At 37.4% G+C, this 144179-nt stretch overlaps 1 protein-coding gene across 1 annotated transcript; it reads right to left on the bottom strand.

Annotated features, from left to right (window-relative positions):
• Positions 1-23662: 23662 nt before the first annotated feature.
• On the bottom strand, positions 23663-128519 carry cdh22 (cadherin 22; the record flags this gene model as incomplete). Its single annotated transcript, XM_081380629.1, has 11 exons — positions 23663-24174; positions 36702-36953; positions 43103-43220; positions 60527-60648; positions 70001-70137; positions 75242-75498; positions 76535-76722; positions 81737-81904; positions 91623-91742; positions 108440-108734; positions 128298-128519. The coding sequence occupies 11 exons, from the start codon at positions 128517-128519 to the stop codon at positions 23663-23665; spliced, it is 2391 nt and encodes a 796-aa protein (XP_081236755.1).
• Positions 128520-144179: the final 15660 nt, after the last annotated feature.

Raw genomic sequence — 144179 nt, 5'->3', positions numbered from 1 at the left:
CAGAGTTACTTATAGTTGGTATAATGTCTGGTAATGTTTCGATTACCATCTAAATAAATAATATACTTTTTGCATGTCCAATATTTAAATATACGCACCTGTAACGTAGACACTTGTGAAATATATTACTTACTTTCTATTTTAGTTTGCATTTTGGGACATCACATGTTTTTGGAAAGGTCAAATTTGTATTCTGTGCTTTGTTTTGCCTCTTTATCAATATTCCTCGCATGCAACGAGCCGTGTCAGTCACTACTTGAAATATGAGAGTTCATCCTCCACACAGATTAAATGTCATCAGCACATTCAAAACTCGCAAATCCTTCCTTCCATCTAGAGCGTAAGAGTGGCAGAACGGACTCCTCCTCTCTGATTAAAGTGCATGTCGAAGTGTGTTTATGTTCCTACATTGGAGTCTCATTACAATGCATTCATTCGCTGGTCAAAATAACCTCTTCTAGCCCCTTAATCCTGCGTGTGTCTAATGAGGGCCATGCTGGCCTCTTATCACAGCGACAACAGGTCACTGAGATACCTATTTCCACTAATACACCACCTCTCCAAATGATTGAAAAATTATAATCGGCAGTGCCTGGTGTTTGCTTCCTCAAGGTTCATTTCAGATGCTTGGTCAAGTGTAAAATGAAAGATAAGGGGAGAGAGAGAGGGATGCATAAGTGGTGGCAGTTCGTAAACAAGAAAGTAAATGACTATCCAAGTACACGCTTGCTGTCCGCCCCATCATCAGCCCAAACTAAATTGGCTTTGCAGGCAGGCTATATAGGGTGAGGAGGGGGAATATTTGAATTCAGTTTAATATAATGAGTGCATGTTACTATTTGGATGGTTTTTGAAAATGTGTCTGAATAAAACAGGCAATAGAGAACGTGATAGTAGTACACTGCACATTATTAAATAGGATAGGCTTACCAATAAAAATGCATGTTTATTTTTGATGGAAGTAAACTGGTTTGAACTGTTTTTTAAAGGTGTTGAAAACATTGATTTATGCTCAGACTATCTGCACAGTTAAACGTTTGCAATCTCGTTTCAAATAACCACAATCCTAAAGACCTTCAGGGTGGCGCCATATTATTCTTTTCTGACAGGAATGAAAACGCGACTGCGAGGAATAGAAGTACAGTGTGTTCTATGGATTGTGCTGTTGTTGAACAACATATTTCAAAAAATAAATAAAAATAAAAATAAATAAAAACTCCATAAAACAGTTTTTAGAGTTGCGGGTTGTGTAAATTGCATGCAATCTAGCAGCTTTATATTGTGCTTACCATTGTAAAGACTGAGTCCATCTAATGAATGACTGAGTAAAATTCAACATGACTAAGGTCTCTTCCTAAAGGACGATTCAGCTCACAAAGGGACTACGGATGGAAATTAGCATTGTGCTAAATCCGGCGTATTTACGTCAACTTATATTGTACTTTCATCAATATGCACTGTCCCATCCAAATAAATAAATGAAATGAGAAATCACACTGGTGATTAAATCAAATCAGTGGCTGCATCCAAAAATCGCATACTTCCCTACTATACAGTAGGCGAAAAACAGCATGTAACAAAAGTAGTATGTCTGAATTCACAGTACTCATAAAAGAGTATGCAAAAAGTACCCGGATGACCTATGTGCATATGATGGACACTTTACTATCCCATGAGGCCACGGGAGAGGATTTTTAAATGGTGGTAAAGCGACACAACTGCTGCTATTAGGTAACATGATAATGACAGCATTGCAAATGTAGTGTGTACAGATTACATTCATACCATATAGAAGATACTTTTTTAGCGGTGGCGATACTCAAAATAAGTATGTGTAAGCATGTGATTTTGGACGCAGCCCGTGTTCGAGCGCAGATCATTACGCCAGTAGGCGCGTTTCCATTACAGATTTGCGCAAAACGTTTGCGTTTTTTTCTAAATGTCGACAAAAAACTATTGCGAAATGACGGCGTTTCCATTAACCGATGTTATGCGACTAAAACTTTTCCTCTCGCGATAAGTTAAATCATTCCAAAAACCATGGCAACGGACGTTGGTAGGTTTATGTACTATATCCCAGCCACTGCACTAGCCATTATTATTAATCGAAAGAGATGTATGTGTGTTTTCCAAGCATTAATGATAAGGAACGATCCTTATTATACTTGTGAGCGGCACATATGAGGTGTTTCTGGCTGTTTCTCCCTCATATCTGCTTTGAGGTCTTGATTATGGCATTTATTTGAGGTTTAGAATCCATTATTCCTGTAATTCTTTTTTCTTATATGAATTTAATAAAGAACTCTGTCTCGTATTCTGTTTTGCGAAATATTTCTTTTTCGAATTGCCTGAAAAACCACCTCATGCGAGCGTAAAAACGTTTTTGCGATAAATGGGAGTTTTTGCGAAATTGACGTGTTTCCATTGGGCATATTTTCAATTTTCAATTTCAATTTGCGCAATTTGAAGGGTAATGGCGGCTAGTGACTGTCTTTATGAGTGAGTCATGGAATCACAAGAACAAATTCTTCAAGGAACAAGATTGATTCAATTATAGACTGATTTTTTCACGGCCGTTTTTATTTTTTATTTTTTTTTAATAGTTCTATATTACGATTCACATACCTCCTATTTTTTTTTTAATTTTGCCTATTGCACTTTTTTTTTTTTCTTTAGTAGCACAATGTTAAAGTTATGTAAATCACTGAAATATTTTTCTTCAGAATCATAATATCGGTTCTAAAGCATTGTTCAGCTCCTACTTTGGCACATACTAAAAAGTTTAAATTCAAAAATAACAGAGACCATTATTATTGTGAGAAAATTGGTTTTGCTACTCTTTCCTTCATTCAGCACTATCTCACGGGAACCACATATATCTTTCTTCCCTTGTTTTCATTTTCAATTAATTTACTGAATTTACTTTCATCTCAGGGTCTTATGTAGTCCCCCCCAAAAACGTCTCCTGTGTGCAGTGACTTTTGTGTGATGTTTGTAGAAGTGATTTATTCCAAGGTCTCTCTGCTGGGTCGAACTCACTATCAGACCGACTGCGTTGGGTTTCGAGTTTTTTTAGTTGGAGTTTGTCCTTCACGTCTCTGTAATACAATCAGCAATAATCCAAGACTAAACAATGCCAACACTGTCAGTGAAAGGAGGATGAATACTAAGGATCTCAACACAACAAAAATAAGTAAAATAAAATATTAAAGCTTGACCAGCAGGACAAGCAGTTTGGAAAATGGATGGATGGATGGCATGTTTAATGCATGCATCTTTTACCTTTCGAAACTACTTCCGATCCTGCCTATATGTATATGTATGTATGTATGTATATATATATATATATATATATATATATATATATATATATATATATATACTGTATATAATGCATGCAAGCGGGGTGAGCTCATTGCACAAGATTAATATTCGGTGTGTCAATGTGATCATACTATTTGCACAGTTTATAAACTTGAAAAATCCATCAAAACTGAAGCAGCAATTATCTCAGCAATATGTCCTCGCTCTCGATAAACTAACTGCCCTCTGCCATGAACAGCAATCAATACGGTATTTATTTATAAAGTGGGCATGCATCCTAAACGAAAGACTTATTGATAGTGCAGACTCTGAATCGCACTGCAGTGTTTCTTTTACTGTTCTCATACTTACTGTAAGGATAAAAGTGTTCCTTAAATTAATAACTAATCTCTGTAGCTGCCAGACAGTGACCAAATCTGACAAATGACAGCAGAAAAGAGATCTGTGTTTCTGTCGGTCAGTGGGATTTAGTACCACAGAACCCACTGAATCAACATGTCGTGAACTGAACAGCAAAATGCATTTTAGTGCATCGCATTTTTCAATACATCGCCACTTCATTTGCCATAAAGAAAACCAAGATAGGCCTATAACTCTTTTTTCATTCATGATTATCCTGATAAGGCTGGGTGATATTTTGTGATGTGAAAGTGAAAGTGATGTGTCACTGCTGGTTACCCAGCATGCTTTGTGGCAGAGGTTAAATCAGAGTGTATTTTGATATAATTACTGTCTAGGACTACAAAACAATGTGAAATTGCTTTCGAGGGGGTTGGCATTTATTGGCGGTAGTTGCAGATTTGACTGTAATTTTGCATAGTATGATGACTTGATACCATTGTGGAGATTTATACTTGCATGTCTACGTTGCCGAATGCAATAAATATAGAAATTAATCCTTCTATATCAAGTCAGTTTGGTGTAAAAACACACAAACACACAACTACACAGACACACACACACACTCACTCAATTTAGTGATGAACTAATGTAATGCAGACAAAATACAGAGGAAAAACTACAATTTCTTGATCTAAATTGACCAAATACAAAAATATGTCAGTGACATGCTTACACAGATGTTATAAGTGTTTGTTGCGAGACCTTGACAACAAACTTTGGGTTTGATTAATTAAATTATCATCACACCTATTTTTAACTCTAATGTAAATGTGGTTTTCTGAAAAACTCCAGCGCATCCGAGCAGGACTAATAGGCAGGAGACGAGAGAGTTGCCTTCGAGACACATTGGTGAACACCCTCTAATGACCATTATTTATTTCAGCTGTCTTCCCCTTCCGAGATACTAATCTTACTCTCATCCATTCAACATGGGGATGCCATTAGGAAAGAGAGAGGGGGTAATTACTATGTCTTGTTAATTGTGAATATAACGGCAATTAATAATGTGCCTGATACAAGTGGGGACAAAAGTAGCTTTATTTAAAAGGTATGGTTGACACAAAGCTGTGTAATTGTGCAAGTTCTTTTTTAATTAACCTCTTTATCAGTTTAAAGACTGTAATGAAATGTTTTGCTCAACACAGATTTGATATGGTAAATGACTATCTCCATTGTGCAAAGAAGTAGGTAAATATAGTAGCTTAAAATGAGTAAATCATTGATTAAATGTCAACAGTTCAAGAGCAGTTTTATACATACAGAATGGTATTTGAAATCACAAGGACACATCTGCAATAAAAATGACAAGAATTGCCAAGTGGCAGCAAAGGCTAATGAGACATGAACTGAGTTGTCATAATCACCCACACTCATAAATACCATCTTATGGTTAGGTTATTGATTTCACGTAGTGAATCCACTCTGCTGTGGTCAAATGTCAATGTTGACCATTCGACTAGCGGTTACACTCCAATCAAAAGTAATCTGTAGTATTTGTCTCTGGTCAAGGGTTTGCTTTCTAGTGTGAATCCTTTTAAACTCTCCCTCTCTCTCAAAAAAAAAAAAAAAAAAAAAAATGTAAGTTTAATGATCTGTTTACTCACATCTAGGAGACCGCAAACGAATCACTGCCCTTCTCATTTGCATATGACATTAATAAAACTAATGATGTAAAAATACTCGGAATTAATTGTCACATATCTTTCCATTTCAAGCTCGCTTATGCAGCAAAAAGCATATTTATGCATAGTGCAATCAAGAAGTCTGAGAACACGCTGAAAATAGGTGATTTAGATACCTTTAAACCTTTATAACCTTTACCTTTATAAAACAATACAAATAAAAATTATAATTCAGATTCTGCACTATTTTTTAGGTCGCCAATCAATATATATATGTATATATATGTGTGTGTGTGTGTGTGTGTGTGTGTGTGTACACAGTAAATGTATAGATCTTATTATAAGCAGTGTTCATACTGCATATGATGTTGTATGATGGATGAGTCCAAATAAATGATGTCGGGAGACGCTGATGTGTTTATGGACTAAAATCTGGCCGCTGCAGCTGTCGAGATTTTACCCCATAACTCCATGCAAAAAATGTTATTGTGATCATTTTCATGAGTATGCTAAACTGCTTGACGGCAGAGAAAAAACTGCAGAACACCTGCTGTAAAACAGCAATAGCACTTTAAACGGGCATCCCTGTAATAACCATCACTTTTCAGCGCTTGCCGTCTTCCGAGGAGAGTATTGACTCGCAGGCATTAGCTGAAAATGGAGCTGATCTATTAGCCTGATGCGCTTCTCACAAGAGTCAAGCACCAGAGGACAAACCTGCCACCGTTTAAGTTGATAAATGAAGGATGTTCCTTCCGTGCGATGTTGTGTTTGATGGATACTGGGTTGAGTATATTTGAGTGGAATATTTAACTGGCTAACCTTTGATTCACCTGTCTCAGGTAAGGCTGAAAATATACCACAGGGTCCTCAAATCACAGGAATATACAGTAGTCCACATCTGTAGCTGTATATGCTAGTGTATTCCTAAAAGTTAAACTCACAATTAACATTTTTATATATTTGCATTCAACCAAAGAGACTGTCAAAAAATGTTTGCAATAAAATACTCCCCTTATTGTCCTTAATACAATCTGATTCTGACTAGCAATATTAAGTAAATCATGATTCACAACTACTTTAAAAAAAAATTTTAACTTCTAACCTTTCTAGCCTTTAAGAAATGAGATACTAGAAAGAATACAGCACTTGTCAACGCGATGGGTATTTACAAGCACATTAACAACAAACAATTAAAAAAATTATATTATAATATACGATAAAATTTTAAATGAATCTGACTTGAAAACAAAGTCAAATGACATGGTTTAATGAAATACTGTACTAAAATAAAGGGAACATATAATGAAAAAATGAAAGATTAAAAAAATGAAAGCATGAATGAATGAATGAAAGCATGAATGAATGAATGAATGAATGAATGAATGAAAGCATGAATGAATGAATGAATGCATGAATGAATGCATGAATGCATGAATTAAAGCATAAATGAAAGCATGAATTAATGAATGAATGCATGAAAGCATAAATGAAAGCATGCATGAATGAATGAATGCATGAATGAAAGCATGAATGAATGAAAGAATAAATGAAAGCATAAATGAAAGCATGCATGAATGAATGAATGCATGAATGAAAGCATGAATGAATGAAAGAATGAATGAAAGCATAAATGAAAGCATGCATGAATGAATGAATGCATGAATGAAAGCATGAATGAATGCAAGTATGAATTTAGACACTGACAATTTCTCTAATGCCCCTTTTTGCATTTCACAGTTCAGTTGGATGTCAATTCCATCAGATATTGTAAATAATTTCTTTCCTGCATGATGAATCTGCTGTTTGATTTGCAGCATCGCTACTTTCAGCAGCTTTTCAGGTCTCAAAATAGTTCTACATATTGTGGTTTGGATCTCATTGGAATACGTTCCTGTTCGACCTCTGGGATCTTAAATCGCTGCCAATTTCTGAGGGACTGAAACAAGGTCATGTGTGATTATTTTAGGTTTGTGAAGAGGAAGACTGTACAGTATCAGATGTCCCTGGTGAAACTTCGCAAGCATTGAACCAACAGAAAGATAAATGATGCTGTCGCATTCTCTGGCCTGACGTATATGACCGAGTCTCCTCTCTGCCTCCATCGCACTACTCGTTGTTTATAAAAATACAATAGGCTTAAGAAAAGGACAGGTTATGGTGACAATATAAATAACATCACTGACCGAGGCCTTGAATGTGAATGCAGCTCTCTTGTGCTCATGCATGCATTTTAATAAAGCACGACTGGAAATGTGAAGCTTTTGAAACTCAAAACTTTTTAGACAGAAGATCTCTCCGTCAAAAAAATTATTTGTTTGCATGATAAAACTCTTGCTTCTCTGGATGCTGCAGTGCAAAGTGACATCCTCATTATTTTCAATCAAAGACAAGAGGGTGGGGAGGATGCTAACCTTGCCAATGGCGACTCTGGCACGCGTGTGTGGTGTGTGTGTGTGTGCTTGGCATCAGCAGGCATGCTGAGACAGCTCGGCGTCAGTCAGCGGCTCATGTGGAGAGAGGTCGCGACCCTGCTCCGAGGAAGCCTCGCTTTGATCAATCCGGAAGACGCACGATAATTTTGGCTTCCTCTGCCCACCAACAATTTAATTAACTTGATTGGGAAATGCAGCGAGCTACACATCAGATGCTTTGGAAAGAGATTCTTCTGTCTACTTGCTTTATAACTGTGCTGCATGACTGAATTCAGTGTGATAATAGTATTTAGTGGACACTTTTATCCAGAGAGTCTTACACAAGACTGCATGTGTGCAATCCCTGAGGAACAACTCCAGGATAATGTGACCCGGTCAAGGGCAAAGTGGAGATATTAGAGGATTATTACTGCAGTAATACTTCTATTTTTCTCATCCAGTGCCCAGATTTACAGATCTATCTATCTATCTATCTATCTATCTATCTATCTATCTATCTATCTATCTATCTATCTATCTATCTATCTATCTATCTATCTATCTATCTATCTATCTATCTATCTATCTATCTATCTATCTATCTATCTATCTATCTATCTATCTATCTATCTATCTATCTATCTATCTATCTATCTATCTATCTATCTATCTATCTATCTATCTATCTATCTATCTATCTATCCATCACTTTATATACCATCCATCCATCCATCCATCCATCCATCCATCCATCCATTTTAATCACTGGCTTCATTACCTTGACCTCAGACCAGAGGTGAACTTGACCTTTACTGTGGCAGATTTACTTCAACCTAATCAGGCACGCACTAACTATTAAAGGGATAGTTCACCCAAAAAAATAAAATTCTGTCTTCATTTACTCACCCTAAAGTTATTCCAAACCTGTATGGACAAGAATGCCCTCCATTGACTTCCATATTTATTTATTTATTTTTTCTCCTACCATGGAAGTCAATGGATACTGAAAACTTTTATTCTAGGAGAAACAACTGAGATGTTAAATTGATTTTTCTTCCTCACGGGCCTTGTAAATCAACCCAACTTTGGCTTGCAGTTCAGTTCCTTTTCCGACTAAATATATTATTTTCGGAGTGTTGTGTTGTAATTTTAATTCTGAGGACTCAGATGTTTCACTTTAATGGCAGATTTAAACCACCTCACTAGATTTCCAAGGAAAACATCTCTTGAAAAATGCATGTGGAATATAAAACTGACATAACACTGAGAAGACAAGTAACCACGGATTTGATTTACAGCAGAAAAAAAAAAAAAATCATCGAGGGCCCCATTCTTCTTCTAATTTTTTCTTTGTTCACCAACTCCCTGCTATTTTGCCCAAAATGAAATTGATTTGCATAATGAAAGGGGATCAGATTTACTGTCCGGGGGGAGGAAAGTGTCATAATAAAGGATGTTCTCAGAGGGAGGCTGATGGCGAGGAGCGTGACGAACTACGGGTGGAGAACAGAGGTGAACACGGGAAACAATAAAATGTAATTACTCCCCTCGCCCTGTAATTCCTACTCGTACAAATACCCAGCTAGCGGGCGCACGTTATTTCATTTCAGGAAGGCCACAAAGGCTCCTCTGAGGCGCTGATGAGTTTTACAACATGACAATTCTTTCAATCAGAATTGTTGGAAAAGTGAAATAACAATATAGCTGACTTTGCTAAGCTCGCCGATCTCTCCCTCTCATGGAGGTACAACTAATTACTTTCTCATTCTCATGCTAATATGGGGTCCTCAACACGGAATCTAATTATTCCGTTATTTGTTATATCTCTGTTAGAGGAATGTTAAAGCAGGGTTGAGATGTGTGTCATTGAGATGGAAATGACTTCCAGACACTGTACTGGGGATTGTGTCAAAGCTCTTTAACCAGTCTGCTTTGGTTGAGGCTTTTCAAAGGCTGAATATTATCTTGTACGGTTTGTCCCGGAGGACATCGACGGATGGTTCTCCACAGCAAAGGGTGAGAAATTTTAGGGCAGAAAAATCAATGGCGTATAAAAGCATGAGATCTAAACCTGGTCTTGGTGTTAAAGGTGAACCGCTTCAATGTTAAATAATACATTCAACTATAAGTAAGCCATTCGTTGATTTCCTCGAAAAGTGGAAATGCTGACTCAAGAAATGAAGCAGTTTACCCCTTTCACACAGCGCGTTGATCCCGGGAAATTGCCGTAAAATTGCTAGATTGCCTTGTGTGTGAACGCAAACACGTCCCGGGGTTGATGCCGGGATGGGGACCTATAACATTGCCGGGATCAGTCCCAGAACACACCCTGTGTGAACAAAAGCCAGGACCAATGCCGTAAGGGGTGTGCCGACCAGGAGCTCCTTACTATCCGTGCTGAAGCTGAGATCGTTTGCCAACCTGACGTCACGTGTCTTTACGGGATCTTTACGGGATGTGTGTGAACGCACTCACAGATTCCGGAAAATCACTGGCAGTGTGAATGAACCAGAATCAAACGATCTCGTGACAAATCCCGGGACACGTTATCCATGTATTTTCCGGAATCTCGGTGTGAAAGGGGCTTTAACTAACACAAGCCAGCTCATTCACTGCAAAATAAATAAATAAATAAATAATAATAATTTACTTACACAGTGTTTTAGTCTTGTTTTCAATTACAAATATAAAAAATTTCAAAGTACATTTGCTTGAGAATCAAAATAACTTCAGATAATAAGTCTTGTTTTCTGAAAAAAAAAAAAAAGATAAAAAATAAGTGAATTTATTCTTAAAATAAACAAACACAAAAATCTGCCAATGGGGTCAGAAAAATAAACTTAATTCAAAGGGAAAACCAGGAACTTGCAAATGTGTTAATATAATATAATATAATATAATATAATATAATATAATATAATATAATATAATATAATATAATATAATATAATATAATATAATATAATATAATATAATATAATATAATATAATATAATATAATAATCTCTCTTCTGAATGACACTGATTTATGCCGAATCAGCTGATGATCCCCTATAGGAAAATCCACATAACTTACAAACAAAAACCACTGTTTCCCCCGTCCAGTCTTTGAGGAGGACGCCTTCTTTAACGGTTCCTCTCAGATAATGAAAGAGAGGGTGTGATGGCTCTGCTCCTCAATAATGTATGAGGCTCTCGTCTGCGATGCTGTCACTCCTCTTGACAAATGCCAGGGGTGGAAGGGAAGTAAGTGTGAACAAAACACTTTGTCACATATACAGGCTCTCTGGGCCCTTTTCCTTTGCACGGACAGATATATATGCACATTCCTAATGCCACATCTCTGTAAGCCAATAGCATTTAGAAAGAGGAGACGGCATGTTGACAAGGGCTGTGAGGGTTATATGATATAATAAATACTAGTGCACTATACAGCAGTTGCACTAAATAAGATGCATAAAAATGTAAAATGATTTGCCACAAACATTTACCAATTACTTTTTTTTTTTTTTTGCTTAAAAAAGCTGAAATAAAATAAAATATACATTTTAGATGAAAAAAAAATTGAAAAGTTCCTTAAATAATTAATATAATTATGTATCTCAATATGGCCATACATTGTTGATAAAAATGGATTTCAATCCGTGGTGTTATCGTCAAAAAAAAAAAATAAAAAATAAAAATAATATGTTTTTGTTAACTGCCATAAAGCTGAAATACAATAAAGCATGAAACATTTCAACTTAGAACATTGGAAACTTAAAAGTTGAATAAGTACAAATAAGTAAAATAAGTTGAAGTACTAAAAATACTAAAGCTAAAACTGAATTAAAAAATAAATTAAAGCTAAATGGAAATATTTAACATTAAAAAAAAAACAACAACATTCAAAATAAATTTTATTTTAAATAAAAAAACAAAATGAAAGCTGGAAATACACTGCATTTTTTTTACCTAATTCAACTTAAAATCAAGTTCAGATGGTGTTTTTAAGTAGAATTTCAACGTATTTTCAAAACTCTTGAATACCAGATTTTTATCTTCAAAAATCTCATACTTATTCAATTATTTTGATGAGTTAAAATGAAAATAAAAGCTAATTCAAAATATGAATAAACACTTTAATAGTATAATCAAAAATTCTATTAAATTGACCATCTGTTGAGAGACTATCACAGGCCTGGAACTTTCTCTCTGATTCACTTCTGTCTGTGTGCTCTTCACATGTATCTCAACTGCATCCACTAAAGCAGAAAAAGCTATTACACCCTGTTTATTCTAATTAAAAAAGACAAGCGTAAACCTTGTTTCCGGGTATTGGACTTCGGTCTCGGCAGTTGAGTGCAGATGAGCTGGATTAGGGGGAATTAACTTTAATTTAAGAACACGTGAATTTTCCAGTGAAGAGGCAGCATTATCCCACTTCACTCACTCAGAAATGGCTATTGTTCAAGAGATGTCCGTCTTGAGTGAATGGAAATGCTGATTAAGATATGCACTAGTCGACAATACCTGCACCCCTCTGCTTCACATATTTATACCAAAACCTCAAACCTCTTCGTTTAGAGAGATAAAGTTAGAGTTGATTTAAGTTAGGAATGCATTTGGTTGGCAAGACTACATTCACACCACTTCCTTCTGCTAATGCTAAACATGCTATGCATTTACAGCAAGCATTATTTTTTGTTCCTCTTAAACCACACAGAATATGCATGTTATTTTAGCATTTGCCTAATATGAGGGGTAAATGCATGCCATCTTTAGGTATAAATGGTCAGGGTAAGCGTTCTATTTTTCATCGAGTTGCCGACTGTTGTAACCCAGGCTCAGTTTCCACGGTGGTCGTGATTGGTGCAATCATCGAGGGGTATGAACACTTCAGACACCGGAGAAAGGCTTCTATCCATGTTCCTTCACTTATATCAGGTCATTTCAGCTGGCTATAACAATTTGCTCCAACCCAGTAAAACGAGGGCAAGCTGACAGAAATGAGTGGTATATTCCGATATTGGTAGCGAGGGTGATAAACTTAACCTCAATATCCATTATCCTATCTGGATGAAGACGAACTGAGACAAAGCTGATCTAAAACGCTGCATGAACTTTATTAAGTTTAATTCAGCTCGAAGATGATCTAAACAAGCGAAGGCAACGTAACAGTGTTCATGAAACACAAACAACACCAGACGTTGGACCTACTAAACAAACGGCAATTAATACTGAGAGAACTAATGAGGAACAGGTGTGAGAATCAATGAACAATGAATAAGCATGACAACAAGGAAAATATAAAGGAAACACAGGAAATGAACTAAGAGGAAATGAACTAAAAGTCCTTGAAAACAAAATATAAAACACCACAGAATGTGACAGCTATAATCAACCAGGGTCATTATATATATGTATATGTATATGTATTAGTGTTGTCAAAAGATTAATTGCATCCAAAATAAAAGTTTGTGTTTACATAATATATGTGTGTGTGTACTGTAATTATTATGTATATATACACTCACATGCATGTATATTTAAGATTTTTTTTAAATATTTTTGTATTTTTTTTTTTGGTTGTGGGACAGCAGTTTGCACCAAATCTGTAGAATAGCCCACATATATATATAGTAATAGTAGATCAATGTTACTAAAATAACACTGTAATCAACACCTCAAACTATTATTTGAACCTCACAGGCATTTGCTAAATACTAAAAACACTGAGCTTATACGTCACATGTAAGGCCATAAGCGCAGGCCTCTAGGCTGTATCGATCGAGTTTCTCGCTCTGATTCCTCACAGATGCACGACCGTGAACAAATGTACACATGTCTCCGTTGGCGGAGAAACGTTTAGTTTTATGATATTGCAGCGTCTGCACTTCCACAGATGTGCTTACACTCCTCCACCCACCGAGGTTCGGTGTGCAGGGAATTACATTAATTTAACAATAAATCTTGAGGGCGTTCACTGTGGATGGGAACCTGAATTTCAGAGTGCTGGCTGGACACTTTCTGCTTCTGCCATCATCAAACTATGTCCATCGTCAACTGACTTATGGCGTTCTACAATTAAAGTTTCTCTGCTGACCTGAGTGTGTGTGACGACACAGTCTGCATAAAAATACAGGTCTGGCACGGATGGACAGGACATTGAGGCAGTATTGACATGGAAACCTGTTGTTGAAACCAGTTTTAAGGAATGGTGCATGCAAAAAATTCCATATATACAACGCTATCTCGCGACCAATTCGTACGAGTGAGTAAAGGTGGCTCGTACGAATTATAAGATTTATCTAAACCCACGTGATGGTTAGGTTTAGGGGCGGGGTCAGGGGTAGGCAACTCGAAAATGGACGATTTAGCAAAAATCGTTCAAATTTGTACGAGTGAATAAAATTTGTGTGTAATTAATAAAATGTTCATACAAATTGAAATAAAGGTTAAAAATTGAAAGGTTCCTGGCCTGTGTCTGGTGTAAAATTGACCCGTCACTTACCCATCACTAGCACACCCCTATGTTCTTGGCCACTGGGCGGACAATGCATGACTCTCCCATCAGGCTTCGCATGAACTCCCAGTAGCAGTGAGGACTTCACAGGAAAGGCCTTGATGAAAACAAATCTCCAAGACTCCAATCTGTCAGTAAACATTTAGAGAGCAGATTACACTGAGAGTGGGTCGTTGTGGGCAAACTGGTAGAACAACAGGTGTGTGTACACAGTGGATCATAACAGCTTGTGTGTGTGGGGGATATTAAGATCACAATTAACACCGTAATTCACACCGGCGCACAACAAAATGCATAAATACATAGACATAATTTGGTTCTGAAGTAATGCACATATCAGTGCATAAAAAAATGATGTCACAAAATTTAAAAACTTTATATTAACCAAAGTTTCCACACAAATATGAAGCAGCACAACTGTTTTCAACATTGATAATAATCAGAAATATTTCTTGAGCATCAAATCATCATATCAGAAAGATTTCTGAAGGATCGTGTGACACTGAAGACTGGAGGAATGATGCTAAATATTAGGCTTTAATCACAGGAATAAATTACATCTTAAAATATATTCACATTAGAAAACAATCATTTTAATTACTATTTTTTACTGTATTTTGATCAAATAAATGCAGCCTTATAACAAAGAAACCATGAAGCCTCTTATCACCTGTCAGGCAGAGACTCTTTTGCCCATCCAGTCAAATCCTAATGGATAGAATCCAATCCTGCTCTACATCTACATGATTGAATATCCTCATTCACCCAGAAATGTGTCATATTACTGAAGTTAAATGGGTTGGGAACAGCATTTCATGACTTTTAAGCCACTGATACATAACTGATGTGTTTTTGTAACGTGGCTCTTTCACAGACAGTCCTGCTTTATTGAGTTCTTTTCCTCCAGTCTACAGGAATATGGAAGCGCGTGTGTCGGCTCTTTTTGTTCTGTCTTTATAAAAGCCGGCTTCTCGCTTCGGATGCTGCCGCAAACAGACACATTTACACCCAGAGTCTGAATTCCAGCAATGAAGCGACTGACAGTCTCGCGCTTTCCCTGGAACTCTCACATTGGCAAACATGATGAACTATGAAATAAGCCCAGCATGATGTAAATAACACACTTTACACACACGCAGCAGGGATGCAAATATGCACCAAATGCATTTTCATTGCAGATTACTACTTACAGCAGAGACTGTCATACTTCCTCTTCGTTCCGTTCGGAATCACGTCGTTATCGCACAATCTGACAGACTGTCACTTTGACTGAAGGATGTTTGTAATCGAGATCCACCAGCTTTCCCATTCATCGCAATGACTGGCACATGAACACCACTATTTTAGTATCAGATACTATTATAGTTTTTGTTAACATTTTGAAATAGTATTTATTTTTATAGTTTCGGTTTTTTATTTTATTTTCAATTTTTATTTAATTAATGCTCATTTTTATTTCAGATTTAGTGATTTTATTACATCAAGTTCATATTTTAATTATTTAATATTTTATTCCAATTAACATTTGTTTTATTTCAAGTAGGTAAAAAAAAACATTCATGTAAAAAAGTTTAAAAATACTTCTACAGCATTTATTAATCTTAGTTCATTTCAACATTTACATTATTAACAAATCAAAAGTTGTATAATGCACAGTGAACTAACATGAACAATAAATGAACCGTTTTAGTTTTATTATCTAAATGTTATCAAAATATTGATAAATAGGCTACTGTAACAAATGTATTGCTCAGTGTTATGTTAGTTAATGCATTTACTAATGTTAACAAATGACACCTTATCGTGAAGTGTAACTGAATTATTATTTTTTTTTTTATATTTTATTTTACATTTTGTTTTATTTTATTTTATTTTGTTTTATTGATTGATTTTAGTTTTAATACAATATTCTTTTTACTATTCGGCATGTGTACAATTAGATGACTGTAAATTATTAAGGTTTGTATAATAGTTTTTGTATATTTTCTATTTTTGTTTTGATTTTAGTAAAAAAAAATTGTCATTTTGTTGTGTGATACTGTATATCATTTTTATTATTTTTTTTTTTATGTCTATAAAGTTTTTTTTTTAGTTTTTAGTTTTATTATTATTCTAAACTTAAAAAAATCATTTTATTTGAAAATTTTATTTTATTTTATTTCAAGTAATGATTTTTTTTTCTTTCTTTTTTTTAGTTTTCTTTTAGCTTTAGGTTTAGTTGATGTATGGAACCACAGAAATGCTTGTAGCCAATCACCCGCACCATAAATGTCATGTGACTAATCTGCAGGAAAATGGCATCAGTACTGATTGGCTGATGACGACAATAACACACTCATGCTCAATTTGAAACAGCACACTGGCATACTACGCTCACTGTACGATATATATACCATATCTAAATAAATATGCAAGTAAATTAGTAAGATTAGTATGCAGTTTCAAACTCAGCCAGTGTCTCAAGCCCTTCACTTGCCCTGAGCTGTGATGTCAAAGGCAGCAGACACGAAAAATATGTTCACTTCACACTTTAAAAGCCCCAAAAAAGAATCTGTCACTGGTAAAACATTTACTGTAATATGATGAAATATTTAAGCAATATCAGACGAGCGCTGACTATTATGCCGACTGTCATTTGGTTGTAGCATTGAACTTGTATTGAACCCGGAACATTCCATTAACATTCATCTTAAATTAAACCCAACCATCTGACCGAAGTGGAAACGTCACACCATTATTGACAATGAAATGTAGAGAGTTAATCGAAGTGCCACAAACTTCAGTGCCTTTATTAGTGTGCGTGATGCCTGTGATTCCGGCAGGAGTCTGACTGGGGGTGTAAAGGGTGTAAATTGGCTGCTGTGTTCCTTCATCGAACTGTAAAGTGGATGTCGCCACAGTTAATTAGTGCAGAGCATTGTCATGACAGCGAGGACCATCAGTTCAGCGAATGCTGACGAAACTTCAGTGCTCGAGGGGAGTGAACTACTTCACCTTTTGAACCAACTAACAGCTTATCCACATCACTAAAGCATGATATTAAAGCAATAAATCACTCAAGACCAGTGTTGGGGAAAGATCAGTTTAAAAGTAATCTGTTAGCCTACAATGCATTACTGTCTAAAAAAGTAACTAATTGCGTTACTTAGTTACTTTTTATTGCAAATAGTGTGTCACGTTACTTTTTCTCACCTGGGCTGGGCTTTTTTGTTTGTTTGTTTTTTAATAACAAAAACCCCAAATGTTCTATGTTTGGCAAACGTAAAGATCCGAAGTGAAATGAACAAGCCTCAGGAAGGAGATGCACACACACACCTGTACAGTAAAGGGTGCCGCTAAAACAAACCAAACACAACTGTGCTTTAGTTAAAGTCATTTTTGCTTATTAGTATGGTGGAATTGGATCATAGAAGGTCAGTAGCGAAGATAAATACATAAAGCATATTAGTGTTATTTAACATGTTTAATTAGTGCAGGTTTGCGTAATATTCTGAGGTTGCATTTCACTATACTTATTCATATTTGAGGAATACTGAATCTGGTTTTGCGCAAGTGAGATGAATAAATATGCATGTTCACATTAAGGGCCAGATTTAATTACAGGTTACGCCAGTGCAAACCCTCTTTCGGAATAAAAATCGACTATCAGGATTTACTAAAAACTAGCGCTGAAAAGCCGTGGACAGAGTTATTTTTCCGGCTGATCTTATTGCATATGCATTTGTAGGAGTTTCCCTTTCAGACACAAAATGTATGAGAGGAGAGCATTTAAAGCATTTAATTAAATCATGCAAGGTGATTTACTGAGTTTTGCACTGTTCACCAAATTTACTGGTGTTTGTGCCATTATTTACATCTAAAAAAAAACACGTCTTAACACTAATCTGCGCTGCTCTTGACAGATTGTGTTGGTCATTATGGAAACGATCCGGCTGCGTCTGTGTTTGCTAATTTGTGTGTCTTCTGTAGATCACACACAGAGCTCTACACTCACATTGGTGCTTTCATGGGATTGTGCTCTTATGCTTATTTGCCCTGTTCAGTAATTCTGGCCCTAAGTATAGAACTATAATAACCATCATGTTTCCACAGCGCCTCTGCACTTACTCCCCATTTCTCTCAACATGGGCACAGGAGAGCAGCCCGTCAACAAATGTGAAAACACAGTAACTTGCGTTACTTATTTGAAAAAGTAACTTTGTTGTAAATCTAAAAGTAATGCGTTACTTTACTAGTTAATTGAAAAGATAATCTGAATACATAACTTGTGTTAATGAATGCATTACACCCAACATTGCTCAAGACTGTCATTGCTGCAGGTGAAGGGATTGTTGCTTTAATGAAACAGTGACAACAGCATTATGACAACAGTCAATAATGCTAAATAAATAGGAGGAAATTCTGAAAAAATATATAATTTACTCATCCTCATGTTACTCAAAACCTGTATGACTTACTTTCTAAAGTAGGACACAAAAGGAGATGTTTAGCAGAATGTCCGAACGTGAATGAAGATTTGTAGCATGGAATAAAAAGCACCAAGTAGTGCATTTGACGTGTGCGCTTATAGTCTTTTGAAGTCATGTGATGGTTTGACCCAAATTTAAATGACTATTCAATCAAAATCAACGCTTGTACAGTACATGTAATGCTAATATTCAATTCACACTTACACCAGATTTCTATTCCAACTAAATGCTGTGCTTTCTGAACTGTCTATTCATCAAAGAAAAGAAAAAAGATTATTTTGGTTTCCACAAGCATGAAGCAACACAACTGTTAAGCAACTTTAATATAAAACTGTGCATATCATCTATGTTAGAACATCTGCAAACACTTGAATCATAAGACTTATTAAATTGCAGGTCAGCCATGATGACTGACACAAGTGTGTAAGTTTTACATACGGTGAGTATACATGTAGACAGAATCCTGCGCTCTTCTGTCAGAGACGCGATGGATATGTAAGCTGATAATTGTTCGCAAACAAATCCTGATCGGGAAAACACACGTTGAGAGTTTTTCTCATGAAGACTCAAAACACAGAACGTTGGTTTCTACTCCAGATCATATTGGCATTCTCGATCTGAAACACAGATAGCCGTGTTTGTTCCAGAGACAATCATTCTGGTTGGTTTTCACCGAGTGATGTTCTACTCCGTCGCCGCGTCACGTTAACATCAATATTTGCAGATGGATTCGATTTGTTTCAATGCACAATCAATTATAGCAATTGGTCAGGTTGATTTTATCAAGGAGTTCAGTGATGTTAATCATCACAAGTCTTCACAGTGCACATACTGTACACACCAAACCGTATAGAACAGTGTTGCTATTGTTAACTAAAACTAAAATTAAAACTATTCAAATTGTTTAATTAGAAATGTTGCCTTGGCGGCTAAATGAAATAAAATGAGTTGATTAATAATAAAATTACAAAGGCACAGAACAAAATGAAAAAAATCTATCAAAAATTAACAATAAAACAAAAACATAAATGCTAAAGCAAAATATTAATAAAACTAATATAACACTAACAACTAATACCTTATTTTAAAGTGTTACTAATAAGTTTCATTTGAAGTAATAAAATTACTGAAATGAAAATAAATTAAAACTAAATATAATTATAAAAGACTATTAAAAATGGCAAAAGCATAAACTAAACTTAAAATGAATGCTAAAAACATAAAAATAAAAGCTAATTCGAATTATTAATAAGTATATACAGTAAATAATATTAGAATAACACTGATATAAAATATCAGCCATAAAATGAAAATTATCATCAAATTGATCCAATGAATGAATCACATTAACAAGAGGAGTTCATTCATTCAAAATGTGATGTTATACAAGTCTTGGAATGTTGGAATGTTCTCCAGGGAATGTTGACAGAGGAATGGGTCTGTGTTCTTTTAAATTAAATACGAGGACAAAACAGACACACACATACAGTACACGTTGCCTCGGAGCGATACACACTCTTGTTCTTCTGTCATTGCATTAGTCAGTGGCTGCATCTCCGTGACATTTGCTTGATGAGGATTTCATTACGGCTCTGGGGCTTCGGAATTCCTTTAACAGCATAATGATCCCGCATGGACGACTGTCAATGAAGATCAAGGTCAAAGAACACGTAATTCCATTCTGTCATTTCCCTGTTACCTTTTAATAAAACATGAGAAGATTGGATGAATCATCTACGGCACGATTGCATCTTCGGCCTGCATTAGCCTTGTGCTTTTTTCTAGAATTGTGGGCTGTTTTGATGTCACTCCAATCTGTGTTTGAACTGTTCTGATTCTGCGCAAACACTGTGTTTTGAAACGTCTGTCTAGACTTGCTCTGGGTGGCCACTGACGTGTGCAGGTTTATACACTGCCATAAGAGCTCATCCATCAAACGCAGTCGCGGCTCAAAGCAAAAACAAGCTCAAGTAAAATGAGAACATCTGCTGCTGCTCTACATCCCTGTGTTCAACATCATCATCCGTTCTGCACTTCCTTTTCCTGACAAAACCTCATCCGGGTCATATTTCCCTCCAGGGTGATTTTTTTCTATAAAATTGCATAAAGAAAATTACAATGATTTAAGGTTTGTTTTGCATTGATATAAAAGTGACATTATATTTATGACAATTAACATTTTCTCCTAATATTCTCATTACTGTAAAGCAAAAACAGACATTATTTAAACTATTTATATATCACAGCAGTAATTTCTTATGTTGCGATTCATCTATGCAAACTGAAATCATTTTGCATTAAAGTAAATAATTTTATTATATATTTTTATAAAGGGTACTGAATTACAATAATGAGAACCATCACTAAGAACAAAGAGAATTACAAAAGCCCAAATAATAATTCTGAATGCATTACAGAGTAGGGATGCACGATATACCAGCCCGTTCTCATCCCAAGGCGTAATATACTGACGCTTTTGACATTTCGTCTACATCGAACGCACATGAATATAAATATATTTATATATACATAAATATGAGACGCAGATAGAAATGGGCCAGAAGGCGCCTCCTAGCGGTCTAACCGTAACCCTACACTAGACCTAAACCTACCCATAACCGAACAAAGCTCTGTTCGTCTCATATTGACGCTAAAGGGTGCCATGTGCGTACGATGTAGACGAAATGTCAAAAGCGTCAGTATATGACGCCCTAGGATGAGAATGCGTTAGATATACCAGCCACCATATCGGTATCGGCCGATATATGTTCATTTTTAATGTTATCGGTATCGTCCCGTTAAGATCATTTGCCCGACATACTAAAGCAGATAGATAATATAGTATTTCCTTCAGCTGAGACCCTTCAGATTCGCATTGTTCAACATGATGGTTTTGAATTGCCTGAAATATGATTGGAATCACTTCAGAAAAAGAAAAATACAGTTAAGTGCAATCTGTCATAACGGCTACATAAATTGTATGTTTGGGACGTGGCTTTTATTGGTGAGACTTTGGTTCTCAAAAATTATATACAAATTTGGATTTAGATTTATCGACCAATATAACGGTTATCGGCTTTCAAATATAAAGAATTATCGGTTATCGATATCGGCCAAAATGTTCATATTGGTGCATCCCTATTAGAGATTAGAATAAGAATTTGTAACTAAAATGCATGTAATTGCTATTAAAATGTAAAAAAAAATTAATAATAATTACCATGTTTTCGTGAGATTTACACATTCACTCTTTTGTGGCACAAAAACTCAGCATTCGAAAAATCTTGAAAAACCGTAAATATTTATTGATGATTTCAACTGTATTTTAGCCATACATCTGCATGTTTGGGTGGACATTGAAGGGTGCTGGTTCTGGGAAAAACACGAGCGCTTCACCCCGGCTTGATGCCATCGCTCTCGTTCATCAGCCTCAACCCAACACACAATGATCAAAAACCAATCAAATCACCCGAGGAAAGCCATCTGGAAACGTCTTGTTGGCACACGCACGAATCATCAATGAACATGTATATCTTGGGATGTCTAAAAAATAACCGATAAAGAACCCGTCAGATGGCCTCTTTTGTCTCTTGTTGTGTATTGTGCCATGTTGTCTTTCAAGATTCCCTTTGAAAAGATTCAATGCCGAACGCAACTTCCACAATAAGGGATCTGGATAATTAGTTGAAAAGCAACACAACACACAAAATGTATGACAAGACAAAACCAATGCTCACGAAACCTGCCAAGGAATTATTTCACTTCAGAATCAAAGAAAGAAATATTCAATCATATTTTGCAGAAAGTAAATGAAGCCTAGTAATTATTTTTATGACAATTAATCACATTTTCCGTAAATTCTCCATACTGCAATACAAATTACAGTAATTTAACTATATTTAACTATATTACAGACCAAAGGATCTTTTGGGAATAATGAGAAATACAAAAAGAAAAATAACATTTGGAGGGAAAACGTGCTTAATTTCCATAAGCAACAATATCACAAACCTTGCACCCTTAAAACAGACTTCATTATCTTCATGCAAAATGTATTTTCTTCTTTTCTTCTCATGATTTGTGGGTGAAGCGTGACCTGGGCATGTTTTCGTGAGATTCACCCCAATAGCCGTTACTTTTCTCCACCAGAATCGGTTTCGTATTTTACAAAAAGAGTCTCTAAAAAATAAATACAAATATTTTCAAGACTGATTTACTGTCACTGATAGTTTGCAAACTCGATTCAACAATCCCACCCCAACTCATTTTTTTTTTCTTCCCCGGTCAACCTTGATTTTTTCCCCACAGGATCTTCAGTCTTTGTCTGTCACCCTGACAACTTCAATATTCTTCAAAAATTATGTCCATTGTTTTCTATTTCAGTCCATTGCCAGGATGAATAAATAAATAAATAGAAAGCAATAAATACATAAATATTGTTTTACTTTTTTTTTTTTTTTTTTTTACTTTTTCTTTAAATAAATACATATTTATTTAAGGTTTTTTTTTTTTTTAATGTTGGTATTTAAAAAGACATTTCCATTGTCTTCCTCCAGATCCCACTGAGTTAAAATCCTTATTTCCACAGATGGGCAAATAAATAATAAAAAAAAAACCTGAAACAATGGGAGTTTTGAGTAGTGCATACGGCCCCGCTTCTTCTTGCTCTCTCTGACAGGTGAGAAGATGTTGGAGGTTTGCCCAGCACCCGGCCTAATGCTCTTCTCCTTCAATATTTGTCCTGAACTTTTCTACAAGACAAGAAGTCACTTTGCAAAGGGTAACGGGTGACATTAAATCTCTCCGGACTAACTGGGATCCAAAAAAATGTCACTGCGGAACAGTGGGCGAAAGCGTCAGGGAGGAAAACGACTCCAGGACCGGGACAGTAGGGTCTCTGAGAGCGGATCAGGGAAGAGCATGGTGCTAGGACCCCTCTTCTTCGGCTTGGGTCGGGGCGTAGTAGCCCGCCAGCTGCCTGAAGCGAGGTCCCCAATCGCTGAGGTATGAGAAGTCCTGCTCCGAGGTTGTGGATAGCGTACGGATGGAGCTCAGCGAGAGAGCCGGCGAGCTGCTGCCCTCGAAAGCGTAAGTCTGGAACGAGTCGTAAGGCGGCACCGATAAGTCCGCGTCCGCTTGCTCGACCTTCTTGCGTATGTAGCCTTTGAAAACCGTGAAGTCGGCAGGCCCGCCGTCTCCTACCACTCTGTTTTGGATCCACTGAGGGACGGAGCGCAGGTCAGGGCCGGAATCCGAGCTTTTGACCTCTGGAAAGTCGTAGAGGTTGCGCAGGGCGCTCATGTCGTACGCCTGGGTGTCTTGCTCTCCGCCGCCCTCGTCGTTGTATTTGATGACGTTGTCGCGCATGTCCTCCTCGTCTTCAGACATGCGCTGGCCTTTCCGGTGACGTTTGAGGGTCAAGATCAGCAGCACCAGGACTAAAGGAACAATGAGAGACAAGTGAGAGAGACACTTAATTTAACAGATGTTAACATGAGATTAGAATTGACCTTGTGTTACTATGTACTATGAAAGTCAAAAAAGGAGAATTTATTGAAAATGACCTTCGAGAACATTGTGAACTTTCTGAGGAGGAACTAGAGGAATAATTAGTTTACACTACTGTTCAAAGGTTTGGGAAAATTAAAATGAATAGTTTTATACAGAAAGTATGCATTAAAGTCTGCGTGAACCGGAAGTTGCAAACGACTTTTCTCCAGTGTTGTGACGTATTTCCCAGTGAAAAGGAATATTGAACAGAGGGCAGGGTTTTACTCTAGCGCTCCTCCTCTCCATCTCTCGCTCATCTCGGACTAATGGTTTGAGGGGAGTGGTTAAGCGTTTCCCAACCCAAGCCGTCAAACCTACACCGTTCCAGACCGGAAGTAACTTTTCAGACTTTGATTAAAGATTACGACGGCAAACAATTTTTTTCTGTGTATTAACTTGCATGGATTAATTTTTCACCACAGGACTAGTAATATGCGCTAACAAAGTAAATAGGGTCAATTTTGATTTCAGTTGGACTTTAAATTATTCAAAAATGACAGTAAATAGATAGACAGACTTTTATATAATATGACCTGAAATTTAAACAAATTAACTTTTTATTCATCAAAGAATCCCTGGAAAAAATATCAGAAATGTTTCAAGATCAGTGTGGCGAGCAGGACGAGGCTGAGGGCCGTGGGAGGACGGCGCGAGACCGGTGCGTCTCACAGGTGTAGCTCATCATAATTACGCCACCGGCCTCGCGCCGTCCTCCCACGGCCCTCAGCCTCGTCCTGCTCGCCACAATCAGCAAATCATCATATTAGAATGATTTCTGAAGGATCATGTGACACTGAAGACTGGAGTAATGATGCTGAAAATTCAGCTTTGATCACAGGAATAATTACTTAATTATAATTAGTCAAAGTTATGGGCTGTGTTCAGCCCCGACAAAACGTTGCACAACGTTTTTTAAACAGAAACGGTGATGCGTTGAACACGCTGTTCTGATGACGCAAGAGTTGCAACTACGGCAGCTGAGAAGGCCATTCTTTGTGTTCTTTGTGAAGAATTTTCTGAGCCTGATGAAGTCGGTATAAATATGTGTTTAATACTACAAAATATGCCCGATGTTACAGTTACTGCACTTGCCGCCCAGAACAAAAGAGAACATCCCAATCGAGTGAAGGGATTGCTGAAACTGAAATGGAAGCAGACATCTTACCTAATTCAGACTAAAACACATCTATTTAGCCTCACATACTGACTTTATTTGTAGTTCATTCTGTTTTAATACCCTGTATTTTCTTTCTCATTTTTAGGAAAAGCACTTAATTACCATTGTTTATTTCTATACCAAATGTCATACACTTGCAATGAAGCTAAAAATATAAACAACTACATCATGTTGATATCCTATATTTTTACAATAAAACTTACGACAAACATGTCTTCTAATATCCTCAGTTGTTGCGTATACTGCATTGAACACATTTGTAAATTACTTTCCTTGAACCCATTGTGCGAGTTCACTTTAATACCGCGTGCTTTATATACATGTTGCTGCTGATTGGACTGCAGTTCTGACACACCCGCCAAACAAGAGAAAACATATCTCAAACCCCGTTGCACACCGGTGCACGCCGTTTCCAGGAAACATGACGTTCAACCCGGAAACCGTAGCAAAACGTTGCGCACCGTTTTGAACTTGAACGTGCCCCTGGTTCCTGTTTGTCATGTGATTCCATGCTATTATCATGTTTTGTTCATTTGTATTTGTTCAAGTTTAGTAAATAAGTTCACTTCAGCCCGCCTACAGTAGAAATAGTCACAATTAACCTCACAATGCAAATCTTGACCACAGCAGAGAGGAACGCTAACTAAATTAACCTTTGAATCTCATAAAAAAAAAAAAAAACATACGTTAAAGGTGAGCTTTGTAAACATATGCCTCAACATCACTTTTCATGAGAAATTATAACATTAACAGAGTTTATTTAAAATATGCAAAGCCTACATGTGTCAAGCATTGCAGTTTTCAAGAAAATTACTTATTAGAAAACCAAATTGTCTCAAACAGGAGAAGGAAAATCCATTAACCTCAAATTGACTCTTCAGTAAATAACTGAGGCACTTGTACAGCAGAAGTCGACTTCTCTCGGTGGATCACATCACAACACGAGGAGGATATTAACAAACCCAACCTGGCATCTCATCGCAGCTAGGGAACTTATTACCAACCACATCTTAATCTTAATGAGAGACTTGTCCTTTCTGCATCACGAGAACAACGCCCCTCTTGGCCAATTTAATTTTCAGTAAAGTGTGCTAAAGCGGTAAAATATATTGACTGGATATTACAGCTTTTTACAATCTCTAGGACCCATTTCTCAATACTTATTCAAAACTCTTTACACAGTGAGCACAGCATCAGTCTATGTGGATCATTTATCATTGAATGCATTTTTGTGCCAAAACAATAGCTATGTTTCCATCCACCTATTTTTATGTGCATTTTGGGATATCACATAAAAAATAATAAAAAAAACACTGGATGGAAATGCCAATATGCGCATTAATTAAAAAAATGTGCATAAAAAACATGTGCGCTTATCTGAGTCAGATAAACTGGTTATCTCATAAGAAAACATGTGCATAAACTACAATGGAAACACATTTACAGAATAAATTCTTTGCACGACGGGACGGCATAACTGGACTAACCAGTGGACTAACCAGCGTAACTGGACAAAATTATATATATGCAATTATATATATGTGACCCTGGACCACAAAACCAGTCACATGGGTCAGTTTTTTGAAATTGAGAATTATACATCACCTGAAAGCTGAATAAATAAACTGACCATTGATGTATGGTATGTTAGGACAATATTTGGCTTGAAATACAACTATACAACTATGAAAATCTGGAATCTGAGGGTGCAAAAAAATCAAAACATTGAGAAAATCTCCTTTAAAGTTGTCCATTTATGTTCGCGATTGTGCTGCATTCACTCACACAAATAAATGTTTTATATTTATATTTTTTATAGGTCCAGTAATACATGGTAATGCATGGACTATGTAATAAAAACGGCAGTGAATTCTAAACAATAGAGAGTCGTTCTTGTTTTGTAAAGAATTTTTTAAAGGTTTTTGTTCAACAGTATAAGTGACAAAGCGTGTTTGTTGAATGACAACCTTTGCTTGTGTTATGGACCATGAGCTGATTTGAGACATGAATGACGGTAGTGCAAAGTTGGTTAGGAGAACTGTGTGAAGAGTTTTGAAAAGTGACCTAAGTATTGATAAATGTGTCCTACTGATTGCAAAAAAACTGAAAATTGCCAAAAAATCTTGAGAAGGGAGCAAAAACGTGTCAGGTTAGTATATTGCACACAGACAGCAACAGCTGCTTAGGCAGGATCGGTCAATAACATTCGAAGGCGGTCAATTGAGTGCATTATTCATGAGGATTTGAGACTGGTTAATAAGTGATATATCTGCCATCCCAATGTCTTCATTTACTAACAATACATGATTGAGAGGAGAAGTGTAGAAAGGATTACAAATAAATGAGACTTTCACAAAGCTTCGCCGTGAGGTGGAGTGCAGATATGATTGAGGAATTAAACATGAACTGAAAAGGCAAACAATTGAGATGGATCATTTAAGAAATGAATGAGTCGGAAAACAAAAGCAGCATCCGTCTCAATAAACCAATGAATCCTTAATCTGTGCTGAATTATGTTCATTAGCGTCTGCATTTGTGATTGCATACCGTCTTTCTTACATTTGATCTGTCAGTGTTGTTTAAATAAGCACAGAACCGGCGGCTAAACTCACTGCTGCATTCACAGATATGGCTGACTCTTTCAGCTCATAGAAAAGTCCAACCAATTACAATTTAGGGAACACTGATGCATTTAATATGGATTTCTAGTTAGGAAAAAAAAAATGTCTGACCTAATTCCCTCCATGCCTCTGTTTTAAGCCTCCTAAAAGTGGAGACAAAAGCAGCGATTTAGCAATGTAGGTTACTACGCTTGTGGAGGTTTTGAGATTGACTGTTCAAAAGTAGCTTGCGTGCACAAACCCAAAGCCCAAGGTATTAAACTTTATGCGCCCACAGCGTTTGCGCTATGGAAATGATTTATACCTCAAATCACGCTGTTACTTTTCTAAGCAATCAGATTTATGATTTTTTGGTCCAAAAGACCAGAATAAAATCTAGAGAATATCACAGAGGCTCTTTCCAGTTCACACGGTAAGAAAACCACCTAGCAACACCCTAGCAACCACCCACAATGCCCTAGCAACTACATAGCAATATCCAAGCAATCAGCTACAACATCATAACATTGCAGCAATCGCTGGAATAATTGATTTTGATCTATTTATGTTTAATACTATGGGACCTATCTTGCACCCAGCGCAATTGACTTTGTACACCGACGCATGTATCATTCCTATTTTGTACCCGCGCACAGTGGACTTTTCCCTCCACAGACGCACGTCGGTAAATTAGGAAATGAACTTGCGCTCCCGGGGGCATTTCAGCATGAATATTAACACACGAGGGAAATCATTGTTGTGTCCATGAAGATGTGAAAAAATAGGCATAAATCTAGCTTACACATTTACCCAAATTATAATACGGCTGTTTAACCGAAGCTAATCTGGGTGTGTTTCTCCATCCCCAATGTCACTTCTCTGTGTTTTACGGCCCTGACGAGAACGTCGGTCTCCTCGGCTGTGAACCGCTCCTGGCAAATCCGCCTTTATAATAGCAATCCGCCATGGAACAAGCGCGCATGCTCTTAAAGGGAATGTGAGATGATGCTCCGATTGGTTTATTTCACGTTACGCCCAAACCACACCTATGAGTAATGAAGCAACTTCAGACCAACCCATTTTAGATTTGCGTCGGGCGAAAGAGTAATTTATCCCGCCGGTATAATAGCAACAGCGCCCGAGATCCGCCCACAAAGTTACTTGCGTTTCGTGCTTGATGCGTTTCAGATCGTTAAAATAGGGCCCTATGTGTTTAATTAAGCTAGTTTGTGTGCACTGTTATGCTGCAGTTTTTAATGCAGTGTCATGTTCACAACATCATTGTGTTTTATGATGGTGTGGGATGAAGCGTGCACTGTGTTCAATTTTGCTGTCTGCTTTCTGCCGGACAATACATCGACATTTAATTAAATCTGCTGTCATCGTTTGGCTCTCCATCACACAGCTCATGTAAATGTCAACATTTTTTATGGTTTAAGTATTAAGTACTGTACTAATAACATGTGTGGATACTTCAACTCGAATAGAATGTAGTTAACATCACAGTCCGGTTGGCTACTAAAAGTCACAAAACTATCATTTTGATTTCAAAGGGACTTTATCTGCAACGATACAAACTATTATGATCCCTTAGCTCAATATAATGTCTGTGGTGCAAAGTTCAAATTCAGTAAGTGATCATCTATAAATATCATCTGAATATTTCATTAAGCATGTTTTCTCTGGAGGCACATGTCTGATCAAAGGCTATCCATTTTACATAATCATTAATGTTATAAGAGAGCCATTGTCTTGGCTGGCGTTCTAATCTTGAGAGGGAAACGTCTGCGGGTCCGGAAAGGATTTCTTTCATCTTTCCTTTTGAGGACGAATGACAAGGATGAAAGCGCTCAGACAACCATTTATGAGATAGTAGAAAACTGCAGCAAAGTACTTAAAAGTGCTAAAAAAATCATGCATTTTAAGAAACACTTCTCAGATTTACATTTATTTCAATGCAGTCTTTAATGTCCCTTTTAAATGCTCTTTGTGAGTTAGAAAAACTCTTGGTCTAATTAACCCAAGACATATCTTTCTAAATACATTCCAAAAATGGCAACACTTCGGGAACACTATTCGTTATTAACTAGTTGCTTATTAGCATGCATATTATTAACATTATGGCTGTTTATTAGTACTTATAAAGAACATATTAATGCTACATCCCTTACCCAATACCTAAACATAACCGTACTATCAATTAGGAGTTAACTGAGTAAAAAAAAAAACTATAGTTGATAGTGAATATGTGTTGGCTAATGTAAAGTGTTACCATAAAAATAAGATGGATGGATGGATGAATGGATGGATGGATGGATAAATAGATTTACATAAGCAAAAAATGCATTTGAGGACAAAATATATATCTAGAGTGCAGACTGCACACTAAGAAGCTTGTTTTATGGATGTCTTTTCTGGTAGAACAGGACACACAAGTAAATTAAAGTATGAGCGTATTATGAAGGCTCTCGCTGTGAAGTTGAAGCTAATTTTGCTCGCCATGAACCATCCGTCTAGCGCTGAGCTTTGCAAGCAGCTCCAACCATATGAAAACTGACAAAGCGGTGTACAAACAAGACAGAAAATGAACACGCTCTGCCCCTTTCCGGAAATGACAAATCAATCTGATACGGACATTTCCAATTCACGAGCCGTAGCCCACACCTGGAGTTTCATAACTTCCCTTTCACATTTCACAGGACAAACCGGGTTGAAAGAATTATTATTACTTACTGCTGTTTATTTCTTTCAGCCAACACTTTCTGTCAGTGTTTATCTACCCTAAACATGTTCGGAGGAGAAAAGATGGCAGGTAAATTAATCTGTGCAACTGAGTTTGCAATTGTTTACTGACCAACAAAGGGCTTAAAACATGGGAGCGATTAACGCCGCAGACGGTGCGACTCCTCACAGAAGCGCACGGCTCGCTGGCTCTTTGATTCAGTATTTTTCCATAAGCCTTGGAGAGATAAGTCTTTGACCAAGCTCTCCCTTCATGTTATTCTTCGATTCTGGCATGATCAAGGACTCTAAATGGCTGCGAGCCAGGTAAAGTGAATTGAGTTTCACGGACTGCATTTGCAGTGCATGATGCATACTAAATTACGCTCAGCATTAAAGTGGTAATTCCTGTGAAGATGCATGCATACAGACTGGTCTTTAGACACATTACGGGATTACATGCATCGATTACATAGGCTGGTTTAGAATTAGCAGGAATTGAATCACTAAAAGGTCGCAGCACTCCCCCCCCCCCCTACAACCCAGCACACTTTCTCCATCTGGAATGAGCTGTGAATCCAGACCCCCATTGCGTCCTACGTTGTACTGAAGGTATGGGGTGAAAAACCGCATTATGTACCTGCCTTTGTGAAACATGTTGCGACTCCTTGCCGTGCAGATGTTCGGTTAAGCGGACCTGACAAGACGGCTAATTTACCCTTGGGCGGCCGGTGGCCAGGACTCCCATCATGGCAGATGGGCTGTAATTGGGACGGATGTGTGCAGATGCCTTGCTGCACCCAAATGGATTTATCACGTCACCCTCAGAATGAACTGATGGAGGAGTTGTTTGTTTGAAGGTAATAAGGCAGAAATTTGTTTTCATTCCCTCCTTATCATGCCACAAATTGATCTAATAGGAAATGTGCGGCATTGAAAGAAGGCTGTGATCAGGAGGGACACCCTCTTCCCTTCAACGTCATCTAGATCTATCCGATATTTGCACTCAAAGCCTGGGAGAAGAGGAGGAGACATTCTGGTGAAACTTTTCATTACATTTAAACTAGACTAGAAAAGACCGGTCTTGACTAAACTTGACTAGCCCATGAATTTTATTTCCAAATACAATTTTGATTCCATAAATCAAATCAAATAAAAAGAGAAAAGTTATAAACATTTAAGGAGTGGGGTAAGAGAGGCTGTGCAATCAGAAGCTGTGCTTTCAAACACCTAAGATTTCAAACAGCTAGCATTAAACTTTCATACGTTTCTGCTTTACTGCTTTACTTCAGTTTTAATTGATGTCCATTTCAGAAGAGGATTATGTCCTTTGAGACGACATTTAAATTGAATTATTAATTAGAGATCAATTTTGAGGTGCTTCGCTCACACATTAAAACTAATGTCAAGATGATGAGATATTTTCGGAGAATGAGTGATATTTGTCCATGAAAAAACTCACCACTGTAATGCTAGAGTGTTGCGAGTAGTTGCTTAGGCATTGCTATGCGGTTGCTAAGGTGTTTTACCACATTGCTATGCAGCTACTTAGATGGATGCTAAGTGCTTTCTTACAGTATTGCACTCTCAAGTCTGTGATATGACTGCTAACTTTCAACATGCCCCCTACTTTTTGGCATACCCCTACCTTTCCACATGCCCAATACCATTCGACACACTTTTTGAAACACTTCTACCTTTCGGGCACGTCCACTACTGTTCGTCACGCCCCCTACTTTTCAGCACACCCCTACACTTCAGCAAGCCTCTTACCTTTCAACACAACCCCTACTTTTCAGCCCGCCCCAAATGTTCGACACGGCCCCTACTCTTTGGCACAAGCCTACATTTCTTAATGCCCCCAACCTTTCCACACACCCCTTACCCTTCAGCACGCCCCTACCTTTCGACACACACCCAACCTTTTCGACACGGCTCCTACCTTTCAGCACACCCCCAATGGTTCGACACACCCACTACATTTTGACACACCCTCTACCTTTCATCATGTCCCTAACCATTGGACACGCCCCTACATTTCAGGTGTGTTCGACATCGGCTGCGGCTGGATGCACCCGATCGGCGAGAGTAGCCGCGTGCAGGCGGGGAGGAGCTGCAAACGGAGATGTGAAGTCGGACACTTTCTGGTTCCCGTAGTGACCCCTCACGTTGTGTTTGCATACTTTACCACAGCTGAAGTGAAATAAATGCAATATTTGCCAAATAATACACAGATGTTTCAGAGACATTTTCATTCAATACTTTATGTACTGCTTAATACAGCGACTGTTTGAACAAGAATAAAGTTCTACATAAGCTACTATCAATGAAGTGGAGTCTACGTTTTTTATTCAGTTTTAATTTGATAAATATGGCACAATATAACATCACAACTACATGAAAAGAGTGTTTACTGTTATAAAAAAATGATTTGTGAGCTTTAGAGGAACTAAAGGTGTTCAAATAAACATGAAACACACGTGATCATTGTCGTGCGGTGAATCCGGCCAATCGTGGAACAGCTGTGTCGTCATCAGAGCTCATGCAGCCGCTCGTGAGAAGCTGCGCTGGCTGAGTTCTCCGGCTACTCTTGAATCGCTCTCGCGGTACTTTGATGGCATACGTCACAGTCACGTGGTGTCAGCGCTGTATCAAGTCGGACAAAATTTCTAACCGGCATGCACTGCTTCAAGTCAGCCGCTGATCGGTCTGCGCAGAGCTGCATGAAGTCGAACAAGCCTAACCTCTACCCTTCAGCACACCCCCAACCGTTCGACCAACTCCCAACCTTTCAGAACGTCCCCTAACTTTCAACACGCCCCCAACCATACGACACGCCCCCTACCGGTAATTACTCTGACCTGCAGATACCCACACTTGGCTGCAACAACAACTACAGTGAAAACTATTGCAAAAGATGTAGTGATAGCTAATAATAAAAAAAAGTTTATACATCAAATTGTTGCCTTATTAGTTTGTCTTAACCAATTTCATGTTATATAATTACAGTCCTCAACCACGTCCTCAAAGGTCCTGATTCCAGAGATCAACCTGAACAACATGTTTGACGTGTTCACACTTGATGGAATGATGATGGAAGTCAACAGTTTGGACACACTTTACTGAATCTACTGGATATAAAGCCATGTTATTTTAGTATCATTTAGATATGATTATAGTTTTTATTCATATTTTGAACTAGATTTTTTTAATGAATATATGTATTTAATTAAAGCTTTAATATTTTGTTTATGTGTTTTTTTTTTTAAATATGTCTATATAGATTTTATTATTTTTTATTTCAGTGTTAATTTTAGTATTTTGTTGACTTGGCAACTAGCTGAAAACAATATTTTTTTTATATATATATTTTATTTTATTTCATTTCAGTTAATGTTTATCTTATTTCAAGCAATGAAAATGTTTTTATGGTTTTTTCGTTTATAGTAATATCTAAAGTTGATGTTTAAATGCTTAAAAATATTATTTTGTTCACAAAACTAAATATGTATTTATTTGGAGTGGATAGGGAAGAATAAAAAGCACAAACAATGCTTTCAAAGACTGTATTATTATTTTACAACAAGCTCTGATACTTTTTTCCTGTAAGTCCCTGACTAAAAGTATGAGCAATAATGATAGTGATGCTTGACTGAGAAAACATGGCTAATTAAACAGAAAGGATGTGCGTCTGATGACCCGCACACGACTTATAAATGATTTACCGCAGGAAAGATGAGCAACAGGGAAAAAAAAAAAAACTGCTCAGATGACTGAGAACAATTCATGTGGCGTACTTTATAAGCGACTGCAGAGGACAGAGAGAGAGAGAAAGAGGGATGGGAAAAGCTCTAAGTGGAGAGGAGAGAAATAAAGACAGATATACTGAGGCCAGAAGAAAGTCATAAAACTTTCAGCGATGACAACAGAACTGCAGTCCAACGGCTCTTCGACACGGGAACAGGAGTGCCGTGGATGTCTGGAAAGGCTGCTCTATTTAAAGCGCTCAGTGATCCGCGGGGACAGTGGTGCTGATGCTGCTCTTTTCACGAGCTTCCCTTAACTCACCAGTTCTCCACTAGAGAGGCTGGATGTCATTCACTGAGGCCTGTATTGTGTGCGTGTCCGCTCTGCGTGAACAAAAGCTTTCGTACTCTTCCTGATAGAGGATGAGCAACTGCAGTGAGTGGGCAGAGGATGCTGTATGAAATATTGATCAGCTTTCATGTCATTCTAGTTTGGTTTTTTGCCTCCCGCCGCATTTGAACCCACGAATAAGGTTTTAAATAATGATGATGGACCATTAAAAGAGTTACAGCGGTCGTAGAGGCAAACATGATGTGTGTGTGTGTGTGTGTGTGTGCACAGGCAGCACAAATGTTCAGCACTTGCTTGACTCTATAGTCTGCTGGTCTCAATGAGTCCATAATCCATAAATGCAGATAATAATGCTGAAACACGCATTCTCAAGTGGATGTACTTGCATCTTCCATCAATCACCTGGTGATTTCATCAGTCCATTTGTTCACTATAGGATTCAGACCCATGACCTCTGCAATGTTCTACAAGTCAAGCTGATGTTGGTAGTCAATATGCTGTCAAATCTGTCACACTGTTTCAAAGCTATACCGATAACATAATATTGAATGCATACAGCATGAGACTGGTGTGACAGAATCACATAACAACACAGTCTGTCAAAGTCTTTCATCGCAAAACCAGCAAAAAACAAACAAACGAAACTTGGTTACTTTTGCTTGGTATCCATGTGAGTATGTGATGCAACTATCTGTAACGCACTGTCTACATCCAACGAACTCCACCCACAGGAATTACATCATTAATGCATAACAAGTTCATCCACCTAAAAAAGTAGTCCACGCTCAAAAGGACAATGCACAACACTAAAATACATTTACTTACGTTTCTTGCCTGCTTGGCTTCCCGAAGCATGCATTTCACATTTCACAAAGAGGCCATATTATGCCCTTTTACAAAGTCTTGATTTTGTTTTTTACTAGAACAGTTTTTCATGCTTGAATGTTCATTATTTTTCGTATATTCTCCATTGTTGCGGCTCCTCTTTAGGAAATATCCCACCCCTTACCATAACCACCAGTTTCAACACACTACTAACTAAATCAACCAGGCCCGCCCCTTTATTCTGCATATAAATTATTATAATAAGGAATATTGTGACGTGTTTGTTCCCGAAAGAAAAATCAAGACTACAATGGAGGCGTTTCAGGAGTTCAGAAACAGTGACACTAGCCGCGTTTATATTCCTTTTTCGAAATGCCTGAAAAACCATCTCATGCGAGCATAAAAACTTTTTTGCGATATATGGGAGTTTTTGTGAAATTGATGTGTTTCCATTGGGCGTATATAAATATGCACGCACACACACACACATTCATTTCTTATTCAAACAAAATCCTGTCATCCAGCATCTCCAGCTTCCTCTTTCATCCTCATCACCAAAAATTATGTTTTGGGAGGACAAGTCAATACAGTACAAAGAATATATAAAAAAAAGTGGATGTTGGAAAATAGCAATGTCTTTTCTGTTAACCAAACGCTTTTTAATCTCCGCTATTGTTTCAATGCAAATGAACAAGCGCGCCGTTATTTGTAACGTAGTGACGTGTGTGTTCAAGCTCCAGATATGAGCAGATTCTGCACAATACTCTGCATTTAATATATCATGATGACTCACGAGTTGAGTATTTGCGCTAAATCCGCGCAGATTTGGCTTACACGGACTTCCCCAGCAAAGTGAGTAAACATAATAACACCCCAAATTGGCAAGTGATCGGACAGCGTTTGAGTTTTACCCGCATTTGGCGGGTGTTCATTTCAAACCCAGCTCACAGACGTTGTAAATCAATAAAGAAAGTTGGTGAAGTAAAAGTTTTACCTATGAGAATGAGGATGCACACCAGCAGTGCGATGAGAGCACCAGGGCTGAGCGCAGTGGACATGACGTACGCCGTGGCGTTGCAGGACTGGATGGCCCCATCCGGGTCACAGCCACACACGTGTATGGTGAGGGTCCCCGTGCTGCTGAGGGCTGGAGGGCCACTGTCCACCACCAGGATGGGCAACAGGTACACGTTCTGCTCCTGACGGTTAAAGCCGGACCGCTGCGTTCTGATGCCGGCTGTGTTGTCTAGTGAGAGGAGAGGACAGACAAAATGTTACGTAATCTGGCTCAATATATGCAATCTGTTATTCATACAAAAAATATGCATTATTTTAATATTACTGAAAAGGTGAGCCTGAAACAGCCTAATTATACAGGACTTATAATTACGACCAATTCGTCAACTTGCTGTTAAGACAACCCATAAACTTTCAACGCGTTAAAAAAATTATGGGGGGGGGGGGGGTACTAAATATTTTAGTATATTTAGAAGTTCAGAAGTTTGGGGTCGAAACATTTAAAAAAAGAAATTAATACTTTTCAGCAAGGATACATTCAATTGATCAAAAGTGACAGTAAAGACGTCTACACTGTTACAAGAACATTCTATTTAAAATAAATTCTTTTATTTATTTTTTTTGCAGCATCACCATTACAGAAAAAACATTTTTAAAACATATTAAATAGAAAAGTTTTTTTAGTAAAATACTTATATTTCACAATATTACAGTTTTTACAGCATAATACAGTATACTCTCAGAAAAAAAAAGTACAAAAGCTGTCACTGTGGCGGTACCTTTTCAAAAGGTACATCTCTGTACCTAAAGAGTGCATATTAGTCCCTCAAAGGTACATATTGGTACCAAAAGTGTACATATTAGTACCTAAATGATACATATTAGAATACATATAGGGTACTGTCCCAGTGACGGCTTTTACACCCTTTTTTCTGAACCTATATATATATATATATATATATATATATATATAGACATATTTGCCCTTTATTCGAATGTTATTCAAAATTTGTTTAATATAAGCATATTTCATCAATTGAAAAATTTTTTTTTACTTTTTTTGTGATAACATGCCAAACTGTGTGGACATGATTTTGGCCAACCAACAAAATATTAATAAATGAGAACAACCATAAATTAAACTCACTGCAGGCTTTTAACAAGAAACAGCAAGTCTAAAGTTCCCCAGAACTGCCCAAAAGCTTTTATGGCGGCTGCGGAAACGGCAGATGTATGAATGTGACTAACACTGACAAACAGCAAAATACTACAGCAACAGCTCAACTAATGGACTTGCATACAGGCACAAAAGCCATCCATCATGCAGGACATTCATCACTGTCACCTCCAGCGCTAGAGCATGACTTACTGATAAATACAGCACGCGTTTCCAGATCCGTTAGAGACACGGGGAGTTTTGCTGAGTAAAAGCACTATGACATTGTGACTTGACTGGACCAGTAAATCGTCTCTCATTCTCATAAATAGGCTATAGCACACACACTATTAAAAAGGGCACCAAATCCATTTCCCTTTCTAAAGTCTAAAAACATCAGAAATGGAGACATTATCATAACCAAACCACCGTTGAGTTGTTTTCCCTGCAATGAGCTGAAGTAAATACCGAGATCCGAACGCCAATGTGTTTTAAAATGTGACCGAGACACAGTCATTGAACGGGTTATGTCAAATCCATCAACCAATCATTTATTAAAGAGCAAGGAGCCGTGACCTTTCAATATTAATCTAGTTGGGCCGCGTCTTTCTGGAAAACACCTAAATGACAAAAAGAGGACGCAGAAGGAAATCATTGATTGAGTTCAGCACCTCGTATCAGCATTCAGATTAGTTTCATAATTGATTTCGAGTCATCAAAAGCTGTGAATCAAATTTAGTGCTTACGTTTATAAGGGTTTCTGCACTTTCTGAACGATGAATTACTGTGACCTTTCCAGTCGTTGGATATGGATTTTTAAAAGGATTCATTTTGCTAACAAGTCATTCAGAGTGACTCACAAAAAAGGATCAACTCAAAACAATCATTCGCTCACAAATTAAGACAACAACAATAACTAGCTGATGAAATATTGTAGAAAAGTGTATATGAAGATTTTATTTAAATCCATCTGGGAATATAAAACACCATTTTAAATTGATTCACCTTGGTTCATGCTTGGGCTTTTAAATCAAATTTGAAATGCAAAAATGTATTTATGTGATTTTGCAAAATGCAATATAGATAATCCTTGAATTTCCATGCAGAGTTTAATATGATACATATACACTACCGGGCAAAAGTTTGTTATAATTAAGATTTTATTTCTAAAAGCTCACAACGGCTGCATTTATTTGATCAAAAATACAGTAAATACGTTAATATTGTATTATATTATATTTTTACCATTTAAATAGGTGTTTTCTATTTGAATATAATTTTAAAATGTAATTTATTTTGTGATGGCAAAGCTGAATTTTCACGATCATGTGACACTGAAGACTGGAGTAATTACTGCTTTGCACAAAGGAATAAATAGCATTTTAACATACTATATTACAATAGAAAACACTTATTTAAATTTTTTCTAATATTTCACAATATTAATTTTACTATAATTTTACTGAAAATGTTTAATGAAATAAATGCAGCCTTGGTGAGCAGAAGAAACTTAAATTATAAAAACTTAATTATTTCAAACTTTTAACTTGATTAGCATATAAAATAATAAAATACATTCCAAAAAGAGTGGATGGATACTTGAGCCAAATTAAACATGAATTAGATAACATTACGTAAGACACAGATCCGGTCACTTGATCTGATGAATGACATTCACACATTTATACGAGTCCAAACACTTGTTTTGGGCATCTGTATTTTCCAGACGGAGTCATATTGTTTCTGTATCACAGGATCAGTGGACTGAGGGCAGAACAGTCCATTTTGAATACAGAATACAGAATATGGAAAGAGAACTGTGAAAACAAACCAGAACAAAACGTACCGCCAATGCCAAAAACAATCCCCAAACAAACTGAGCAACAATGAACAATGCCCTCTCTGCCTGCGCTATATGCTCTGTTCCGACTAAAAGCACGCCAACGGGCAACTGGGGAGCAATCGGACACGGGGAATGTTAGTGGCATACGAGGGAATGACAAATCAAACCCTGGTGAGAGAAAACAGCCTCGTGCTCTCGACTGGCTCCAGACAAGCTGTCCAAAATCAAAAGCCAAAAGATGTTTTGTTTGGAGTCGTCAATCAAATTCCCAACGTGCCAAACAGCTCTCGCTCTCTCTCTCTGGAAAGACTCCGATGTGGCTATTCAAAGCACAAAATAAGATGTGAATTTAATATTATAGTGAAAGGACATTTGAAACAACAGGAAAAAGTTTGCTAAAAAACCTGCGTTTGTCCTCATGTGTCGGATCACAGAGGGAGAAGGTAACGCAGCGATGCGCTGTCGAAGAGAAAAAAGTGACAGATTTAACCTGACAGGTTGACAAATGTGTCCGTGAAAACAGAAGTATGGTGGATATGGGACGTGGGAGGATGCAAAGTGTGTTCTTTTGAGTGCGCTTGAGAGGGGAAACCTGTGTAGGTGTCATTTTAGGAGAGTTTCTGGGTCATATTTCATCCCCAAATCAAATGAGACAAATGCTGTTAGGCTGCTCTTCCCTGTTATACCTCTCAAACAGAGCGCAGATCCGTTGGGTGCCACTAGTAGAACAGAAATGAAACACTTCACCTTTAATTAACCTTCCTTTTTTGGTTGAGAATTAAGCACATTTCCCCAAAAATACCTTTACCAAAAGAGAATAGTAATAATCATGATAATACTATAAAATGTATAGATATTATTCAAAATATTTTTATTGTTAATCAATCACTATTGTAATTAATATTAATACTAATATTGAATCATTTCAATTTAAAATTATTTTCATATTTTTTACATAATAAATCACATGCATACACACATTTTTTATATATATTTGCATATATTAATTATTATTCACTATATATATATATATATATCGTTATCATCGTTCACAATGATTTGTATACTGCCTTGTAATTGTTTTTATTTCTCATTTTGTGTTTTCTTATTCTACTGCTGTTTGTGCTTGATCTCATCCTCCATATAGACACTTCTGGTCTTTTTGTCTTGATTTTGGCGTTAAATATGACCTGGGTGTTTCTTCATGAGATTCACTCTTTTAATGAACACATCAATGCACAGTTGCACAGTTTGTATTCTCACAGTGTTTTAGTAAACAAGTGCATTTCTAACAGCTATGGTTTGTGTGTCTCAGTGTGTGTGTGTGTGTGTGTATGTGTGTGTGTGTGGGTCTCCGCTCAAGCGTGCTTCATGTGTTTGTGTGGCCCTCACGTGCTCCGCTGACATTTCCCTGGCTCTCCACAGTTGACATTTCCATCCTGTCAGATCAGTCTGGATTTGCCCATGCGTCACATCAACTAACACACATCTCTAAAGAAACTTGCACACATCTCTAAAGAGCCTGGCAATAACACAACCCCCCTCAGCCTGACGGGACCGGCGTTTGGGGAAAGGCAACAAATATAAGACTGACAAAGCAAAACAGAAATGAAAAATATACATTTGAGAGCTATCTAAGGAGAAGATGCCTGATTATTTGCAGATGGATTCACGTCAATAATCCTAGTGCGCTCCCAACCCAGATGGCATTATAGGGACATTCCCAAAGTATATGATTCTGATTGGCTGGATGGTGTACATTAAAATCTATCTATCTATCTGTTCGTCCATTTTTTTTTTTCATTTTGTAATTATATGTGTAATGTGTTAATCTGCTAAACATTTGTCAACTTTTGACATGCAATAAAAGCCACAAAACTTCCATTTTGTTTCTTTAAATGATGACTCTTAAAGTCAAAATAATCAAAACAACAGAATTCCCAATGCATAACAGAAACTCCATGCATATGAATTGGACAGAAATATTAAATACCCCTCATTCTCTGTTTCTGAACACAAACACCAGATGCTACAACAGAAGGTAATGTCAAAAAAGTGACAATGCGGCCTACCTCTCGGGAGCGTTCATGAAAGATTGCATTTGTCAAGTCAGACTTACACTAAGGGTTTTTTTTTCTGCCCATATTGGTCTTTTCGGGAGAGTGAATAAACTCGGTTCATACTTTTCTGTCACCTCATGCGGGTCGGAGACAGCGGAGCGTCCTGTCGAGGGAGTGTCGGACACGAAACAGCCTGGAGGAACTGTATCCGTCTGATTATCATGAGCGCGGAGTCAAAGATAAGGTGTCCACTCGGGGACGTTCACTCAAAGATAGAATAAAAATGCTTTGTAGGAACTCTCACTGGTCGGATGATTCTTTTAACAAAAAATCCTTTCTAACAGAACATCAGACTCAACAAACAGAACCGATGTTTCTATTTCGCCTGAAGATGGACAGACGGTCTAAAACTGTCCAACACGAGAGGATTAAGCAGAAGACTGTTCTCGTATTGATTTCTCCTTTGCAGGAGACAGGCCTGAGCTGTGGTCATCATGCCATGCAGGAGTCAAAGGTGAAATGTCTTTGCAAAAGAGTTACAATTCTGCTTCAATACTCATAACTGAGCCAAAGATAGTCCGGAAAAAAAACTGCACCTTTTCTGATGTTAGCTGTAAATTTGATTACTGTATAAGCCCATTCACTATATGTGGGACCTTTTTGACTAATTTCAATAGCTAATAGATACACTACTGATCAAATTTGGGTTTGATAAGATTAAATGTTTTTTAATGAAGTCTCTCATGGTCATGACCAAAGCTGCTTTTATTTGATCAAATATACAGTAAAAATCAGTAATATTGTGAAATATTATTACAATTTGAAAGAACTGTTTTCTATCTGAATATACTGTAAAATGCTATTTATTCCTGTGAATTTTCAGCATCATTACTCCAGTCTTCAGTGTCACATGATCCTTCAGAAATCACTCTAATATGATGATTTGATGCTCAAAAACCATTTCTGATTATGTTAAAAACAGTTGTGCCGCTTCAGATTTTTGAGTTAACCGTGATGCACGATCATTCAAACGTTTGGGGGAATACGTAAAATGTTACAAAAGATTCTATTTCAAATAAACAATTTCATCAGACATCCAAGAATTCAGTTTTAATAAAAAAAAAATAAAGACCATTATTATTAATAATCATAAAATCAACATACTAGAATGATTTCTGAAGGATCATGTGACACTGAAGACTGGAGTGATTATTACAAACTTTTGACTGGTAATGTAAATGCAATATTCGTGCATGTAAAAGAAAACGTTCCAATGCATCCAAAATGTCTAATAAAGAGGGAAAGATCCAGTCTCTCACCCTTGATGTCCCACAGTGTAAAGTGTCGGTTGTTGGAGGCTTCGGGTGCCAGCGTGAAATAAAAGCGATGTCCAGACTGCGGTTCATCCCTGTCCACTACGCTGATGGTGTGAATGAGCTGGAGAAAGAGACAGAAAGAGATGTTAATAAACCTGCAGCGTACATGCATGACTCCTCAAATCATAAGTGCTGTTGAATAAGGAGTGCTGTTACATTAATAAGTGTTCAGATCATAAAACAGGTGAAAATTCCCACAGATGCACACTGAAGGAACGTAGACGAGATTGCATGACTACTCATATTTACTAGTCAGCTACTCATCCAGAAAAGTAGTCGACAAGTCAATATTTGCCTTATGTAAATGACTCACTGTGCACTGTGCAGCTTCAGCGGTCTGTGCTGTTTCTGGCAAGTCTAGAGTACGTCCACACCGCTGAGATGACACCGGTGACAAACCAAAATCTGCATACTATATATATTGCCAAGTTCATGCAGCTGGTGTTGTCACAAACGGTGCAAACACAAGCCGTGTCTTACAGTTCCTGTCAGCCTCTGGACAACACTTGATAAGTTGAAGGGAAGTTTGTTTTAATTGCACTCAGACCATCTCAGATGTCCACAGCTCATTTATAATGTGCTTTGTGAATGCAAAACTCTCACTTTTAGGATATTAATAGATTCCAAATATATTCAGGCAACTGTTGTGCACAAACATATGTGGATGCACACAACCAGCACATAATAACGGCAGGACTCAACTAGTCAGCCTGCTGCATAACATTGTGCACAACAGCTTTGTACAGTGATCTGTAATGATTACATATTACAAATGATGCACAAGTGAACATACAGTGAACCCGGAGCGTTTTGCAATCACGGAGCACATTAGAAACAACGGTGCGGACATGTTTTCCTCTGAAAATGTAACAACAAAATGTCTAAATCTAAAACTAAATCTACACTGAGCTCTCGAATGACAGTTTCTGTGATAAATCAGAAGTGCAAGGCGAAGAAGTTGCTGTCGCAGTGTGAGTGGGTGTACTTGTGAGAGGCATCGGGCCCAGTTACTACATTAGCCGGTTTGCGAGACAACAGATGGAAGCGTTTAGGAGGGCGGGAGGAACAGAGGCTCGGGAAAAAGAGAGGGAGTGGGCGGCACTTCAGAAAATCCCGCAAAAATTCCCATGTTCTCTCGTTGCTCATTTCTCATTACACGGTCATCAAAAGGCTCGCACGCCATTTAAGTCAATTTTTAGGGAGGAGATAGAAAATCCAAAAGTGTAATTAGAGGAGAGAGGAGAGAAAAAAAAAAAAGTAAATTAAAATTCTTTTTTCAAAGTCTTTCCTGCTCCCTAAAGTACAAATGAAGTCAGAGAGGAACACTCAAGCTTCCTCGGATTGGAAAATGAAAAGGAAACACGCACGCGCGCACACACGGAAAGTGAAAGCAAGGACAAATGCTTGAGACGCACAGTAGTATACTCAAAGGAGACCTCACACTAACACTGATGTCTTCCCTTCAAAATGATTAAAGCTGGAGTTTCCAAGAGTGGTAAATGCTTGTCTTTAAGCCTCAGTCCTCCAGGACGCGCTCGGTTTGACGGGGTCTGCTTTGACTCTACCGCCACGGGGAACCCAACAGTCGCTGAAGCTTTTAAAGAAATATTTCACCTAAAAATGAACACTCTGTCATTGTTCGCTCACTCACTCGCATCGTGCCATTTCAAACCTGTATGCTGGTTTTTTTGTGCAACACTTTTTCATGCAATAGCTCTCAAGCTCCAAAAAACTGATATAAAAGTGGTCTATATTTATGCACTTGTGCACTATATTCCATGTCTTATAAAGTCATACGATAGATTAAGTCTTTCAAATGTCATGCTTAACTCTGCATTTTAAAGTGGTGCACAGAAACCATGACTTTTGGCATCAATACATAATATTTACTTTTATACATTTGACAGATGCCTTTATCCAAAGCAACTAACATTTGCAGTCAATCTATAAATAAATATACATATATAAAATAAATGAATAAATAAATATAAATAACATCAAAGTGATGCTTTCAAATGTCATTTTAGAAATCTTAACATGAACACAATTAAGAGATTTGGCAGAAGGGAATATTATCAGTGAACATCAACTTAAATTTCAGTCTGTTTTTATTATATAGTATAACCTAAGTATATATTATATAATACTGTATTTTTATTTACTGTATTTTTACTGTGTTTTTGATCACCATAAACTCACTTTGTATGCAAAAGATTCTCCAAAAAATGTATTTATTTGATTATTATTATTGAAATCATGGGAAACAAATAACAGACTCAAGGTTGAGTAAAAATGACAGAATTTTTAATTGTGTGAACTACTTCTTTAAACAGTTGAAATGCTTATATCTAGCAACATCTAACGGCACACATTTGAAGGAAACTATCTCCCACTGTGTACTGATGTTTTTGTATTTACCACTGCAGTAAGAAACACACACACACACACACACACACACACTTGTTTAAGTATGTTATTTACAGTATGTTTCTGCCCTGAGGTGCTGATACCCATGTACTGTATAAGAGCTGGACTGCACATTTACTCATGCTGGTTTCAAGCCCACTGACTGTCAGTCACGCTCACACGGAAACATATTCTGGCACAGAAACAGACCCTGGTGTTAACATTCATTCACGGCAGTGCTGTTATCACAGGCTGTGAGCTGCAGGCAGGGTTGCCAATCATTACCAGAGGAAGTTAACGTAAAGTTAAGTTAAAAAAGCCTAGTGTGAAATCCTACTTCTTGTCGTTTGGTGTTAAACACATGCAAACTTCGGCTATACATTTAATCCTTAAAAAAGGTGGCTTCAAATTGTATTTTCTGTCAAAACAGTGGAAGTGTGGACGGCTTAGGAGTTCAACCTCGGTGTAGATGCTATTCCCTCTCTCTCTCTCTCTTTCTTTTTTTTTTCTTTCTTTGGGAGTTGGTCATTATAGATATAGATATAGATATATTTACAGTGTTTCCTTATCACTTTTAACTTCAAAGTAAGAAACCTGGTTGCCTTCACATTTTGCACTACAAATTTGAGATAATACAAAGAAAGAGATTAGTTTAATTAATGGAAACTCAAAATATTACGTTAGCTAGCCAACATTAGTGGATCTAAGTTGATTTGACAAAAGAAAAAAAAAGTTGTGGTAACAAATCATGAAAATATGTTTTATAGTGAATGAAAAACACTTACAGCACACATCAATCTTGATTAAAAATAATGTCCACATATATTAACTCATTTGTTTAACAGTAAAAGTTATATATGTGAACATTAGTTGATGCACAATGAACTAACAAAGTAACAAGATTAAATCTTCTATTGTCAATAATAGCTAATGCTTTTCATTGATGCAACTTTTCCACCCTTATTCTAAAGTGTTGGCAGTTATAAAATAACTAATTTTCATGGAGGGACAAATGAACAATTGAAGTATAGTGATCCAACATCAAAATTAACCAGCTGTGACCAGCATAGACATTCATTTGGGATATAATTAAACCACCAGGCAATGAACCCTGAAATTACAAATGTTCTGGATACTAGAGTAAAACTCCAGGTGTTGAAACTCCAAAGCATATTTCATAACCTGCAGCTGATCATGTTTATGGCTGATTCCATCCACAGCAGCTTTAAACTAAACTCTAGCCTATTCTTCCCTTGCGCTTCATTATTTGCAGCGCTCCACTTCTGTCTGCGGATGATAATGCATACGCTACAGCGACGGCAGGTCACGTTTAAGGCACTTTAATCAACATGCGCCAACTCCAGTGACTGCCGGCATTGTCTGGGGTGCAGAAAACTCCATAAAGAGCCTTACACAAACTCCAGCCACACGACTGAGAAGCAGGGAAACGGGGCATGGTATATTTTAAAGATGTTTGTTTATTGGCCTCTTCCCAGCGTGAAAGAGAAGTTTTGCTGAAGTCCCGCTGAGCGCCTCCTTCCAAACATCCCTCATCTACTGCATCGGTTTGCACTATTGCTTGTGGATAAAATGCTGCCCGTGAGTTTGCAAGGTTGAGAATTGGGAAGCGTTTGAAAAAAATTATTTTTTTTTTTCATAAAAAAGCCGGATCCAAATTATTTTCATGGTGTTTGGATCTGTTAAGCCTTATTACTTCATCTTATGAACTGCCTTTTCTAGGAATCAGACAAAACAGAATATTTAAGATTTCAAATATTTGCACATAGGCAAAATTCATGCATTTTTTACTAAGCGGATACATATCTGATCACAACACATTCTCATACCTAAGGCGTCACTTTTTGTCACTTTCAACCATGCTTCAATATCTGACGCTCAAAGCACCCTTTAGCGTCCATATGTGACGCTTCGGTTATGGGTAGGTTTAGGCGTCATGTAACTGACGCTTTCGGAAGCGTCAATATCTGACGCTCAAAGCACCCTTTAGCGTCAATATGTGACGCTTCGGTTGGGTAGGTTTAGGTCTGTGGTAGGGTTATGCGTCTCATATGGACGCTAAAGGGTGCTTTGAGCGTCAGATATTGAAGCATGGTTGAAAGTGACGCCTTGGGTATGAGAACGGGTTGCTTATGAAAAGATCCAGTTTAAATGTCTTCCAAGATGCATTCATCATTATTACTTGAGGCTTTTATATTTTAACTTGCATATATACTGTATATTGGATGTTTTAGCATGTTATTGAATATGGCAATGTTAATGTATTTGGTCTTGGCAGACAGAATACTGTTGATTTCTGGACTTGCTAATAGATAAGTAAGTATGTACGGACATGCATAAATAGACATGCATAAATCCTGTAGCAGATCTAGACAGGTTGAGCTGGGGGAGGTGGAGGGTTATAGAGCTGGTAAGTCCCGCCCCTTCCGCAAAACCCCGCTGGACCTCAAAGTTGAAAAACCGTCAATGCAAGTGAATGGGAGAAAATAATTATTTTCTGGTCCCGTTTGAATTGTGCCATGAATGTGAACATATGTTGTCTGTGAATTTTTTATATAACTTTTCGTGTAAAGAACGATACAATTTAGCGGGTAGAAGTTTGATACGGTTAGACTTTGTGTGAGAGCACTTTGTGGACTACAACTCTCGACGCGTTTGAAACGTCACCACCACTCGCACACGGACACTAGCTCACGGATCCCGCTAAACATGGCTGTGTCTTTGGTGCACTTCACCGCCTTCTTTCAGGGAGAGGACAAAATCGTTGAGGTTGGCGAAAAACACGGGTAAGTCAACTTTATGGGGTGACGTCACATAGGCGACATGTAGTCTTTCTCGTTATGTCTTTTCCACAACTGCTAGCCGAAGAATCATACCATATACTGTCAAACTCGTAGCATGGAGAGTTATATAAAAAATTCACAGACAACATATGTTCAATTCATGGCACAATTCAAACGGGATCAGAAAATAATTATTTTCTCCCATTCACTTGCATTGACGGTTTTTCAACTTTGAGGTCCAGCGGGGTTTTACGGAAGGGGCGGGACTTACCAGCTCTATAGCAGGCTGCAGGACTAGACAAGCAATCTCATTGGCTGCAGGATCAGAAGAGGCCATCGGCTTGCGCCATGCGGTAATGGTGTGATTGCTTGCAGATTGCATGTAAAGAAGATCAGCCTGCGCCCTCTAGAGTTTCATGACTGAACTATACATATGTGTAGAATAATGTGGTGAATCTCGGGAGACAATTATTACACTTACACTACAGTTAACACACCTCAAGACATTGTTCAGGTTTTTGTCCTTAAAACACTGTCCTACTGTGTAGGACAAATTTGTCAATCATAATAAATACTATAATAGTATATAAATAATGCTAATATTGTATGACCACATTTACATGACCAAGTATACACTAAGCATGAACGTGCATGTATCGGACAGCGATCTGATCCATCAAAACGCAAAGTGACCAATTGAACAATTATTCAGAAATTGATTTCGTACTTAAGAGAGCGTAACAAATTACTTGCTGAAATAGTCACTGGAGTTGTATTGCTTCCTAATCATTTAAAAAAGAATCATTAATTGATTCTAAAATGTAGGACCGTCTGGCGGAGGAAAAATAAGAGCAAGTAAGCAAATAAGCGGGCTAAGAGCAAAAAATAAGAGCAGAGCAAGTTTTACACGTTGAAAGATGAAGACAAAAAAGTTTTTCTTTTGAATAACGTGCGCTGATGAATCATTTACAATAAAACCAGGAACATGCATTAAGAATTAAACAGGGTCAATTCTTCATGTTGACTTTAAGGAACCAGAGTTGTTAATTGGAACGATCCCATCCCTCCTATTTTGTGACCCTCATTTGTTTAATGAGTTGTTGTTGGGTTGGTAAAAAAACAAAACAAAACAAACAAAAAAACAGTAAACAAGGGTAAATGAGAAAAGAAAATATATGAAAAGGAATAAATGAATACACTGAACGCTGTTTTCTTAACAAACGTTAATTGAGATGCCAAGGACAGAAACAAGGTCATATTATATTTCCAATTTTGAGGGCAAAATGAATGCCTGAGGGGGTTTCTGGAGGGAAAAGATGGAGGGATGGAAAAACAGAGACTTCTGAGAAAGATAGACGGAGAAAAATAATGTGAAGGAGGAGAAGATTGTGAGAGAGAAGCACTGTGTGGGAGTTTATTGAGTGGCAAACACAGCTCCCTCAAGCAAAATCATCTAATTAGATTTCCATCCAACAGCCCCCTCATGACCTCTTAAGCTGAGAGAGGCTCGGGGAGCGAGAAGCCAAGAGTCTCCCAAACGTCTTCACGTTCTCCGGAGGCTTCCAGGACCAAAGGTCTTCCTCCTTCACACAGAGGAGGAGGACGGTGACCTCCGAGATGGAACGGGGAAGTTCAAGGATAAAGAGTTTTAATTCCACAAGTTTAAATTTGCGTGAAAATCCACCATGCAGCGATGAGGAGACTAACTAACTGTTGGTTAGCGGAGGCGGAAAACCTGGAAACATCAAGTTGTGATTTCTAGGCCAGGAAAAGTCAAAGAAATAAAGACTATAAAGAAATCTCCTAATTATGCTCCACTTCAAAATAGTTAATTGGCTAGAAATTGAGTGCAATCGGTGTAAAATAGTTTCTAGTAAAAAAAAAAAAATAATACATGTCCAGTAATCAAAAATGATTGCATGGAAAATCAGTGATTAATCATTTTAGAGAATCAATTCATTTCATTAAACTGGTTCAAAACAAAATGAGGAAATCAATTATCTGTTCAGCAATTTAATTAATGCATGCATTTTAAAAATGCAATAAAACAACAATGCACTTACAATTATTTAATAATTGAATATTTTATTTAGATGTCTAACTCAATACATGCAGATAACAATAAAAGATGTATTTTTCTTTGACTTTAACCACTACAGGAATGTCAGAACAGGTTCACTGCATGCAGTCTCCTCTCATTATTAAATCAGAATGGATATTCAAATGAAAAAGCACCATTAACTATCATCCAAAATGTGGCCAGAAAGCAAAAGGGAGAAGCAAAAGTGTAATTTGTCCTCTTCCACATAAATAACCCTCATTATCACAGCTGACCTTTCTGTTACTCTGCATTTCACACTTCACATTTCAGCCTCCTCAGAGGAGCAGCGCTGCAAAAATATATATGTTTATTTGTCAATTTAACACACAATTTATTTATTTATTTATATTTTTACTTTTGAAATAATTCATTGAAAATGTATCCCTTACTTTTTAAAAGTGGCACTCATAGTTCTCCATACACAGTGTACAAATAATTTTCACTCGGAAACTGCTAAATTTCACAAACTATCACAATGAAACTGCAAGTTACACGTTGAAGTGAAATTTTTAAAGTAGAAAAAACTGAAATTGTATATATTCTTGTAAAATGCACTCCAGTAATCTGTTTTATTTACAACTCTTAAAAAATATCTTTATAGTGTTCAGAGCACAAGTCCTGTGTTATTTTGTAACACTGTATTTATTTTAATATTTTCCGTTTTCATTTTAATTTTAGTTAAACTTTAGTTACATTTAGTCATTTAGTAGTGATGTTTTTTTCTAATTGTTTATTAGTTTTTCATGTCTATAAAGTTTTTATTCATTTTTATTTAATTTAATTATATTTAAATATATTTAATTTTAGCTATTTTAGTACATCAAGTTAAATGTTTATATATATATATATATATATATATATATATATATATATATATATATATATATATATATATATATATATATATATATATATATATATATATATATATATATATATATATATACTATAGTCAAGAGAGAACCGATGAAATATTAATAATTAATTAATATTTTTGTCAGATAAATACCTGAACCAAGTTTGGTGTTTTGTTCACTACGGAGCCCCTAAAGGGACCTTTGCAAAAATAAAAATACGTGCTCACGTGCTTACGAGAAACCTTTTGCAAAGGTCCCGTTAGGGGCTCCGTAGTTCTTCCCCCATATTTAAAATATATTTAACAAAAATATATACTTTCCTCATATTTTGATGGCTAATCAAACTAGTAGGTTGGTTAAAAACCAATATCCCCTTCCGGACATCACTTTTGGCCACTGTGTTTTGAATGAAATAACCCGTCTGCAGGAGTGGACTGAACACTGGTACAGTGTGTGTGTGTCATCATATGAGCGCGATCCAATCCATCTACACGTGCATGCGTGTGCATGTGAGCCACAGTGTACTTCCCCCCTCAAACATTAATCATCTAGCCGGGACTGTCCCGCGGGAGGACCAGACCCTTGTGATCTGTCACAGTGAGCCGCTCTGCGTCGTTTGATGTCTTGTGTGGAGTCGACAGGCCTCTCGTCCCCGGGCCGTTCTTAGTATTTGCCTTTCCACCCGGCCTTTCCCTGCACACGCCACACTATATGATATCTGTCTCTTCTCATCCGATCAGGCCCGCGTGCACAAATACCACAGGGTTACGAGTCGAATGCCACACGCTCAGACTGCTTCACATGTCAATCTGAACAAGGGTCAGGCATGTAGATGATGTCGGAAAACCAACGAGATCATGAATGGGACACAGCGTGAATCAGAGACCTCTGGGAGGAAGCTTCAAATGTCTCTTTGTTCATTTGTGTCTTTAGTAAAGGCATCTTAGGCAACCGTAACTGTGGGCAGAAATGCGAGTTTGGGGGGGGGGGGGGGAAGACAATGGGAACAGTTTACAATAAGTTAATGCATTAACTAACAATATTAACTACTGTAACAATGAGCAATGCATTTGTTGCAGCATTTATTAATCTTGGATAAGATTGGTTAATGAAAACACAGCTAGTTCATGTCAGCTGAGGTCCATTACGTAATATTAACAGATTGAATGATATATTAGGAAATGTGATTACTCAATGCTTTAGAAGTATTTTTCAGTGTTAGTTCATGCTAACTAATGTAATTATTATCAGCTCTAATCTGTTCTATCAGTAATCTGTATTATCAGCCCTAACTTGTGTACCAGGGTATAAAAAAAACATGGTAGTAACAAAAGCAACACAATACTATGGTATTATTATGGTATTTTGGACATGCACCATTGCACCTAAAAATGCACGATAGTACCATGGTACACGTCCTAAAAATATACGATAATACCATGGTACTACAATGAAAATAAAAAAGGTGATGGCTTTACTTAGAATTCACTCAGAAATGTCTAGCAAAGTTCATACAGTAATTACAAAGAAACTGCAGTATGATTTTACTGATGTTTTTCCAAATCAAAAGTTGTATCTTTTAACAAAGTTAATCAACTGTGAACTATAATGAACGGACAAACAATAAATAACTGTATTTCCATTATCTAGCATTAACCAGCAATAATAATAAATTGCTCATTCTAAGTTTATGTTAGCTAATGCATTAACTAATGGTAACAAAAATACAATAATAATATCATCATGCATTTTTGGACAAAACCATGATAGCAATACTAATGTGTGTGTTGTTGTTTTTTAGCGCTACCCAACTATAAAAAAATGAAAACCACGTCCCATGGATACCGCGGCCTGACACATCTACCTGACACTTAAATCCGCGTGAGCTCATAAACACTTTCTCCTTCCATGTCTAACAACGGTGTGACATCGCTGGAAGGGGAGTCGTGCCCCCGGAGCCAAAGCTGCTTATGAGCGATCGGCTAAGTCCTTTTTCATGTCTCCAGCCCTCTTTCTCTCCCTCTGTCTGATTTATTCACCTTTTACACACAAACAAATACGCTGTGTTGTCATCCTTCAAATGGGATCAAACTCCATGCATTTAGCGGCTTAAGCTAATCTGATTTCACTGTTGTTCTATCAGAAGTGCAGGCGGTGACGCTAGCGAGCGCGAGAGCAGGGAAAAGCCAACGCCAGTGTGGCACACCAACAAAGCTTGATAATCGGGCTAGCAGTAGAGCGCAACATAATGTACTGTCAAATGTGAAGTTTTTGAATCGGACGAGAGGCCATATGAAGAGAAAATGACACGGTTTGCAAATTATACATAATACACAATAAGACTTTCATTTTATAAGGAATTTCTATAGGGGATTTTCGAGGCACAATCTTCTGAAGTTTGTATTGCGCAATTCAAACGGTCAAAAAACCTGTATACTATAATTGTGAAATGTTAATCTATTATAAATAGATCAAAGTTATTTTTTCTCTACAATAAGTTTCATTGGTTAATGCATTAGCTAATGATCAATTTGTTGCAGTATTTATTAATCTTTGTTAACATTAGTTAATAAAAATACAACTGTTTTTAGTTAGTTCATCTCAGCTCGAATCCATTAAACAATATTCACAGATACAACGTTTGATATTAATAATGTGTTTGTAAATGTTGAAAACTTTACTGTAAACCTTTTACCTTACTGTAAAATAAATCTCATATTTTCAAACAGGGTTATGCATCAAGAATTGAATTGATAATGTAATTTATAATTCCAATTCAGTCCAGAATTTTAATAACATTTTTATAAAATTTTAATTGAGCTTGCAAACACAATACAGAATTTCAGAATTCAAGGAAGTACAGTAAATAATTGACATTAATGAGACATGTTTAAAATGCAACCTAAAGAAATTTGTATTTTGCTTATGTATTTAATCATATTAGTTTATATATTTCATAGGGATGTATCAGACATAAGATATATAAGATAAGATATATCAGACAGATAAGATATATCAGACACCATATCGGTATCGGCCGATATATGTTCATTTTTAACGTTATCGTTATTGGCCTGATAAGAAATTTGGCCGATATAACAAAGCCGATAAATAATGGATTATTTCCTTCAGCTGAGACACTTCTGATGCGCACTGTTCACCATGATGGGTTTGAACTGCTTAAAACATAATTTATATCACTTCAAAAAAGGAAAAAACAGTAAAGTGCAACATGTGCAGAGGTCTGTCAGATAGGCTACAGAACATCATTGTAATTGTGTGTTTGGGACAAGGCTTTTAATGATTTTGTGATTCTCTAAATGCTTTTGTTTTTGTAATCAGGCTCTCAGAACTATATAAAACTTTGGATTTAGATTTATCGGCCAATATATCGGTTATCGGCTTTCAGATATAAAGAATTATCGGTTTTTTTTTTTTACCAGAATTTTCATATCGGTGCATGCCTAATATTTCAGAATAAGTTAACCTTAGTGGAACATAGCGGATGAACACTACATTTCCCAGAGTGCATCATTTGTATTGAATTTCTTTGAATTATTTATTTAAATTCCAATTAAACTTCTTGTGTGTTGTGGCCAATTCAATTCAAATTCACTCTAATTATTAAAAGAGGAGAAAGAGAGAGACAATTCTTCAATTCAACACTGCAATCCCCAATATGTAACATAACAGAAAGAAATGCATTTCTCAATTAATTTTGAGTATGTACGATAGTACCGTTTACTAATTATTAGGGCTGTTTTCGACTAAGGATTTTCATAGTCGAATCTGATTCGTTAGATTTTGCCGTAGTCGACTGATAGTCGAACCTTTTTTTTTTCTTTTTTTTTTTTTTAGATAGCAGCTAGATTTTTTTCCATTTCAAACAAAAGAGCTAAAAAACACATATATATCACACATATATCATAACATTTCATAAACATGAGGAGCAATATGAGAGAGAAATTTGTTGATGGTTGTTTAGGTACATTAAACCAGGTAAAGCTTTTTCACGCCCATGAGAACCGCGTGGAGTCAACTCACAGCCGCTCCGCTGCCCTGCTGAAAATGTGAAGCAGAAACGCTTAGTATCAGATAACGTCGATAATAATTGGACTCTGGGTTTGATTTTTTGACCATTTTCAGTGGTTATGAGGAGCAATATGAGAGGGAAATTTGGTAATCATTGTTTAGGTACATTAAACAATGTAAAGCTTTTTAACGCACATGAGAACCGTGTGGAGTCAGCTTTTTAACGCACATGAGAACCGTGTGGAGTCAGCTTTTTAACGCACATGAGAACCGTGTGGAGTCAACTCACAGCCGCTCCGCAGCCCTGCTGAAATGTGAAGCAGAAACGCTTAATATCAGATAACGTCCATAATAATTGGACTCTGGGTTCGATTTTTTTTATGGTTATGTGGAGCAACATGAGAGGGGAATTTGGTAGGCTAATCATTGTTTAGGTACATTAAACCATGTAAAGCTTTTTAACGCACATGAGAACCGTGTGGCGTCAACTCACAGCCACTCCGCAGCCCTGCTGAAAATGTGAAGCAGATTTTTGAATACATTTATATTTATTTACATTAGTAAGCTACAGGACATTGTCTTTCAAAACATGACCTGAAAAAATGAAATAAAAATGGTACCCAGCCCTTCTGAAAATGCGAATGCGTCTCTGTCCCCAGCACATTTCAAACCAAACTGACGCCCATGTATTCGACTATGAGGTTCATAGTCGAATCAGACCTCTCCGAATCGAATCGTCGAATCCTCGACTATTAGAAGTCAGCCCTACTAATTATTATACATATTTAAACATGAAGAGTGTCATTTTTCTCTGTTCTTAAGATGAATCGATTGCTGTATTCCTCATTTGTAAGTCACTTTGGATATAAGCGTCAGCTAAATGAATAAATGTTAAATCAGCTTAATATGCAAAGATACAACGACCGTTCCCAACTTGTAAGCCAGTCTGAAGCTGAATCCACTGAAAAGTGCTCAACACAGCAACACTGCCTCACCCAGCCTGTCGAAAGCAACAAACCAGATATCACTGGTGACAGATTTATTCAAAACGCAACTCAAGTGAAGCACATAAACAAGTTCCCTCTCGCGACTCAGGCGTGGGTAAAAATGATGCATGTAAAAACGCCTCGCCACTGAAGGATCCGCGACAGTGTTTATGTGGGGGACGGGGTCTGTGCATCTTAAAGCGCCAATCTCAGGTGAGAGATAAATGACTCTAATTGTGTGTTCCTCCACAGGACTAATTCCCCCCCAATCACCCGAGTGATTAATCACAGAGCAAGAGAGCGTGCGAAGTTTGAACGCACAAACCGCATCTTGCTCTGCGGGCGTCTCTTACTCACCTAAGCCAATTTAGTCGACACAACGCAATGGGGAACCCCGGGGTGATGGGAAACAAATCACGTAAACATGCTACAGGTTATCGTAAAGTTATTACAAAAGCTGCATCTGAAGCTACAGCAGGGGGCTTCAAAAGAGTCCTGCGCTTAATGAGACAAATCTATTATGTTAAGCCATCACCGGATTGCACTTTACCTCTGTATTTGAGGGCCCGGGACGCTTGCAATTTTTCACCTTAAATGTGCTTCAGAAACGGCGGGTGTCGCGGCCCTTCGGTTTGAAACTGTCCTGCTGAAAGATGAAATGTCTCCCGAGCTGTTACACCTTGTTCTACTCGCCTCAGTATATACTGGTGTTGTGTAGCGCTCAGTCTTTGTTCTGTCCACTGAGTTGCCCAGATGAAAAGCAACTCCACAATGTAACGCTATATCACAGAACTCATGATCATGGTTGTTGAGGTGTGGGAAACACCCATATTACCCATATATAACACCCATAGTTATCACAAGAAAAAAAAAGGAAATCTTTTGTGTCACCCTTCTTTCAGGTAAACTTTTACTTCATTTTACGCTACATAACCTTGTAACCCTAAAAAAGTCATTGCTGGTGACAATACGCATAGTTTCCTTCCAATTCTAGTGCTTTCCAAGAACATTTTCTAGATGTGTGATTTGATGTAGTTTCCATATAAAGTCAACATGAAATCTGAAATCGACTGGATTTTCTTTCTTAAAGGGATAGTTAACCTTAAAATGACAATTCTGTCATCATTTACTCACCCTCATGTCATTTTAAACCCGTTTGATTTCTTTCTTATGTGGAACATAAAAAAAATATATATTTTAAAGGAAGTTTCAACTGTTTTTGCCCATAATAAGTCCAAAACAACATTGGACCCCATTGACTTTCATTGTACGGACAAAAAACACAGAAACATCCCTGAAAATATAACCTTTTGTGATCTGCAAAATAAATTAAATCATGGAGGGTATGGAGCAAAAATATGGCAGAACTTTTATCCCTTTAATACACATTCACTGGTCTTCTTGTGCACGATTCATTGATGTATGCTATTCCAATAAATACAATACAAACAAACAAACCAACATACACACGTACAATGATAAAAAAAACATATAGTATACGTACATAAGAGGTTAAAAAACATTCAATCTGTAGTTGCACTTTTATGTCTTTGAAAGGCTCTTTAGTCTTCATTTTCACAGCTGTCATTCATATTCACATGAATAAATGAAGCTTTATCTCTGGGGGTTTCTTCAGAACAAAAGGGTAGTTAATATAGTGATTCACTGGAGAATTTAATTAATCTCAGTTATGTACTTGCTGGAACAACTATGTTTCATCTGTGCATCACAAAGACTAACATGCTTGTAAGCAGCATATTTCCATTGCTCAACATTTGTATTCTACATTAAATATATATTTAATTTAAATAATTAAAATTGAGTTTCAATGCTTAAAATAATCACACACACACACACAAAAAAGTAAAATTGCACTTCAAAATTGAGCAAAAAGAAGCACTTCTGCACACCTGAGAATAAAATAAAATATATTTTAATAGTTAAACAACTTAAAAAAATAAAGGAACATTCATTCCTTTCTTTTTCCAAGGATGAAAACGGAAGACTACAAATGCCCTTCTTTCACACATCTGAAAAATGTAGTACAAAGGTAACTAGTTCTTTACAACAACACAAAATCTCTAAGAGTCCTTAATCCCACATAACTGTCCTCATTCGGCGGCTCTATTGTCGAGCGAAGCCCTCAAGCCACGCAGAAAGAAGGATTGCACACAATTTCCCATGACATCTCCAAAAGCAAACAACCTTTTGTTGTTCTGTACATTTCACGGATGCTCAAAAAGATGGGGTGGAAAATGTTCAACCGCATTGGATCAACAAATAAACAGAGCTTTCAAGACAAATAACAACTTAAAAAAACGATTCTGCACAGAGATGAGAATTGGAGAATTGGGGTCACGATTTAAAAAAAAAAAAAAATCCCCCAAAAACCCCAACCATGATATGAAGACCTCCGATGCAAGAGCCTCTAAAAGCCACCTCTGTCAAAAATGAGATAATAATATTGAGTGAATGCTCTCCACACATAGTATACGTTCATCAAATACTTTCACTTCAAACTCACTAAATCACAGCCTTAACCCGTTCAGAAATGCCGGTACTTGGGTAGAAACCTATTCATAGGAGCCTGATAAAAGTGTTATTATTAAACAAAAATTTTTGACGGATTTAGAGGCTTTTGCATCTGAAGTCTTCATATGTAGCTCAGATTGTGACTAATGCCATTGGAAATGTAATGTTAAACGTCTCTACATAACTTATAACTACATAACTAATAAAAAGAAGTGCCACAAACTACTGTCACATGCAGCACTTGCTCAATGTCAAGTACATGGATTACTCTGCTATTATTATGTTTAGTTGTAACTCATGGATAAAGACAAGCAAATGACTACTTTCATAGTTAATGGCAGTACAAAGAAAAAAAAAAAAAAAAATATATATATATATATATATATATATATATATATATATATATATATTATATGGCTTCTTCAGAGCTTCAAAGCAGCTTCACAGTGATAACAGGAAAATAACGGTAATGTTGGTAATGTTGTAAATTTGATCAATGAGGAAACAAAGTCAATTTCAGCAAACTAGGGATAAACGTTACTCTTTGAAAAGAGCAACATATAGTTTAGTGGATTTTATATATAAAGACTAGGAGTAATATTTGTCTTATTCTTTAGAAATTCATTTTCTTGTGCTCCACAAAAGACAACATGAACAAACAGCATGAAGGTAAATAAAACGATGACAGAAATTTCTTTCTTTTCGGCTGAACGTGTTCTTTTATTCCACGTGTAAACAAAAGCAACAAGTCGAGACTAAGCGCTGCATGTGAGTTTGCTGCACCGCTGACTGGACACTGCACACTTTCTTCGCAACTAGTTTATAAATTGCCTTTGGGACGAAATGTCAGACGGATCATTCTTTCCAATTGAAAAAGGTCCACAGTAGGAGCAAAGCAATAATGAAACTATTTTGACAAAAACAGGAAAGCGATTGGCTCCGTACTAAATCTGACACGCCGTGATTGTTCTGCCACGACTCCAATGTTTCTGTCCGGGTTGGGAGGTCTTGTGAGGTCAGTGGAGGTCATGCAGTGTCTTTAAGATGCTTCACTTTTTAGGACACGGCCAAATAGGAAGGAGAGATTGGTGAGTTGAGCCAAACTACATTAGCCCAGCGAGATCAGACGAGATATTGAGCTTTGGAAAAACAAATCTTGTTAGGCGTTGTAAACTGCCGTCAAACTGAATCAGGGAGGCCATGCTGAGAGCGGCATTCCCACAATGCAATTAGACTCTCGCCACTTCATCACGCCGCACACCTGATGTTCCCCAAGCGCTCTGCGACTGATATATATGTATTAACGCTGAGCCCAGCTGTCTGAGAGGAGCCGACTGATGTCAGATTACATATGCTTTTCATGGAAATGACAATTTTTCCCTTGCAGGTACCAATCGCAGCTGACAGCTTTATCAACACAAGAAGCCATTGGGAACAACTAAGTCAGTGTCTTGTGACCGGAGATATCATCCTGAGGAAATCGACAGCGCACATGCAATACTGATGATTTTTGTGCGGAACAACAGATCTCGTTTCCGCTGCCATTCAAACTCTGATGCGATCAAAGCGACGCGGGTCTGGCGAGCGTGATTTCTGATTAGATTGATGAGACTTCTCAATGTGCGAAACATAGAGACGTCACGTTATCTCACCTGGCCAGGCTTGGCGTCCTCGCAGATTGAAGCCTCGTAAGGAGTGGCGAGTTCGGGAGGGTTGTCGTTCACGTCCAGGATTCGGATGCTCACCGCCGACTGAGACGACATGGACTGGTTATCTGAGGGAGACAGAGATGAAACAATCATCATGATGGACGAGAAGTCATATGCGGCTCTAAAAAAAAAGACATTATTTTGGCTGGGTAAAAAGTGACAGTGATGAGCGCTGCGTTTTACCCAAAGTTGAACATTCTTCAACTCTCGGCGACCGGTAAAAAACGCAGAGCGTTCAGCGTGAAAATGACCCTCAGTGCCTCGTTACGCTCCTGGCGTTTAAAAAAAATGTGGTGTTCCCATTGAAAACAATTGGAAAAATACGTCAGCCGCATGAAAAAAAAAACGCTTTGGTGGACACAGGGCCTATAAGTCACTTTAGATAAAACCATCTGCCAAATGCACACATATATATTCTACATAAGTATTATAAACTGGTTTTAGACCAGTGTATTGTATAGAAGTATATTTTGCCAGATTTGTTTCATTTTCAAATATAAATCTGCAAGAGACAAAAAATCAGTATCTATGTTTCCATGAAGAACCCTGAACATCCTTGGAACCTTTCCATTGGACAAAAGGTTCTGTATAGTGATTTTTTTTTTTTATGTTCTTTGCATTAAGAAAAAAAAAAAAGTTGTCCTTTTAAGAACTTTTCACTGAAAGGTTATTTGGGGAACCCAGAATGGTTCTTTTATGGCATCGCTGTAGAATATGGTTTTCGCTGTGAAAACCCAACATTGTGAAAACTTTTATTTTTGTTCATTTCCCCCTTCTTCTTCATTTCCCCCTTCTTCTTCATTTCCCCCTTCTTTTTCTTTTCCCCCAGTAAAATATCTAAATAGCAAGATAAAGAGAACTCTAGGGTTCTTGACTCAATATGAAAGAACCTGCCAAACAGGTTCAATGTAAGAAGAAATGTTACATGATTACATAACACTTTCATGGTTAATGTGTTATTTTTCTAGTGATTAATTCACTGCTTAATTAATACAATTTAATTCAAATGAATTAAACGAAGTAAAAAACGAAGTAAAACAAAATGAATCAATTAAAAAAAAAAATGCGGCATCAGTTACAATGGAATCGCAATTACAGGTAACAATGTATCAGACATTTGAGACACGGTTGTCATGACAATGGCTGTAAACGATGGCCACATATGTGAGATCCAGAACAAAGCAAACCCACCACTGCTCTCAAATAACACACAGATTCTGTTATTGTGTCCCTGCAAATAACAAGTATAGCACTCGATTCCACTGAAACAGTATTTTGCATGCTTTTTTAAGGACAGTAAAACTGAAATCATCCTCTGCGAGTCATTGACCAGCACAACACACAGGGTGCACTTTATTTTTAATGGGGTGGTTGATTATGATTTCACTTTTCTAACTGTAGTTAGTGTGTAATGCTGCTGTTTGAGCAGAAACAACATCTGCAAAGTTACGACGCTCAAAGTTCAGAGCAAAGGGAGATATTTGCTTTTAAAGAAATCACTTTTTAAGGACTACAACAAACGGCTGGTAGAGACTACACCACATTCCTCCTGGGTTAGTGACATCACCAACCCTACAATTTACATAAACCCCGCCCCCGGAACACGATTTATAGATTATCAAGACAGAATATGTTAATCAATGACTAGAAGATAACTACACATAAGCAAGATCAATTCATCAACTAACCATTCACAAATGTCCTGTTGCATTCTACATGTTGTCACTTCTTCTTGAGTCTTTCCATCTTTCTGACTCCGGTTTGAACATAAAAGACTAAATGTTTTTGAAATTTTCAGTTGCTTGTGTGTGAGGTAAACAAAGCTGCTAGGGGCACAAGTTGTTGTAGCTCCGCCCTCTGTGCCAGGAGCAGCAGCTCATTTGCATTTAAAGGAACAGACACAAAAACAGTGCATTTTTACTCACCCTCAAAAAGTGACAATTTTAACATAAAATATCTGTGGGGTATTTTGAGCTAAAACTTCACATACACACTCTGGGGACATCAAAGAGTTATTTTACATCTTGTGAAAAGGGCATTATACCACCCCTTTAAGTCTGTAACACCGCCAAATATAAAACAGAAGCATTCAAGTATCACACTACTGTACTGCCATCACAGTTTTGTGTCTGAGGCACTTTTACAGTAATGATACTCTACCAGCTGTGAATTCATTAGCAATCTAATTCTTCTGCAACATTTTTGAGAAAATTTTCAATTAGGAAGTCAATTTCTAGGAGACGAACAACATCATACGCAGAACATTTTAATGATAAGAGCACACCGTTTTGGGGCTGGAATAATGATATAAACACAGATAAATGGATTCAATATTGGGCTGCAATATCATTTTGATCATGGCCTTATTAAGCTACAATAAAACGGAAATATTATTGGGAAATGTGTACATAATTAGTTCATGTAAGTAAAATTATCTAGTAATTAACAAAGCTCTCTGTGTTGGGTGCGACTGATCCTTAGCTAAATTCTGTGCTTCATTATTTCATTAGAAATGTTTTAATTTTCATAAGAGATGCCTCTCACCACCACAGCAGGCCAAGGAGAGGGCCAGTGCTTTCATTGTAATGAGACATAATTACCTTTTTTAATTAACACAGCTGTAATGCTTGTGTTTATTTGCAGGGATGTACAGTAGTCCACGCATGTTATGTTATTTAGCATATGTAAATTAGGTCTATGCTAATTTAAATATGCTGTTTCATTGCCTTGTTTTTCAAGCCTTGCTTATGCATTATAAAACACAAACACATTTGTAAAGCACATACATTTCTGGAAGTCAGCAAATTGACCCCAAAATCAAACAAAACAAAAGTTATTTTATAATAATGATATGATATATTATATATAATGCATTAAAAACAAACAACTGAACAAACAATAAAATAAATAAATGAACAAACAAACAAATAATTTGAAATCATGTAAATTGTAAAGTATTCATCATGGTGTAGTATACTATATTGCCTGATATTTTGATAATTTAAATAAAAAAAAGTAAAGTAAAAATAATACAGAAAAAACAAACAACTAACAAAAAATGAATGAATGAATGAATGAACGAACGAACGAACAAATGCACGAACGATCAAACGAACGAACGAATGAACGCATGACCAGATAAATACTTCAACTATGTAAACTGCAAAGAATTGATTCTGGTTGTATTTACTTTATTGCCTGATATTTTGCTGATTTAAATAAAAAGTCATTTTCAATTATTTCATTGTAAAACATTTTCACTTTTGATTCTTTGGTAGATTTGGACATGTTTTCAGGAGAGTCACCCAAATACACCAAGAAGACAATGGAAAAAGTGAGGAACAGATTTCAAGTTTTATTCCCCTAAAGCAGGCAATACTTTCTCTGATCTAAATATATCTACCGATGTGTCTGAGATATGAAGAGAAGGGATTGAGCAGATTACAAGATGCAGGTCTTCTTCTACAGTCCCTGCCCAGCAGATGTTGGACAGCCACATATCTTCATGACATATTACCAGTCAGGTACTATATTAGAAAACCGCCACTTCAATCCTGTTTGAAAGCATGTGGACGGAGCTCGGCGCGTGAGTTACACGGAAATGAAGTCTTGTGGGGTACGGCAGTACAGTAAATCCAACAGCACAGGAGGGGGATCATACATTTCTATCTCAACAATCTTCGTCTCAAACATGTAGACGGCACAGCAATACACACTGATCGTCAGTAACAGCGAATCATAAATGACAACATGATAGATTTTTAATATCAGATAAAGATGCACAATACAAAAACACTTATTTCTTTGTCAATGCACTTATAAGGAATTATAGTCTGCTCCGATCCAACTTCCACTCCAATATATACATTTAAATGTTCCTTCTCTTAAAAGAGCTTATTTATCATAGAGACAATTCCTTCCGATCTCAGTAATATGTGAATGACATGTTATCACCTATACTATAGCATGGGCAATCAAGAAAAATCATGAATACAGGGATTTAAAACAATCGTATCACCTTAACATTTGGACGTTCTTATTTGAAAGAATATCAAAGATGTGGGAACAGAAGGCTATCACTTTCATTGTTATCCTCAATTTATATTTAAGACAGAGCTTAATTTACATGATGAGCTGGAAGACGAATGTAATACAGTATAAAATGTTCGAGCAGAGATTATTCTGCATTCTGTTTGACTCCGCTGAATCCGAAAAGCTGTCTGTACTTTGTTCCTGCTTTGCTGTAATAAAATATATTTTTGAGATCTTCGACGCCCACATCATTTTTTCTTACACACTGGTTTGCCTAATGAGGCCCAGTCATGCTTTTTTCAAGGTTCATCTTTCTTCAGTGTGTAATGTTGCTGTTTGAGCATGAAAAAGCTCTGCAAAGTCCTTCCAGCGGGAGTTATTCTCTGTATCAGTGTTTCTGAACTCCCTGAAACGCCTCCATTGTAGTCTTGAGTCTTATTCCGGGAATGAACACGTCACAATATTCCTCATTTAAATAATTAATACGTAGAATGAAGGGGCGGGGCATTTCCCAAACACACTCGAAGCACTTGACCAATCACAACACACTGCTCCAGCCGACCAATCAGAGCACAGTGTGCTTTTCAGATAGAGGGGCAGGAAGTAAACAGGGGTGCGTTTCCCAAAAGCATCGTTAGCCAACTATGTTCGCAAGTTCCGTCGTTATCAGCATAGTTCAACGAGTCTGTGTTTCCCGAAACATCGCTCTACCGAACATTCGCAAACAGCATTGAAAAGTTGTGTAGTTGGAACGACAGCTCTCGACCTGCGGTTAGAACGACAGAGTTTCTAGTTTGCATGACATGTGCACTTAATATATCCTAATCTTGAGCCAAATAAGCAAGCTGACATTCAGTACAATCTGTATCTTTTATTTATAATACATAAATATGTCATTCACGTCTTTTAGTTTGTCTAGAGATTTAAAGCACCGTTTTTAAAGACTGCGCATGTGCGAACGTGCTCTACTATGTAGGAAAAGGCCTATGATTGAATCTGGACATAAAGCAAAATAACTGGGAAAAAAAACGTCCTCAAATGCCTGTAATTGTCTGTAATTTATTCATTAAAAGAAGTTATTACTCCACCACCTGCGTGACATCATTAACTAACGTGGTTGAATGACCACTTTGTGACAGTATGGTTTCGGGAAACAGTCGTGACTAGCTAGTTGATTTCTTCAACGATGCATCGCACTACGGTAGTTAAGCAGCGAGTTACATCGTTGTTCGGACAGACTGGAAGAGAGGAACTGCAACAATGGAGAATATGGGGGAAATAATGTGTGTGTTTTTTTAACAGAAAGTCAAGCCCAAAGACAAAATCAAGACTTGGGGCATAATAGATCCTCTTTAGCTTAATAGTGTGGAGGGTTATTGCACAATAAATATAATATATAACATACTAAACTGAATGAAAACAATGCATCCTCTTTGTCTTTTATAAGTTGAAATGAGAGCGAATGCATATTTATTTATTCTTTAATTACATGTTCAAACTGGCCCTGTGTGAATAGGATCCTACATCAGATTTTCTGCATATTGTAAGAACAACATATTTAAACAATGTCTAAACAATCTTTTTCATGATTCATATCCAGTTAAATGTTTGTCTCTTAAAAAAAAAAAAAGAACAGAAGAAAATCAAGAAAAAAGTTCACATTGCCGTTGGTGCATTTCTGACTCATATGAGCCCAGTGGGAGTCGACTCGCAGCAGGCTCAGCTTCCCTGCGTGCTAGTTGGCACTGAATGAGTATAACTGACACAGACTTCAGACCTATGGCCTAAATATGAAATTAAACTCGTCTTGTTTTATCAGCGCTCCCGGTTGCGCTAACCGTGCCTAATGAGCTTCAAATGTTGAGCAAATTGACAAAACAATATCTCTGTCCTCAACCCACGCCAGAAGACATGAGAAGCACACCCAAGAGCAACAGTTTGGCATGAAAGCAATAAGTGATTTTTTTTCTTAGTCCGGATAAGCTTGAGTAATATAAAATAGTATAAAGTAGGTTAAATTTAACTTTAATAGTACAAACCCTGCTTTATTTTCAGTGCGTCATGGCCACTCAGACAGTGGATGTCAGACACAATAAACATCTATGAGCTCGAGTCATCGCTGTAGATGAAATGTGTGAATCATGTTGTTGAACTTCATCTGACTCCTCAAGAATAAAACAATCCTCACCAGTACAGTCAGTTTACTTACAAGAATAGATAGACAGACAGACAGACAGACAGACAGACATAGATAGATGGATGGATGGATGGATGGATGGATGGATGGATGGATGGATGGATGGATGGATGGATGGATGGATGGATGGATGGATGGATGGATGGATGGATGGATGGATGGATGGATGGATGGATGGATGGATGGATGGATGGATGGATGGATGGATGGATGGATGGATGGATGGATGGATGGATGGATGGATGGATGGATGGATGGATGGATGGATGGATGGATAGATAGATAGATAGATAGATAGATAGATAGATAGATAGATAGATAGATAGATAGATAGATAGATAGATAGATAGATAGATAGATAGATAGAAAGAAAGAAAAAAAAGTTGATTCAACAATTTTGCCCTAAATAATATAATTGCAAGTAAACAAGATGCATCGTGTCTGATGATCAACCATAATTGTAAAAAACCCCAAACATTTTCTTAATATATTTTTTAATTAAAAAGATATCAAGATGTATCCTAACCCTTTTTTGTTGTTGTTGTCTTGTTTTAATAAAAAAAGATGATTAAATGATTAAAGTTTCATGCTTAACACAAGTTGCCAAGGGTGTGCGAAAAATAAACTTTTTATCCTCAATGTCTAATGCTGCTCACCAAATCCAACTTTATGTTATTTTAGTAGTTAATTATCGAGAGCATGAACACTTTAAATTCAAGAGACATTTAAAAATCCAAAATCATCAATTACTTTTGTACAATAAACTATACAGATGATTGATGCACAAAATCTGAAGCAAAGCCACGTGAGAAGCGGTGAACTCGACGCTGTGTGCTGTCGTGGACGCTGTACTTTGGCTTTCTCATTAAAAGTGAAGCCACAGAGTTTGGCTGTGATTACACAAGTGTCATTTTTTCGTCACAAATAAACCTCTCTGTATTGCTAATGGTCAAAAAGGGCCAATTTTAGAGCAGGGACATTGAAATGGTTACAAATCCAGGGAGAGTGCAGTGCAGTTTTTTTTCACTCTCCACACCAAATGTCCTTTCTGTCGAGATAAAGACACAACTGTGTTCATAGTATCTCTTTACCCTAAGGGTAAGACATAATGGTTTTTCCTCTATTTATCACCTGAAAAAGACGAAGAGAGTAAGCGAGGGAGAGAAACCCTGTCTGCAGTTTGATATCTTACACCCTATCAAACGCACAGAAATTATATGTCAGTCTTCTTCAGCTGATAGGATTCTGCAGCGAGCCATCGCTCTGCCAGACTTTCTGACAGTAAAACTCCAGCCTGGAAGCGTCGTGCCAAGACTTCAGAAAGAAAAGGACCTGATAACTCCCTCTGGACAGAAAAGAAAATTTCATCCCCTCAAGTCAACTTTTACAGCGCAAGTGCAGTGCACGTGTTCGGTTGGCGTGCGGACGCTTTTGCTACGCCTGCTTTACTAGGACTAAACCGACGCCCTTGAAAAGATTGAAATTGTATTTATTCCCAGTCAACTGAGGCATATTGAACAGCCATTTCTGCGCATGACAGAGCTGAAAGGTCTTCCCAGATTTTGTCTGAAATATCATATTTACTAATATCACCAGCAATGGCGCATGAAACGTTCTCCACACATCGATCTGCAAACGTAACTCTTCAATGAACACTCATTACGTTCTTGAGTGGAGTGTGAAATTTTAAAATACGAATGTACGGGGGAATTATAAAAAGCATTTCCAAACTGGCCACTCGATGCCTCATTGCCCACTGACTCTGATTCCATATATTTTGCAGTGAACAAGCACAGGCTGAAATTCGCTGTGAATTTTGATTAAGCCGTTGACTTCGATAATGATATTTTTTCTTTTTTCCTTCAGAAAATGACTTTATTTAGCAGCAAAACCCAGGTCAGTGTTTGTGTCTGGGATTGGGATTGAAGCACTTTCTGTCAACTTTACTGTGACGGATCTTGACTAAAGCCCAAGATGTGACACAACTGACGTGGAAACCATATGTCTTGATTCAAAACTTCAAAAATGAGATCTGAATGTTAAAAGAGGAAAGAGGGAAAGGGTCAAATCATCCCAGCTCAGCTAATACATCTAGATGAAAAAAGATGATGGACGTTTTCAACAAGATATTGGCCCCAAAACATATTTGGACACTTAAAAATGCATGAATACCATTGCATTATATCAAGTGTCTGTATTTGTGCTCAAAAGTGTATTTGTGCATTGTTATTTATAATACAATATATCATTGCATGTTATCTAATGCAATGACATTCAGACCATCAGACAATAAACCTTTGCGCAGTTTTTAAAGTTCATTTCTACATCAATCTATCATGCAAAAACAATCACTGGGGTTATGTTATTCCTTATGAACACAATAACCGCTTAGCTCCGTCCACCAATCTAGCCTCGTTATCTCGGCATTGTCTTTATAAGACACTGTTGCAGCATCCCAGAGTGCTTTGAAAATGTTATTTCTGAACGTTCAAAAAGCCCAGTTTGTTTTCAAATGTTTTGAAAACTATTTTTTTCTTTTCTTGGTTATGCGAACTTTAAAGGGATAGTTCACCCAAAATGAAAATTCTGTCATCATTTAATCATACAGTATACGGGGGGAAAAATACCATGGAAGTCAATGAGTGTCCCTCAACTGTTTGGTTACTCACATTCTTCAGAACTTCTTTTGTGTTCAGAAGAAGAATTAAAAACATACAGGAATGGAATTTTCATTTTTGGGTGAACTACTATCCCTTCAATATAAACATTCCATTTGATCATTCTTCAAACATTATTGGAATGTTACTTTTTGAATGTTTATCTTGAACATTCTGAAGCCAACAGTAACATTTAAAATGTTAGATGAATGTCTAACTAAAATGTTTCAGGACAAAAGCATTCTGTATAAATAATGCATTTGTGCAAACGTTTTCAGAACATTACCAGACCAGATAACTTTGAACAAGCATTCTATCAACGTTACTGGAAGAACGTTTGTTCATAATTTTGAGAGAACCTTGCCAGAACGTTCCCTGTCAGCATTAGTAGGGATCATATTTCAGCAAACGACATATTAAACTGAAAGCCATCCCTCTGTTTTGACTTTACTCCTCTGAATTAGATGCACAGAATTGAGGCCACTTCGTAGACGACTGAAAGCAGTTTGCGATTGATGAAGTGAAGTGTACCTGCTTGCACCGCTGTAACCGTGATGTTGTGCCAGCCGGCAGTCTCTCGGTCCAGGATCTTTCCCAGGGTGATGTCACCTGTTACAGGATCGATGTTAAAGATCTGCTCCTGGTCTGTGCTTTGGTCTATGGAGTACCTGGGCATAGAGGACAAATATGGGTTTAAAGAGACATTCACTCAAAACCTTTTTCTTTGCAATATTTTTTTCCATGAAAAACGGGACTGGGGCTGTCAAGCACTGAAAATGAACAGAGCAAACTTTAAGCTGAAAATCTGATGCAACAGAGAACTTTTTTGGCATACAGCTAAACATGCAACAAATTCAATACCATAGATGAAGAATAACAGGGAAGGAAGGAAATTGCACTCTACTGTCATGGCTTGTGAAAGCTTAATAGTGCAAAGGTCTATTTGGATACTTTGATGGTGCTTTTATGTCCCTGACAGCAACTGTCACCATCCACTTTTACGTCGTACATAATTACATACTACAATTAAAAGATGTTACAAAACGGGTTCTAAAACCATGTCACCCACACACACTTCTCTCCAAATGTTCAAATGCCATTTAACCAAATGTGTTATTATTCAGGTAGCTGCTGTAAAAATGTCAACAGTTTAACTGTAACTTGCAAGACGCTCTTCAAACTTTTGCTCTGTCATAATAGTTGTCGACCTGAAAGAGAATATTGATCAAAAGAGACTGCTAATGGTGCTAATGTTCACTTTAGAAACCCCTGTGACAACACACAGAATCAACTTGAGTTGGATTTGGAATTGAATTAATAATGTATTTTATATTCCAATTCAGTTTCTGAATTTGAAGTGAATTTGAACTGATATGGAACACAGGATGCATAATTGCAACTCTATGGAGGTAAATTAAAATGAACTGAAATTCAAATGAATTCATATGATTGCAAATTTTAGTTACATAAATAAAGTTCAGGAAAAAGAAAATTAGATTAGATTTTTTTCTTAAAAATATGTATATAAGTTGTAGTTTATTTAGTTTTAGTTATATTAGTACTTCAATAAAAAAAAATCCTTGGAAACTAACTGAAATATGTTTTATACATTTTTATATGTATATATTATTTCAAGTTTAAAAAAATGGTTTCAGCTGTAGTCAATAATAATAATCAATAATAAGACAGACAGACAGACAGACAGACAGACAGACAGACAGACAGACAGACAGACAGACAGACAGACAGACAGACAGACAGACAGACAGACAGACAGACAGACAGACAGACAGACAGACAGACAGATAGATAGATAGATAGATAGATAGATAGATAGATAGATAGATAGATAGATAGATAGATAGATAGATAGATAGATAGATAGATTTATGAGTGCACAAACCTAATTCAATATACAAAAAATTATTTGAGTTTGTATTCATCATAATTAAAACACTAATTGTAATTTCTAGTCATGAATTGTGAGGACAAACTAGAGTCAGTACTTCAATTGCCCTCTCCAAACAAATGATTAATATTTCATACAGTGCTTTGATAAACCATTCCATATTTTCATCCCATTCGGAATACAAACACCTCTGACGGAATGATGAGGTGACCAAACTCAATGAGGTTTTCGTAATTTTTCCCACTGACTCGCTGTACTCACTTCATTTTTTAAGACCCCTGGGGGTTTAATGTCAGCTTCTGCAGTTTTAGACTTTATATGGAATACAAATTTATACAAATGAATTCACTTCTTATTTTACCTTACGCTTATTACTCTGTGCCAATAGGTTAAGGCGGCTCTTTGGAAAAAGTTAAAGTGCCCAAAGGAGATTGCAGAAAATATCCCATTAAAGCTGAGGTGGAGAAGAGTCTGAATTTAGTCCGTGGAAAAGATTTTTCAACTACATTATTCTTATTGACTTTTAATTGTCATGGAAGCACAAGTGCAGAGCTAGTTGATTTAAAAAAGCCCTTGAGTTGTTCAACTTCTGCATGTATTAATGTACGACTGGATTTAATACATTCTTCATGTATAGATAAAGAACAACAAAAACGTACTGAAATATGGTAATGGTAAATATGGAAATGGTATTCTAGAATAGAAATAATAAGTCTGATTGCTTAGGAAACTAATTGGACATCTCCGTCCTTTTTTTTTAAAGAAAAATAAAACCTGCTCTACACTGCAAAAACTGATTTTCTTCCTCAGTATTTTGTCTTCTTTTCTAGTACACAAAATCAATCCCTAATCACATCCAATCAGAAGAGCATGTGGGCGGAGTCTTTCTGCAAGCGCACTGCACTCACAATCAAATCAATCCAAAATCACAGCCAATCAGAAGAGCGTGTGGGCGGAGTCTCTCTTCAAGCGCACTGCACTCGCAACCAAAACAATCCAAAATCACATCCAATCAGAAGAGCGTGTGGGCGGAGTCTCTCTGCAAGCGCACTGCACTCACAACAAAAACAATCCAAAATCACAGCCAATCAGAAGAGCGTGTGGGCGGAGTCTCTCTGCAAGCGCACTGCACTTGCAACCAAAACAATCCAAAATCCCATCCAATCAGAAGAGTGTGTGGGTGGAGTCTCTCTGCAAGCGCACTTCAGAAAGATCAACTTAATTCAAAGGGAAAATGGCTATAATTACTTTTTTTAGGCAAAAACTCCCTTCTATCTTGATTTAAGAATGTTTAGATATTTCTACTGGAAAACAAAACAAAAATGTTATTATTATTTTTTTTTTCAGTGAAGCACCAATGTCCCTCCTGGAGCTCATAAAAACCTACAGCCACAAGGAAAACAAACAAATATTTCCTGTCCAAATAGCTGGAGTGTGTTTTTCCAGCAGGTACAGTGCTCTCTGAGGGCTCGGTCCACCCCGTGTCCCGCTGGTATTGGGTGGTTCGGGCACAAGAGAGAGTGATGGGGCTCTGGGCAAAGCCCCTGTTTGCTAGCCGAGTCCAATGGAGATGATTAAAGTGGTACCGATGGGCATGGGCTCCATGCCATATGCAGATGTGTGCCAGCCAACCAGCCGAGTTGCTTGCCACGGCGCTGTGCTTTATAACACCTGGAGCTCTTTGAGCGCAGCCTCATGCATTTTTAATGGAGGTAATTTGCAAAGGCTATGTGTATGTGTGCCAGAGAGACTATACGGCCAGCCAAAGCCTTTTACTTCCCTTGTGCGTCACCTTTGAGCAGCAGCAATGAGTAAATCATATTTCTGTGCGCTGATGGCTCTGGAGAATAAAGAGCTCTATCAGGATGTCGAATTGCATGACAAAAATGCAGGGCGGGCATCTTTGGTAATGGCAATTCAGATGGCGTGCCTACTGACCACCCGCAGTGCGTTCATTGACCATCTGATGCATTTACAAAAATAGAAACAAACGCTAATTTGATTGACTGGTTTTACGTAAGTTCCTCAAGTAACGACATACAGGGTTCTTTATCAATCTACCCCGACGCAAATGATCATTGCCACAGATTAACAGGTTAGACGTTAGAGTCATCACATATTGAAAAGCAGGTTTTAATTTGTGCTAGAACACGACGGACCGAACACTACTGGAATTGGATCCGACATCTATTTCAGTGGATGCACCACGAAAATTATTGACCTGTAGATTATAAAATTATATGACCTGTACATTTAAAACAGGTAAGTTCTTTTTTATTTTTTATGTGATTAAAAATAGCTTCTGTTAATTGAAATAAAGCTAACATAAAATAAAATATTGAATATAAAATAAAATATTAAATTATATAATGTAGAAATTAGAAAAGTTTGCTTCGGAAAAAGCTAATAATAATAATAATAATATTTTTTTTAAAAAGGGGAAAGGCCAACTAAAACGAAAATGAAAACTGAGAATATAAAAATAAAAGCTAATTAAAAATATTAATAAATACTATAATAGTATGTAAATAATAGTAAATAATACTGATTAAAAAATCTATTAACAAAATAATTATAAAGTCTATGTTACATCTTATCAGATCAAATCACAGAAAATCTATGAACACTTTGCACAGTATTGAAAACTTATATATATATATATATATATATATATATATGATCATTTAAATAATTTGCTAAATCAATGTTATGTTAAGTCAATGTAACAACATTATAATGTACAATATGAAAGTAGATTTTGCATAATCAAATAAAAATGTATTTATATATTCAATACCGATCAATGCTTGTGTATCATCTGATATCTGATATGAAAACAATATATTATGCATCCCCATTTTCACAAAAAAATAAAAATAAAATTACATTCTAGATTTTATTGCAGTATAATCAGTAAAGTAACAATGGAGTGAAATTCCAGATAAACCTGCTCCTTAAAGGCATATAAAAACAAACTTTGGCCGATCACTTTACACACCAGTCACGCGGTCTTTTCCTGCATAAGTGTGTGTTTCTCGGCCATGATAAGCTGGAGTGTGGACCAGACTTTCTGCCTCGAGTCATAGGTCTGGAAACGCAAGACTACACAACAGCAGACAGAAAGTTTTTGCGATTGAGAAGACTTTTGACACGCTTTCCAAGGCCTTGAGGTAAAGAAGGTTTTCTGGACTGTGCATGTGTGTTTGTAAAGAAGGATGGCAGGTTGATAACTGTGTGTGCCAAGGTGCCAATAGTTTGATGGGAAAAGCCTCCGGCCAGCAAATTCCAAGAGCCACACTTTGTTACGCTTCCGTGACTCGGTATATCTCCAGTAATAGGCTCTTCAATGGAAGAAATTGATCCTTGTCTAAACTAAGAAGTGGACTGTGGCCAGGGTGTGAACACACACACACACACACACACACACACACACACACAAATAAACAAACTGTTTTGCCTTTTCACTTTATCTCATTGAGGCTCACAGTCACTGAACTTGTGCATTGTGATAAAATAGCTGATAAAGCATTGTGGCTGCCAAGCTTAATGATGTATTTAAATGAAAAAACCCTGTGAGATCTATAGCTGCAGAGTTGTGCAACAAAGTTTTGCCCATGCAACAATTTTTCTAAAAACGTCTGGGCAAATTACTACTAAATATTTAAGGGTGCAGTGTTTCTTAACGTGATTTATACATTTATAAACAACATTACAATCACAATCAGTCAACATAAAGCATCTGCAACCCATTTTAGCTCCTTAAAGTGACATATTTCCAAATGAAACCTTACTCTGAATGATCGAGGAACATCTCAGTCATGTGTAAATTCAGATGTACGGTTTATTTATGGGCCACACTGTACCTGACGGGGACTTTTTCCATATCCGGATCTTTTGCGATCACGGTTCCCACCCGCACACCCATCCGAGCATCTTCCTGAACCTCCATGATGGTGCCGGCCGGAGGGATGAAGATGGGAGGCTCATCCACATCCGTCACGCTGACCCTCACGATGGTTTGGTCCCGGAAAGACCCGAGATCCTTGAAACGAGGGTCCACGTGTTTGTTTACAGCCTCTACGACCACATTATGTGTGCGTTTGCTCTCAAAGTCTAGAGGCTGGAAAGAAAGAGGCAATTAGAAACTCCTCTGGAAAGGATCAATTACATGTTGTAACACTACATGCCTTCTGTCGTCCGATTAATAGACTTTTAAGCAAGTAAAAATATTTTTAGTATAATTGTACAAACGTCCACCTTCAGCTCGTGCTTCACAAGTCTTTTTGCAGTGAAATCTTTACTGATTTTTTTATAAAGTAAACGTAAGGATAACTTTTATGTTGTTAGTTATATTTCAAGATGAGCACTTACTTGACTGAAGCAACTTTGGTTTATTTGATTATCCATACATTTTTTTTTTTTTTTAATCATGAGTATCAAATATGATCATCAGGCTTCGGAGGAAGGTTTATTTGTTCATCTCTCAATCATCATTGTACTGCACTGCATTATGTTTTAAAAACTACAGAGCTTTGATCATAAACTAAGCATTTAAATATCATCTTACTAAGACATATTATTTGCAGATATAGAGTGACGACTAATGTTTCTTTGCATTTTATGTAAGTAGTTTGTTATAGTGCTATAAAAATCTAATTAATTTACAAGCTATCAGAATTTCATCTTACTTCTTGACCATATAAATATCAACATCTGCACCAAATTGAATAAAATTATATTAAGAACTCCATATTTTCACTATATCATATGAGCCATAAAAGCCTGATATATCAAATGTGAAACAAAACATAAAACACATGCACATTTTTTATTTATTTAAGATTTTGTCTAATGGTTAAACAGTTCAACTAAAAAAAACAAAAAACAAATTCAGACTATAATTATTTTTCTATGACAGGCTTTTTTAGAGTTATAGAAAAACAATTAATATTTTTCAATGTACAATTTGAAGTGCACCTTTGTGCATCTGTGCACATCTGTTGAATCACCGCTTGATGTTATAGAACAGTAGTTGCACTGAACATCAGAAAGCACACACACACACACACACACACACACACACACAATACGGGCACATGAAGGGCAGGACGACCTTCAGAGCGCGAAATGGCACGACTGAGAGTTCTTCCATCTACCTTTTTGATGGTGATGACGGCCTCTTGTGTGTCTCCATCGGTCGAGACCCTGAACAGCTCCCCCCCCTCCTCATCTTTGATCAGGTAACTCATATCCGTATTCTCACCCATGTCTGCATCTGTCGCGATCACCCGGCCAAGAGGCGTCCCAACGCCGGCACCCTCAGAGACCGAAAACTGATACATCTCTGTGAGGGAGAGACACAGCACAACTTTCATTTATGTTACATTCATGGTGAGAATGCATGCATATTAGGACTGGAAAATACAAAAAAAAAAAAAAAAAAAAACGTTTTGATAATATTTATATAATAAAATATAATAATACATATACTTTCTAAGTATGCATGTATTTGATCTAAATGAATTAAAAACTGGATTTTCTTCAGTCACAGTACAAATCTAGTGTACCATTTTTCACTAAATGAACAGAAAAAATATATATATATTAATAATTTTCATTTATATGCACTAATATAGCAGTAGCAAAATTCCTTTTATGCTCACCATGGCTGCACTTATTTAATAAAAAGACTCCAGTCTTCAGTGTCACATGATCCTTCAGAAATCATTATAATATGATGATTTGATGCTCAAGAAACCAATGTTGAAAACAGTTGTGCTGCTTCATATTTTTGTGGAAACTGTGATATTTTTGTTTCAGGATTCTTTGATGAATAAAAAGTTCAAAAGAACAGCATTTATTTGAAATAGACTCTTTTGTCACAAAGAAAGAAAGAAAGTCTGCATATGTTATCATTAAGAATCAATTACTCTGGAGAACATGAATGTGCTGTTCACACCCTGAAGCCGACTGTTGCGCTGTATTTACTTTGAAGCAGTTTCAAGAACACAACACAATGACGAACCTCATTTTAATAAGCATCTTGGCCCTACATAATGTCCATATGTAATATGTTTGAGTGCAGTATGTGTCATAGCGGAGTATAAAGATCTCAGTTTGGCCCACAACGCAAAAAGCAGCTTAATGAATTAGATGCTACAGCAAAACTGGCATAAATGAGGCTTTTGTGGAGAATGAGAGAGGAGAGTCATCGAGATATGGAGAAAAACAGACATCAGGGCATGTGAGACAGAATTACAGCGAGTCTCTTTGCTGTAATAAAGCTAATGCTGCTTTTCCTCTGGAGGAAATGGAAAGCGAGAGCGGAAGAACAGCAGAAAAGGGAAATAATACCTGAATGTGTTTCATTGCTCTTTATACGGTGTGGCTGCAAACACACACACACGCACGCACGCACGCACGCACACCACACACACACACACACACACACACACAGTCTTGCTTTCAGACATGAAATGTATTAAAGCGTTGCCCACATGGTCAACTCTGATGTGAGCAATGAGACAAAGTGCTTTTTATTTGTCTGAGCCACACCACATACACTATGGGTCCTATCTTGCACCCAGCGCAATTGACTTTGTACACCGACGCATGTATCATTCCTATTTTGCACCCGACGCACAGTGGACTTTTCCCTCCACAGACGCACGTCGGTAAATTAGGGAATGAACTTGCGCTCCCAGGGGGCGGTTCAGTGAAAAGAGGAGGCGTGTTCTGGCGCAAACTTTCCCTGGTGCTATTTTGCAGTTTCAGAAAACAATTCCGCCACTGACCAGAAGAAACCTAAAGTCAGTGGCGCGTTGCACATGTTATTCAGTTGCTATTTTAAGGGCGCATGCTTGGCCATAATGTAGCGTGTGCACAACGCGCATACACTTTGCTTCTCTCATCTACACAGACGCAGCAGTTCACATTTTTGCAAACCATACATAATTACACGGAAAAATATTCCACACGAGGGAAATCATTGTGGTGTCCATGAAGATGTGAAAAAATAGGCATAAATCTAGCTTACACATTTACCCAAATTATTATACGCCTGTTTAACCGAAGCTAATTTGTGTGTGTTTCTCCCATCCCCAATGTCACTTCTCTGTGTTTTACGGCCCTGACGAGAACGTCGGTCTCCTCGGCTGTGAACCGCTCCTGGCAAATCCGCCTTTATAATAGCAATCCGCCATGGAACAAGCGCGCCTGCTCTTAAAGGGAATGTGAGATGTCGCTCTGATTGGTTTATTTCACGTTATGCCCAAACCACACCTATGAGTAATGAAGCGACTTCAGACCAACCCATTTTAGATTTACGTCGAGATCCGCCCACAAAGTTACTTGCGTTTCGCGTTTGATACCGCGTTTGATACTTGCATTTCAGATCGTTAAAATAGGGCCCTATAAGTCAAGCACATTGACTAGAACATATATCTGTCAATTGTATATATACCTTTTGAGAATGTACTGTAACATCATATGATTCTTTTTTTTTTTTTTATAATTCAAGAAAATCAGGCATTATGATCCAACACTGGGAGCACAAAATTCTACATAGGTTTAGTATAATAAGATTTAGTCTACCAAACAAACACAAGCAAATTTTTTTTTAATGAAATTAATACTTTTCTTCATGCAATAAATTTATTAAAAGTGACTCTAAAGACATGTATTATGTTAGAAAGTATTTCCTTCAAACTTTCTATTCATCAAAGAATCAAAGATGTAATAAGAAAAATAATAAGAAATGCAGCAAATCATCATATTAGAAAGATTTCTGAAGGATCATGTGACACTGAAGACTGGAGTAATGATACTGAAAATTCAGCTTTGATCACAGGATATAAATTACACTTTACAATATATTCACATAGAACACAGCTATATTGAATGGTAATAATATTTCATAATATTACTGTTTTTACTGTATTTTTTGTTCAAATAAATGCAGCCTTGGTGAGCAGAAGAGACTTCTTTAAAAAAATAAATAAAAATCTTACCGGCCCCAAACTTTTGAACTGTAGTGTATATTCAGTTATATCATGTAACAAATATATTAAAAATATATAATAGCCTAGAAAGTACAGCCTCACACAGATAAGATCTACCTAAATCAACAAGCTATATTTCTAATCAGAAAATCCCTGCCAAAAAAAATTTCTTTCGCCAAGTGGAATTTTTTCGGGCTCCAAGGCTGCCAGATTTGGACTGGGGCTTGAATGGTAATGACCGAACACATACGCCTGACAGGCTCTGACCGACAGGACGTTTGATAGACCTTCAGAACTGACAGCAGAGCTTTAGCGGCGTTCACACTGACAGCCATTTACAGCAACAAAGAAGCCATTCGTTTTCAATCAGAGTCGGTCATTTGAAGGAATACAGCAACCTCGAAACTTCTGTTATCAATTACTCATCCTCACCAAGATGATATTGGAGGCTCTTTGCAATACTGGGACTGTCAAGCTGACAAAACAGCACCATGGAAGTGACAAAATAGCATTTATATGCTATAGTTCAAGTCTTCTGAAGTCATACACTTTCTTTGTGTGTTATGTATGCTTTGTAGTAGCTAGTCATGGTACATTCAGGTCTGATTTGTGAACAAATCGTTCATTTGAGTTGAATATTTTCCATTATATCAATATATCCAGTTCACATAACTAGCTTAAATGATTTGTTCATGATTCAGACTGATCCAGTTCTTCACTGACTCATTGAATCAGCTCATTAGAGAGAACGATTATCAATCAATAATGACTTCAATTTGGGTCTGTCATAACGCTCCCAGTGTCATTCATTGTTATTGCACAAAAAAAAAAAAAAAAAAAAAAAAAAAAAAACCTGACTATAGCACATTCAAAATATCTTGTTTTTTGTTGCCTGAAGAAAGAAAGTCATACGTCATGAGGGAGAGCGAATAATGGCAGAACTCAGTCTAGGGTGAACAAATCCTTTTAAACAACTTATACCATGGTCTGTCTGAATACTTGATTCTGATTGGCTGGAAGGTGCAATAAAACCGTTTAATGCACAAGTAGTTTCGGTCAGTTTAATCACTGTTCTATATTAACGCACTGTTAACAAGAATTTCCTAAAGGTTGCCTCTGCATTGCTGTATATTTTTCTCCACATAATGTGTGCAACAGTTTTATGGATAAACTGCCACTCATGCGAAGTCTGATTGATTATTCATAATCATAACTTTTATATGGTAGTACTTTACAATAAGGTTTTACTTGTTAACATTAGTTAACTACATAATTTAACATGAACTACAATAAACAATACTCGCACATCATTTAATAATAATCATTTTATATAGCACCTTTAAAAGTTGCATATTCAAAGCGATTTACAGGAACAAGAAACCACAGCAAGAAGAAACAAACAACACAAAATATGATAGATAGATAGATAGATAGATAGATAGATAGATAGATAGATAGATAGATAGATAGATAGATAGATAGATAGATAGATAGATAGATAGATAGATAGATAGATAGATAGATAGATAGATAGATAGATAGATAGATGGATGGATGGATGGATGGATGGATGGATGGATGGATGGATGGATGGATGGATGGATGGATGGATGGATGGATGGATGGATGGATGGATGGATGGATGGATGGATGGATGGATGGATGGATGGATGGATGGATGGATGGATGGATGGATGGATGGATGGATGGATGGATGGATGGATGGATGGATGGATGGATGGATGGATGGATGGATGCATGGATGGATGGATGGATGGATGGATGGATGGATGGATGGATAGACAGAAAGATTGTGAACTAACATGAACAATTACATTTTTTTTTACAATTTTTTATTTTTTACAAAGCTTAATAAAAGCTTTAAAAAATACATTGCTCATTGTTAGTTTATGTTAGCCAATGCATTAACTAATGTTATCAATTGAGACCTTATTGTGAAGTTTTACACATTTTTTAACTTTATGGCCTGGTTTCACAGACGGGTCTTAGATTAAACCAGGACTAGACCCTAGTTCAATTAGGACATTTAAGTAGCTTTTATAAATGTGCCATAGAAAAAAAAAACATTACTGGTGTGCATCTGGAGACAAAACAATGGCACTGACATATTTTAAGATATCAGTGGAAGTTGCATTAAGTTAATTAAGTTAAGTTAGTCTGGGACTAGACTAGAAACAAGGAGTATATCTTTTTTGTAGGCCTGGAAATCACAATTCCAAGGCCATTTTCCTCAGAGCCATCATAAAATGTGATGGAGGACAGTGCTGAGAGACATAAACTCGACTCTAAGGACAGGGCTGACGGCGTGCGGCTGACTAACATCACACACACACTCACTTTGAGGGAAGCGTGGAGGGTTGTCATTAACATCCGTGATCACTATGGTCACAGTGGTAGAACCAGAGAGACCACCCATTTGGCCCGCCATATCCGTTGCCTTGACAACCAGCTCATAACGGTCCTGCGTCTCGCGATCGAGATCCGCCACGGCAGTCCGGATCACTCCTGAAGCCAGAGGAAAGAAGTAAAGAGAGAGAGAGAGAGAGAGAGAGAGAGAGAGAGAGAGAGAGAGGCTGAGTAAATGGGTGTTGAAAAGGTCACACGAGCAACGTTACGTGCTTAAAGCCACTAGTTCCTCTTCTTTTGCTTTCAGCATTATCTTCAGTTTAAATAAAATGTTCTTTAAACTGAAGATTCAGTTGTTTGGTGATTTTAAATATCGACAGCGTTTCTCAGAAATCACTTACAACACAAAATCTTGACATTGTTTAATAAACAAGTGCATCAAAGTGCAACTTTATCCGCAAATCTTCATAAACCACCTGCATTTTTAACTAAAACTGTTGAAATTGAAATAAAGCTGAAATAAAATAAAATATAAATGTATTGGCAACTAACTTCAGTAAAATAAGTACTACAATAACCTAAACATAAACACAAATAAACAAATAAAGCTACACTAAAAAAAAAGTCTTTTTTCAAGATTTATGCATTTCATTTAATAGTAAATTTCCATCAAACTGAATTTAATAATCCTTACATATATTTATGTGATTCGTATTCATAAAACAATAAAAATAAATATTTAAATTTAAGTTTAAGATTATACAAAATGTTTTATTAAGCTCTATTTTTTTTTCAATTGTTCAATGATTATTCAATTCAATTTGATGCAATTTTACTATTAATTGAAATGTGTAAATCTTGAGTGTAAACAGAAATATTTACAAAAATATTCAAATTTGGTAAAATTACTGAAGCTGAAATTCAAATTAAAATGAAAACTGAAGATTTAAAATACTAATAAATGCTATAATAGAAGGCTATATAAATAACACTAAAATAAGGCAAATTAGAAAAGTTGCAATAACAACTAACTCAAATTATATAATCTTAAACTGAAGTACTAAAATTACTCAACCTGTAATAAAAATAAAGCTAAATAGAGATATTTAAAAATAATAATAATAATAATAATTAAGCTAAAATTAAAAAGAAAACTGAAAATATAAAAAGCCAATACAAATAAATGATAGCAAATAATACTAAAATATTTTTAGCTATATGAGATAGGAATCTGTCTGACAATATGAAGTGTTCACACAGATTAGAATTATAATTATTATTATTTTTATTATTATTATTTTTTATTTTTTTTATAATAGGCTAACCAACCAACATAAAAAATAAATAAATAAAAAAACATTACGTAATGTTCGTCGGACTGCATTTCTAACCGGTGGTTCTGAGTAGAAATAATTATAGATTAGTGCAGATAGAACAAGCTACTCTTAGATTAATCATCACAAAGCTTTGATGGGGATTTCAGCGGGTCTTTAATGTAGATGTAAGATCCTGGCTGATGAAATCTTTCACTCATCTTTACTGTAAACCGTATCCTGCGGTTTGAGTGACAGTGATTTTTAGTGGCTTGTCATATTTCGTGTCAAATTCTCTGCATCCAGTGGAGCTCCTGTGACATCAGGACAGAAGAGAGAGCGAGGAAAGGTTATACGCAACAGGTCGTGCTTATCTTTTGCCACCATTCTTGGGGGGAAAAAAGGCGAGTTTTGATTTTTCTTCGATGTGAAACGGACCAACGCAGCAGGAGTGTCAGGCTGGCGTGTGTCCTTTACCATTCTCATAATTTCCATGCCTGAGTCGAACCAATGCCATGGCAACAAAGGATAATTGCAGTCCTTCAGAGTAACACAGTGACATTGTCTTTATTTCACTCCCAAAATATCTTGATTCCAGGACCAGTGTTCCTACGGCAGGAGAAAAGTGCTTTACAGACTTTGAATGACATATGGCTTTTAAAACATCCTGGTTTTGGATGTCCTATAATATAATATAATATAATAAAATATAATATAATATAATATAATATAATATAATATAATATAATATAATATAATATAATATAATATAATATAATATAATATAATATAATATAATATAATATAATATAATATAATATAATATAATATAATATAATATAATATAATATAATATAATAATATAATATACTAAAAAATAATATAATATAATATAATATAATATAATATAATATAATATAATATAATATAATATAATATAATATAATATAATATAATATAATATAATATAATATAATATAATATAATATAATATAATATAATATAATTAATATAATATAATATAATATAATATAATCTTCATATTATATTATTGTATATTATGCATTAGAAAAACAATGCAGGACCAATATCTCAAAAGTAAAAACAGGAATAGTTTTAACATTTTTTTTTAAAGTGCATAACAAACATACATTTTAATTAATTTCATATTATATTATTAAATATTATGCATTAAAAAACAATGCAAAAAATAGGATCAATATCTCAAATATAAAAAACGGAATATATATATATATATAATTATACAAAAGTTCATAACGAAAATACAAAAACATAAACTAACATTTTAATATAATGTAATATAATATAATTTAATATATATTTTTATATTTTAGTTTATTTTTAATTGAATATATATAAATATGATGATATATGATGTGATGAAAATAATCTCACAAAAAAATAATCTGCAAAAAAAAACACAAAAAATGTAAAAAAAAATAAAAAAAAAAATCCTTTTTACCTTTTGAGATATTGGTCCTAAAAAATACATACATATATAAATAAATGTATATACATACATATACACTACCGTTCAAAAGTTTGGGGTCAGTAAGATATTTTAATGTTTTTAAAAGAAGTATCTTCTGCTCACCAAGGCTGCATTCATTTGATAAAAAAAACAATAATTAAAACAGTAATATTGTGAAATATTATGGCAATTTAAAATTACTTTTCTATTTTAATATATTTTAAACTGTAATTTATTATTAGATTTATTAATAAATAAAAAACCCTGTCCTTAGAGTTATTAGAAATCATTCTAATATGATGATTTGCTGCTCAAGAAACATTCATTATTATTATCAATGTTGAAAACAGTTGTGTACAATTTTTTTTTCAAAATTCTTTGATGAATAGAAAATTCAAAAGAACAGCATTTATTTAAAATAGAATATTTTCTAACATTATAAATGTATTTACTGTAACTTTTGATCAGTTTAACTCATCCTTGATGAATAAAAGTATTGATTTATTTTATTTATTTATTATTTTTTTTTTTTTTTCATTTATTAAGATCCCCATTAGCGCCTGAAATCTCAGTTGCTATTCTTCCTGGGGTCTCCTCTTCATTACATCACAAATTTACATAATTCATAATTTTATACATAATTCACACGCACACTCACCCACTCACACCCATCACAAACTGGACATCATCTACAATAGCCCAATGCAATTAAATAAGTAAACAAACAAACAAACAAAAAATGCTATACATTTGAACATATAATCCATAAATAGCTCTCCAACACAAACAAAAACATCTTTCCATATTACCATACTCTTCCAGCATCATGCCTCTTGTGTGAACAGAAACAATTTTAATTTCTTTTTAAAACAATTTCTGTTATTTTCCAATATCAAAAATCCTGGTAATCCATTCCATGCAACCATGGCCCGATAAAAAACTGTTCTCTGAAACTGATTAGTTCTGACTTGAGGCAGAACACATCGCATTCCAGTTGTTTGTCTTGTGCAGTAATTATGTTGATCAGCAAAAAATGTTAATTTTCTGTAAATTATTTCAGGAGTTTTTGTTTCAATGATATTATGAATAAATGATAAAAGACAATATTTCAATCTATATTTTACAGTTAACCATGCCAAATTATTATGCATTGTGATTATATTAGTTGTATATGGACAACCCAAAACAATACGTGCCACTTTATTCTGTGCGACTTGCAATTTGTATAAATTATTTTCATTGGTATTTGACCAAACAACTGACGCATAGTCTAAATGAACTAATACTAAAGATTGGGCTAATCGTTTGGTCAGCCATTCGGGAATAAATTTCTTACAGTATCTGATTATTCCCATACTACGGCCCATTCTTTGCAATATTTTATTTATCTGGCTATTCCAAGACAATGAGCTATCCACAATTACACCCAATAGATGAATTTCTTCTACCTGCTGAATCACATTTCCTCCTATATCTAAGTGCAATGTTAATGATGGCTTAAGAAAATATTTTGACCCAAGTATCATACATTTTGTTTTACCTGCATTAATAAGTAATTTATTGTCAGTAATCCATTGTATGACCAAGTCTAACTCCATATTTAACATAATATTCAGTTGATCTATATCTCTTGCTGATTGACACAATGTTGTGTCATCTGCATACATTGCCATGGTTGCATGTTTAATTACAAGTGGAAAATCATTTGTGAAAACGGAAAATAAAAGGGGTCCTAAACAACTGCCCTGGGGCACCCCACAACTCATTTCTTCCACCTCAGAGTAGCTACCATTAAAGTAAACTGTATACTTACGGTTTCTAAGATAACTTTCAATCCATCTAACAGCAGTTGGTTCAAATCCATAACAAACTAACTTTTTTAATAAAATATTATGGTCTAGAACATCAAAGGCTGCACTTAGATCTAAAAATACTGTGCCCACTAAATTCTTATTATCAATTTCCTGTAGCCAATAGTCAGTTAACTGAGTGAGTGCTGTTGTTGTGGAATGACCCATTTTATAAGCATGCTGATACATTGTGTTTAACCCATTTACTTCCAAATACTCTTGTATTTGATCATACACAACTTTTTCCATCACTTTGCTTACTGCCGGTAATAAACTTATTGGTCTGCTATTCTGACCTGAAAACTGTTCTTTGTTATTTTTTATTAAAGGTAAAATTTTTGCTTTTTTCCATTGTGAGGGGAAAACACCTGCTGTTAAACTCAGATTAATGATATGAGAAATGGGCAAAGCAATATTAGAATGATTTCTGAAGGATCATGTGACACTGAAGACTGGAGTAATGATGCTGAAAATTCAGCTTTGATCACAGGAATAAATGACACTTTTCTGTATATTCACATAGATAACAGCTGTTTTAAATTGGAATAATATTTCACAATAGGGCTGCACGATATTGGAAAAAAAATTACATTGCGATATTTATTTCCCAACGATATATATCGCGATATTGCGAGCCATCAATCCAGGCTAAAGTCAATAATTACCATTCCATGTTATTATTAATTTCACTAATAAGCAAGCTTCTTTACAAGTGACAAAAAGGCCACTTAATATTTTATTCCAGAAACATATTTCTCTCAGAATTCGGTGAACGTTCTATACAGGACCTAACGTTCTTCAGGTTCTAGGACCCGAAAAATTATGTTTTCTGTGCTGATTCAGTGACGCGTTCATGTAAACGGCACCTGGACCCAGCAAAAGTAATGATTAATAGTATGTAAAATATTATAATGAAACATTTTAATTGTTTATTAATAAACAAGTGTTTTCTGTAAAGATGAAGTTGACAATAGCCTGACTCGCGATCTTCGCAGCAGTGATCGGGAGAAATGCACTTTTCATACAGATTATTATTTTATTTTTTTTAATGGTTCTTCTGTAGATAATAGTTATATTTCTATTTTTGTATTATTATTATTGTTATTTTTCGGTGTGTGAGGCGAGTAGGCTACCTTTTATGCTGAGTTTCGGTTCATGGATGATAGCTTAATCTCCAGTTCAGGCGCTGGCTGCTTTATTTAATTTTTAGGCTATTTATTAAATCCAGGAAATTGGATAATGAAATACTGATTAAAATTAAGATACAATTAATACAAAACGAAATTCGTTTTAAAGAAAGGCTTTGTGCTTCTGTTTGAGGTCTCTGTGAAAGTTTTAAAGCAGTCTTTTAGTGCCGCTTTCATAACGGCCGCGTGACGAGTCCGTAATGTCACGTAACATTGTTTTTTTCCTCATAAATGCAAACACGAAACGACTTTTTTTTTAAAGACAACCATCCACAATTTAATAACACTCCAGCAAAGTAGCCTACCTCTTTTTGGTCAACATCCTCCTTTTTGTAGACGAAATAGGCTAGTCCCAAATAGCTGATTTTGACTTTTTTTGCGGCGGATCCTCTTCGTCGCGCATTTTTAGCTATAGGATTGCCAGTGAATGTTGGCTGTGAGCGGTGAGCTGCGGCACAGCGAACCAATCACTGTGCAGGCACGCGGAACGCGTATGTCACCCCAGCAAAAAGCCATACAACAAACTTGTGTTTACTGTGTGCTACCGTTCTCTTACACTATGGGTGCTACCTGCTACTAACGTAAAGTTACCCTTCACATCGCATGTTCCGGCGATGTGACTATCGCTCATTCGCACATCGCGATGTCGATGTTAAAACAGAATATCGTTCAGCCCTATTTCACAATATTACTGTTTTTGTTTGTATTTTTTATCAAATGAATGCAGCCTTGGTGAACAGAAGAGACTTCTTTTAAAAACATAAAAAATCTTACTGACCCCAAACTTTTGAACGGTAGTGTATACATGTATATTATATATATATATATATATATATATATATATATATTTATAAATTGAAGAAAGTAAAATAAATATTACCATCTAAAAAGTAAAACTGTGCATTTGAGAGGAAGTTTGCTTGAATTTTCTAGAATATGTCACAATGGAAAAAAATCTTAATGGCTAAAAAAATACTGTGGGGTGAAAAATGACCCAGACATGTTTTCATGCTCCAAACAACACTATTCTGAAACATTCTGAACATAAGATAATAAAAAGGTGCTGTGTTTCTGTAGTCAACAACGGAAAAAAACAAATAAACCATGGCACTCCTTGTGGGTTTGTGCAACAAACAAATGCACGTCTGGCTCTCTGTGTCAGTTTCTTTGCTTTGTTTCTATCTGCATTTCTTCTGCTCTCTCTCTCTCTCTCTCTCTCTCTCTCTCTCTCTCTCTCTCTCTCTCTCTCTCTCTCTCTCTCTCTCTCTCTCTCTCTCTCTCTCTCTCTCTCTCTCTCTCTCTCTCTCTCTCTCTCTCTCTCTCTCTCTCTCTCTCTCTCTCTCTCTCTCTCTCTCTCTCTCTCTCTCTCGTAACACCGCTGAGGAACTCTGCATTCCCAGTGAGGAACCGCTAGCCGTCGGCAATGTTTGTGTGGAAGAGTACATCTGTGCAAAGAGCTCGCTGCTAAAGATACGTGTGCTGCTTTTAAGAGTCCAGAGCACAATTCTCTCTCTCTTTCTCTCTTCAACCACATAAAGCTGCTGACCTGAGGTCAGATCCATTACAAGTGCAGTCTGAAGCTGTGCCAATGCAAAGCACTCCACCTGAAAGACTTTTGAAGGAAACATGGAGTTCTGGCTAGATTAGGGTCAGGCATCGGGCAGGATGAACACAAATGAGATCACCTTAATATCTCAACTGTTTCAATGAAAGCAAAGGGAGAATTTTGCTTAAGTCTTCTGCTTCTCAGATGTTTTTCCTGGTAAAAAGACCACATTGTTTCTCTTCATGCCAACAACGCTCAGAATGAAGTCTGCAATCCAAGTCAGAGATCTGGCACATTCCTCATCAAATTCTTCCATGATCAAATTGATCTGAGCTGCTGTCCAGATTAATTTCATAGCTCTATATTCTTAGTTTCTCTCAACGATGGTCTCAATCATGTGTATTTTTCTGGAAAGACATGTAAAAAAATATTATTGGAGCTTTGAAAGAGCATTAAAATCTTCCTCTGGAGTTTCAAACTTGTAAATGAAGCAAAGATTATCGAAATACTATTTCAGTCTTTCCACTTCAAAATTTCACATTTATTTAATGTGTGACTCGCCATTTCTTTGTAATTATTTGTGCAATTTACTAGCAATTTCTGAGAGAAAATTGCTCAAAGTAAATCCTCAGTGTAGGGATCTTTTCCATATTCTGGTAATTTCAGGGCAGCAAGAGGTTGAAAAGCTCCTCTCATTTGAGAAAATTGCAGAAGCAAATGAGAATATCATCAAACGGCTCGAACATTTGGAGAACATGAGATGAGAACCCGTAGTTCAAAAACACCGGATCTAATAAATTGATATTAATATCAAACTCCTCAAATAGCCTTTTTATATATCCCGTGTCAAAGACTAAATGCCCCGTCCAGGGATTATAACGCAGGTTTTCTGGAAGTTCAGAGAAAGAAACGAGGTCAAAACACGCAGGCCGTCTTCTTCCAGCTCATCTAACTGTCCTCAGATCAGAAGGAAGGAGCGTGCAAAAAGTCCAGCGGTTAACGTGGCACAAGCCAAGCCATTTATCATCCGGTGCTCTAAGGTCTCGTGCCCGCCGGCCCGAAAAAGAAATCATTAAAAGTTTAGTGCTAGTTCCCCGGGGATGAACGCAGGCAACACACGCTGAGATATTCCCGGGAGATTCCAGTGATGACGGCCAGTTCATGTTTACTCACACCGCACTGCATATAGCTCCACTAAAACCTCACGCCAGCAGGAAAACACTCTGATGCTACATAATTATTTCATGCGAGGAAACTGAAAATATTTTTCACAGCATTCAAAAACACACTCATTTATAATAAATGAAAAGGTGTAAAACACGATGGCCTTCAAAGGCTTGCATGGGGTCAATATGATTTTTTTTTAAAGTTATTTATAATTATTAATTATTCAGCAAGGATCCATTAAACGGATCAAAAGGGCAGTAAAGATTCAAATAAATTAAAATATATTCAAATAGAAAACCGTTATTTTAAAACTAACTTTATCGGTTATAGTTTGTATCGGGCCATAAAAAGGCACAGCTTTTCAAAAGTTTCGGGTCATTTAGAAAGGAAGTGTTAGTAAAGACATTTATAATGTTAAAAAAGGGAAGATTTAGATTGCAAATATTACATAACCGTTTTCAACAATGATAATAATCATAAATGTTTCTTGAGCATCAAATCATCATATTAGAATGATTTCTGAAGGATCATGTGACTCTGAAGACTGGAGTAATGATGCTGAAAATTCAGCTTGGTTACAGGAATAAAATACATTTTTACAACAATACAATAGAAATAATTGTATTTTAGTGCCTTTGTAAGCATAAGAGACCCCAAACTTTTGAACAGTAGTATATGATATATTTTTCTCTTTACTTTCTCCATAAGGAATAAAATAAAACAGCTTCAATAAAGAGTTAGATCTAACTTGAGGATTCTAGCTATTTCATAAAAAAAATAAAAATAAATAATGTATTAATTGATGCTATCACTCATACATTAATGCTAAAAATCGAATTATATATGTGTTTTTCTTCTTCCTGAACCCTGTTGCACTCTACATTTCTACTAAGAACAAAATTTCAACCAACAGACAATTTGCTACATTTCTAGGAACTCTTTTTTTTTGGCAAACCTCAGTGCTGAGTGCACTTACAAACACCTTGGAAAATAACCTACACAAAATGATAGTGCAGTCTAAAAAAAAAAGAAACAGGCACCAGAAAACTATTTCTACTAGAATGACTGTCTGTCTGATGTCTGATGTCTGATGGCTTAAAATCTGTGGCCAATTCACTAGAATGACAAAAAATGAATAGTCAACAACTGAAAAGTTGTATTTTACAGTTTCTGAAAGTGAGAGGAAGTCATCGTGCAAAACTTGACACTGTGATGTTTGCATGCAAATGCGCCAATTAAAAGTAGTATCCAATTTGTAGATAACATGCAAATGCTCCTATTCATTAGAAATGATTATGTAGAGAACAAATTGATGTGCTTACCGGTTTGTCGGTCAACAGTAAAGAATCTCTCTCCGTCCAGGACGCTGTAAACGATCCGAGCGCTGCTTCCATAGGTCGGGTCATCCGCGTCCGAGGCCATAACCTTCATCACTGACGTCCCTGTATTCAACACATCAATTGTTTTACGTTAGATTGTTGTTTCATCAAGTAAAACAATATTTTCATAGACCTCATTTCCATCAAGTTGTAAGCGTTTCCAGAGCATTTAGCTGTTCTTTAAGTCAATTTATTCAATGCATTTCCTGAGCCAATTGTGCGCATCTCAACAGCCTCCTGGCTCCCGATACAAAGCACATATTTACATTTAGTCACACGTTTTAACTAAAGCAAAGCCTGCAGCCTATAAAACTTAATGGACCTTATTCCTGAGGGGGAAATGCAATCTTCTCGCACGAAAAGCCTGGAAAACGAAGACGGGGAGAAGATAAGGCACACAGAGTTTAAAGGAGGAGTGTTCAGCCTCATGTCATTCCAAACCTGTACGATTCTCTCGTTTCGGTGGAACACAAAAGGAGAATTTCGCAGGAAGCTACAAAGCTCTTTTATATACAACAATCGCTTATAGTGACCATGTCTGTCGAGCTACAAAAGGGACAAAAAAGTCTTCTGAAGGGATGTGATACCTGTGTGCAAGGAACAGACTGAAATCTGCTGGTATTCCCTGAAAAAATCTGAATGTGGACGGAAATAAGATGTCAGAGTTTCATGGAGCATCATCAGTGAATAATGACTTCAATTTAAAATGGTCCAGTTCGTCAGAAAGTGAATGCCCGTCCAGTGTAGACAGCGTCAGTCATTATAATGGCTTTTGACGCGACACTCAAATGGCAGCTTTCAAGTGACTGAACGCCAGTGGTGCGATGATGTATAACTATTCGTCGATGTCATTAATAAGGCTGCATTTTAATTCACCTTAATCGGGTACATATTTACACAGCATTATGAAAAAAAATATTAGTAATTACATAAGGTTTTTCTTTTTACTTTTATTATGAGAGCCAGTAATAGCATCTGCAAACAGAACACAAGTCCACAAGTCCCAAGTGTTGCAGTCAAGCTTCATGTCGAACCATTTTCTTTTCACTTCTGGGACTGTTCGATTAAAAGATGAAACTCCATTAACTGCATCTGTAATATGCTGCCAAGCTTCCTTTTTTAAGGACCTGATACGCTACTATGTACGCTTGAAAATAAAATGTGGCGTTTTGAATGAACTTCTGATAATAAAACTTCAATTTCTGCATCTGAGAAATTTCTCTTTTTCATTCGCTTTTGAGAAGACATGTTGAAATCCTTCGTTTGGTGTCATAATATGATGCCCATATATAGTTGTCAGTCAGATTTAATGGGCGGGATTTATGGTAATTGAGAATGAGCGTGCAAGCGCGTCCCATTTACGACTGATTGGAATTCATTAACACACACACACATTTCACTATCACATCTGACGTTTACAAAGTATTTGTGAATCAGGAGAAGAGTTTTCGGGAAGGTCTCTTTACGCGCAAATCACTCACATATTTACTCGTATATTTACGAATGTTTCATGAATGAGACCCTTAAAGTGTAAATGATTATATTTATTAAAATGATTAAATGGATGCTGCGTTATTGGCAAGCGGGAAGGAAGTCGACCGGAAGTTGAAGTCGGCCGGGTGCCGCCATCTTGAGCGGAACTTCACTTGCGTTAGCAATCCCATTGACTTCCATTCATTTTGGCGTCACTTTGACAGCGAATAACTTTACATCTGAGGCGTTTGAAGACTCCATTTGTCCATTTTTAATTTCTAAAGAAACACGACAATGTATAAAAGGCTCCATTACCTTGTAGCTTATGTTATGGCCCCGTAGAAGCAGTTTTTGTAAAAGTAGGCTAACGATTGCGTCATAACCACGCGACTCTCTGTCGCACATTAGAGAGATTACCGTATGGACGGGAGGAGAAGCTCGCGGGCAATCGGGGGACGTGGAGGCAAAATGACAATATAATTAATCGTAATACCTAGCAAAAGTTGCTCCTGCTCCAAGCTCATGGACAGCTCCTAATCACACTCTCCGTCTCTGCAAGATTCGGAAGGGAATGATTCAGATTTCTCTTGGCACAGCTACTAGAAGACAGACGGGTTGCTCACGTGGTCCGTGTAACGCTTTGCTCGGTTTGAGTCTGCGCGTCAGGAAAGGAAGTGCTAAGAAATCGCTGAAAACGGGCCTCACTTGTCTCAACTGAGTTCCAATGGGGTCGCTGTGTCCATTTCTTTTACTGTCTATGGTTATTGGGACAATAACAGGAAAGCCTTCCCAACACTAACCCCTAAACGATAAACACTTTATTGTTAAACACACTTTTTTTCCACTTTTCGAAAATTTTCTTCATTTTTATTTCCGAACTGCGCCAAAACTTTCTGTCACACACCTTACAGCTACAGTATTGCTACTGTTGACCATCTAGCGTCTTACGCAATTTTGTCTGGCCCAACCAGACGTCAGTGGGCAGAGTTAGTGTAAATAGACACTGCGTTAAATGAATGATTTGTTTATAATGAGGATGTTAAAGCTCTGAAACTTGCAGGATGTTTTATTGGTACAAAGACCTCTTATATGTCAAAAGATCAAGGCAAATGTGATTTCTCATGTCATGACGCTTTATATACTGTAACATTATTTTCAGCAAACAGGTCTGAAACATCAAGATGAGTAAATGATGACAGAATATAGATTTTTATTCTAATTATTCCTTTAAGAGACTTTTCAGTGCTCGGTGACTGCATATGTAGTGAAGAAACGGCGCTCAAGGACAACTCCAGCGCTTTTATTCAGGCCGATCGGTCTGCAGATAATTGGTGACAGCTGGTGGTGTCCACTAAAGGTCATGGTTGCAGTCTCTCACGGAGGCCTGTCACGATACTGTCCGGACACATAATAGGCCTATGCTAATTAGGTTAATTAACAGGAAGTGTCAAAATCTCGTTTGTCTTCAGTCACAAAAGCCACCTCCCATGAGGGCTTACAGAAAAGGACAATGTTTTATCATTAAAGCTAACCACTTTCACTGAAGCCAAACACCCTGATCGGTATCAGTCTGATAGCTTTTCGCTTTCTCTAACCTTCCATCCGTTTCGTGGCCAGAGCCGTGGCGTGAACAGAAGCAAACATCAAACACTCGGATAAAACTCGCAGGGTATTCTTATACATTTGCCGTTTTCTGTGTACGGCCACTCTTTCAAGTTCAGTTTTGTTTATAGCACTCTATTTTGCCTAATGGAGCTGCGGAGGCAAAGCTACCGCGAGGAAGATTTGCTGGTATATCAAGAAAAAAGTCTTTGCGTATCGCCATTCAGAACAACAAACTCCTGCCAACCATTTTCAGAAAAAAAAAAAAAGAAAAAAAAAAGCTTTCATAGCGATCTTCAAAAGATCACGGACGCCTACTCTGCTCTAGGATAACTTTGAAAACTGTTTGCATTGCATTAAAAAACCTGACTGTAAGATAGCATTTCTCTTGTTAACTGGGAGTTGAGATGCAGAAGCCATTTCCTTTCATGGGATTACTTACTTATCTTAATTTTCCACAGGTAATAATCAGCATGAAGCTGTCCGACGGCCCTCCCTGAGTCTAGTAATGCCACTAGTGAAAAACGATATAAATGCAAATGCTATTTTATTGTGTTTACACTCAAACAGGATGAGCAAGCTCTAGCAACGTCTCTTATTAATGCACAGCCTCGGATTCACTAACAGGTCATTAGATCTTGGTTTATGAGTCCTGCGGTGGCTCCTGGGAACGCATAAAAGGAAAACACACTTGAGAAGTTTGAGACATACACAATTATATTACTGGAAACTATTTACCACCATCAGCCGAAGAAAAAAGCACTCAACCGTGATGCATTAACAAAAGTGTGCATGATTTGATTTTAACATGAACTCTAAAAAAGAAAGGTTCTTCACCTTTAGTAAGTCCCTCTGTAGTCAATAACTGTATCCCTTTAATAATGACATATTTAATTTTTTTTTTCTTTTTTCCTGTGAAAATAATTTCTTCATTTTTTAAAATAGCTTGAATGTAACTCTACACCCTTGGTTCATTTAGTATACGTGGATATATGAATATGCAAATTGGTCTCCGCCTCCACTCACTCACAGAAGCTCGGATTACATGATCCACTCAGACTGTAGTAAACACTATGGTTTTATACAGCCATATATGTTTGAACCAAAAACTGATTCTGAAGAAGGAGAGAAAGAGCGAATTATACAGGTAGGAAAACAAGAGCACCCTCAGTTGATACTGTAATAATATCATATTGACGAAATGGATTTGGCAAACACTCCTGTGCATATTTGTCTTTGCGCTCTGGAGAACATCAATATGTCTATTTACCACACGTTTTTGCAGCGGTGAGCAATGTAGCCAATCACAGACATGTTTGTTGATCTCTTGAATGCAGTGACCAATCAGACATGTTTAATTTAGTCAGAATCCATGCACGTTCTGCATGCTAGCGAATCCTCTCACGGCGTTTTCGTTTATAAACGCTCTCCGTCCACACTAGCGTTTTCAGGCGTTTTCAGACATTTCAGTGTGGATGAGAAACTTTTGAAAAACGCCTGAAAATGCTAAATTCAGCTTACTGCGCATACGTAAAACCCCTCAAAAGATCCCTGATATGATTCAGAAAAATAAATAATAAAGTTATCGCGCAATTTCTTCTGACAGGATCATTTTATTTAGTAAAATATCTCACCATTCACTGATGCGGTCCAGGTCGCACGCAGTCACCATATGTTTGGTCTAAAATGAAACTGCTCTCATGTATTGCCGCAGGACAGCAAATGTGAGAAAATTCTGTCATCTTTATAGGACTGTGATATGAAGAGTGTGCAATGTAGAATATTTTTAGCAACAGTGTGAAAGTGAATAGCACAATACTGGTAGGCCTATAAACATGAATATCTATTGGTACAATATGCTTCACATGAATAAATACCATCGGTTTCACAATCCACACTACAATGTGAAAACAGAGTGCGTTTTCAAAAAAGCTTCGTTTTCATTAATAAAAGCGGCGTCTCAGTGTGGACGGAAGGCCAAAACGGAGAGAAAAATATACGTTTTCAAACGAAAATGTATTAGTGTAGACATGGTCAAAGTGTAGGCATTATTTAAATAAGAGATTATTTGTGCAGTGTAGAATATTGATTATAATAGAACTTTGTGAGAACTTAGTGATTATAAGCTGTATTTGCAAGTTTATAGACTATAATCCATTCAGAATTTGAATAAAAGTCGACACATAACGGTAACTGATATGATTATCCTTTGTCTTGACTATATCAAACAGCTAATAATGTGTTGCTGATGTTACACAAACCACATTTCCGTTCACCATCTCAGATTTAGACCCCGTTTACACGATGGGAAAACGCAGATATTTCCCTGCGTTTTGGCCTGTCATTTACACGAAAACGCCGTTTTTATCCCAGAAAACGATTATTTCTAAAAACTCCGGCCAAAGTGGAGATTTCTGAAAACGCCGGTTATGTGTTGCCATGTCAACTGGGAGAAACGGGGTTTTAGGTTCTCAAACGTCACATTATGCGCCAGAAAATGCTTACGTCATGTGAGCGCCCTATGTTTAGAGTTTGTTTGGCTACTATTTGATCATGGATGCTGTTAAAGTGGTACTCATTTTTACTTTTGTGCAAACGCTTTTGGCCTGTTTGCATTTGCTTCGCTGTCTGTCCACACGAACAAACCTCGCTCCATGTCTGTTGTTTTGAAAGGAACAGGAAGTCGCTCGTGCTATTCGTTGTTGTCGATTTTGAGGATTCTGATTGGCTTGCATGGCTTTATCCTTCTCCCTACACTGCCGCCCATTGTATTTATGCGGGTTGATGTAAACGACAACTTTTTTTGAAAACGATGTTGTGTGCACGATGTTATTTTTTAAAACGGAGGGGGAGAAATATTCGTTTCTCTAAATACCCGGCTATGTTTAAATGTGGCCTTAGACAGTTGCCTTCTCTGATTGGTGACATATTTCTGACGGTAGGGAACAGGGGTGGTTTCAAAACCGTGTTTTATGGCATCGTATAAAGTATAACATTACCATCCAATACCATGGTACTGCACTTTTTTGTAAGTGTGGTCTGCTTCATTTCCAAAACATTAAAGGTTTCAAGCCTGAGATAAGGAAAAGGCTGCTCGGGAGTGTAATAGTAGTGTGTTTGTGCTCTCTGTGTGTTCTACCAAGTGCAAATATTGCTCCCGAAGTAGATGGAAGGGGAAAAAGTGCATGTTTGCAGCCCTTGATCCAGCTCTTCACAGTTATAACCCACACATGCACGCACACACGTCACACGTTGTGTTTTCATGTTTTATGGGGACTTTCCAAAGACATAAGGTTGTTATACTGTACAAACTGTGTATTCTCCTACCCATCACACTAAACTTTCTGCATTTTTACATTTTCAAAAAGCATCACTTAGTCTGATTTATAAGCTGTTTTCCCCATGGGGACAAACAAATTTCAGGATTTGGGATATTGCCATCTTTGTGGGGACACACACAATATAGCATTCTGCAAGGGTGGGCTGGAAATTCAATATGTGCAACCTTTATTTAATATTGACTTATTCGTTCATTTATTAATTTACTAAAATAGCTTCAAAAGTACAGCAAAGCAAACGCTAAGAAAACTAATCTAAAATAGCCTAACAAATGTCATGTGTGAGAGAAAAAAGATAAAAATACATGCAGAGTTTTAGCAACAGATTATTCTTTGCTATCGGTTACAGACGCAGTAGCAATCCTTCATCATAGAGGAAAGATTATTTTGCTCAACGATTGCTCTTTCTTTGCTCTGAGGAAAATAACTAGACAAGAGATCATTTGGCCTCTAAAAAATATGATGAGAAATATTTGAGTTCATGTTGAGACTTCTGACTCTTGCAGACTTTAGTATCTTTGTAAAAATGAGCAATGTTTGAAAAAATTCTTCTTCTTTTTCTCAGGAGAATATATGCAGCATTTAGAATTTCTATATCTGAAATACAGCTGTATTCATAAAGAAATGCTATTAAGTTATATTAATAATTAGTGATGAACTAATTACTGTATACATGTGCCTTAAATAATGTCTTTATTATGCTAAACTTAAACAGTTACACAGTCATGAATATTTATAGCTCTCATCTGCAAAAATGTGTTTAATTACCCCTTTAATTTCTACATACAGTAAAATGAAATATGAAACATTGAGTAAAAGGGTGTTGAGAAATGTCAGGGTCTTATCTTGCTTCAAAACATAAATAAAAAATGGTATTAAAAACAAGCTTCATTTGCTTTTGTGACATTCTTTTCCTAACAATTAAGCACATTAATTAGTCAATTGTCAGTAGCTGATTCAGTTAGTATGCTGGTTTTCATAAAAAACAACAACATTGAGTCTGACTGTATTACATTACAGTAACCCTAATCCCAAAAAATGTCCTAGTGCAACAAATATAAAATAATAAGCCATGAGAATCCGTGCATGGCAGTGACTTTACGTGAAGCACTGCGGTGAAATCTGACCTGAACATTTCCCAGCGTGATTCACTCCTTGACCAGCGACTCCAGCGAGTGTTTCTATGAGAAGGAAAGCGCTCAGCCCTAGGAAGTAATCACACGTACAGCACTAGAGTTCAGCAGACGTGCCCTTCACCCGCAGCATCCTCCACCTCTTGCTCATATTTGCAGAGCGACACGAGGTGTGTGTGTGTGTGTGGATTAAACAGGGCTTGTGTAGGGCAGGCCGGGCCGGATTGTTCTCCACGGGTAGCGTCTCCCCACACATACAAGCCTAGATCGGCACAATCATAAAATATAGAACAAACAATAAGCTGATGTGGAAGCTCTCCATATGATTCCCACAGTGGACACCTCTGGTCAAGAGACTTATCTCGGGGTGGGAGTGAGATTAACACACTAGGTGATCTTCGATCGGATGTCATCCGTTTGAAAATCTACAATCCAGAAGGTTTGAGATGAAGAGCTGTTCATAGAAGAGCCAAGGGAAGCATGAGCGCTCTGCCATACCAAAAGCAGAGTAAATAGCCAATGAAAAATGCATACGTAAAGGACGTGAACCTCTAAAGTAAAATTGAATTGAATGTGCTCTGCCTTACGGAAGACTGCGTGGGAAGCTTCTGCCTCCTCATCCCTCGCTGATGGTAAGATTTATGCATAGATGCACTTGAGTCATCCCTGCTATGGAATGCATTTACATGTAGTCAAATATATATATATATTAATATATTGGATAAAAATATTAAACTCATGTAATTTAGTCATCAACTTTTGCATTGAAAACCTGACACATTTTAAAAAATATATATTTAAAAACAATGTGTCAGCAGTAAAATTAGGGTAATATTGTGCTGCAAAATACAAATGACACACACACAAAACGTAATAGTCTTAAAATAGACTTAATTTCGTTTGTAACGGCATTTTCAGTCAAGCACATTAATCGCCCAATTGGCAACAGCTGATTTAATTATTATGCATTATTGTAGTTTGTTGGTTTTAATAATGAATTAAAATATATATATATATATATATATATATATATATATATATATATATATATATATACATGAAAATGTTTTTTTCAATGACTGTATTTCAATAAAGGAACTAAGCAGTAAGTCATAAGAGGCTGTGCATTACAGTGACTTTACATTAACAAAATATTGTTACAGGAATATTTCAGTCTTTTATCAAAATGTTTCAAACATTACTTTTGTAAAATCCCAGTTTATTTCTGACATCATCTCCCAATAAGTGACAATTTCTGTGAGAAATCAACTGCACAAACATCAGTAAGCATCAATGGATTTGATGAATTAGTTGGTTTGTATCTCTCTAAAACCTTCCTTCCTGTTAGATAAAATGACAGAAATCGGTACATTTACTTCATTAATAAAATATGAAAGTTAATTTGACATCCTAATGCAATCTAACTGTCAATCCCTCACTGAGCAATGACTGAATCTTAAAGGAACACGCCGACTTTTGGGACTTTAGCTTATTCACTGTATCCCTCAGAGTCACTTTTGTCACTTATTGGGAGCAGTATGCTAGCTGGAGCCATTCACCTCCAGTCTTTGTGCTAAGCTAGGCTAGCGGTGGGTGCGTCAGACAGAGTTACGGCACGCACGGAGATGAGAAGTGTATGTATGGACTTATCTAACTCTGAGGATACGGTGAATAAGCTAAAGTCCCAAAAAGTCGGCGTGTTCTTTTATGCTCTTGCCATCGTGCGAATAATTAGTAAAGTTATAATTAGTAAAGTTGAAGTTTCTGAGCATGACCAGAGTGTTTTTACAGTAAAAATTCCTTAAATGAACACACACGCATATTCATAAAAGCTAAAGAGTTCAAAAAGACATTGCATAACAGCAATGACCCACTTAATGGTGTCAAGAAAGTGTGTTTGAGTCTGCCAGCCGCACACCAGGGTGAAGAAGACGGAGCAGATGGCCAGGAGAGGTTAGCTCATGCAAGACCAGAGACTGACAGCTATTTAAGAGCTGCAGTCGTAAAGGAGATTTGTGCTAGTGCGCTAAAGCAGTCGGCCCCGCGCGCTCACTTTCTCCTCTATTTAACCCTGTCAGAGTCGCACGCACCCAACGCCCCCAAATCACTCTGCATTATCAATCGTTTAGTGCTCCCATAAAAGCCAAAGTGTTTTCACATGAAAAGTTATTCCTCTCAACACTTCATTCACTTTTCATTCGCCCAGCTAAAAATGAAGAACACGGGCTTAGATTTGACTAACGGCTGAAAAAATAGAAAGAGGTGGGTAATGTTGTGTTGTAAAAGTCAATGGCCCGCAACCGTGATCCTCGAGGAAGTCCCGCAAGGATTTACATGGGATATATTTCATGCACTTTGACAAAGACGTACTTAAAAAGTCCCTATCCAGGGTGTTTTATAGGACAACTATGCATATTCTTGCAACCATCACTATTGCTATTGTGCTCCAGACTTGCACTGGCAGCATTTTATTCAGTAAATGCTTCTGTAAGAGTAAATGCGTGATACAACTGTTTAAAAAGACTACAAAAGATGGCATGCGTAAACTAAATATTTTTAAGGTATTTGCCCATGAATATTCCGCTAAATGAACGAATGACAGAATTGTAATGTTGGGGTGAATTCTTCCTTTCATCAGAGATCAAAAATCAGAAGTTTCTGGCATCAAAAGCCACAGACTGCCGATGGATTGAGGCAGTGCAGAAATCTCTAAATCTAAGCAGCACACTAAACACGTGCAGAGGGGGATTAGATATTAATCCCATTTTATTCAATTTAACACTGAGTAAAAGCAGATTCATTTTCATTTTGAATATTTAAAGTCAATCTGTTTAAAATAGACCAGAACGCCCCATTTCTCCTCTCGTCCCTTCTCAGAATGTGACAATGTGCGTAAAGCGCTTGCAGCTATGAAGTACCTAATATCTGGCGTTTCTTCCTCAGCGAATCCTTTACACACGGTGTGCTTTTATCTAGTCTCTAGTGCTTTATTAAAAAGTGAAGCATCCACGTTTACAGCAGCCTTGGTTCGGGGACTCATTTTCCCATTCATTTTCTCCATAGGAATCCATCATTAAAGATTTCTAAACCAAACCACCCAGGCTTTGATTTGAACCAAACATATCTGTAAACTTTGAAAATCAACTACTCCTCCCATGATACATTGCAAAATTACGTAATCGGATCAAAAACTATCATGCAATGTAAACATATTGACTTGAACTATCCCCTTCCTAATGCACTTTAGAATACCTCGATGTGTTTTTGTGCATTAGATGCCGTGACTCCTCTGGAGAAGATGAGCAACGTCAAATCAAATCAGTTCAAATCAGCTCGGACGTCAGAATGCCGGAGTTCAAACCCAGTGACATAACCTTTCCATCAGTGGTCCAGCGCATCAATCACAACCATCCATTTATACAGCACTTTTGTCACATGGAGGCATTTTCACCAGAGATCGAGAGGCCTGTCAATGTACAACAAGACCGCATGTCACACACATGTTCCTTCAATCACAGGTAATAATAATTATAGACCTAAAGCCTAAAGTTACCCAGAACTTTGACACTGTTCTTCTGCTGCCTTGTGAGTGCTGTTATTTCCTTCTGGAAATGCAAATCTGTTTTTGAATATGATGGTGCCGCCAGCTTTGTGTGTCTATTATCTGACACTGTCAGAAACCAGATTTGGTAAATCATTCAAACATTCCCTCTAAAACTATAGTACATGTACAAGCAGCATATTATTTGTGCATGCATCCGAGGAGTTTTGAAACTGTGGGCAAAGCATTGCTGAATCTTAAATATTTAAAGTGTTACTTTGGCTCTCACAACTCGAGAAAGGGAAGAGATGCATTTGGTTTAATTATTCAATGATAGCTTTACTCAAAACAAACAAGAGTCAGAATTTTCAAAAGGCTGATATATCCTGAGGTGCTTAAAAATGAAATATTGAGGAAAAATATCTGTCTTGGCGAGTTTGGAATCATTTTACAGTTTTTGTCGATTGTTTACACACATTTTCTGAAAGCATGCCTCATATTCTCAGAACTCTACACACAAATCCAAAAACACACACACAATGGGCAAAAACCCTCAATTCTCCTGCAAAATGAAACTTTACATTCAAAACAATGTTATTTCTTCTCAAAATGGTGTTTTGTTTTCAAATGACACACACAAACCATCACATGAATAGACATTTATAAGAACCAGTTGAACACTGATGTGCTCAGTGTAAAACACTATGATGAATGGAAAACACTTCTTCTCCATTCATCATGTGGTCATTGTGTCTCTTTTTGTTCAGTGTTACACTCACTACAGACTGTATAAGTGTGTTGTAAAATATTTGAGAATATTGTTTTTATACTCAGAACACACAAATACACGGTAACAAATATATGTATTTTTTTTCCACAAAAACAATGTACACAGTGTACATCCCAACCAACACAAAGTTGGACATACAGTGGTCTACATACAAAACAACAGAAGAATTGACTGTATATAGTTAAGGTGATGATACACAGGGCAACTTTTTGAGCAATGTTGCTGGGCAATCTTGCCGAGTGATTGTTGCTTGGGCACTTTGAAAATGGGCAACACATTTCTATCTGGAAAATTTAGATTGGTCGTGGGATCTGTGTCTCATCTGGTTGCCCGTTGACGGCAACATTGGCCAGCAACATTGCTCAAAAAGTTGCCCTGTGTATCATCACCTTTACAGTAAAAAAAAAATCCAATGTTGGCATCCATTGCTCCATTGAAGAGCTCACCTGTGGCCCTTTCATGCTAAAGCTCTGACTGCTAATTGTAAAACTGTGTGACGGGTGTTTGCCCATGTGAAGAGTCAGTGTGTGTATCTGAATGGCAGTGTGTTCCTTGTGAAAACAAGAGATTTTCTGCATGAAAATTGTGCCAAAAGCAGAGAATTGTGTGTAGTGTTTTGAAAAAGGTGTGTTTTAGAACTGCAATCTGAGTGTAAAGCAGGAATTGTGCTTGTAGTTTAGCAGGATTGGTTCAGGGGGTTGGCGAATGAGTTACATGTTGTGGTCATTGTGTCTCAAGTACCAGAAAATGTGTGTAAACAATCGAGAAAAACTGTAAACATTTTAAAGATTTTTGAAAGAAGTCTCTTCTGTTCACCAAGGATGCATTTATTTGATTAAAATTACAGAAAACAACAGTAATATTGTGAAATATTATTATAATTTAAAACAACTGTTTTGTGTTTTCTATGTGAATAAATTCACTAATTATTTATTCCTGTGATCAAAGCTGAATTTTCAGCATCATTACTCCAGTCTTCAGTGTCACATGATCCTTCAGAAATCTTTCCAATATGATGATTTTCGGCTCAAGAAACAGCCAAATTGCCAAATATAAAGTCTAACATATAACCAAAATGATCCTTATAAGCAAATAAAGCATCCTTTAAGCAAACATAAGCAGAATGCAGAGTCCATAAACCATTTTTTTTTGCAAACAAACACAGACAAAAGATCAACATCCTCTATAGTGATTCCAGGCTAATGTGATTAGCAGGCAGAGAGAGAGAGAGAGAGAGAGAGAGAGAGTGTGTGTGTGTGTGTGTGTGTGTGTGTGTGTGTGTGTGTGTGTGTGTGTGTGTGTGTGTGTGTGTGTGCGTGCGTGCATGTGTGTGTTGTCCCTCTCTGCCGGCTCATCAGTGGGTTAGCCAACATGAAGCATCTATAGTGTGTGAATAATATGCACACAAATGCGACTTGGCTTCGACAGCACGCTAAAGGCCATGCATATCAGCGAAGCCACTGGAGAGAGAAAGACAGGAAGAAAGAGAGGCAGAAAATGACAAAGGCGGTAAGTGAAAATGAATATGCCCGGGGCTTGTCCGTGATTACTTTTTTTATGATTATTGCTGAATTCTCTTTGCCGGAGTGGTAAGACGGCGCGCGAGCTTATTAGATCAGTTGTTCACACATCTACGGGGCGAGTTTGCTGGAAAGTGACTACATGTGGTTAAATTATCTCTGTCTGCTGCGTTACAATTAGCCCTATTACCTTCAACCACGCGTTAGCTGGTCGGTTAAAGCTTTCTGCTGCAAAATTACAGAAGCTCTTCATGTCAGATCAAGGGGACCAGTGGAGTTTCATATGAACCATGAGCCAGGCTTCGCAGTCACACAATACAACACTCAAGATCCCAGTGCTGTTAATGAACACTCACTCACACACACACAACCAATTAAAAGTTTGCACACACTTGTCTGGTTAAATGTTTGAAATTAGTTTTGCAAGCAACAATAAATTGTGCCTACTGTATTTTTGATCAGATAAATTCAGCCTTGGTGAGCAGAAGAGACTTCTTTCTAAAACAACTGAAAAATCTGAATTATTACAAAGTTTTCACAGGTACACTCACACACACACACACACATTTGACACATACACAGAGAAACACACACTCACACATTCACACACACACTCACTCTCTCTCTCTCTCTCTCTCTCTCTCTCTCTCTCTCTCTCTCTCTCTCTCTCTCATACACACAAACTCACACATACACACTCACACATACACACTCACAGACACACCCTCTCTCTCACACACACACACACACACACACACACACACACACACTCTCTCTCTTCTCTCTCTCTCTCTCTCTCTCTCTCTCTCTCTCTCTCTCTCACACACACTCACACATACACAATTTCACGCATACACACACACACACTCACATTCTCTTACACTCACACACACAGTCTCACACACAGACACACACACACACACACACACACACGCGCACACACACAATGTATAAATTTCATAACATATAAAATAACCATTATTTTGCTAACAAGCAAGGTAACTCCATAACTATCTATTTTATATTGTCTGACACAGCTTCAAAAGATATTAGCATATTTGTATGTACAATAAACAATATTTAAATAAGTTCTCAGAAACTTATTATGAACAAATTTTTCATGCACCTAAATGAAAATGGTGAGTTGAGTTTGGCCGAGTAACACTGACCTTATTCCTGAGGCTCTAACAATAAGGCCATTAGAGCAGTTCTGTCCAGCACAAACACAAGCAGAAACCATCAGGAAATGCTTGACTAAGCAAAGCCGTTATTTCATTACACTTTCTGCTGTTCAATGTATAAAACATGAAGTCCACACTTCTTTAATGTATAATTTGACTGAAAGGTGGAGAACCCCACAGGGAATGAAGGACTCTCTCTCTCTCTCTCTCTCTCTCTCTCTCTCTCTCTCTCTCTCTCTCTCTCTCTCTCTCTCTCTCTCTCTCTCTCTCTCTCTCTCTCTCTCTCTCTCTCTCTCTCTCTCTCTCGATGTGCTGAGGAAGCAGGAATTAATTTCAATCAGGAAGTTCACAGCCGTGCAGCGCTGCAGTGATTACATTATTGTAACCTGCATTTAAAGATCTTTTATATCCGCAAACACGCACACAAGAGCTTTGAGGCGCAGCTGACACAAAACACACTGGGAATAATACAAAATACAGTGCCAGTTCATGCACAGTATCCGATGGCAATACCGTGGTACTTTGACATATGCATGTACATTTATATAGTAAAGTAAGTAAGTAACTTTACTTACTTACTTACTTTACTTACATTTATATACTTACAAAAGTACTATGGTACTACAATGGAACTTTTTGGTACAGTATGCCCACATTGCAAAAGCAAGAATTGTCTATTGTTAATTGTATTTTTATAAAAAATAAAAAAAATAAACATTTACCATGTTTTTGTTTTTTATTTTGTTTTGTTTTTTGGACACACACCATGTCAACGTTGCTCTGCTGTGACAGTCATTGAGCTGAAAGAGAAAACGCCTCTTTATTGGGCCTTGTGCAACAACGCTGAGGATGCATTGTGATGAATTGTGATCTGAACCATGAATGGAAACCATACAAAGACATTGCTTGAAATAAAATAAACAAAATATAAAATATATAATTTTCATATAGTTGAAGTTACTGAAGTACTAAAAATAACTAAAACTAAAGAAACTACAATCTAAAACTACATAGAAATATTGAAAAACACACTAAACTAAATTACTAAAACTTTTAATAAAATTAAAATAGAAAATCTGAAAATAAAATATAATTCAAAATATTGCCAAAAACTTTAACATTATATCAATGATAGAAAAATAACACAGATCTGATCGAACACACAATATTGAAAATACACTAGCGGTCAAAAGTTTGAAAAAAAAAATGTAATTTAATTTTTTATGAGGTTTTATTTAACAAAGTTCGGGAGGAGCAGGTTCAGATAATTAACCAAATTATGCACAGCTGGAGATTAATCAGTAATCAACTCAATGACAGAGTATAAAATCACAGCAGGCCTGTCTCTGTTCATTGAAAGTTTGTCAGCATCCCTCCTCCACCTCATCTCCTCACTTCCAGTTGCATCTACACTTACCAACTGGGGGGAGTACTTTGGGTTCGGGCCTAACTCCGAGCTCGGAGCCCTCCCCCCGGACAGCACACCAAATACGCATAAACTTATTGTATTAATTATATGTAGATGTGAACTCGTGAAATGCTTTTGATAGATGAAACAGTTGTGCACTTCCGTTCAAAACAGTTTGGGATAAGTAATATCTTTAGAAATATTTTTATAGAAATTAATACCTTAATTCAATAAGGATGCCTTAAATTGATCAAAAGTGACAGTAAATGTTATATAAAGTTACAAAATATCTTACAAAATATTTCTATTTTAAATAAATGCTGTTCTTTTGAACTTTCTATTCATCCAAAAAATCCTGAAAAATCAAGGTTTCCACAAAAAAACTGTTTTCAATATTGATAATAATAATAACCATTATTAATAATTGAGCACTGAAAATGACTGATAATAATTAAACACTAAGTTATCATATTAGAATGATTTCTGAAGGATCATGTGACGCTGAAGACTGGAGTAATGATGCTGAAAATCCAGGTTTGATCACAGGAATAAATTACACTTTACTGTATATTCACTAGAAAACATTTATTTTAAATTGTAATAATATATAACAGTATTACTGTTTTTGCTGTAGTTTTGATCAAATAAATGCCTTGATGAGCAGAAGAGACTTCTTTCAAAAATCTTTAAATCTCTAAAATGATTCCAAACTCAAATACCAGTATTTAAAAAGCAACAGGTCCGCATGTAAATCCAGTGTAAAAGGTATCTTACCGATAGGAGAGAGTTCTGCCACACTTCCGATGTAGGGACCTTCCAGAAACTTGGGCTCGCTGTCGTTGATGTCCTGGACTTTGATGACGAACTCCGACTCGGGTTCAAGCGGCCCGTCGGTCAGGCGGTCTCGTGCTTGAGCTCGCAGGGTGTAGGAGGTCTTCTCCTCGCGGTCTAATCTCTCCGTGGCGTGAATGTCACCGGTGATCTCGTTGATGATGAATATAGTGCCTGCTCCCTCTCCAGAGATAGTGTACTTAATAGAGCCGTCCCCTTCATCCGAGTCGGAATGGATCTGTTGATTAAAGCACAGAGGACACATCCTGAGTGTGTGTGAAGTGGGTGGAGTGCTGTTGTTCAAGGGAACTATCTCAAACACTGAACCCGCATTTGAATTGGAATGGTGAGGAAAGACATTTTCTGAATTACAATGCACAGAAAGTAAACACCTGGGGGGAATTTCAGTAGTCAAACACAAGATGCAAAACATGAAGAAAAAAAATCATCATTAATATCTGACATATTTGGATGGATGGATGGATGGATGGATGGATGAATGGATAGATAGAAAGAAAGGATGAATTAAATTATTATCATTAATAAAATAGTAATATTAATGAAAGAATAAATTCTATGAAAACATTGATCATATGTGCTATTCCACCATGAAACTATAGGACATTTTTTTAAATATAAGCAATAGTTTTTTAAATTTATTTATTATTTATTTAATACTTTATTTTTATTCAATTGAATGAATATTGTACTGTATAATAAAATATAATAATATTTTGCAACAATTAATACATCAGTTAAATTAAAATGTCAATTTAAAACATTGCATATTAAGGTATAATGTTTTTTAGAAATAAAAAGAAATAATACATTTATCTTAGAATATATTGTATTATTAAACATCCTCAGCTGTGATTCAGATCCTCATGTGCAGAAAGCCAAACAGTAAAACTACATAAAATGTTTACAAACACCCATTTACTGTTCGAAATAAATAAAAAATGCTAAGAAAACAAGTGAACGAGTGAATGACTGAATGAGTGAATGTTTGAGAACACATCACATCCATGTGTAAAATACAGTGATTCATCGTTGTGTTTCCTCGTGAGTTCATCAGTGTGGCGAGTTGCCATGTTGAAAGGCAAAATTCCCAGTTTTCCATCCTCTCTTTCCACACTGACAGCTCCTCTAGCTGTAGCTGAAGCCTCTTGGCATCTCATTGAGTCATTACTATGGCAACAGATGTACGGAAGACGTACCGGATATTCACTACAAAGCCTGACCAAATGCATTTCATCATTTACAAAATAATCTGGGAAGAGCCAGTCCTAAAAATGTTACAAAGTCAAAAAAGAAATACCCTTATTTACTTCCCGAATGTTTGTTCCTGCAAGTGTGTTCCTGTTGATTCGTCAGGGCACATCAGGGTTGTTCAGAACCCAATTCAATTCCAATTCAATGTTAACTTTATTTTTTTAACTAGAAATGCAAAGTTTGTCAAGATAAACTCTGAACTTGTTTGAAAAGAGAGAGAGAAAGACAACATAACAGAGAAACTCATGATGCATAAATTCAAGTCTGTACATCCCTGCATTTATTCCCTATTAAACATCCTATTTCACACTAAAATATCACATTACAGAAGTGAAATGGGTTGCGAACACCACTTTAACTGGCTAATTGTGTGGTTCAGTTTACGGTCTAATGCCATCTAAGTTTGTTTAAGCGTATTTCACCCAAGTAATGACTTTTTATTGGACTATAACAATCTTTTTCCTTCATCTATGGATCAGTAATGATGGCAGTCAGTTCAAGAATCGCTGCTTTGGGGAGGGGAAGGTTTTTAGACACACAGCCAGCCGGAGGCTCATTGTGTTTAAAGGGAGACGTATTTCTAAACCCAGGCCTGCGAGTGCAGTTTGGAGCCATCATGGGGTCCGACAAACAAAAGAAAAGAAATAAATCTCAAGAAATCACCTCTACATTTCATAGGATTTTCAGAGAGGTGAAAACTGTCAGACTTGCTAAAGCAGATCAAACCAGCAACAAATCTTTTCTTTTCTTTTTTTAGTGCAGATGATATTTATACAGCCAAAAAGTAAGATGAACTTCAGATAGCGTGTAATGTAAATCAATGAGGTCTTAAAAACAGTATAACAAACTACTTAGAGTACATAACATGCATCTTTATATCAGTCGTCACTCTATATCTGCCTGTAATGTCTTAAGATGATTTTTAAATGCTTAGTTTTATGACCAAAGTTCTGTAGTTTTAAAGCGTAACTCTTGCCAAAATTGAACCTAAGCTCTTTTTGTTAATCTACCCGAGTCAAACTTTCGTGTAAAAGCATAATTAGAATTGAATTTTATTTTCGTTTTAGGTTAAAATGCCTTTTGAATGGGAGTGCTTGGGGCACTTCTATGATAGCATCAAAATCGCTATTTTTAAAACACTAAGAAGGCTCAACACAACATGAAACTTTGCTGGAAGTATCACCAGGGGCTCTACACATGAACTCCAGCATTGACTACATTGTTTGTGTACACAAAGTTTACTAAAAAGAAAGGTTTTGTACGACTCACTTTATCAGTTAGTGTTTCCGGTGGCTGGAATTTTGTCAGTCAAAATTAGTCGATCTCCGAATGCAATGTAACATGAGGAGAGTACAGATGGAAAGCTCCTAAAGCGTGTGTCCATATAAATTCACGGATAAGTTATCATGCTTTTCACTGAAATTACAAGTTCATGACATTTCCTCATATGGAGTCAGTTCATTACGTTGCATTCGGAGATCGACCACTTTTGACTGACAAAATTCCAGCCACCGGAAACACTAACTGATAAAGTGAGTCGTACAAAACCTTTCTTTTTAGTAAACTCGGTGTACACAAACAATGTTCTCAGTGCTCGAGTTCAGGTGTAGAGCCGCTGGTGATACTTCCAGCACAGTTTCATGTTGTGTCGAGCCTTCTTAGTGTTTTAAAAATAGCGATTTTGATGCTATCATAGAAGTGCCCCAAGCACTCCCAGTCAATTTGACCTAAAACGAAAATACGGTCAATCTTAAAAGTGCCGTTTCCATTCTAATTATGCTTTTACATGAAAGTTTGACTTGGGTAGATTAACAAAAAGACCCTAGGTTCGATTTTGGCGAGAGTTACCCTTTAAAACTTACAATGCAATGATGATAGAGAGGTGAACAAATAAACCCTACTCAAAAGCCGGATGATCATATTTGCTACTCATGATTATTCAAAAAAAAAATGATGCATGGATAATCAAGCTGAACCCAAGTTACTTCAGTAAGTGTTCATCTTGAAATATTACCAACAATGTAGAAATGATTCTTACATTTACTTTATAAAAATCAGAAATGATTTCACAGCAAAAAAGACACGTGACGCACGAGCTGAAGGAGGACGTTTTGACTAAAGGCTTTTTAAAAGTATAATCTATAAATCAGATGACAGAGGTCATTAAACTGTGTTGTTTTTCAGTAAAGGTTTGAGGTGATCTATTGAGATGCAGAGATCTCTGCACTGCAGTGTTGTAATGCTCCGTCGACTGGATCATTGTGGGTTTTCTTTAGCTTCAGTCTCTGTTTCCCATTATAATGTGCCTCTGTCTGTAGCCTGGCAAAATCTGCAAAACAGCAGTGGACAGAGCGAAATCACCCTCTCCATCATCAGCGTGTTAAATATTTTATAAAGCCTTAATTAAATAGCAGCTTCTATCACCCCCGTGGGGATTTTCATTAGGTATTTGTCGTAAAACATGGGAATAACGCAAGCCGGCCTACAATATTGCATTCTTTTACGCCTCTTTCCTCATTTCAAATCCCACCCTTGGTCGAATAAAACATGCACTTGAAACTATCCTCTTTTTTGGCGTATCAATATTTCAGCAGTAATAAAAAAATAAAATAAAAAAACCCTCTCTAACAGGAAGACAAAGAAAGCTGGGCAATATCTCAAGAGCTGGAGGATAAAAAAAACTATTTCTCCCTGTCTGTTCACAGGGAGAGTTTGTTCAAAGAACGCTCCTGGAGTCTTTTGTGTGCATTAGCGCATATTGAGATCATATGATCAACATCAACATCTGTTCCCCCAATTATGTGCATAAAAATAATAAGACAGAACTGCTGAGTGTCCTGGATTTCCTCTGACTCCGCTGCTTTCCCTAATGAAATGAGAACGCACAATAAACATGCCACAGCAGGAGTGAAATGCATCTTTTACCTGACAAACGATGTTATCGGTGGATGGCAGACGGGAAGCGGTTCTTAATCTGCGCTCACATCACACCGCGGTAAACGGTGCGACCGGGGTCTCGTCTGAGCAGGACATGTCAAACCACAGGTCATGTGGAGGTCTTATCCTCTTTAGCTACCTCTCTGCCTAGAATATTTAGTCTTTGATTCATCGGTGGCCATTCACAATATTGATTATACTGCCTTCATTACTTAGTCTTCAACTAAATAGCATCACTTTGCAGCCCTCGAGCCTGAGCAAGACTGCAAGTAGGATGCAAATCTAAAGAGCTTTTCATAAGATACCTTAGGATAAAAACACTACAGCTCTGGTGAGCTTCTTTACTGTCGACTGTCCACATATTAGGCTTTTTCTAACTGAGATAAGTGACTGATTTGGAGCACTACATAGGGAAACACTCACAATTAGCATGACACAAAGTAGATTTGACTCAAAACAGATTCTGACACTGAATCCAATGATTATAATGTTGACATGTTCATTAAAAATACACCTGCATATTAACCCTGTAAAATATGACATTTGAAACATTAGTCAGAAATAAATTGAATTTTTTGGAAAGTTTATTGAACCTTTAGAGAAAGTACTAGATGTGTTTTTGTTCAGTATCATATTTGATACATCAGGCTTTTATTTTATTCAGAGGCACAAACTGAGTAAAAATGCAATTTAGTGCAGATGATGATATTTATATGGCCAAAAGTATGAAATTGTAATCCAAATAAATGGCATCTGTATAACAGTGTTGCAGACTACTTCCATAAAATGCTTATAAATATTAGTTGTCATTCTATATATGCCAATCATACATTTAAATGCTTAGTTTATGATCAAAGCTCTGTAGTTTTAAAACATATAATGCAATGCAATACAATGTTGATTGAAAGGTGAATGAATAAACCTTCCTCAAAATCCTCATATTTGATAATCACATAAAAAAAAAGTTTATGTTTGTATATATTAATTAAAGCTAAGTTGCTTCAGTCCAGTAAGTGCTTATCTTTAAATATATCTAACAATATAATTATGTTTAATTTATTAAAATCAGTAGCCTAAAGATTTCAGATCAAAATATTTTCATTATCAATCTCCACCGGCCTTGAGACGTTCTCTCGTGGCTCTCGCCCTCGTGTCGTTCTCTCGTGGCTCTCGCCCTCGTGTCATTATCTCGCGGCTCTCGGCCTCATGTCGTTCTCTCGCGGCTCTCTGCCTTGTGTCGTTCTCTTGCGGCTCTCTGCCTTGTGTCGTTCTCTTGCGGCTCTCTGCCTTGTGTCGTTCTCTCGCGGCTCTCTGCCTTGTGTCGTTCTCTTGCGGCTCTCGGCCTCATGTCGTTCTCTCGCGGCTCTCGCCCTCGTGTCGTTCTCTCGTGGCTCTCGCCCTCGTGTCATTATCTCGCGGCTCTCGGCCTCATGTCGTTCTCTCGCGGCTCTCGCCCTCGTGTCATTATCTCGCGGCTCTCGGCCTCATGTCGTTCTCTTGCGTTGTTCTCTCGCATCATTCTCTCGCAGCTCTCGGCCTCATGGCGTTCTCTCGCGGCTCTCGCCCTCGTGTCATTATCTCGCGGCTCTCGGCCTCATGTCGTTCTCTTGCGTTGTTCTCTCGCATCATTCTCTCGCAGCTCTCGGCCTCATGGCGTTCTCTCGCGGCTCTCGCCCTCGTGTCATTATCTCGCGGCTCTCGGCCTCGTGACGTTCTATCGCGGCTCTCGGCCTCGCGTCGTTCTCTCGCGGCTCTCTGCCTCGTGTCATCCTCTCACGGCTCTCTGCCTCGTGTCTGTCGTTCTCTCACGGCTCTCGGCCTCATGTCGTTCTCTTGCGGCTCTTGGCCTCATGTCGTTCTCTTGCGGCTCTTGGCCTCATGTCGTTCTCTCGCGGTTCTCTGCCTCGTGTCTGTCGTTCTCTCACGGCTCTCGGCCTCGTGACGTTCTATCGCGGCTCTTGGCCTCGTGTTGTTCTCTTGCGCCGTTCTCTCGCGGCTCTCGGCCTCGTGTCGTTCTCTTGCATTGTTCTCTCGCATCATTCTCTCGCAGCTCTCGGCCTCATGTCGTTCTCTCGCGGCTCTCGGCCTCATGTCGTTCTCTCGCGGCTCTCGGCATCATGTCGTTTTCTCGCGGCTCTCGGCCTCGCATCGTTCTCTCGCGTCGTTCTCTATTGGCTCTCGGCCTCGTGTCGTTCTCTCGCGGCTCTCGGCCTCATGTCGTTCTCTCGCGGCTCTCTGCCTCGTGTCGTTCTCTCACGGCTCTCTGCCTCGTGTCTGTCGTTCTCTCACGGCTCTCGGCCTCGTGTCATTCTCTCGCGGCTCTTGGCCTCGTGTTGTTCTCTTGCGCCGTTCTCTCGCGGCTCTCGGCCTCGTGTCGTTCTCTTGCATTGTTCTCTCGCATCATTCTCTCGCAGCTCTCGGCCTCATGTCGTTCTCTCGCGGCTCTCGGCCTCATGTCGTTCTCTCGCGGCTCTCGGCATCATGTCGTTTTCTCGCGGCTCTCGGCCTCGCGTCGTTCTCTCGCGTCGTTCTCTATTGGCTCTCGCCCTCGTGTCGTTCTCTATTGGCTCTCGGCCTCATGTCGTTCTCTCGCGGCTCTCGGCCTCATGTCGTTCTCTCGCGGCTCTCGGCCTCGCGTCGTTCTCTCACGGCTCTCGGCCTCGTGTCGTTCTCTCGTGGCTCTCGGCCTCGTGTCGTTCTCTTGCGGCTCTTGGCCTCATGTCGTTCTCTCGCGGTTCTCTGCCTCGCGTCATTCTCTCACGGCTCTCGGCCTCGTGTCGTTCTCTCGCGGCTCTTGGCCTCGAGTCGTTCTCTCACGGCTCTCGGCATCGTGTCATTCTCTTGCGGCTCTTGGCCTCGTATCGTTCTCTTGCGCCGTTCTCTCGCGGCTCTCGGCCTCGCGTCGTTCTCTTGCGCCATTCTCTCACAGCTCTCGGCCTCGTGCCGTTCTCTTGCGTCGTTCTCTCGCATCATTCTCTCGCCGGCTCTCGGCCTCGCGTCGTTCTCTTGCGCCGTTCTCTCGCGGCTCTCGGCCTCGTGCCGTTCTCTTGCGTCGTTCTCTCGCATCATTCTCTCGCGGCTTTCGGCCTCATGTCGTTCTCTCGTGGCTCTCGGCCTCATGTCGTTCTCTTGCGGCTCTCGGCCTCATGTCGTTCTCTCGCGGCTCTCGGCCTCGTGCCGTTCTCTTGCGTCGTTCTCTCGCATCATTCTCTCGCGGCTTTCGGCCTCATGTCGTTCTCTCGTGGCTCTCGGCCTCATGTCGTTCTCTTGCGGCTCTCGGCCTCATGTCGTTCTCTCGCGGCTCTCGGCCTCATGTCGTTCTCTCGCGGCTCGCGGCCTCATGTCGTTCTCTCGCGGCTCTCGGCCTCATGTCGTTCTCTCGCGGCTCTCGGCCTCATGTCGTTCTCTCGCGGCTCGCGGCCTCATGTCGTTCTCTCGCGGCTCTCGGCCTCATGTCGTTCTCTTGCGGCTCTCTGCCTTGTGTCGTTCTCTTGCGGCTCTCTGCCTTGTGTCGTTCTCTTGCGGCTCTCGGCCTCATGTCGTTCTCTCGCGGCTCGCGGCCTCATGTCGTTCTCTCGCGGCTCTCGGCCTCATGTCGTTCTCTCGCGGCTCTCGGCCTCATGTCGTTCTCTCGCGGCTCTCGGCCTCATGTCGTTCTCTCGCGGCTCTCGGCCTCATGTCGTTCTCTCGCGGCTCGCGGCCTCATGTCGTTCTCTCGCGGCTCGCGGCCTCATGTCGTTCTCTCGCGGCTCTCGGCCTCATGTCGTTCTCTCGCGGCTCTCGGCCTCATGTCGTTCTCTCGCGGCTCTCGGCCTCATGTCGTTCTCTCGCGGCTCTCGGCCTCATGTCGTTCTCTCGCGGCTCTCGGCCTCATGTCGTTCTCTCGCGGCTCTCGGCCTCATGTCGTTCTCTCGCGGCTCTCGGCCTCATGTCGTTCTCTCGCGGCTCTCGGCCTCATGTCGTTCTCTCGCGGCTCTCGGCCTCATGTCGCTCTCTCGCGGCTCGCGGCCTCATGTCGTTCTCTCGCGGCTCTCGGCCTCATGTCGTTCTCTCGCGGCTCGCGGCCTCATGTCGTTCTCTCGCAGCTCTCGGCCTCATGTCGTTCTCTTGCGGCTCTCTGCCTTGTGTCGTTCTCTTGCGGCTCTCTGCCTCGTGCCCGTTATCTCACAGCTCTCGGCCTCGTGTCGTTCACTCAGCTCTCGGCCTCGTCCTGCTTGCCACAGGGTGCAACAGGTTTACCAGCAGTTTTCATCATGTAGATCATTTAGAGGCCTTAGATATTAGTGCATTAAATATGATCAAGTCAAATCTCACTTTGCAGTCCTCCAACCACCAGTAAGACACTACCGATTTAAACTGGGTAAACCATTTAGACCAGGAAAAGACTACCATGGACAAACAGTTAGAGACTGAATTGGTATTTTAGTGCTGTTACTGTACCATGAAGTGGCTGACGGAGCAGCTGAGCTCCAGGCTGTGTGAACTGCCACCTCTCGGGTCAGAACACTAACAAAGCAAACCTGTTAGCTTGCAGTCGCAGTGAAGGAGGCAAGCCGACACTCCAGATCTCTCACCTCTGATGAGCGCCGAGGCAAGAGAAGACACTGCAGTGCACACGACCAAATGTGAATAAATGTGTGACGTGCAGGTCAAAAAGTCAAACTTTAGGATATACTATAGGAACTATATACACTCTTGTGCTGAAATATGTTTTGAAGCATTTGAATGCATCTTGGGTTGCACTGAGCTCTGCAATGGGTGCAAATATTTTATTTAGCATGAATATTTCATAAACACTCTATACCGTTCAAAAGTGTGGGTTCGATAAGATTTTTCTATGTTTTTGAAAGAAGTCTCTTATGCTCACCAAGGGTGAATTTATTTGATAAAAAGTACAGAAATATTATTACAATTTAAAATAAGTGTTTTCAATTAGAAAATATTGGAAAATGTAATGTATTCTAGTGATAAAAGCTGAATTTTCAGCATCATTACTCCAGTCTTCAGTGACACATGATCCTTCAGAAATCATTCTAATATGATGATTTGATGCTCAAGAAACATTTCTGATTATTATCATCAATGTTGAAAATAGTTGTGCTGCTTCATATTTTTGTGGAAACTGTGACACATTTTAGTTTTCAGGATTCTTTGATGAATAGGAAGTTCAAAAGAACAGCATTTATTTGAAATATAATCTTTTGTAACATAAAATCTAAATTAACTGTCACTTACTGACCCCAAACTTTTGAATTATAACTGACATTATGTCAGAAGTCCTTTATTTGTAGTAAAAAGGATAATTATGAAAATCTCAAGCAAAAGAAGTGACTATGTTATCGACGCCACATTTCTATGTAATTAATCACTAAGAACTTCCAACGTGGCTTTTGATGGATTTATTTTTAAGGGCCAGATAATTAGACAATTTTCATTTCAGCTCAAACTGCAAAACAAAAAACGTTTGACATTCTCAATCGAGACTTCAACCTAGACATCTGCACATCGGGTCATGACAGCGCAAACCTCATCAGCAAACACAGGCCCTTTGTTTAGTTGAAATTCATTAGCTACACAACACTTTTTCTCAAGCGAAAGATCAAAACATTAATAATGGATTCATAAAGCTTCAGACTACAATCAACATGCACATTCTGCAAACACCCCTGACATTTAAACTATTACGATTCGTGGATAAAGAGATTTTGCATGAACATTGTGATACATTTTCAACCAGGAGTTCTGAACCGTCAGACAGAGATGCTTAAAGGAGAACTCCGGTCAATTTTAACATTGAGCTCATTTTTTTGTACATTTGGATGCCTACACCGATTTATTCTATTTTTAAAATTTGCACCCTGTTGACTTCAATGGGGCAAGTATTAAACCTGCTTTTAGCCTCTTAACATCCTTGATGTGTCATTACAAGTGCACAGAAAATGTGAGTGATTCCTTCAGAGTGAACACGAGTGAATCTGACTGCAGTAGATGTGAAAGATACAGTATGTATAAAAATGATGTTATTTAAGCCAGCGCAAATACCTGTGTTTACATCCTGTTTTCGGTTGAAGTCCAAAGTAATCGATTGCCGAGTTCAAGCGCATAGGTTTAGTTACTTATGATCACGCGCGTGAACTCGGCATATTCTAGAGAGCATTTGATTGGACAGAAAATCTGATGATAAGCTGAAGTGCAGAGTGATGTCATCAAAGTCATTTATCCATATTGTCAGAAGTGAGAAACTGTTAGTTTTGAACGATAATATCTTCTAAGTGTGAATTTTGTCATTTTTTTGAAGCACACTAGCTTGTAGATAACAGTAAGGCTAACATATTCATACTAAAAGCCAAAAAAACTGCAATTTTGATTTCAAGGGGACTTAAACCTGATACTCAGACTCAATAAGCAGTGCATACAATGATAGTGTGCTTTTAAGATGGGGGGGATGAAATGCTGGAATTGGAATCTCAACCCTAAATGTTGAATAAATAATTGTTTATTATATGCTGGCTTTAAATAAATATGTTTCACCTTCCTTTCAAACACAAAAGACAGAAAGTGAATGTTCCTGCATGAGCGTTTGAGCAGGTTCGCCCAAGCCTGCAGGAAATTATTTGAACACGTTGAGACATCCTTGGCATGCACGTTACGAACGCCGGCGTCTGTTCAGCGTCTCAGCACTACACGTTCAAATCCTATCAATCAATGTTCGCCGCTTGTCTGAAGGAAGAGGCTGGCAGCCTTTCAAAGCGCAGTGGAAATCTTTCCACTTTGCTGCGCTGCCCATATGGCGGGATGTTCTTGTCGGTGTTCGCCGTGTAAAAACTCTCTTTCCACTGTTCATTTTTTCTGCCCTGCTGCCTTTCCCTGCAAAGAGACTTCTAATATTTATCGACTCGAGGTTTACATATGTCTGGACTTCATGGCTTAACAGTGAAGGTGGGAAAATGGTGCAGTGGCCTTTTCGGCAGGAAATATTGCAACTTTCACTCTCTCTTAGAGCTCTCTGCAGAAGAGGGACTGATGCGTAGAATTAACCTTCACAATGTTCGTCTTTCTCCGACAAGCCTTTTGAGGTTTGACAGTCTAATGTAAATAGCATAAGGTCACCAGAGGCCTCTGTGAATTCAAGTGCAGTATTCCTGGAACACTTCTGAAGACATTCTTACAAAAAGACATCTGCTGAAGAAAAGACTGGTGTCATTATGAAGCATTATTGGGCTTAAAGTTAATGGGTGCAATTAAAGCTATTAAATTAAAAGAATGAAGAAGATACCAAAGCCACTTTAGCAGGAACAAAGGTTTAGCACCAAAAATCCATGTGATAAAAGACAAAGAATAAAGGAAAAACGTCTCTATTCATCTAACTTCGCTTTGGCAGGGCTCATTTTCAAAAGTCACTAATGTTCAAACTTTTTGACGAAACTCAACATGAAACTGAACCCATAACGTGACATTTCCAGGTGAGTTTTTGTGTTTGATTTGCCAAATTTCACTACACAATGGGGTAAAAATATGAAAAGGTTCGTATGAATGTGCTCAAAAGTCTATTTGTAGCGAACATTTCCACACTTTTTGATCTACAGTCCATTAAAGGGGTAATGAACTGATTTTTTATTTTTTTTTTATGTTACCTGAGTATGATTTTTAGAATTTAGAAATACTTCAGAAATAAAAGGCCATTTTCTACCCTGATTTTAGCACTCTGTTTGAAGAGGCGTGTCGGCTGTGAGACTTCAATGTAAACGCCCACTGCTCTGAACATTTTGCATATGAAATTTTTGAAGTGTAGATTTTAGCGTTATATTTGCAGTGATGAACATTATAAGATGACAGCAACAGTCTGTTGAGCGCATGAATGCAGTGATCTCATCATTGCAGCTCAGTTTCTGCACTCTCACAAATGCCTTTATCTTAACTAACATTGCAAACACAATGTAAATAAGAGATTAATTGATTATAATGGGAGTTTTGGCTAGAGTCCAGAACTTTATCAGTCACTGATAAACTCACGCTGTTTGATTGACAGCTCCAGCGATTATAAAGGGAGTATTCTTTGATCGCTTTCTGTATATAAATTAATCAAAATTTAAATAACAAATTATTTTCATGGTACTAAAAGAAACAATGTGAAGTTGATTGTCAAGTCAATGGCTTGATTTACTGACGCATAAACAGCAATAAACGATTTTATGACTGTCTGACTGTGCATGGATCATATCAGAAATAACTGATCACAGATTAGGCATTAGAATTAACGTTTACTTGTATGTTGTGGCATCACTGTTGGGTCCATATCTTACAGTAAAAGACTGTTTTCAAAGCCTGCGCCAAAATTTGACATTTACCAAAGTGAAATGTACTGCACAAACAAATAAAAGACATTCACATAGTCGAATGCACTATATAAATAATGAATACACATAAATAAGCACTTTCATAGCATAAAAATCCTTTGGAAGGTAATGTTACCCTGGTGAAAAAAAAGTATACTTTATTATATTTGAAATATATTCCCTTTTTCAATAGTACATTGCAAATATATTTAAAAAAAATATACTATCTTTAAATATCTTAAAAGTATATTAGCATCATGCTTTTTATCTATTTTTATAATACAACTTTTAACACACTTTAAAATAATAGTACTTTAGTATATTTTCTAAAAATATATTTAAAAGCAAGCATACTTTTCATATTTCTAACAAGTGCACTATAAGTACATTGGTAATAAATATATGCTTAATTACACTTTTAAGAAATATGCTAAAAACAAGCATACTTTTAACATATTTCTAACAAGTGCACTATAAGTACATTGGTAATAAATATATGCTTAATTACACTTTTAAGAAATATGCTAAAAACAATCATACTTTTAATATATTTCTAACAAGTGCACTATAAGTACATTGGTAATAAATATATGCTTAATTACACTTTTAAGAAATATGCTAAAAACAAGCATACTTTTAATATATTTCTAACAAGTGCACTATAAGTACATTGGTAATAAATATATGCTTAATTACATTTTTAAGAAATATGCTAAAATCAAGCATACTTTCAATATATTTCTAACAAGTGCACTATAAGTACATTGGTAATAAATATATGCTTAATTACATTTTTAAGAAATATGCTAAAATCAAGCATACTTTCAATATATTTCTAACAAGTGCACTATAAGTACATTGGTAATAAATATATGCTTAATTACACTTTTAAGAAATATGCTAAAAACAAGCACACTTTTAACATATTTCTAAAAAGTACACTACAAGTCCTTTTAAGTTTTTGTGTATTTAAAGAAAACATACTTTTGTTGATCTACTTAAAATAGATTTGAGTATGCAGTGTACAAATGGCTACTTTTGTAATTGTGATTTAAGGATTTTTAATTTAAGTTTATACAATGTTAAAGATAGGCACAATGTACAATAAACACAAATCCATTACAAATTTTACATCAACAATCACACCATTGGAACACACAAGAAAATGTGTTTTCTACTGTACAGAAAGTGGCAGCTACTGGATTGTGATGTCACAAGTGGCCGTTTAATATGCAGCCAAGTAAACACTGGCTATATTGCATGGCCAAAAATGGAAGTTCACTCACTATAGGGTATCCTGTTCAGAAACACTTTTTTTTATACTGGGTGAAATGGTCCTTCCATCCTGAGAGTAGTCAATACATTATGTGTTCAGAAAAAGGAATGAAAAAAAATCAGACCTCTGTAGCAGGTGCAGGACAGTAAAAACTCTGACCAATCACTGCCACTCGGTCCGAGTGTAAAGAACCAATCAGATGCCTTCATGTCTCGTGCCCGAGCCCCACTGCGTGCGCTGCCCTGCGTGCACTCATCACATGTCACCGTTCTCGGAAACATTCAGCTCACTACACCGAGTAAGCAGGAGTTTGCGGCACAATGGAAGAGAAAATGCAGCAAAATCTACCAATGCCAGCTTTGCTGGTAACTGCTCGACCTGATAAAAAGCCTAAAAAAAAGAAAATCGGAGGCAGAAAAGGCTGCAACGAAACAGGCACTGGATAAAGCCAGAGAACAAACTTGCGTCAACATTGCAGCATTTGAATGGTGGAGACAACTGAGGGAGCAAAAGTGATGAAAAGCGATGCCGAGGTTGCGTTCTTTCTGCTGAACAGGTAATTATTTGTTTTGCTCCGGGGGGATTTGTTATTTCCATGATATATGTTACGTTAGGCCACGTAAGTTAGCTACTTTTGTAGCTAGTGCTAACTAGCAATGCTAACATTAGCTTCTCTGTCGGTGTAAGCAGAGAATTGCTGAGTCCCAATTCGCGTACTATCCGTCCTAAATAGTATGCGAAACTAGAATTAGTACGTCCCAAATCGTAGCATGTTGAAATGAGTATTCCAAAGATACCCGGATGGTCTACTATTTCCGGTTAGAATTCGAAGTGCAGATCAATGCACACTCTAACGGCTAATATTGCCCACAACCCATTGCGTGCGGGAGGGAGGAGCTTTGCGGTGATGATGGTGATGTAAACCTGGCAGTCGGATGCAGCAACGGAGATGCGCCCTCAGTTTTTAAGTGTAAGAATTCAAATGTTTAACCCTAATTAAACTTATATTTTATTGTCTGGTAATATTAATGGGTTTATGTTGTGCCAAAAAAGTACCGTGTTTATCTTGTAGGGTCCGATGAAGATAACGAGCGCCTCATTGCAGGCTACAAAACAATAAATAAAAAGGCTCTAGTACAGTGTCATGCAAGTGTCTTTTTTTTATGTATTTCTTTTGATGTTTCTGTCTGAATTATTTGTAGTAATACTGTGGCTGTACATATGTTAACTTTATCAGTCCAATCAAAAGAAACATGGTTACTACACTTTTACTATAGTAAAAGCATGGTTCATTTTCATCGGGGTATTTTTAAGTATTATACATAAGTATAAGATTAAGTATAAAATACGTTAAACAATAGTTACACTATAAACTTTAAATATTTTAACTCAGAAAATAAGTAGCGCTAGCTTTCGTTACACACATTTGCACATGAACGTCAGAACCAGCCGCCTCACAAACGACCTGCGTTTGGTTGATCTACGACGACGCCCTGCTTCACTCCTCAATTTGGTAAACACGTTGTAAATGTATTGTGGAAAAAAAGATGGGAATAGTAGCTAAATAAAATGATATTGGATATATAAGAATGATGAAATGTTAAATGTTTTGTTAACAGTCGAGGTGTGCGTAACTAGGCAACCACGTTCAAGTTCACGTTGCATGACGTCATCGAAGTATGTCCCAGAACGTGCAAACTTTTTTGCTACACACTCAAAAGTATGTACTTTTTCATCACAAAAAAAGTACATACTTTTAGGTCGTAGTATAAGTAGGCGAATTGGGACTCAGCAAATGTCTAATATGGCGAGAAGTTTCACTCTCACTACACTTACGGCTTCTGAACTGGTTGCAGTTCCACTCTGATTCCATATGAGGGCGCTCACAGGACGAGTGCAGAATGAATGGAGGTCTATGGCGAAAAACCCTCAAAATCCACTTTTCTCAGGATATAATTTTTTGTCTAGTAATTTGAATGTTGTATTCGAAAGGAGATGCAAAGAAATTACACATTGCTGGGTGTTAGATTTTTTAGAGTCACTTATTTGCTTTAAAAAGTCTTTTAAAATGTAAATGACGTCAGAATGCTGACGTCATTAGCAGAATGCTAGCGTGTTATGGGCAACAACAACTCAACCTGTAAGAAATCAAAACGACATAAGTACTCGTTCATTCAACTTTCGACCTAAAACCCATGTTGAACTTGCAAAATCTACAATCAGATCTGAGATTTCTCAACGGCAATCGGGTGAAAGAGACAAATTTAGCCGTCTAGCCCCATTGACTCCCATTCATTCCGCACTCATGGCGATCGCCCCCAGTGGAACTCTGGTGGTACTACAACCAAAATTCGGTACAATAGGGCTTAATAGGGAGTGGGCAGGCTCTCCGTAGACGGGCTCTGGTGTAAGCCAGTTGCGTTACAGGTCTGCTTATCTGACTTTTAGGACATGCCATTTTGAACATATTGCACAGCCATAGTCGCAAGTGTCTGCATTATAATTGTGATAAAATGACGTTAATATTGCTTATAAACGGGACAACTGTGGTGATGTGGCATATGTGTTTTGTTAGCTACGAGAAGAAATGTTTGTTACTGTGTGAAATGGAAACAAAGTTTTGTTGTCATTCTTTGTGTGTCTTTGAGATGCAGTAATTATTGTCAGATGTGTAATTGTGATATTCTTCCTAAAGGTAAATCACTGCCAAAGGAGTAGATCACCACAGCAGACGACGCCTCATGCAAAGCCTGACCTGTCAGCCATCCCTGGACACTCCTTTTCTTATATATATTTATTTATTATTTATTATATGTAAATACAGATTGTTTATGACAATCAAAAGCAGCGAAAGTACAGATACTTGTGTAAAAAAGTATTTCTCTTAGGTCTCTTTTGTTCGTTTTTTAAAAAAATAAAACAAAAAGTGTTATACCACATTCATTGTCATTATTCATTTAGCATGTAAGGAGGTAAGAAAAGTAATAGCTTGTTTATGCTGAAATGGTAAAGGAAAGGCATTTATCGTTTCAAAATATTTATTCCAACATGACAAAAATACTCTGCTTTTCTGTGACCTGCAGCTGACTCCAACTGTGGATGCGCGTTCATGTTTGTGGGGGCGTAGCTTTGGACGGAGTACTGACGGGAGGGGTGGAGCTTAGAAGAGGTGCCGCTTTCAAATCTTGCTAGCTCTCCAACATTACCTACTATAGCTTTAAAGTATATTGTACAAAGTATAGCTAAGTAATATTTGTTTATTAATGTTCATTTGTTATTGAAGACAAAGTGTGCTATTTGTAGTATTTGGATTAAGCCAAAGGTATTACGGAGAATAAACATTTTTACTCAAAAATAATAGACTTGTATATTGCTCGTAATGATTTTGTAATGTACTTGTAACACAGATAAAGTACACTTTATTATCACTTATCAAGTATGTAAATAGTCCCTACACAGGCATATACTTAAAGTATACTAAGTATACTTGAAGTTGTTCCAATTTAGCACACAAAAGTACACTAAATAGACTTAAAGTTATGCTTTACTACAATTTAAATACAACTAAAATATACTTAGTACAAAATTAGTTGTTTCAAAATAGCACACTTAAAGTTAACTAATCCTTAACACACTTGAAGTATACTTATAATTAGTGTGGCTGCAAGTATACTTAGTATATATTTTTAATAAATTTACGGTATATTTCTTGTATGTTTCGAAGACACTTGTAATTAATTTGTAATGTACTTGTAACACAAATAAAGTACACTTTAATACACTAATCAAGTATGTAACTAGTCCCTACACAGGCATATACTTAAAATATACTAAATATACTTAAAGTTGTTCCAATTTAGTACACAAAAGTACACTAAATACATTTAAAGTTATGCTTTACTACAACTTAATTACTACTAAAATATACTTAGTACAAAATTAGTTGTTTCAAAATAGCACACTTTAAGTTAACTAATCATTAACACACTTGAAGTATACTAATAATTAGTCTGGCTTCAAGTATACTTAACATATTTTTTTTTCACCAGGGTATATTTAGTCCAGTGATTCTGTATCTCTCCTTCTCATCTTACTAATGCTCCAGTGGGCGGGGCCAAAGCCGCAATCATGTAGAAGTAGACGCTGATTTGATTCTGCAGAGGCCATCTTTCATCGCAATATTACGTCATAATGTGACAAAATTCCAAACCTACTCGTTTTCTGAGCTTGGATTCAATAAAAGCTGTTTTGGAACTAACAGGGAAGTTTTGAGTTTTGAAACTTATGGCATATTTTTACAGTACAATGACCTCTTACATGTCAAAAGATCAAGGAAATTTTGTTTCTCAATTCAAGGCCCCTTTAAATGTTATTAAACTGCTACACACATTACGTGGCATACAGATATTTATAGTTTTGCCACGTAATACAGACACATAAAATGTAGGGCTAAGTGAAATTAATTTTACAAATGTATTGAAGAGAGCTGCCAACGAAAGGACCAAACATTTAGAAAAAAATATCATTAGCAGATTAATCACAGGGCTGTGCGAAAGGGATTGTTTTAAATGACCGTTACTGATAAAAGGCACGTTGGTCATATTTAATTCTATATCACCCTAATTAAAGTCTTTGATACGGTGAGCAATAGACATACAACACCAGCAGCCCCTATTAATAGTCTCGGCTCATAACTTCAGAGGGAGCCGTAACTCTGGGTAATTTTATTAATAAAATCATCTCTCTCCAGAATACCCCTTCCATTTCCCATATCATCCTTTATGGCTCCCATTTAGACATCAGCTCCTCTTTTCCTGGCACACACACACACACACACACACACACACACAGACACACACACACACACACACACACACACACACACACACACACACACACACACACACACACACACACACACACACACACACACACACACACACACACACACACACACAATCTCTTAATTACTGCTGCACAAGTTGCTTATATCTCTAAACCACACTATGGCTGGGCAATACAGCTAAAACAATTATCATATTTATATATATATATATATATATATATATATATATATATATATATATATATATATATATATATATATATATATATATATATATATACATGTATAAAATGGCAGTGATATTTCTTTACTATATATATATATATATATATATATATATATATATATATATATATATATATATATATATATATTTATATATATAGTAAAGAAATATCAGTGCCATTGTTTTGGGATGGTTTTCCACACTGTTTTTGCACTGAAGGAGCATGGACGTATAATAAAATAAAAACAGCAATATTTACTAATTCATTTTTAATTAAGTACTTAATATGAAAAATGCTACGCAGAGAATACAGTTATACCATTTTCAAATGATGAATTTGCAAAGTTATCGATTCATTGCAAATTACTGTTTGAACTTAACTGCATTTTTTTGCTACTGAAGTTTGCATCTTGACACTCTTGGGAGATCACAAAACTAATCAGATAAAACAGATTTAAAAATAGCAACAAAGTTATTGCAATTTTCAATATAAATGTTAATTATCGCAAATATATTGTGAATAATATTACCCAGCCGTGCACCACTTAAAAACAAACTTGCACACAAAATCACTTTGAGATTCCTCTCAAGCATAGCTAATGTAGCCAAACACAGGCATAATCCACCGAGGTGATAACAAGATCTTAAGAGAACCTGTTGTAGTTTGGCCCTCAGAGATATAGAAGAATTTCAAGCCTTACAGCTAAACTTGAGCTTGATCTGTCCTAGTCAACTAGCCTGACACTATCCACACACTTAAAGCATTTGAGAATTGCCTCATTTAAATGCACAGCGCATGCATATCTCTTGGCTTTCATTGTGCTGCAATATATTTTCCCTTGCATAGAAAAATAAGCAGCAAGAGTGCAACCAAAAACATGTGCGTGACAAACATGCGGAAGTCCTACCTTTCCAACATAAAGTGGCTCCGTCCCGGTGTATTCCTCCACAACGAAAAACTGATTCCAAACCCATCCTCTTTTCACCCTTTCATGAGACATTTGCTCAGGACCTCTTTCCGGCATCCCAACACTAGTCCTTATGGTCTGACCGGACAGCCATCCACAGCACTGCAAAATTCCCAGAGTCACTGCCAAAACCTGAGCTCCTCCTCTCCAGTGGGGAGCCATGTTTGAAAACTCTCTCGTCTCTACATGGGGCAGAAGTTAGAAACTCGTTCAGGATGAAGTTTTCTTCCTAACTGCCTGATTGCTTGAGAAAAGCTCCTTGACTCTAAGGTTGAGGAGGTAAACGAGAGTTCACTGCTGCTCAATGAAACTATAAATCCAATAGGTTTTTGGTCATTTTGTTTTCCAATCGTAGAGGCCACAGGGTCCTCAAGAGGGCATTTAAGAGGAATCTTTCTTGAGAAGATGAGGCAGTCTCGGTGATACACTGCTACAGCTCCTCCGTTTTGAAATCGGTGTTGGGTTTTTTCAGTGATGAGGTACCAATCACAAAGCCATTGAAGTTTTATTTCTTCTTCAGTTGAGTTTTAAGTTGAAGAGCTACTAGTCAAAACTGCAGACATCAATTCCATTGTGAGTCCGGAAATTAATTAACACTCCACGCTAGCGGCATTGATAAAAAGGATGTAATCCAATGTCCTCTATACCTTTTCATTTCCATGTAAGTACATTTCACATCCAAAACAGAAATCCTCAGATTTCATGGTGTAAGATGTTACTCAAAGTCGAAGGCATCATTATCACAACCTAGATGTCGAGATCCAGAGGTCGCAGACTGTTATGCGTCACCGGAGCTTATAAGGTACTTGACCTGCAGGTTTGAGAGTTTGACATTGGTGAGTTCATGTCGACCTCAGCATCTGATCACCTGTAACACAGCAAAGATAATTGATTAGAGGAGCAAGAGAGCATAATCAAATAGCTATGCAGCTTTTTCCAGATGCAATAATCAATAGTGAAACAAACTGTATCGATTCTTGGCTTCTTGTTATGGCGTTCTCATTCTCGTTAAACAAATACATAATTCAATAAGTGCCACAGTGAATTTGCAGTCCTCTCCGACACACAAAGTGATTTTAAAGTGGTTGCGGATCTAAACTCTTTGACTTTCTCTCGGATTTCATAGAAATGCAGCAAGAAAACACACCTTCATTTAGGTGATCAACCTGAAAAGCATTTCTGAAGGCAGAAACTTTGTACTCAGCAAGAATCCGGATAATGTGTTAAGCCCAAGAGCAATGTCTTCTGTGTTAGGGAGCCAGGTGTGGTTGGAAACGGAAAAAAAGGAGGTTTATATATCATGAACTTGAGCCCAAAGCATCTGTCTGCCGAGTTGCGGCCCACGGCAGGCGGCTTACACTGGGGGCTATCTGATTAATTGCATGAGGGAGCACTAATTGGATAAAAGTATTAATCAATTAATTCAATCCATTAGAGCGGCAACCCTAATGCTTAAAACAAACACTGGTCAGGAAGGTGAAGATAAGCTATGGCCCTATTGTGCATCAGCCAAAGCGCCATTGGGTAAGGGAAATGATTAATGGTCTTTGAGGCTTTCAGAATAAGAGAAAAACAACAACATTTAGCATTGCTGAAATGTCACAACCTCAAGGCTAAAAGATTACAGCTCCTGCGGACTAGCGTGGGCCAAGAAAGGCCCTTCAGGATATTGGTTGTTTAACCATTGGCAGACGGTTGCAGACGAAAGGCTAACCTTCAGTTTGCGTCATCTATAGCTAAGACGTCCTTATATCTTGAAACAGAAACGACCTTCTAAAGAGGGTAAAAAATTAAACACTGAGGAAAAGGGAATAAAGATTTGCACAAACAACTGACAGCAATTTGCATTAAAACTGTGAACATAAATGGTGAAAAGCAGGACGTCGACACAAAGCTGTCTTGAAAACCTGGTAAAATTAGCACATACTGTGTGTGTTTTTTTTATTATGTCTGAGTGATAAAATCACCTCATTATCAGCCTTTGGGAAGACAGTTAGGCCTGGTGATCTTCTTTCACCACAAACCGTGAGTATCGAGAGAGACAGGCTAAGCGCAAATGTCCAGAAAGCATTTCAATGCTTTCGTTATCATGCTAAAAATACCATGTGCAATTTACACAGTAGTAGGTTCCAACCTATTGCAATCTTATTGCACAATACCCACACTAGCACTTTAGCAGATGGTAAATAGTGAAACACTGACTTTTGTTTTGATCATGCCTTGTGCATTTCCTAAAGATAAACGTGCAGTTTTCACCAGGGTAGCTTATTGAGCTTATTAGCCACCTGCAGTACGGATTTATGCTTGATTTTTTAGCTTACGCAATCTAGCTTTTTAAATAGGGATATTTTTATTTACCAAAGCAAAAGTTGCCAAAGGTTTTCTGCACTATCCGTTATATTTTATTTTTTGATGCTAAGGGGTTGTGACATGTGTGACATTTAGCTACGCTTCAACTAGCATCTCAGGTCAAGCGGTGATTCGGGTCACACTTTGCATCTAAACGCTCAGGATGGAGAAAAATAAAGTAAAGTTCAGTACAAACAACTGATCCTTAAAATATGTACACAGTTTAGAGCATGTGTGGCTGATTACAAACAGAAAACATCAGAAAGCCCCCCCAAAAAAGCTCTATTTTGACTTCAAACCACAAGCCCAAAAATTGCCAATCAAACGAATCAGTCAATCAATCAAAAGCATCAAACAGCCTGCTTTTACATTTCATTGATCAAATGTAATATTTTTCATCTTTCCAATTAGTGTTGAAGTGTTCTTGTCTTAAGAGGCAACTTCAAAGTAATGTTGTTTATTTCTTTTTGCCTCAAAGAAAAACTATTTAGGGCAAGTCAAGATTAGTTCGTTTTTGACTATCTAGAGTTTTCTGCAAAGGCCTGACCAAGTACATATGATAAATAATAAACTATTTGTATCAAATATTTTTTTCTGGTTGAATGCACTCCTCTGAAGTAGCTTTGCTCAACACTCTCAACCCTTTGGCGATTAACAGGGGGGAAAAATGCAAAAGCTAGTTAAAAACTATCCTAGTAAGCCTCTCATTGTGCGCTCTTGAAATTTTCATGATCAGTATACACAATTTGGCCCTTATTAAGATGTGGTATGGAGCGTACATGAATTGACTTTAAGGGTCTGGATCTTCAGGGTTGGTCATTCTCTTGGCTAAGTAGAACGACGTCAATTAGCGAGTTTCTGTGGAAAGGCTGGACGTGTAAAGCCCAGCAACACAGGCCGGTCTGATACAGTCGCAATGCCTCCGCTACCACCCAAACCGCTATTGGCAAGCCGGACGCACTCATTCGTGACCTATTAGGTCGTGGATTGATTATAAAACATGGCTGCTACTTCTCATCAGACGCCAGCCAGAGAGCAGAGGCCGTGACAGTCGGCAACCGGAGCCAGAGAGGAGACTGATCACCGGCGAGTGATGGGCTTCAGGCCAGAGACCGAGAAAGAGACCATACCTCTCTCTCTCTTCCGACAATCTCCTTTTCACCTGCGCGACATCCATCTCTTTAATGGGAATCACCGACCGCCTATCAGCCGCTCCTGCACAAACAACCACAACGCTTGTGAGGAGAAAGCACTCTTATATATGTTTTGCTTCCAAATTGGGAATTGCCGGACTTTGTCAAAACCGTTCAAGTGAGAAAAGATCCAAAAGATCAGAGTGATTAAAATCTGGGAGGGTTTTAAAAAGAAAACCAGTATTTGGAAACGAATAGCCTGAGGTTAATAAGCTGAGCTGGCCCTCTTCTACGGCTGTGCGATGTTTTGATGTGTGATCCGATTATACGTTTGCCAAACACTCCCCCAAGCATGTATCAATGCATGAAAGCTCTCATCAAAGCCAAAGCACATGGACTTCTAATGACTGTGGTCTCTTAAAATGAAACCACAGCCGGAGTCGAATTCCCACACCTTGACTATTGCAATCCGACATTTAAAAATCATGTAGAAATGACATATAATAATGACGGCAGTCATTAATAAAGAAAAACTAAGCAGGCATCATGAGCACGACTATAATATGTGCAATAAAACAAAACACGGGCTTTAAAGTCAACAACACATTCATTCAAGACTTCACTTCAGTAATATGGTGTATTTCTGAGTGAAACAGAGCATCCAATGAGCTAAATAATGACATGATTGTAGAATCACCATCAACAACATCCTACAATGAGTAAATAGATAGTTTACTATTGGTTAACCAATGACCAGCACTGCCTAGTTAGCAAAAAGAAAAGAAAAGGCCAAAAGCAAAGGTCATTAAAATAAATAAAAAAAACGCAGTCAGTCAGCAAAATGGTTGGTTCAGATGGTTTGTAATACATTCAGTCAGCATTAAACTATTTTGGGTTTAAACTAAATATGTGCACCACAATTTATAATTGTTTATTAAAGTTAAAGTATTTTTTTCACATTTTTTAATTAAAAATATTTTACCATATCGTTTAACATGCTACTTTAGAGTGAACTAAATAGTTACACCACAGCTTTCAAAGTTAAGCAATATTTCATTTAATATTGTAATAAATTAGAAATGAATAATTGAATGCATTTTAAATAATGATCAGATATTGCACATCAGGGTATTTGTTCATCAATTAAGCATCATTAGTTTTAATTTCCTGTTTTAAAGAAGAAGAAGAAAAAAAAAACATGGAAACTAACATGAAGGCTTGCAGCTATCTACAGTAAATGATTATGTACTAAAAAAATAAAATAAATATAAATAAACCCCCAATATTTTCTCTCAAATGCAGCTGCTCGTCAAAATCCACTCAGTATTAGCAGCGCATATAGAAGTTCATCATGCCACGCACACAAGCCGAAATATTTGGGAATGCGGCATCAATTAGCAGCACTCGCAAACACCTGGACCAGCCTGAATACCTCTAGTGTGGCTTCACTCCTCCATTTGGCTGCGACTCTGAGCTCTAGAGACCAGCTATTATGCCCTGGAATGGAGATCCGGTTAGAAGTAGCCCCTGTCCAAGACACGCTGTTTCCTTGGCAAAGTGTAGTGGAGCGTGTTGTAGGGCCGGAGTGGAGGGGGTGAAAGAGGACTGGATTGGCAGGCTATGGCAGCTGTAATGGATTGAGCATCAAGAGTAAATGGTGCCGTAGCGTATGCTGCCTCTCATTAAGCCCCGTGTTTGCTTACAGGAAGTAATGAGAGGAGACATATATTGTCACAGCCTTAGAAAAGCCGCATTGGTTAATTACATTAATTGTAGTTTGCTGCCTCCTGCCACATCCTCTCTAATTCCCTCCCTTCATGTATGACTACTATACAGTATGAGCCCATCTTATACACTTATAAAAAGTTTATTGATGGTTCAATGAAGAACTTTTAGTCAAGTCAAGTCACCTTCATTTATATAGCGCTTTTAATAGATTGTTTCAAAGCAGCTTTCCTGTAAAAAAGGCCACTATTAGGCTTATTTTCAAGTGTCTTAGTTCCTTTGCTATATGCCAAAATCGACACATTTGTCGCAGCATCCGTTCAGCGAGCCAATCAGATACACTGTATAACGTTTAACCTTTCCTTCCACACTGAGACAGCGTTTTTGTCCTGCACAAACTGAGCATTTTGAAGATGCTTTCCCATTTTGAAAACAAAGTTTTCATGTTTTAGTGTGGACTGTGAAAACTGAGGTGTGTTTAGTCATGTGATGCATATTGTACCCATAGATATCTATGCTTATACCGGTGGCATTATAGTGTTTTTTAAATAAATTACTTTGTAGAATCTTCATTTTACATCCCGGCAAAGATGACCTAAAATTGCTGTTGTTCACAAAACACGATGGAAATTGCATTTGAGGCTATTCATGAAATAGTGATTTTGAGTGTGGCCAGTAAGTGGTGAGAAATTTTGCTGATAAAATGATCATGCCAGAAGAATAGAGTGAGTAAATGTATTGTGCATGATCTCTCTATATCACCTAAGTGAGCTTTTTTTTTAACGTTTTGTGCACTGTGAGATGATTTCCGAAGTTTCATTGTGAACTTTTGGAAAATGCTTGAAAAAGCCAGAAAAAAAAGTTCTCCTTAAAAAACTGCAGTGAACCAAAGACAGTCTCAAAAACACGCTTTGAAATCGCTGGTGTTTCTGACGTCACAAACTACCTTGTAACCAATCAGATCAACGTGTGATCGTCAACCAGTGGATCTCTGAGCTGAGTGAGTGAGTGGAGGCGGGGCTCATTTGCATATTCATAGAACCGCGAATATTAAATAAGGCAAGGGTGTCGAGTTACATTCAAGATATTTTAAGAAAAAAACATTTAAATATGTCATTTTGGTGATGAAAGATGAGTTTTAAGGGATAAAATGATTGACTGCAGGGGAACTTTAAGGCCTGTTCACACAGCAACTATAATAACAACTATATCAGTGTCCACAATTTGTTCTTATTTCTTATTAAAAGCACACACTGCAGTTTTTTCATCAGCTGCTTTAAATGCTCAAGCTCTCTAAAGTTGTAGAAGAATGAAGAATAAAGTTCTCTTTAAACTTTAAAGTTCTAAAGTAATAATGAATATTAAAACTTGATAGTTATCGTTATAGTTACCGTCCTTGGTGTGAACGACCTTTATATGAAATTGCTGTGAAAACTCCTTTTAGGAACCGTTGTTTTTAAGAGTGTCCTCCCTTCAGATTCTTCTATTCTGTCCACATCTCGTTCACCCTGTTATTTTCTCCATATCTGTCCGTCTCTCTGCAGGCTTTTCACCCTGCGAGCTGCGCAATTACCCAGTCGCTCGTCTCACGGGTGACTGGCAGGAGAAGAAGGCCTGGCGCTGGTCAATGATCACTGGTGGAGGGTGGGCAGAGCGGGGATGAGATGGACGCCTCTGGCAAAGGCATGAGGAGGTGGTCAGCCATCTGACAGCTGTCCCCGAGCTCCTTGGGGCCCTTACCGGAGGCAGGGCCTCTTCTTTACTGGTGCCAAACAAGGGTCAGAGTTTGGTTGGTTGGCTTTATCAGTTAACTCCTGCTGGCACATGCCGTAACTACACCAGATCACATGTTGCTCAGAAGAAGGAGGTCTAGAGAATGTCTAAAAGTTGTATATATAAGTATGTCAACCCGATCTCATGGCAATTTGTACGTATTTTACGAGGTGGATAATTCATACGAATTCATAAAAGTTTTGCTAAATTGTACATATTTTATGAGTTGCCCAATTTGTATGAACTCGTACGACCTGCTGCTAAACCTACCCATCACTGGGGTTTAGACAAATTGTACAAATTCGTATGAGTGAGGTCATACGAATTCGTACGACTTAGTCGTGAGATAGCGTTGAGTATGTCCACCTTTATCCGCATACATACAGTATACTCATGTAAAACAATATATACTATGTAGTGCATCTCAACTCCTTGATTGTTTGCATCGATGCAAAACAAACTGTATTATCGGCCAGATCTGGTAATAGCATGAAGATTTTAAGGTATTAAACATTAACATTATTGATTTTCTGAAAATATGCTTTGAAAAAAAAAATGTGTATTGTGAAAGGTGCTATTCAATTGAATTTGACTCGACATTTATCTCAGTGGCACCAGAAATCACACGTGATAATATAGTCAACAAAATAACGGAAAAATGTTACTCAGACGCTTTTTAATTTTTTCAACGACAACAAAGACAAGATTAAAAAAAAACGTAATGCTGCATGATATTAACAATGCAGCTGAAAGAGCTAAACTAAACCTCTTTGTTTTTGCTAACTTACACTGTACGCAGGCTGATATATTGAAATTAAATATATCCACAACATATACATAATATTACAACTCACACTTGCACATACAAGCAGATGAACTTGAACCAAGTTAAGTGAAAGTAAGCTACAATGAAACAACATGAACAACTTTTTAGAGATTGTCTCATAAATATAAGTGCATTTTGTCTTAATGGACTAGCAGGTTGTTGTTGTTTTTTTCTTCTTCACTTTTTTGACTTAAACTTGCCTTAAGAATCTACCAGTATGACCAAATGCACTTGTATTAAAGACACAAAACTATGCAAATAAGTCCTAATATCTTATGCAGTGTTGCTTTTCAAATAACTGTATAATAATCTTTTTTAGATATGTTACCAGGAAATCAAGGCAAAGGGACCAATTAAAAACTTTTTGCTGTGGACAGTTTTTTTTTTTAGGTTATATTTTGTTATGAATAAAAAATAATACATTTTCATGAATGTTTTAACATGCTCAAAAATTTTTTATTTTAATGATATTTTTGTTTACAAAAAAAAAAGTCTTTTGAATGAAATTTAAGCAGCATTTAAATTTCACAAAGAAGGCACGGAGACTGGGAGCATCAGACCAACTGCAACAATGAGCAATTAAAGACATTTTAAAGTTCCTTTTATACAACAAATAAACAACTTTTTTTACAAAATGATCAAACCTCAGCGATCTCAGCAGCGATCTGGGCTTATGCAGCTTATGCAGAGACGTCCACCACAGCGTCGACACTAGCGACAGCGTTCAACACAAGCGACAGTGTTCACGGTTAGCACTCTAGGGTCTTACTCTGCCCTTGACAGGGTGTTTACATCCCCTGCGCGCTTTACTGTCAGCTTGCGTTGGAACATTTACCCGTGTGTCCCTGACATATCAACCTGATAACAGCGCACAGACAAGAAGAATGCAATTTAATTTCCTTTGAAACACACTCAGCCACTTCATGCTAATCTCCAGCTGTTTGAATCCCAATACACTCAAAACAAATGTGAAGCATGTCTAGCGATTGACTAGAATATTGACTGAACGAAAATGCAAATTTTAGATTGACTAGCACACTGCTGGGGAATCGTTAAGACACTGTTTTCATTTTGATGCATCAGCACGAACGCCACGGAGTACAAAGTTTAGGACTTTGTTAATGCATTAAAATGTCAAAGCCGAAAGAGAATTGCATGCTCAAATCAGCGTGTCTTGAGTATTGATTCTAAAGAATGGGACGAACGTCTAAATTGCAGCGCTGAATGAGATTTCGTTGTGATGTATACTGTCCCGAAAGCGTCCAAATGAAACTGCAGGCTTGATAAAGCAGAAACTTATTCAGCGAAACAGGACCTTTTGTAGTGGAATAAATAAGCCGGCGAAAACCTATTGTGTTGATCCTTTACAGCGGCTAAATCTGAGCTATTCAAAATGCACAGGCTGCATTGTGCATAAACAATCCAATTGTGAGCTCCTGTCAACACGCGCGACGGTGAGGAGAGAGAGGGAAGGCGACACCTTATTCGACCACTTCATCATCAATCTCCATGTGCAAGTCTTTGGAGAGGGCGAGACCACATCTCTTCCATAATGCAGTTCATTTTCTGCATGTCAGCTGCACAGCTGGAACATCTCATTGTGGATCCGTGTGGATCCCAGCTGAGAGGAGCAGCCGGCCGTAAGATTCCCATTAGGCCAAGTTTGGGTCACAGATCTTAGCCTGACTTCTCTCACCTTTAGCTGATCAACTGTAGGAGGAAAATAACCTCGGACCAGACAAACGCATCTGCGGAGCTCAGGTATGCAGGTCGACTCGTTTCCACACACTGGGGAAAATGAGCCAAACAGGCAAAGAAATTCCCCGGCAAACAGTGGAAACCACTCTCCTGTGACCTCAAGGGCGTCACGCATGATGACAGATGTGGCCAGGTAAAAGAAAAATTGCTGAGGGAATGAAAAGCATTGGATCAACAGGGTTGTGCATAGTATAGAGATGAAACATTTTAACTTAAAAAAACGTTAAAAAAATATCAGCACATAGGAAGCTGATTTTTTTTTTTTTTTTTATCAAATTGACTGGTTGGTATTGACAGGCTTCAGATTTCGCTAATTGGAGAGAAAAAAAAGGTTTATATATATATATATATATATATATATATAAACATAAACTTAAAACACTTTGGAAATGTTATCTATTCATAATAAATTGAAGTATTAAAATGACTAATACTAACACTGAAAAAAAAACTTTAATTAAAGCAATATATATTTTTTTCAAATAATAATAAAATAAAATAAAAAGCACATAACAAAATTACTAAAACATAAACAATATATACAATTCACTACTTTACTAATTTACTAATTGCAATACAAAGTAATTTTTCAACAGTATCGAATTTTATGTAAACTTTCAACATCCAAAGTTTGTCCCGATTATAACTATACTTATTGAATTTCTTTTATTTTGCAAAAAGAAACATTTTCTCAGATAATTCTGAATGATGCACAACCCTGGACAACAACACAGTGATTTTACTATTACTGAGTTGAACACAAAGGCTTCTGAAATGTGTGTGTTCAAACAAACAGTTTTTTTGGTTGATAGTTAACAATGCCAGGGATATGAATATATTGAATCAGGCGGGTGATGATTTAATGCATCTGGATTTAATGCATTGCTGTTACTTTGAACCACTCCCCACCTGAAGAAGTCACATGATTGACGGCCTCTCCAAAGCACTTCTCTCTCTTCGCCACACTTGTCATTATACAAATCAACAGCTAGCGAGCCCTAAAGAGTCCCTAGTTTATATTTATTTCCCATCAAACACTATCAGACACTACAAACATGTATTTTGACAGGCCCGGCCCATCTCTCACAAGGCTTCTGGGGATACACAGAGAAAACTGGCAACCTCTGAAACCCAACACAAACCCTGGAGGAACGAGAGAGCAGCAAAAATGTCCAGATATTATATTATACAAGTCCAAAAATCTCAGAGAAGTCATTATCACACCTCCATCTCAAGCAAGCACTCAGGGCACAATGTGAGCCTACTCTGACTCCTAGCGCCGCAGAGTAATGGGAAAAATCATGTAGATTGGAGTCTTTAGCTTCCACGTCTCCAGGGCTGCTTGCTGAAATTGGAAAAAACAGTGCAGATGGCAGGAGAGCCAAACACATCTCCTGCACTATAAATGGCAGCATCAGTCGAGTGCACGCCAAACATCTGGACAATTGTGTATTTGTCATTTTCATGACCTTTTCGAGGCGATGACAAATCTGAAACATGGCCGTGGCGTGCTTGGGTGAATCTCACCAAAAATAATATGCCGTTCATATTTCACTGCAAAGTAAAAAGCCTAAGGATCATATTAAGGAGATTTTTGGCATTGTGACATTTATTACATGATAGTTAAGCGCATCCCAATCCTTTTCTCATTACCATAATGCAGTCTATAATGTTCAGAAGTTTAAGGGTTATATAGTCTTTTTTTTTTAAGGAATTAATATGTTTATTCAGCCGGGATGCATTAAAAGGATCAAATAAATATTTCAAATAAATTATATTTCAAATAAATTGACAATCATGGTTTCCACAAAAATACCAATTTTTTCAACATTGATAATAATAAGAAATAAAAAAGCAAATTAGAATGATTTCTGAAAGATCATGTGACACTGAAAACTGGAGAAATGATGCTGAAAATTCAGCTTTGATCACAGGAATAAATTACATTTTAAGATATATCCACATAGAAAAAAAATATATATTTCACAATATTACTGTTTTTACTGCATTTTTATCAAATAATTGTAGCATTGGCGAGCAGAAAAGACTTTTCAAAAAATGACCGACCCCAATGATTAAAGTGTGTGTTAATACATAGACACATGTTCTGTTTGAAAGTGAAATGTGACTTAGACATGTTTGTGAGTTTTTGGTTTTAACTGACCTCTAAACGCCATATCCGCTCACATAGCCTGAATGTTTTGTCAGAATGAAAAGCACTTCATTGAAGGCCATCACCCTTATTCTCCGCCGATGACTGACATGCCCATTACTCTTGTCGTCATTACAATATTGGCTAATAAAATCTAGTCAGAGGTTTCCTTCGCCCCAGGCGCAAAATATGTAGCCTATTGACAGAGGAAAATTAAAATAAATATGCAACAAGGACATCAGCCGGAGAAGAGGGAAAATTGGCGTTTGGTGGCGTATCAGAGAGCTCGTTGAAAGTGCAGAAAGAGCAAGACCCACCATCAAAAGACAAGCAACATTTACTTATTTAGTTTTCATCAAATTGTTCATGCATAAAGTGCAAACAGCCTGTTTGATGGGGTTGTGGATGCAACTGAATGATGATGACACAGTTGTGCAAACATCTGCATCTTAACTGAAATACAAATCAAATGTTCTGACAACACATCATGCTGCACTACAACTAAATCTAGTCGATGCATAATGCACTCATGGATGTTTATTTCATCAACAGCAAAATTTAAGGTTGAATGCATAAAATCATCTTTTTTTAATCACCTTTTTGCCTTCACGCTCATTTTAAATGGTCCTGTGGTGTGAGAAATGAATTTTGGAAATATTCCATGCAGTTTTCCATTACTGTAAAATGATTTGCATGCATAATAATTACAAAAGAACTAGCAAAATGCTGTTTAAAGAAGAAGCAGCAGGATCTCAACTTCCCAAAGGTATTTTTCGTCAACTATTTAACAACTGCACCAAGGCAAAAGAAATTATGATGAGAGAGAAAAGCTGGGTGGCATAATAAAAAAACACAACGGATAGACAACACATCTTTCTGTAGCAATGTGCTCGACAACAAACACGCAGCACAACAAGTGCTCTTCAATACATTATGCATAACGTATAATTGATGGTCGTTTTTCAGTTCTGACTGGTGCGTTTGAATACAAATGAATGTGATTTCTATGTGTGTCTTGCTCTAGATACACAATCTATTTGTCTAAATAACACACACAGCCGCCTTTTTATCCTTGCTGACTTTCTCAGCGGGCTATGACTGTGCAAACAATCCCATAAATTAGGAGCGGAGTTGATAAATATCTTTAAAGCAAATTTACGAGCAAAACCACCCATTCAAAAACACCCCCAACAAACAGAAAATATGGGGCAAATTTCAGCATATTCTACACTGCTATAAAAGACTAACTCTGTCCTGAATACACAATGAGTCCTCTCTCTGTTCTACCCAGAAGAAGTAAAACCTCGTCCATACAGAATAATAATGGCACACTATCCAGTTGCTTTAGGAGCTTTGTGTTGGTAAACTTTAAACTAGTCACTAGTGGTATAGCGATCAGATCCAATTGCACCATGATACTGAATTTTAGTCAAATGCATATTCATTTATGCTATTACATATGCACAGCAACATAATAAAACACATGATGCAATACTTGCATTCATTCATACAGATCCTGCGGTGTTGTGCATGTGAGGTAGGCCTATCTGACATCGCTGGACCCTTGGCCATATTGTGACCATATTGTGCAGCTGAATTGAAATATAGGATGGGAGAGTTAAACACATGGCCCCTGCTGTGTAGATTATGGCGAGAGGAGAAATCTAGCATTACCGGGAGGCCGTCCCACCTGACCTGCAACACCAGTGAAGAAGAACAAACTGGATGTCTTATTGACCCGTGTGACCACCAAACACATAAAGACAGGCCGGCAATACATTTACAAGCAGCACACAGTATCCCAGAGATCCGTCACAGTAGATCATTTATCTACACACCACCAGAGAAAACCTCTGCTCATCTCTGGGTGCTCTTACTGTGTGGATGAGGAAGAATATGAGAGCAGAACATGATTAATGCCAATTAGATTAATGCAAGATGTAAGATATAATAAAAGAAAAAAAGTACATTTGCACTAAATGTATATAAAACGGATTTAATTAAATCCATTCCTTTGCATACATATTTACCTGCGACTTGCCATTTGGCATTCAATTTGCATTTTCAGTGGCACTTAAAAGACATTTTTACTACCTGGCTCAAGTTAGCATGAATTAAAAAAATAAAGAAAGAAATATTATGCTATTACTAATATGCTAATCCTAATTTTGTTTAGGAGTCTCCTACAATAGGTTTACATGCATCCAAGGTCAAAAAACACTAATTTCTTCCACTGAATATCCACTGCAGCATCAGCTCTTTACTCTCAGTGTCTAAAACAGTAGATCAAGGATCCGATCTCTCTGATCCCCTCCTTTCCAAGAGCCTGCTCTGCTCTGATTGGTCAGATGGTTCAGTCTGTTGTGATTGGTCGACGGCTTACAGTGCGTGTCAGAAACGAAATGGCCATTCTCATATCCGAATTTCAGCGCCAGATCTTCCTCAACACTGACACATAGTGATGCGAACAATAACGATGTATTCGGTTTTACCGTATCAACTTCATCCTTTAAAACCGCATTAATGTGGATTGTTTTGGCAGCAGAAGACAGCATCATCTCGACATGAACAACACGAACCAAACTCTTCCAGTCTCAGATACAACTACAGTGTTTGAGGGCAGAGCAAATGTTGTTCAATGAAGATCATAGGCTGGCATTATGCATAATTTGTTACAAACCTACATACGTTCATGCAGGAAGACTGGAATTATTGATAGACTGACACAGACGCGAGCGGCGAAAAGCATGATACCGTATCGAGTCTTTCAGTGTAAACTGATGTTTTCTGGTAAGCAACATGCATTTCATTCCATTCCCATTTCTTGCAAATGAAAGCACATCGCGACCCGGCGCAAGCCGCTAACGTGATTTCCCAACAGCACATCGCTCACGATATCAGGCTCTGGCAGAATTCAAATCTGCTGCTCTGGAGGGGCCATTCGAGCACACAGAGGGTGGCCTAATGATGCCTGTGTGGCTTTAATGCTGTTTATGAAGGTAATAATAGTACCGTACAGGTCTAATGACAGTGGTCAAAGTAATAACAGCCCGGCGCACTCGGCACGGAGGAGCTACTGTGTGCGGAGATTACTCTGTCATTGTAGCAGCAGGTCGTGCGGCTCTCAATGTTCGGGACTGTGATTTGGAGAGCTGAAGTGTGTAGCGTGGCTTGTGTGTCCTTGTGTGTGTGTGTGAACTACATGCTGAGACGGACTGGTGCATCATGGGATGCGCTGAAGTGTGTAGCGTGGTTTGTGTGTCCCTGTGTGTGTGAACTACATGCTGAGACGGACTGGTGCATCATGGGATGCGTCCGTGTATCTGTGTTTGTGATTCTACAGAGTTTGGATCCTGTTCACTTTCAGAGGCTTGCTTCGAGTGAACGGGAAATGGGGATCCATCTACAATATTCACAATATATCTTTGATGATTTTGCTGACACGTTATATGATTTCACAATGGTTTTAAAACTATTATTTATTTATAATTCGGCCAATCATTTGTCCTAAAGAACATGTCATCTGATTAGTTTTGTGACTTTCAGAGACTGACATTTAGTTCTGATTTAAACTTCAGTTGCAAAAATCATGTTAGAGTTTGAATCATTTCTGTGAATCAGTTCAAGCTGTCCATTTCAATGAACTCTGATTCATGAAGATTTGTTTAAGTCATTCTAAAAGATTCACAGAAAAAGTTATTATTTGGTAACACTTAACAATAAGGTCTCATTATTAAAATTAGTTAATACATTAGTTAACATGAACTAACTATGATGAGCAATACATATTTCAGCAGTTATTCACCTTTGTTAATGTTAGGTAATAAAAATACAGTTGTTCATTGTTTGTTCATGTTAGTTCACAGTGCATTAATAAGCTATTTTCACAGCATTATAACGCTTAAATGCTTCGCTAATCATTTTTTACATTTCTGGGTCTTTAGTGACCCGGACATATATCTAACACACATGGATCTTCCGCAATCGTATAAAACTTACTAAAACTTTAACTAACATTACATTTTAAACATAGTAAACAAATAAAAAACGTATTCAAAATAATAGTATCTCAATGATACTAAAATAGAAGGGATAATGTATTGCTT

Source organism: Scardinius erythrophthalmus (assembly GCF_964197995.2).
Source record: "Scardinius erythrophthalmus genome assembly, chromosome: 12".
Lineage (NCBI taxonomy): Eukaryota > Metazoa > Chordata > Actinopteri > Cypriniformes > Leuciscidae > Scardinius > Scardinius erythrophthalmus.
Note: the sequence above shows the minus strand (reverse complement) of the source record. Positions and strands in the feature narration are given on the sequence as shown.